The sequence below is a fragment of the Kogia breviceps genome, chromosome 20 (genome assembly GCF_026419965.1).
Source record: "Kogia breviceps isolate mKogBre1 chromosome 20, mKogBre1 haplotype 1, whole genome shotgun sequence".
NCBI classification, from domain to species: Eukaryota; Metazoa; Chordata; class Mammalia; order Artiodactyla; family Physeteridae; genus Kogia; species Kogia breviceps.
In genome coordinates, this window is record NC_081329.1 from 34,337,617 (window position 1) to 34,481,795 (window position 144,179).

Sequence of the window (144,179 nt, forward strand, 5' to 3'; positions counted from 1 at the left end):
GTTGTTTTCAGCATATATTCACACACAGAAAGATGGGACCTAAGGGAGGACAATCGTGGGTCTGAGTGTCTTCGTGAGCATGAGTCAGCAAATGCAGCCCTTGTAGAATAACACTGCCTTGCCCTGATTCCATTGACCCGAAATCTCCAAATGTAGACGACCCTTCTACAGCAAACACATGCATGGGTCAGCCACAGGATGCTACCCCATTGGAACGGGAAAAAACATGAAAAGGCACCTCATCTTCTCATATCCTGGTGCTCGGGTTCAAGCTTCCAGCCACTTTCCTGAAAATATCCCCACTTGGGTAAGTCAGCACTTTCAAAACCTTCTTTCTTATAGCTTGGAATTGGTTCCATGGATGAACTACAATGGGGAAGAATAAGACACGATGCCTATATATTTGGAGAGGCATATGGTGCTCTAATTTCAACTGCTGAACAAGAATTGACCCAAGTCTAAGCTTTCTCTCAGAAGGAGAATAGGGCTTGAAAATTTCCCGCTGATTTGTGACCAGTTCCAAAAGTGGGAAGTTGAGCAGGGGATCTCAGCGTGGCTATAATTCATGGGCCTGCAGGATGGTCAAAGACACCTAATGTGGACAAATGACTTGGGTTGAGCCAGAGAAAAGAACTTGAGAGCAAGGCAGAATTGCAAAAATGGGATTTCAAGAGGGAGAGGCGTCTCGCCTGGTAGGAACCTAGGATGTGGCAGTACTTCTTCAAACATGCCTTTGTCGAAAAAGGGTGTATGCCTTTATCCTGAATATCTTTAGGATAAAGGCATACACCGATTTTGGGGAACCAGGCAGGGGCTCGGTGCAAATCAACACTGCATAATGCTATCACTTCCCATCAAAACAAAGGGTCATGTACGAAAAGTGTAAAGAGCAGAAATGCAGGGTAACGTGGAGGTAAATCGTACCCACATTTTGTGGATTGTGGGATGACCAATTGCAATCGGCACCCTGGCCAATTCTATGGTGTATTCGAAGATAAAGTAAGAAACAATGCTACAGCACATAGGACACTTCCACTCAAGGACGTATATTTTCAAGGAAACCAAAGAACCTTAGGTCACAGGCAACCCAACGTTTACTGCTGCTCTCTTTACAAAAGCCTCGACTAGGATACAATCTAAACTTCCTTGGACGGAATACATGGATGAAGAATATGTGATTCTTATCTACAATGATATATTACAGAGCCAGGAAATCAATGAAATAACGTCACTTGGCGCCACCGGAATGTTCTTAGTTACAATCATTCTCAGTGAATTTAGTCACATAGAAAAAAGTGGTTTATCAAAGATATGAGGTACAGGTGGAATATAAAATTGCGTCCCTTGAACGAAATGGCAGACGACAGAGAGAATTACACATTTAGCAAACACACTTATGCCTGTAGGAGCGCAAAGGTCACATGAGGTGAGGAAAAACCAGGTGTTTTCAATGAGCACAGATACCATTCCATATAGACCAAGGAGGGAATCAAGACAACTTACTCTAAACTTCAAAGGACTGAACTCAGCCCACTTTACACACCAGAAAAGATTATTGACAACTGGTCAGAATTTGAAAAACAATTTATCTATGTCTCTCTGGAAGAGAATCTAGTGGATGCACAGCAGCAAGCAACACAGCACGGAAAATCGGCTACACCCGGTGAGAAAAATAAACTGCAAAATAAAGGCAGTGAGTGACAGATAAATTTTTCGAGACTTCGTTCAGGGGCTGTGATTGGAGTTGCTTTCAGCATATATTCACACACAGAAAGATGGGACCTAAGGGAGGACAATCGTGGGTCTGAGTGTCTTCGTGAGCATGAGTCAGCAAATGCAGCCCTTGTAGAATAACACTGCCTTGCCCTGATTCCATTGACCCGAAATCTCCAAATGTAGACGACCCTTCTACAGCAAACACATGCATGGGTCAGCCACAGGATGCTACCCCATTGGAACGGGAAAAAACATGAAAAGGCACCTCATCTTCTCATATCCTGGTGCTCGGGTTCAAGCTTCCAGCCACTTTCCTGAAAATATCCCCACTTGGGTAAGTCAGCACTTTCAAAACCTTCTTTCTTATAGCTTGGAATTGGTTCCATGGATGAACTACAATGGGGAAGAATAAGACACGATGCCTATATATTTGGACAGGCATATGGTGCTCTAATTTCAACTGCTGAACAAGAATTGACCCAAGTCTAAGCTTGCTCTCAGAAGGAGAATAGGGCTTGAAAATTTCCCGCTGATTTGTGACCAGTTCCAAAAGTGGGAAGTTGAGCAGGGGATCTCAGCGAGGCTATAATTCATGGGCCTGCAGGATGGTCAAAGACGCCTAATGTGGACAAATGACTTGGGTTGAGCCAGAGAAAAGAACTTGAGAGCAAGGCAGAATTGCAAAAATGGGATTTCAAGAGGGAGAGGCGTCTTGCCTGGTAAGAACCTAGGATGTGGCAGTACTTCTTCAAACATGCCTTTGTCGAAAAAGGGTGTATGCCTTTATCCTGAATATCTTTAGGATAAAGGCATACACCGATTTTGGGGAACCAGGCAGGGGCTCGGTGCAAATCAACACTACATAATGCTATCACTTCCCATCAAAACAAAGGGTCATGTACGAAAAGTGTAAAGACCAGAAATGCAGGGTAACGTGGAGGTAAATCGTACCCACATTTTGTGGATTGTGGGATGACCAATTGCAATCGGCACCCTGGCGAATTCTATGGTGTATTCGAAGATAAAGTAAGAAACAATGCTACAGCACATAGGACACTTCCACTCAAGGACGTATATTTTCAAGGAAACCAAAGAACCTTAGGTCACAGGCAACCCACCGTTTACTGCTGCTCTCTTTACAAAAGCCTCGACTAGGATACAATCTAAATTTCCTTGGACGGAAACATGGATGAAGAATATGTGATTCTTATCTACAATGATATATTACAGAGCCAGGAAATCAATGAAATAACGTCACTTCCCGCCACCGGAGTGTTCTTAGTTACAATCATTCTCAGTGAATATAGTCACATAGAAAAAAGTGGTTTATCAAAGATATGAGGTACAGGTGGAATATAAAATTGCATCCCTTGAAAGAAATGGCAGACGACAGAGAGAATTACACATTTAGCAAACACACTTATGCCTGTAGGAGCGCAAAGGTCACATGAGGTGAGGAAAAACCAGGTGTTTTCAATGAGCACAGATACCATTCCGTATAGACCAAGAAGGGAATCAAGACAACTTACTCTAAACCTCAAAGGACTGAACTCAGCCCACTTTACACACCAGAAAAGATTATTGACAACTGGTCAGAATTTGAAAAACAATTTATCTATGTCTCTCTTGAAGAGAAACTTGTGGATGCACAGCAGCAAGCAACACAGCACTGAAAATCTGCTACACCACGTGAGAAAAATAAACTGCAAAATAAAGGCAGTGAGTGACAGATAAATTCATTGAGACTTCGTTCAGGGGCTGTCATTGAAGTTGTTTGAGCATATATTAACACACAGAAGGATCGGAGCTAAGGGAGGACACTCGTGGGTCTGAGTGTCTTCGTGAGCATGAGTCAGCAAATGCAGCCCTTGTCGAATAACACTGCCTTTTCCTGATTCCATGGACCCGAAATCTCCAAATGCAGACGACCCTTCCTTCAGCGAACACATGCATGGGACAGCCACAGGATGCTACCCCATTGGAACGGCAAAAAACATGAAAAGCCACCTCATCTTCTCATATCCTGGTGCTCGGGTTCAAGCTTTCAGCCGCTTTTCTGAAAATATACCCAATTGGGGAAGTCAGCACTTTCAAAACACTCTTACTTATAACTTGGAATTGGTTCCATGGATGAACTACAACGGGGAAGAATAAGAGACGATGGCTATATATTTGGACAGAAACATGGCGCTCTAATTTCCAATGCTGAACAAGAATTGACCCAAGTCTAAGCTTGCTCTCGGAAGGAGAATTGGGCTTGAAAATGTCCTGCTGCTTTGGGACCAGTTCCGAAAGTGGGAAGTTGAGCCGGGGATCTCAGGGAGCCTATAATTCATGGCCCTGCAGGATGGTAAAAGGCACGTAATGTGGAAAAATGACTTGGGTTGAACCAGAGAAAAGAACTTGAGAGCAAGGCAGAATTGCAAAACTGGGATTTCAAGAGGGAGAAGCGTCTCGCCAGGTAAGAACGTAGGATGTGGCAGTACTTCTTCAAACATGCCTTTGTCGAAAAAGGGTGTATGCCTTTATCCTGAATACCTTTAGGATAAAGGCATACACCGTTTTTGGGCAACCAGGCAGGGGCTCTGTGCAAATCAACACTACATAATGCTATCACTTCCCATCAAAACAAAGGGTCATGTACGAAAAGTGTAAAGACCAGAAATGCAGGGTAACGTGGAGGTAAATCGTACCCACATTTTGTGGATTGTGGGATGACCAATTGAAATCGGCACCCTGGCGAATTCTATGGTGTATTCGAAGATAAAGTAAGAAACAATGCTACAGCACATAGGACACTTCCATTCAAGGATGTATGTTTTCAGGAAAACCAAAGAACCTCAGGTCACAGGCAACCCAACGTTTACTGCTGCTCTCTTTACAAAACCCTCGACTAGGATACAATCTAAATTTCCTTGGACGGAATACATGGATGGAGAATATGTGCTTCTTATCTACAATGATATATTACAGAGCCAGGAAATCAATGTAATAACGTCACTTGGCGCCACCGGAGTGTTCTTAGTTACAATCATTCTCAGTGAATTTAGTCACATAGAAAAAAGTGGTTTATCAAAGATATGAGGTACAGGTGGAATATAAAATTGCGTCCCTTGAACGAAATGGCAGATGACAGAGAGAATTACCCATTTAGCAAACACACTTATGCCTGTGGGAGCGCAAAGGTCACATGAGGTGAGGAAAAACCAGGTGTTTTCAATGAGCACAAATACCATTCCATATAGACCAAGGAGGGAATCAAGACAACTTACTCTAAACCTCAAAGGACTGAACTCAGCCCACTTTACACACCAGAAAAGATTATTGACAACTGGTCAGAATTTGAAAAACAATTTATCTATGTCTCTCTGGAAGAGAATCTAGTGGATGCAGAGCAGCAAGCAACACAGCACGGAAAATCGGCTACACCCGGTGAGAAAAATAAACTGCAAAATAAAGGCAGTGAGTGACAGATAAATTTTTCGAGACTTCGTTCAGGTGCTGTGATTGGAGTTGTTTTCAGCATATCTTCACACACAGAAAGATGGGACCTAAGGGAGGACAATCGTGGGTCTGAGTGTCTTCGTGAGCATGAGTCAGCAAATGCAGCCCTTGTAGAATAACACTGCCTTGCCCAGATTCCATGGACCCGAAATCTCCAAATGTAGACGACCCTTCTACAGCAAACACATGCATGGGTCAGCCACAGGATGCTACCCCATTGGAACGGGAAAAAACATGAAAAGGCACCTCATCGTCTCATATCCTGGTGCTCGGGTTCAAGCTTCCAGCCACTTTCCTGAAAATATCCCCACTTGCGGAAGTCAGCACTTTCAAAACCTTCTTTCTTAGAGCTTGGAATTGGTTCCATGGATGAACTACAAGGGGGAAGAATAAGACACGATGCCTATATATTTGGACAGGCATATGGTGCTCTAATTTCAACTGCTGAGCAAGAATTGACCCAAGTCTAAGCTTGCTCTCAGAAGGAGAATAGGGCTTGAAAATTTCCCGCTGATTTGTGACCAGTTCCAAAAGTGGGAAGTTGAGCAGGGGATCTCAGCGAGCCTATAATTCATGGGCCTGCAGGATGGTCAAAGACACCTAATGTGGACAAATGACTTGGGTTGAGCCAGAGAAAAGAACTTGAGAGCAAGGCAGAATTGCAAAAATGGGATTTCAAGAGGGAGACGCGTCTCGCCTGGTAAGAACATAGCATGTGGCAGTACTTCTTCAACCATGCCTTTGTCGAAAAACGGTCTATGCCTTTATACTGAATATATTCCGAATAAAGGCATACACCGTTTTGGGGCAACCAGGCAGGGGCTCGGTGCAAATCAACACTACATAGTGCTATCACTTCCCATCTAAACAAAGGGTCATCTACGAAAAGTGTAAAGACTAGAAATTCAGGGTAGCATGGAGGTAAATCGTACCCACATTTTGTGGATTCCAGGATGAACAATGGCAATCGGCACCCTGGCGAAGTCTATGGTGTATTCAAAAATAATGTAAGAAACAAAGCTACAGCACATAGGACACTTCCACTCAAGGACGTATATTTTCAAGAAAACCAAAGAACCTCAGGTCACAGGCAACCCAACGTTTACTGCTGCTCTCTTTACAAAAGCCTCGACTAGGATACAATCTAAACTTCCTTGGACGGAATAGATGGATGAAGAATATGTGATTCTTATCTACAATGATATATTACAGAGCCAGGAAATCAATGAAATAACGTCACTTGGCGCCACCGGAATGTTCTTAGTTACAATCATTCTCAGTGAATTTAGTCACATAGAAAAAAGTGGTTTATCAAAGATATGAGGTACAGGTGGAATATAAAATTGCGTCCCTTGAACGAAATGGCAGACGACAGAGAGAATTACACATTTAGCAAACACACTTATGCCTGTAGGAGCGCAAAGGTCACATGAGGTGAGGAAAAACCAGGTGTTTTCAATGAGCACAGATACCATTCCATATAGACCAAGGAGGGAATCAAGACAACTTACTCTAAACTTCAAAGGACTGAACTCAGCCCACTTTACACACCAGAAAAGATTATTGACAACTGGTCAGAATTTGAAAAACAATTTATCTATGTCTCTCTGGAAGAGAATCTAGTGGATGCACAGCAGCAAGCAACACAGCACGGAAAATCGGCTACACCCGGTGAGAAAAATAAACTGCAAAATAAAGGCAGTGAGTGACAGATAAATTTTTCAAGACTTCGTTCAGGGGCTGTGATTGGAGTTGTTTTCAGCATATATTCACACACAGAAAGATGGGACCTAAGGGAGGACAATCGTGGGTCTGAGTGTCTTCGTGAGCATGAGTCAGCAAATGCAGCCCTTGTAGAATAACACTGCCTTGCCCTGATTCCATTGACCCGAAATCTCCAAATGTAGACGACCCTTCTACAGCAAACACATGCATGGGTCAGCCACAGGATGCTACCCCATTGGAACGGGAAAAAACATGAAAAGGCACCTCATCTTCTCATATCCTGGTGCTCGGGTTCAAGCTTCCAGCCACTTTCCTGAAAATATCCCCACTTGGGTAAGTCAGCACTTTCAAATCCTTCTTTCTTATAGCTTGGAATTGGTTCCATGGATGAACTACAATGGGGAAGAATAAGACACGATGCCTATATATTTGGACAGGCATATGGTGCTCTAATTTCAACTGCTGAACAAGAATTGACCCAAGTCTAAGCTTGCTCTCAGAAGGAGAATAGGGCTTGAAAATTTCCCGCTGATTTGTGACCAGTTCCAAAAGTGGGAAGTTGAGCAGGGGATCTCAGCGAGGCTATAATTCATGGGCCTGCAGGATGGTCAAAGACACCTAATGTGGACAAATGACTTGGGTTGAGCCAGAGAAAAGAACTTGAGAGCAAGGCAGAATTGCAAAAATGGGATTTCAAGAGGGAGAGGCGTCTCGCCTGGTAGGAACCTAGGATGTGGCAGTACTTCTTCAAACATGCCTTTGTCGAAAAAGGGTGTATGCCTTTATCCTGAATATCTTTAGGATAAAGGCATACACCGATTTTGGGGAACCAGGCAGGGGCTCGGTGCAAATCAACACTACATAATGCTATCACTTCCCATCAAAACAAAGGGTCATGTACGAAAAGTGTAAAGAGCAGAAATGCAGGGTAACGTGGAGGTAAATCGTACCCACATTTTGTGGATTGTGGGATGACCAATTGCAATCGGCACCCTGGCGAATTCTATGGTGTATTCGAAGATAAAGTAAGAAACAATGCTACAGCACATAGGACACTTCCACTCAAGGACGTATATTTTCAAGGAAACCAAAGAACCTTAGGTCACAGGCAACCCAACGTTTACTGCTGCTCTCTTTACAAAAGCCTCGACTAGGATACAATCTAAATTTCCTTGGACGGAAACATGGATGAAGAATATGTGATTCATATCTACAATGATATATTACAGAGCCAGGAAATCAATGAATTAACGTCACTTCCCGCCACCGGAGAGTTCTTAGTTACAATCATTCTCAGTGAATATAGTCACATAGAAAAAAGTGGTTTATCAAAGATATGAGGTACAGGTGGAATATAAAATTGCATCCCTTGAAAGAAATGGCAGACGACAGAGAGAATTACACATTTAGCAAACACACTTATGCCTGTAGGAGCGCAAAGGTCACATGAGGTGAGGAAAAACCAGGTGTTTTCAATGAGCACAGATACCATTCCGTATAGACCAAGAAGGGAATCAAGACAACTTACTCTAAACCTCAAAGGACTGAACTCAGCCCACTTTACACACCAGAAAAGATTATTGACAACTGGTCAGAATTTGAAAAACAATTTATCTATGTCTCTCTTGAAGAGAAACTTGTGGATGCACAGCAGCAAGCAACACAGCACTGAAAATCGGCTACACCCCGTGAGAAAAATAAACTGCAAAATGAAGGCTGTGAGTGAGAGATAAATTCTTAGAGACTTCGTTCAGGGGCTGTCATTGAAGTTGTTTTGAGCATATATTAACACACAGAAGGATCGGACCTAAGGGAGGACACTCGTGGGTCTGAGTGTCTTCGTGAGCATGAGTCAGCAAACGCAGCCCTTGTCGAATAACACTGCCTTTTCCTGATTCCATGGACCGGAAATTTCGAAATGCAGACGACCCTTCCTACAGCGAACACATGCATGGGACAGCCACAGGATGCTACCCCATTGGAACGGCAAAAAACATGAAAAGCCACCTCATCGTCTCATATCCTGGTGCTCGGGTTCAAGCTTTCAGCCGCTTTTCTGAAAATATACCCAATTGGGGAAGTCAGCACTTTCAAAACACTCTTACTTATAACTTGGAATTGGTTCCATGGATGAACTACAATGGGGAAGAATAAGAGACGATGGCTATATATTTTGACAGGAACATGGCGCTCTAATTTCCAATGCTGAACAAGAATTGACCCAAGTCTAAGCTTGCTCTCAGAAGGAGAATTGGGCTTGAAAATTCCTTGCTGCTTTGGGACCAGTTCCGAAAGTGGGAAGTTGAGCCGGGGATCTCAGGGATCCTATAATTCATGGCCCTGCAGGATGGTAAAAGGCACGGAATGTGGAAAAATGACTTGGGTTGAACCAGAGAAAAGAACTTGAGAGCAAGGCAGAATTGCAAAACTGGGATTTCAAGAGGGAGAAGCGTCTCGCCTGGTAAGAACCTAGGATGTGGCAGTACTTCTTCAAACATGCCTTTGTCGAAAAAGGGTGTATGCCTTTATCCTGAATATCTTTAGGATAAAGGCATACACCGTTTTTGGGGAACCAGGCAGGGGCTCGGTGCAAATCAACACTACATAATGCTATCACTTCCCATCAAAACAAAGGGTCATGTACGAAAAGTGTAAAGACCAGAAATGCAGGGTAACGTGGAGGTAAATCGTACCCACATTTTGTGGATTGTGGGATGACCAATTGCAATCGGCACCCTGGCGAATTCTATGGTGTATTCGAAGATAAAGTAAGACACAATGCTTCAGCACATAGGACACTTCCACTCAAGGACGTATATTTTCAAGGAAACCAAAGAACCTTAGGTCACAGCAACCCAACGTTTACTGCTGCTCTCTTTACAAAAGCCTCGACTAGGATACAATCTAAATTTCCTTGGACGGAAACGTGGATGAAGAATATGTGATTCTTATCTACAATGATATATTACAGAGCCAGGAAATCAATGAAATAACGTCACTTGGCGCCACCGGAGTGTTCTTAGTTACAATCATTCTCAGTAAATTTAGTCACATAGAAAAAAGTGGTTTATCAAAGATATGAGGTACAGGTGGAATACAAAATTGCGTCCCATGAATGAAATGGCAGACGAGAGAAAAGCATCACACATTTAGCAAACACACTTATGCCTGTAGGAGCGCGAAGGTCACTTGAGGTGAGGAAAAACCAGGTGTTTTCAATGAGCACAGATACCATTCCATATAGACCAAAGAGGGAATCAAGACAACTTACTCTAAACCTCAAAGGACTGAACTCAGCCCACTTTACACACCAGAAAAGATTATTTACAACTGGTTAGAATTTGAAAAACAATTTATCGATGTCTCTCTGGAAGAGAATCAAGTGGATGCACAGCAGCAAGCAACACAGCACTCAAAATCGGCTACACCCCGTGAGAAAAATAAACTGCAAAATAAAGGCAGTGAGTGAGAGATAAATTCTTTGAGACTTCGTTCAGGGGCTGTCATTGAAGTTGTTTTGAGCATATATTAACACACAGAAGGATCGGACCTAAGGGAGGACACTCGTGGGTCTGAGTGTCTTCGTGAGCATGAGTCAGCAAATGCAGCCCTTGTCGAATAACACTGCCTTTTCCTGTTTCCATGGACCCGAAATCTCCAAATGCAGACGACCCTTCCTACAGCGAACACATGCATGGGACAGCCACAGGATGCTACCCCATTGGAACGGCAAAAAAACATGAAAAGCCACCTCATCTTCTCATATCCTGGTGCTCGGGTTCAAGCTTTCAGCCGCTTTTCTGAAAATATACCCAATTGGGGAAGTCAGCACTTTCAAAACACTCTTACTTATAACTTGGAATTGGTTCCATGGATGAACTACAACGGGGAAGAATAAGAGACGATGGCTATATATTTGGACAGGCACATGGCGCTCTAATTTCCAATGCTGAACAAGAATTGACCCAAGTCTAAGCTTGCTCTCGGAAGGAGAATTGGGCTTGAAAATTTCCCGCTGCTTTGGGACCAGTTCCGAAAGTGGGAAGTTGAGCCGGGGATCTCAGGGAGCCTATAATTCATGGCCCTGCAGGATGGTAAAAGGCACCTAATGTGGACAAATGACTTGGGTTGAGCCAGAGAAAAGAACTTGAGAGCAAGGCAGAATTGCAAAAATGGGATTTCAAGAGGGAGACGCGTCTCGCCTGGTAAGAACCTAGAATGTGGCAGTACTTCTTCAACCATGCCTTTGTCGAAAAATGGTGTATGCCTTTATCCTGAATATATTCCGAATAAAGGCATACACCGTTTTTGGGCAACCAGGCAGGGGCTCGGTGCAAATCAACACTACATAGTGCTATCACTTCCCATCTAAACAAAGGGTCATCTACAAAAAGTGTAAAGACTAGAAATTCAGGGTAGCATGGAGGTAAATCGTACCCACATTTTGTGGATTCCAGGATGAACAATGGCAATCGGCACCCTGGCGAAGTCTATGGTGTATTCAAAAATAATGTAAGAAACAAAGCTACAGCACATAGGACACTTCCACTCAAGGACGTATATTTTCAAGAAAACCAAAGAACCTCAGGTCACAGGCAACCCAACGTTTACTGCTGCTCTCTTTACAAAAGCCTCGACTAGGATACAATCTAAATTTCCTTGGACGGAAAACATGGATGGAGAATATGTGATTCTTATCTACAATGATATATTACTGAGCCAGGAAATCAATGAAGTAACGTCACTTGCCGCCAAAGGGGTGTTCGTAGTTACAATCATTCTCAGTAAATTTAGTCACATAGAAAAAAGTGGTTTATCAAAGATATGAGGTACAGGTGGAATACAAAATTGCGTCCCATGAATGAAATGGCAGACGACAGAAAGCATCACACATTTAGCAAACACACTTATGCCTCTGGGAGCGCGAAGGTCACTTGAGGTGAAGAAAAACCAGGTGTTTTCAATGAGCACAGATACCATTCCATATAGACCAAGGAGGGAATCAAGACAACTTACTCTAAACCTCAAAGGACTGAACTCAGCCCACTTTACACACCAGAAAAGATTATTTACAACTGGTTAGAATTTGAAAAACAATTTATCGATGTCTCTCTGGAAGAGAAGCAAGTGGATGCACAGCCGCAAGCAACACAGCACTGAAAATCGGCTACACCCCGTGAGAAAAATAAACTGCAAAATAAAGGCAGTGAGTGAGAGATAAATTCTTCGAGACTTCGTTCAGGGGCTGTCATTGACGTTGTTTTGAGCATATATTTACACACAGAATGATCGGATCTAAGGAAGGACACTCGTGGGTCTGAGTGTCTTCGTGAGCATGAGTCAGCAAATGCAGCCCTTGTCGAATAACACTGCCTTTTCCTGATTCCATGGACCCGAAATTTCCAAATGCAGACGACCCTTCCTACAGCGAACACATGCATGGGACAGCCACAGGATGCTACCCCATTGGAACGGCAAAAAAACATGAAAAGCCACCTCATCTTCTCATATCCTGGTGCTCGGCTTCAAGCTTTCAGCCGCTTTTCTGAAAATATACCCAATTGGGGAAGTCAGCACTTTCAAAACACTCTTATTTATAACTTGGAATTGGTTCCATGGATGAACTACAATGGGGAAGAATAAGAGACGATGGCTATATATTTGGACAGGCACATGGCGCTCTAATTTCCAATGCTGAACAAGAATTGACCCAAGTCTAAGCTTGCTCTCGGAAGGAGAATTGGGCTTGAAAATTTCCTGCTGCTTTGGGACCAGTTCCGAAAGTGGGAAGTTGAGCCGGGGATCTCAGGGAGCCTATAATTCATGGCCCTGCAGGATGGTAAAAGGCACGTAATGTGGAAAAATGACTTGGGTTGAGCCAGAGAAAAGAACTTGAGAGCAAGGCAGAATTGCAAAACTGGGATTTCAAGAGGGAGACGCGTCTCGCCTGGTAAGAACCTAGGATGTGGCAGTACTTCTTCAAACATGCCTTTGTCGAAAAAGGGTGTATGCCTTTATCCTGAATATCTTTAGGATAAAGGCATACACCGTTTTTGGGCAACCAGGCAGGGGCTCTGTGCAAATCAACACTACATAATGCTATCACTTCCCATCAAAACAAAGGGTCATGTACGAAAAGTGTAAAGACCAGAAATGCAGGGTAACGTGGAGGTAAATCGTACCCACATTTTGTGGATTGTGGGATGACCAATTGCAATCGGCACCCTGGCGAATTCTATGGTGTATTCGAAGATAAAGTAAGAAACAATGCTACAGCACATAGGACACTTCCATTCAAGGACGTATATTTTCAGGAAAACCAAAGAACCTCAGGTCACAGGCAACCCAACGTTTACTGCTGCTCTCTTTACAAAAGCCTCGACGAGGATACAATCTAAATTTCCTTGGACGGAATACATGGATGGAGAATATGTGATTCTTATCTACAATGATATATTACAGAGCCAGGAAATCAATGAAATAACGTCACTTGCCGCCACCGGAGTGTTCTTAGTTACAATCATTCTCAGTGAATTTAGTCACATAGAAAAAAGTGGTTTATCAAAGATATGAGGTACAGGTGGAATATAAAATTGCATCCCTTGAACGAAATGGCAGATGACAGAGAGAATTACACATTTAGCAAACACACTTATGCCTGTAGGAGCGCAAAGGTCACATGAGGTGAGGAAAAACCAGGTGTTTTCAATGAGCACAGATACCATTCCATATAGACCAAGGAGGGAATCAAGACAACTTACTCTAAACCTCAAAGGACTGAACTCAGCCCACTTTACACACCAGAAAAGATTATTGACAACTGGTCAGAATTTGAAAAACAATTTATCTATGTCTCTCTGGAAGAGAATCTAGTGGATGCACAGCAGCAAGCAACACAGCACGGAAAATCGGCTTCAGCCGGTGAGAAAAATAAACTGCAAAATAAAGGCAGTGAGTGACAGATAAATTTTTCAAGACTTCGTTCAGGGGCTGTGATTGGAGTTGTTTTCAGCATATATTCACACACAGAAAGATGGGACCTAAGGGAGGACAATCGTGGGTCTGAGTGTCTTCGTGAGCATGAGTCAGCAAATGCAGCCCTTGTAGAATAACACTGCCTTGCCCTGATTCCATTGACCCGAAATCTCCAAATGTAGACGACCCTTCTACAGCAAACACATGCATGGGTCAGCCACAGGATGCTACCCCATTGGAACGGCAAAAAAACATGAAAAGGCACCTCATCTTCTCATATCCTGGTACTCGGGTTCAAGCTTCCAGCCACTTACCTGAAAATATCCCCACTTGGGGAAGTCAGCACTTTCAAAACCTTCTTTCTTATAGCTTGGAATTGGTTCCATGGATGAACTACAACGGGGAAGAATAAGACACGATGCCTATATATTTGGACAGGCATATGGTGCTCTAATTTCAACTGCTGAACAAGAATTGACCCAAGTCTAAGCTTGCTCTCAGAAGGAGAATAGGGCTTGAAAATTTCCCGCTGATTTGTGACCAGTTCCAAAAGTGGGAAGTTGAGCAGGGGATCTCAGGGAGCCTATAATTCATGGCCCTGCAGGATGGTCAAAGGCACCTAATGTGGACAAATGACTTGGGTTGAGCCAGAGAAAAGAACTTGAGAGCAAGGCAGAATTGCAAAAATGGGATTTCAAGAGGGAGACGCGTCTCGCCTGGTAAGAACCTAGAATGTGGCAGTACTTCTTCAACCATGCCTTTGTCGAAAAACGGTGTATGCCTTTATCCTGAATATATTCCGAATAAAGGCATACACCGTTTTTGGGCAACCAGGCAGGGGCTCGGTGCAAATGAACACTACATAGTGCTATCACTTCCCATCTAAACAAAGGGTCATGTACGAAAAGTGTAAAGACTAGAAATTCAGGGTAGCATGGAGGTAAATCGTACCCACATTTGTGGATTGTGGGATGACCAATTGCAATCGGAACCCTGGCGAATTCTATTGTGTATTCAAAAATAATGTAAGAAACAAAGCTACAGCACATAGGACACTTCCACTCAAGGACGTATATTTTCAAGAAAACCAAAGAACCTCAGGTCACAGGCAACCCAACGTTTACTGCTTCTCTCTTTACAAAAGCCTCGACTAGGATACAATCTAAATTTCCTTGGACGGAAAACATGGATGGAGAATATGTGATTCTTATCTACAATGATATATTACTGAGCCAGGAAATCAATGAAGTAACGTCACTTGCCGCCAAAGGAGTGTTCGTAGTTACAATCATTCTCAGTAAATTTAGTCACATAGAAAAAAGTGGTTTATCAAAGATATGAGGTACAGGTGGAATACAAAATTGCGTCCCATGAATGAAATGGCAGACGAGAGAAAGCATCACACATTTAGAAAACACACTTATGCCTCTGGGAGCGCGAAGGTCACTTGAGGTGAAGAAAAACCAGGTGTTTTCAATGAGCACAGATACCATTCCATATAGACCAAGGAGGGAATCAAGACAACTTACTCTAAACCTCAAAGGACTGAACTCAGCCCACTTTACACACCAGAAAAGATTATTTACAACTGGTTAGAATTTGAAAAACAATTTATCGATGTCTCTCTGGAAGAGAATCAAGTGGATGCACAGCAGCAAGCAACACAGCACTCAAAATCGGCTACACCCCGTGAGAAAAATAAACTGCAAAATAAAGGCAGTGAGTGAGAGATAAATTCTTCGAGACTTCGTTCAGGGGCTGTCATTGAAGTTGTTTTGAGCATATATTAACACACAGAATGATCGGACCTAAGGAAGGACACTCGTGGGTCTGAGTGTCTTCGTGAGCATGAGTCAGCAAATGCAGCCCTTGTCGAATAACACTGCCTTTTCCTGATTCCATGGACCCGAAATTTCCAAATGCAGACGACCCTTCCTACAGCGAACACATGCATGGGACAGCCACAGGATGCTACCCCATTGGAACGGCAAAAAAACATGAAAAGCCACCTCATCTTCTCATATCCTGGTGCTCGGGTTCAAGCTTTCAGCCGCTTTTCTGAAAATATACCCAATTGGGGAAGTCAGCACTTTCAAAACACTCTTACTTATAACTTGGAATTGGTTCCATGGATGAACTACAATGGGGAAGAATAAGAGACGATGGCTATATATTTGGACAGGCACATGGCGCTCTAATTTCCAATGCTGAACAAGAATTGACCCAAGTCTAAGCTTGCTCTCGGAAGGAGAATTGGGCTTGAAAATGTCCTGCTGCTTTGGGACCAGTTCCGAAAGTGGGAAGTTGAGCAGGGGATCTCAGGGAGCCTATAATTCATGGCCCTGCAGGATGGTAAAAGACACCTAATGTGGACAAATGACTTGGGTTGAGCCAGAGAAAAGAACTTGAGAGCAAGGCAGAATTGCAAAAATGGGATTTCAAGAGGGAGACGCGTCTCGCCTGGTAAGAACCTAGGATGTGGCAGTACTTCTTCAAACATGCCTTTGTCGAAAAAGGGTGTATGCCTTTATCCTGAATATCTTTAGGATAAAGGCATACACCGTTTTTGGGCAACCAGGCAGGGGCTCTATGCAAATCAACACTACATAATGCTATCACTTCCCATCAAAACAAAGGGTCATGTACGAAAAGTGTAAAGACCAGAAATGCAGGGTAACGTGGAGGTAAATCGTACCCACATTTTGTGGATTGTGGGATGACCAATTGCAATCGGCACCCTGGCGAATTCTATGGTGTATTCGAAGATAAAGTAAGAAACAATGCTACAGCACATAGGACACTTCCATTCAAGGACGTATATTTTCAGGAAAACCAAAGAACCTCAGGTCACAGGCAACCCAACGTTTACTGCTGCTCTCTTTACAAAAGCCTCGACTAGGATACAATCGAAATTTCCTTGGACGGAATACATGGATGGAGAATATGTGATTCTTATCTACAATGATATATTACAGAGCCAGGAAATCAATGAAATAACGTCACTTGCCGCCACCGGAGTGTTCTTAGTTACAATCATTCTCAGTGAATTTAGTCACATAGAAAAAAGTGGTTTATCAAAGATATGAGGTACAGGTGGAATATAAAATTGCATCCCTTGAACGAAATGGCAGATGACAGAGAGGATTACACATTTAGCAAACACACTTATGCCTGTAGGAGCGCAAAGGTCACATGAGGTGAGGAAAAACCAGGTGTTTTCAATGAGCACAGATACCATTCCATATAGACCAAGGAGGGAATCAAGACAACTTACTCTAAACCTCAAAGGACTGAACTCAGCCCACTTTACACACCAGAAAAGATTATTGACAACTGGTCAGAATTTGAAAAACAATTTATCTATGTCTCTCTGGAAGAGAATCTAGTGGATGCACAGCAGCAAGCAACACAGCACGGAAAATCGGCTACACCCGGTGAGAAAAATAAACTGCAAAATAAAGGCAGTGAGTGACAGATAAATTTTTCAAGACTTCGTTCAGGGGCTGTGATTGGAGTTGTTTTCAGCATATATTCACACACAGAAAGATGGGACCTAAGGGAGGACAATCGTGGGTCTGAGTGTCTTTGTGAGCATGAGTCAGCAAATGCAGCCCTTGTAGAATAACACTGCCTTGCCCTGATTCCATTGACCCGAAATCTCCAAATGTAGACGACCCTTCTACAGCAAACACATGCATGGGTCAGCCACAGGATGCTACCCCATTGGAACGGCAAAAAAACATGAAAAGGCACCTCATCTTCTCATATCCTGGTACTCGGGTTCAAGCTTCCAGCCACTTACCTGAAAATATCCCCACTTGGGGAAGTCAGCACTTTCAAAACCTTCTTTCTTATAGCTTGGAATTGGTTCCATGGATGAACTACAACGGGGAAGAATAAGACACGATGCCTATATATTTGGACAGGCATATGGTGCTCTAATTTCAACTGCTGAACAAGAATTGACCCAAGTCTAAGCTTGCTCTCAGAAGGAGAATAGGGCTTGAAAATTTCCCGCTGATTTGTGACCAGTTCCAAAAGTGGGAAGTTGAGCAGGGGATCTCAGGGAGCCTATAATTCATGGCCCTGCAGGATGGTCAAAGGCACCTAATGTGGACAAATGACTTGGGTTGAGCCAGAGAAAAGAACTTGAGAGCAAGGCAGAATTGCAAAAATGGGATTTCAAGAGGGAGACGCGTCTCGCCTGGTAAGAACCTAGAATGTGGCAGTACTTCTTCAACCATGCCTTTGTCGAAAAACGGTGTATGCCTTTATCCTGAATATATTCCGAATAAAGGCATACACCGTTTTTGGGCAACCAGGCAGAGGCTCGGTGCAAATGAACACTACATAGTGCTATCACTTCCCATCTAAACAAAGGGTCATCTACGAAAAGTGTAAAGACTAGAAATTCAGGGTAGCATGGAGGTAAATCGTACCCACATTTGTGGATTGTGGGATGACCAATTGCAATCGGAACCCTGGCGAATTCTATTGTGTATTCAAAAATAATGTAAGAAACAAAGCTACAGCACATAGGACACTTCCACTCAAGGACGTATATTTTCAAGAAAACCAAAGAACCTCAGGTCACAGGCAACCCAACGTTTACTGCTTCTCTCTTTACAAAAGCCTCGACTAGGATACAATCTAAATTTCCTTGGACGGAAAACATGGATGGAGAATATGTGATTCTTATCTACAATGATATATTACTGAGCCAGGAAATCAATGAAGTAACGTCACTTGCCGCCAAAGGAGTGTTCGTAGTTACAATCATTCTCAGTAAATTTGGTCACATAGAAAAAAGTGGTTTATCAAAGATATGAGGTACAGGTGGAATACAAAATTGCGTCCCATGAATGAAATGGCAGACGAGAGAAAGCATCACACATTTAGCAAACACACTTATGCCTCTGGGAGCGCGAAGGTCACTTGAGGTGAAGAAAAACCAGGTGTTTTCAATGAGCACAGATACCATTCCATATTGACCAAGGAGGGAATCAAGACAACTTACTCTAAACCTCAAAGGACTGAACTCAGCCCACTTTACACACCAGAAAAGATTATTTACAACTGGTTAGAATTTGAAAAACAATTTATCGATGTCTCTCTGGAAGAGAATCAAGTGGATGCACAGCAGCAAGCAACACAGCACTCAAAATCGGCTACACCCCGTGAGAAAAATAAACTGCAAAATAAAGGCAGTGAGTGAGAGATAAATTCTTCGAGACTTCGTTCAGGGGCTGTCATTGAAGTTGTTTTGAGCATATATTAACACACAGAATGATCGGACCTAAGGAAGGACACTCGTGGGTCTGAGTGTCTTCGTGAGCATGAGTCAGAAAATGCAGCCCTTGTCGAATAACACTGCCTTTTCCTGATTCCATGGACCCAAAATTTCCAAAGGCAGACGACCCTTCCTACAGCGAACACATGCATGGGACAGCCACAGGATGCTACCCCATTGGAACGGCAAAAAAACATGAAAAGCCACCTCATCTTCTCATATCCTGGTGCTCGGGTTCAAGCTTTCAGCCGCTTTTCTGAAAATATACCCAATTGGGGAAGTCAGCACTTTCAAAACACTCTTACTTATAACTTCGAATTGGTTCCATGGATGAACTACAATGGGGAAGAATAAGAGACGATGGCTATATATTTGGACAGGCACATGGCGCTCTAATTTCCAATGCTGAACAAGAATTGACCCAAGTCTAAGCTTGCTCTCGGAAGGAGAATTGGGCTTGAAAATTTCCTGCTGCTTTGGGACCAGTTCCGAAAGTGGGAAGTTGAGCCGGGGATCTCAGGGAGCCTATAATTCATGTCCCTGCAGGATGGTAAAAGGCACGTAATGTGGAAAAATGACTTGGGTTGAACCAGAGAAAAGAACTTGAGAGCAAGGCAGAATTGCAAAACTGGGATTTCAAGAGGGAGACGCGTCTCGCCTGGTAAGAACCTAGGATGTGGCAGTACTTCTTCAAACATGCCTTTGTCGAAAAAGGGTGTATGCCTTTATCCTGAATATCTTTAGGATAAAGGCATACACCGTTTTTGGGCAACCAGGCAGGGGCTCTGTGCAAATCAACACTACATAATGCTATCACTTCCCATCAAAACAAAGGGTCATGTACGAAAAGTGTAAAGACCAGAAATGCAGGGTAATGTTTAGGTAAATCGTACCCACATTTTGTGGATTGTGGGATGACCAATTGCAATCGGCACCCTGGCGAATTCTATGGTGTATTCGAAGATAAAGTAAGAAACAATGCTACAGCACATAGGACACTTCCATTCAAGGACGTATATTTTCAGGAAAACCAAAGAACCTCAGGTCACAGGCAACCCAACGTTTACTGCTGCTCTCTTTACAAAAGCCTCGACTAGGATACAATCTAAATTTCCTTGGACGGAAAACATGGATGGAGAATATGTGATTCTTATCTACAATGATATATTACTGAGCCAGGAAATCAATGAAGTAACGTCACTTGCCGCCACCGGAGTGTTCTTAGTTACAATCATTCTCAGTGAATTTAGTCACATAGAAAAAAGTGGTTTATCAAAGATATGAGGTACAGGTGGAATATAAAATTGCATCCCTTGAACGAAATGGCAGATGACAGAGAGAATTACACATTTAGCAAACACACTTATGCCTGTAGGAGCGCAAAGGTCACATGAGGTGAGGAAAAACCAGGTGTTTTCAATGAGCACAGATACCATTCCATATAGACCAAGGAGGGAATCAAGACAACTTACTCTAAACCTCAAAGGACTGAACTCAGCCCACTTTACACACCAGAAAAGATTATTGACAACTGGTCAGAATTTGAAAAACAATTTATCTATGTCTCTCTGGAAGAGAATCTAGTGGATGCACAGCAGCAAGCAACACAGCACGGAAAATCGGCTACACCCGGTGAGAAAAATAAACTGCAAAATAAAGGCAGTGAGTGACAGATAAATTTTTCAAGACTTCGTTCAGGGGCTGTGATTGGAGTTGTTTTCAGCATATATTCACACACAGAAAGATGGGACCTAAGGGAGGACAATCGTGGGTCTGAGTGTCTTCGTGAGCATGAGTCAGCAAATGCAGCCCTTGTAGAATAACACTGCCTTGCCCTGATTCCATTGACCCGAAATCTCCAAATGTAGACGACCCTTCTACAGCAAACACATGCATGGGTCAACCACAGGATGCTACCCCATTGGAACGGCAAAAAAACATGAAAAGGCACCTCATCTTCTCATATCCTGGTACTCGGGTTCAAGCTTCCAGCCACTTACCTGAAAATATCCCCACTTGGGGAAGTCAGCACTTTCAAAACCTTCTTTCTTATAGCTTGGAATTGGTTCCATGGATGAACTACAACGGGGAAGAATAAGACACGATGCCTATATATTTGGACAGGCATATGGTGCTCTAATTTCAACTGCTGAACAAGAATTGACCCAAGTCTAAGCTTGCTCTCAGAAGGAGAATAGGGCTTGAAAATTTCCCGCTGATTTGTGACCAGTTCCAAAAGTGGGAAGTTGAGCAGGGGATCTCAGGGAGCCTATAATTCATGGCCCTGCAGGATGGTCAAAGGCACCTAATGTGGACAAATGACTTGGGTTGAGCCAGAGAAAAGAACTTGAGAGCAAGGCAGAATTGCAAAAATGGGATTTCAAGAGGGAGACGCGTCTCGCCTGGTAAGAACCTAGAATGTGGCAGTACTTCTTCAACCATGCCTTTGTCGAAAAACGGTGTATGCCTTTATCCTGAATATATTCCGAATAAAGGCATACACCGTTTTTGGGCAACCAGGCAGGGGCTCGGTGCAAATCAACACTACATAGTGCTATCACTTCCCATCTAAACAAAGGGTCATCTACGAAAAGTGTAAAGACTAGAAATTCAGGGTAGCATGGAGGTAAATCGTACCCACATTTGTGGATTGTGGGATGACCAATTGCAATCGGAACCCTGGCGAATTCTATTGTGTATTCAAAAATAATGTAAGAAACAAAGCTACAGCACATAGGACACTTCCACTCAAGGACGTATATTTTCAAGAAAACCAAAGAACCTCAGGTCACAGGCAACCCAACGTTTACTGCTTCTCTCTTTACAAAAGCCTCGACTAGGATACAATCTAAATTTCCTTGGACGGAAAACATGGATGGAGAATATGTGATTCTTATCTACAATGATATATTACTGAGCCAGGAAATCAATGAAGTAACGTCACTTGCCGCCAAAGGAGTGTTCGTAGTTACAATCATTCTCAGTAAATTTAGTCACATAGAAAAAAGTGGTTTATCAAAGATATGAGGTACAGGTGGAATACAAAATTGCGTCCCATGAATGAAATGGCAGACGAGAGAAAGCATCACACATTTAGCAAACACACTTATGCCTCTGGGAGCGCGAAGGTCACTTGAGGTGAAGAAAAACCAGGTGTTTTCAATGAGCACAGATATCATTCCATATAGACCAAGGAGGGAATCAAGACAACTTACTCTAAACCTCAAAGGACTGAACTCAGCCCACTTTACACACCAGAAAAGATTATTTACAACTGGTTAGAATTTGAAAAACAATTTATCGATGTCTCTCTGGAAGAGAATCAAGTGGATGCACAGCAGCAAGCAACACAGCACTCAAAATCGGCTACACCCCGTGAGAAAAATAAACTGCAAAATAAAGGCAGTGAGTGAGAGATAAATTCTTCGAGACTTCGTTCAGGGGCTGTCATTGAAGTTGTTTTGAGCATATATTAACACACAGAATGATCGGACCTAAGGGAGGACACTCGTGGGTCTGAGTGTCTTCGTGAGCATGAGTCAGCAAATGCAGCCCTTGTCGAATAACACTGCCTTTTCCTGATTCCATGGACCCAAAATTTACAAATGCAGACGACCCTTCCTACAGCGAACACATGCATGGGACAGCCACAGGATGCTACCCCATTGGAACGGCAAAAAAACATGAAAAGCCACCTCATCTTCTCATATCCTGGTGCTCGGGTTCAAGCTTTCAGCCGCTTTTCTGAAAATATACCCAATTGGGGAAGTCAGCACTTTCAAAACACTCTTACTTATAACTTGGAATTGGTTCCATGGATGAACTACAATGGGGAAGAATAAGAGACGATGGCTATATATTTGGACAGGCACATGGCGCTCTAATTTCCAATGCTGAACAAGAATTGACCCAAGTCTAAGCTTGCTCTCGGAAGGAGAATTGGGCTTGAAAATTTCCTGCTGCTTTGGGACCAGTTCCGAAAGTGGGAAGTTGAGCCGGGGATCTCAGGGAGCCTATAATTCATGGCCCTGCAGGATGGTAAAAGACACCTAATGTGGACAAATGACTTGGGTTGAGCCAGAGAAAAGAACTTGAGAGCAAGGCAGAATTGCAAAAATGGGATTTCAAGAGGGAGACGCGTCTCGCCTGGTAAGAACCTAGGATGTGGCAGTACTTCTTCAAACATGCCTTTGTCGAAAAAGGGTGTATGCCTTTATCCTGAATATCTTTAGGATAAAGGCATACACCGTTTTTGGGCAACCAGGCAGGGGCTCTGTGCAAATCAACACTACATAATGCTATCACTTCCCATCAAAACAAAGGGTCATGTACGAAAAGTGTAAAGACCAGAAATGCAGGGTAACGTGGAGGTAAATCGTACCCACATTTTGTGGATTGTGGGATGACCAATTGCAATCGGCACCCTGGCGAATTCTATGGTGTATTCGAAGATAAAGTAAGAAACAATGCTACAGCACATAGGACACTTCCATTCAAGGACGTATATTTTCAGGAAAACCAAAGAACCTCAGGTCACAGGCAACCCAACGTTTACTGCTGCTCTCTTTACAAAAGCCTCGACTAGGATACAATCTAAATTTCCTTGGACGGAATACATGGATGGAGAATATGTGATTCTTATCTACAATGATATATTACAGAGCCTTGAAATCAATGAAATAACGTCACTTGCCGCCACCGGAGTGTTCTTAGTTACAATCATTCTCAGTGAATTTAGTCACATAGAAAAAAGTGGTTTATCAAAGATATGAGGTACAGGTGGAATATAAAATTGCATCCCTTGAACGAAATGGCAGATGACAGAGAGAATTACACATTTAGCAAACACACTTATGCCTGTAGGAGCGCAAAGGTCACATGAGGTGAGGGAAAACCAGGTGTTTTCAATGAGCACAGATACCATTCCATATAGACCAAGGAGGGAATCAAGACAACTTACTCTAAACCTCAAAGGACTGAACTCAGCCCACTTTACACACCAGAAAAGATTATTGACAACTGGTCAGAATTTGAAAAACAATTTATCTATGTCTCTCTGGAAGAGAATCTAGTGGATGCACAGCAGCAAGCAACACAGCACGGAAAATCGGCTACACCCGGTGAGAAAAATAAACTGCAAAATAAAGGCAGTGAGTGACAGATAAATTTTTCAAGACTTCGTTCAGGGGCTGTGATTGGAGTTGTTTTCAGCATATATTCACACACAGAAAGATGGGACCTAAGGGAGGACAATCGTGGGTCTGAGTGTCTTCGTGAGCATGAGTCAGCAAATGCAGCCCTTGTAGAATAACACTGCCTTGCCCTGATTCCATTGACCCGAAATCTCCAAATGTAGACGACCCTTCTACAGCAAACACATGCATGGGTCAGCCACAGGATGCTACCCCATTGGAACGGCAAAAAAACATGAAAAGGCACCTCATCTTCTCATGTCCTGGTACTCGGGTTCAAGCTTCCAGCCACTTACCTGAAAATATCCCCACTTGGGGAAGTCAGCACTTTCAAATCCTTCTTTCTTATAGCTTGGAATTGGTTCCATGGATGAACTACAACGGGGAAGAATAAGACACGATGCCTATATATTTGGACAGGCATATGGTGCTCTAATTTCAACTGCTGAACAAGAATTGACCCAAGTCTAAGCTTGCTCTCAGAAGGAGAATAGGGCTTGAAAATTTCCCGCTGATTTGTGACCAGTTCCAAAAGTGGGAAGTTGAGCAGGGGATCTCAGGGAGCCTATAATTCATGGCCCTGCAGGATGGTCAAAGGCACCTAATGTGGACAAATGACTTGGGTTGAGCCAGAGAAAAGAACTTGAGAGCAAGGCAGAATTGCAAAAATGGGATTTCAAGAGGGAGACGCGTCTCGCCTGGTAAGAACCTAGAATGTGGCAGTACTTCTTCAACCATGCCTTTGTCGAAAAACGGTGTATGCCTTTATCCTGAATATATTCCGAATAAAGGCATACACCGTTTCTGGGCAACCAGGCAGGGGCTCGGTGCAAATCAACACTACATAGTGCTATCACTTCCCATCTAAACAAAGGGTCATCTACGAAAATTGTAAAGACTAGAAATTCAGGGTAGCATGGAGGTAAATCGTACCCACATTTTGTGGATTCCAGGATGAAAAATGGCAATCGGCACCCTGGCGAAGTCTATGGTATATTCAAAAATAATGTAAGAAACAAAGCTACAGCACATAGGACACTTCCACTCAAGGATGTATATTTTCAAGAAAACCAAAGAACCTCAGGTCACAGGCAACCCAACGTTTACTGCTTCTCTCTTTACAAAAGCCTCGACTAGGATACAATCTAAATTTCCTTGGATGGAAAACATGGATGGAGAATATGTGATTCTTATCTACAATGATATATTACTGAGCCAGGAAATCAATGAAATAACGCCACTTGCCGCCAAAGGAGTGTTCGTAGTTACAATCATTCTCAGTAAATTTAGTCACATAGAAAAAAGTGGTTTATCAAAGATATGAGGTACAGGTGGAATACAAAATTGCGTCCCATGAATGAAATGGCAGACGAGAGAAAGCATCACACATTTAGCAAACACACTTATGCCTGTAGGAGCGCGAAGGTCACTTGAGGTGAGGAAAAACCAGGTGTTTTCAATGAGCACAGATACCATTCCATATAGACCAAAGAGGGCATCAAGACAACTTACTCTAAACCTCAAAGGACTGAACTCAGCCCACTTTACACACCAGAAAAGATTATTTACAACTGGTTAGAATTTGAAAAACAATTTATCGATGTCTCTCTGGAAGAGAATCAAGTGGATGCACAGCAGCAAGCAACACAGCACTCAAAATCGGCTACACCCCGTGAGAAAAATAAACTGCAAATTAAAGGCAGTGAGTGAGAGATAAATTCTTCGAGACTTCGTTCAGGGGCTGTCATTGAAGTTGTTTTGAGCATATATTAACACACAGAATGATCGGACCTAAGGGAGGACACTCGTGGGTCTGAGTGTCTTCGTGAGCATGAGTCAGCAAATGCAGCCCTTGTCGAATAACACTGCCTTTTCCTGATTCCATGGACCCGAAATCTCCAAATGCAGACGACCCTTCCTACAGCGAACACATGCATGGGACAGCCACAGGATGCTACCCCATTGGAACGGCAAAAAAACATGAAAAGCCACCTCATCTTCTCATATCCTGGTGCTCGGGTTCAAGCTTTCAGCCGCTTTTCTGAAAATTTACCCAATTGGGGAAGTCAGCACTTTCAAAACACTCTTACTTATAACTTGGAAATGGTTCCATGGATGAACTACAATGGGGAGGAATAAGAGACGATGGCTATATATTTGGACAGGCACATGGCGCTCTAATTTCCAATGCTGAACAAGAATTGACCCAAGTCTAAGCTTGCTCTCGGAAGGAGAATTGGGCTTGAAAATTTCCTGCTGCTTTGGGACCAGTTCCGAAAGTGGGAAGTTGAGCCGGGGATCTCAGGGAGCCTATAATTCATGGCCCTGCAGGATGGTAAAAGACACCTAATGTGGACAAATGACTTGGGTTGAACCAGAGAAAAGAACTTGAGAGCAAGGCAGAATTGCAAAAATGGGATTTCAAGAGGGAGACGCGTCTCGCCTGGTAAGAACCTAGGATGTGGCAGTACTTCTTCAAACATGCCTTTGTCGAAAAAGGGTGTATGCCTTTATCCTGAATATCTTTAGGATAAAGGCATACACCGTTTTGCGGCAACCAGGCAGGGGCTCTGTGCAAATCAACACTACATAATGCTATCACTTCCCATCAAAACAAAGGGTCATGTACGAAAAGTTTAAAGACCAGAAATGCAGGGTAACGTGGAGGTAAATCGTACCCACATTTTGTGGATTGTGGGATGAACAATTGCAATCGGCACCCTGGCGAATTCTATGGTGTATTCGAAGATAAAGTAAGAAACAATGCTACAGCACATAGGACACTTCCATTCAAGGACGTATATTTTCAGGAAAACCAAAGAACCTCAGGTCACAGGCAACCCAACGTTTACTGCTGCTCTCTTTACAAAAGCCTCGACTAGGATACAATCTAAATTTCCTTGGACGGAATACATGAATGGAGAATATGTGATTCTTATCTACAATGATATATTACAGAGCCAGTAAATCAATGAAATAACGTCACTTGGCGCCACCGGAGTGTTCTTAGTTACAATCATTCTCAGTGAATTTAGTCACATAGAAAAAAGTGGTTTATCAAAGATATGAGGTACAGGTGGAATATAAAATTGCATCCCTTGAACGAAATGGCAGATGACAGAGAGAATTACACATTTAGCAAACACACTTATGCCTGTAGGAGCGCAAAGGTCACATGAGGTGAGGAAAAACCAGGTGTTTTCAATGAGCACAGATACCATTCCATATAGACCAAGGAGGGAATCAAGACAACTTACTCTAAACTTAAAGGACTGAACTCAGCCCACTTTACACACCAGAAAAGATTATTGACAACTGGTCAGAATTTGAAAAACAATTTATCTATGTCTCTCTGGAAGAGAATCTAGTGGATGCACAGCAGCAAGCAACACAGCACGGAAAGTCGGCTACACCCGGTGAGAAAAATAAACTGCAAAATAAAGGCAGTGAGTGACAGATAAATTTTTCAAGACTTCGTTCATGGGCTGTGATTGGAGTTGTTTTCAGCATATATTCACACACAGAAAGATGGGACCTAAGGGAGGACAATCGTGGGTCTGAGTGTCTTCGTGAGCATGAGTCAGCAAATGCAGCCCTTGTAGAATAACACTGCCTTGCCCTGATTCCATTGACCCGAAATCTCCAAATGTAGACGACCCTTCTACAGCAAACACATGCATGGGTCAGCCACAGGATGCTACGCCATTGGAACGGCAAAAGAACATGAAAAGGCACCTCATCTTCTCATATCCTGGTACTCGGGTTCAAGCTTCCAGCCACTTACCTGAAAATATCCCCACTTGGGGAAGTCAGCACTTTCAAAACCTTCTTTCTTATAGCTTGGAATTGGTTCCATGGATGAACTACAACGGGGAAGAATAAGACACGATGCCTATATATTTGGACAGGCATATGGTGCTCTAATTTCAACTGCTGAACAAGAATTGACCCAAGTCTAAGCTTGCTCTCAGAAGGAGAATAGGGCTTGAAAATTTCCCGCTGATTTGTGACCAGTTCCAAAAGTGTGAAGTTGAGCAGGGGATCTCAGGGAGCCTATAATTCATGGCCCTGCAGGATGGTCAAAGGCACCTAATGTGGACAAATGACTTGGGTTGAGCCAGAGAAAAGAACTTGAGAGCAAGGCAGAATTGCAAAAATGGGATTTCAAGAGGGAGACGCGTCTCGCCTGGTAAGAACCTAGAATGTGGCAGTACTTCTTCAACCATGCCTTTGTCGAAAAACGGTGTATGCCTTTATCCTGAATATATTCCGAATAAAGGCATACACCGTTTTTGGGCAACCAGGCAGGGGCTCGGTGCAAATCAACACTACATAGTGCTATCACTTCCCATCTAAACAAAGGGTCATCTACGAAAAGTGTAAAGACTAGAAATTCAGGGTAGCATGGAGGTAAATCGTACCCACATTTGTGGATTGTGGGATGACCAATTGCAATCGGAACCCTGGCGAATTCTATTGTGTATTCAAAAATAATGTAAGAAACAAAGCTACAGCACATAGGACACTTCCACTCAAGGACGTATATTTTCAAGAAAACCAAAGAACCTCAGGTCACAGGCAACCCAACGTTTACTGCTTCTCTCTTTACAAAAGCCTCGACTAGGATACAATCTAAATTTCCTTGGACGGAAAACATGGATGGAGAATATGTGATTCTTATCTACAATGATATATTACTGAGCCAGGAAATCAATGAAGTAACGTCACTTGCCGCCAAAGGAGTGTTCGTAGTTACAATCATTCTCAGTAAATTTAGTCACATAGAAAAAAGTGGTTTATCAAAGATATGAGGTACAGGTGGAATACAAAATTGCGTCCCATGAATGAAATGGCAGACGAGAGAAAGCATCACACATTTAGCAAACACACTTATGCCTCTGGGAGCGCGAAGGTCACTTGAGGTGAAGAAAAACCAGGTGTTTTCAATGAGCACAGATATCATTCCATATAGACCAAGGAGGGAATCAAGACAACTTACTCTAAACCTCAAAGGACTGAACTCAGCCCACTTTACACACCAGAAAAGATTATTTACAACTGGTTAGAATTTGAAAAACAATTTATCGATGTCTCTCTGGAAGAGAATCAAGTGGATGCACAGCAGCAAGCAACACAGCACTCAAAATCGGCTACACCCCGTGAGAAAAATAAACTGCAAAATAAAGGCAGTGAGTGAGAGATAAATTCTTCGAGACTTCGTTCAGGGGCTGTCATTGAAGTTGTTTTGAGCATATATTAACACACAGAATGATCGGACCTAAGGGAGGACACTCGTGGGTCTGAGTGTCTTCGTGAGCATGAGTCAGCAAATGCAGCCCTTGTCGAATAACACTGCCTTTTCCTGATTCCATGGACCCAAAATTTACAAATGCAGACGACCCTTCCTACAGCGAACACATGCATGGGACAGCCACAGGATGCTACCCCATTGGAACGGCAAAAAAACATGAAAAGCCACCTCATCTTCTCATATCCTGGTGCTCGGGTTCAAGCTTTCAGCCGCTTTTCTGAAAATATACCCAATTGGGGAAGTCAGCACTTTCAAAACACTCTTACTTATAACTTGGAATTGGTTCCATGGATGAACTACAATGGGGAAGAATAAGAGACGATGGCTATATATTTGGACAGGCACATGGCGCTCTAATTTCCAATGCTGAACAAGAATTGACCCAAGTCTAAGCTTGCTCTCGGAAGGAGAATTGGGCTTGAAAATTTCCTGCTGCTTTGGGACCAGTTCCGAAAGTGGGAAGTTGAGCCGGGGATCTCAGGGAGCCTATAATTCATGGCCCTGCAGGATGGTAAAAGACACCTAATGTGGACAAATGACTTGGGTTGAGCCAGAGAAAAGAACTTGAGAGCAAGGCAGAATTGCAAAAATGGGATTTCAAGAGGGAGACGCGTCTCGCCTGGTAAGAACCTAGGATGTGGCAGTACTTCTTCAAACATGCCTTTGTCGAAAAAGGGTGTATGCCTTTATCCTGAATATCTTTAGGATAAAGGCATACACCGTTTTTGGGCAACCAGGCAGGGGCTCTGTGCAAATCAACACTACATAATGCTATCACTTCCCATCAAAACAAAGGGTCATGTACGAAAAGTGTAAAGACCAGAAATGCAGGGTAACGTGGAGGTAAATCGTACCCACATTTTGTGGATTGTGGGATGACCAATTGCAATCGGCACCCTGGCGAATTCTATGGTGTATTCGAAGATAAAGTAAGAAACAATGCTACAGCACATAGGACACTTCCATTCAAGGACGTATATTTTCAGGAAAACCAAAGAACCTCAGGTCACAGGCAACCCAACGTTTACTGCTGCTCTCTTTACAAAAGCCTCGACTAGGATACAATCTAAATTTCCTTGGACGGAATACATGGATGGAGAATATGTGATTCTTATCTACAATGATATATTACAGAGCCTTGAAATCAATGAAATAACGTCACTTGCCGCCACCGGAGTGTTCTTAGTTACAATCATTCTCAGTGAATTTAGTCACATAGAAAAAAGTGGTTTATCAAAGATATGAGGTACAGGTGGAATATAAAATTGCATCCCTTGAACGAAATGGCAGATGACAGAGAGAATTACACATTTAGCAAACACACTTATGCCTGTAGGAGCGCAAAGGTCACATGAGGTGAGGGAAAACCAGGTGTTTTCAATGAGCACAGATACCATTCCATATAGACCAAGGAGGGAATCAAGACAACTTACTCTAAACCTCAAAGGACTGAACTCAGCCCACTTTACACACCAGAAAAGATTATTGACAACTGGTCAGAATTTGAAAAACAATTTATCTATGTCTCTCTGGAAGAGAATCTAGTGGATGCACAGCAGCAAGCAACACAGCACGGAAAATCGGCTACACCCGGTGAGAAAAATAAACTGCAAAATAAAGGCAGTGAGTGACAGATAAATTTTTCAAGACTTCGTTCAGGGGCTGTGATTGGAGTTGTTTTCAGCATATATTCACACACAGAAAGATGGGACCTAAGGGAGGACAATCGTGGGTCTGAGTGTCTTCGTGAGCATGAGTCAGCAAATGCAGCCCTTGTAGAATAACACTGCCTTGCCCTGATTCCATTGACCCGAAATCTCCAAATGTAGACGACCCTTCTACAGCAAACACATGCATGGGTCAGCCACAGGATGCTACCCCATTGGAACGGCAAAAAAACATGAAAAGGCACCTCATCTTCTCATGTCCTGGTACTCGGGTTCAAGCTTCCAGCCACTTACCTGAAAATATCCCCACTTGGGGAAGTCAGCACTTTCAAATCCTTCTTTCTTATAGCTTGGAATTGGTTCCATGGATGAACTACAACGGGGAAGAATAAGACACGATGCCTATATATTTGGACAGGCATATGGTGCTCTAATTTCAACTGCTGAACAAGAATTGACCCAAGTCTAAGCTTGCTCTCAGAAGGAGAATAGGGCTTGAAAATTTCCCGCTGATTTGTGACCAGTTCCAAAAGTGGGAAGTTGAGCAGGGGATCTCAGGGAGCCTATAATTCATGGCCCTGCAGGATGGTCAAAGGCACCTAATGTGGACAAATGACTTGGGTTGAGCCAGAGAAAAGAACTTGAGAGCAAGGCAGAATTGCAAAAATGGGATTTCAAGAGGGAGACGCGTCTCGCCTGGTAAGAACCTAGAATGTGGCAGTACTTCTTCAACCATGCCTTTGTCGAAAAACGGTGTATGCCTTTATCCTGAATATATTCCGAATAAAGGCATACACCGTTTCTGGGCAACCAGGCAGGGGCTCGGTGCAAATCAACACTACATAGTGCTATCACTTCCCATCTAAACAAAGGGTCATCTACGAAAATTGTAAACACTAGAAATTCAGGGTAGCATGGAGGTAAATCGTACCCACATTTTGTGGATTCCAGGATGAAAAATGGCAATCGGCACCCTGGCGAAGTCTATGGTATATTCAAAAATAATGTAAGAAACAAAGCTACAGCACATAGGACACTTCCACTCAAGGATGTATATTTTCAAGAAAACCAAAGAACCTCAGGTCACAGGCAACCCAACGTTTACTGCTTCTCTCTTTACAAAAGCCTCGACTAGGATACAATCTAAATTTCCTTGGATGGAAAACATGGATGGAGAATATGTGATTCTTATCTACAATGATATATTACTGAGCCAGGAAATCAATGAAATAACGCCACTTGCCGCCAAAGGAGTGTTCGTAGTTACAATCATTCTCAGTAAATTTAGTCACATAGAAAAAAGTGGTTTATCAAAGATATGAGGTACAGGTGGAATACAAAATTGCGTCCCATGAATGAAATGGCAGACGAGAGAAAGCATCACACATTTAGCAAACACACTTATGCCTGTAGGAGCGCGAAGGTCACTTGAGGTGAGGAAAAACCAGGTGTTTTCAATGAGCACAGATACCATTCCATATAGACCAAAGAGGGCATCAAGACAACTTACTCTAAACCTCAAAGGACTGAACTCAGCCCACTTTACACACCAGAAAAGATTATTTACAACTGGTTAGAATTTGAAAAACAATTTATCGATGTCTCTCTGGAAGAGAATCAAGTGGATGCACAGCAGCAAGCAACACAGCACTCAAAATCGGCTACACCCCGTGAGAAAAATAAACTGCAAATTAAAGGCAGTGAGTGAGAGATAAATTCTTCGAGACTTCGTTCAGGGGCTGTCATTGAAGTTGTTTTGAGCATATATTAACACACAGAATGATCGGACCTAAGGGAGGACACTCGTGGGTCTGAGTGTCTTCGTGAGCATGAGTCAGCAAATGCAGCCCTTGTCGAATAACACTGCCTTTCCCTGATTCCATGGACCCGAAATCTCCAAATGCAGACGACCCTTCCTACAGCGAACACATGCATGGGACAGCCACAGGATGCTACCCCATTGGAACGGCAAAAAAACATGAAAAGCCACCTCATCTTCTCATATCCTGGTGCTCGGGTTCAAGCTTTCAGCCGCTTTTCTGAAAATTTACCCAATTGGGGAAGTCAGCACTTTCAAAACACTCTTACTTATAACTTGGAAATGGTTCCATGGATGAACTACAATGGGGAGGAATAAGAGACGATGGCTATATATTTGGACAGGCACATGGCGCTCTAATTTCCAATGCTGAACAAGAATTGACCCAAGTCTAAGCTTGCTCTCGGAAGGAGAATTGGGCTTGAAAATTTCCTGCTGCTTTGGGACCAGTTCCGAAAGTGGGAAGTTGAGCCGGGGATCTCAGGGAGCCTATAATTCATGGCCCTGCAGGATGGTAAAAGACACCTAATGTGGACAAATGACTTGGGTTGAACCAGAGAAAAGAACTTGAGAGCAAGGCAGAATTGCAAAAATGGGATTTCAAGAGGGAGACGCGTCTCGCCTGGTAAGAACCTAGGATGTGGCAGTACTTCTTCAAACATGCCTTTGTCGAAAAAGGGTGTATGCCTTTATCCTGAATATCTTTAGGATAAAGGCATACACCGTTTTGCGGCAACCAGGCAGGGGCTCTGTGCAAATCAACACTACATAATGCTATCACTTCCCATCAAAACAAAGGGTCATGTACGAAAAGTTTAAAGACCAGAAATGCAGGGTAACGTGGAGGTAAATCGTACCCACATTTTGTGGATTGTGGGATGAACAATTGCAATCGGCACCCTGGCGAATTCTATGGTGTATTCGAAGATAAAGTAAGAAACAATGCTACAGCACATAGGACACTTCCATTCAAGGACGTATATTTTCAGGAAAACCAAAGAACCTCAGGTCACAGGCAACCCAACGTTTACTGCTGCTCTCTTTACAAAAGCCTCGACTAGGATACAATCTAAATTTCCTTGGACGGAATACATGAATGGAGAATATGTGATTCTTATCTACAATGATATATTACAGAGCCAGTAAATCAATGAAATAACGTCACTTGGCGCCACCGGAGTGTTCTTAGTTACAATCATTCTCAGTGAATTTAGTCACATAGAAAAAAGTGGTTTATCAAAGATATGAGGTACAGGTGGAATATAAAATTGCATCCCTTGAACGAAATGGCAGATGACAGAGAGAATTACACATTTAGCAAACACACTTATGCCTGTAGGAGCGCAAAGGTCACATGAGGTGAGGAAAAACCAGGTGTTTTCAATGAGCACAGATACCATTCCATATAGACCAAGGAGGGAATCAAGACAACTTACTCTAAACTTAAAGGACTGAACTCAGCCCACTTTACACACCAGAAAAGATTATTGACAACTGGTCAGAATTTGAAAAACAATTTATCTATGTCTCTCTGGAAGAGAATCTAGTGGATGCACAGCAGCAAGCAACACAGCACGGAAAGTCGGCTACACCCGGTGAGAAAAATAAACTGCAAAATAAAGGCAGTGAGTGACAGATAAATTTTTCAAGACTTCGTTCATGGGCTGTGATTGGAGTTGTTTTCAGCATATATTCACACACAGAAAGATGGGACCTAAGGGAGGACAATCGTGGGTCTGAGTGTCTTCGTGAGCATGAGTCAGCAAATGCAGCCCTTGTAGAATAACACTGCCTTGCCCTGATTCCATTGACCCGAAATCTCCAAATGTAGACGACCCTTCTACAGCAAACACATGCATGGGTCAGCCACAGGATGCTACGCCATTGGAACGGCAAAAGAACATGAAAAGGCACCTCATCTTCTCATATCCTGGTACTCGGGTTCAAGCTTCCAGCCACTTACCTGAAAATATCCCCACTTGGGGAAGTCAGCACTTTCAAAACCTTCTTTCTTATAGCTTGGAATTGGTTCCATGGATGAACTACAACGGGGAAGAATAAGACACGATGCCTATATATTTGGACAGGCATATGGTGCTCTAATTTCAACTGCTGAACAAGAATTGACCCAAGTCTAAGCTTGCTCTCAGAAGGAGAATAGGGCTTGAAAATTTCCCGCTGATTTGTGACCAGTTCCAAAAGTGGGAAGTTGAGCAGGGGATCTCAGGGAGCCTATAATTCATGGCCCTGCAGGATGGTCAAAGGCACCTAATGTGGACAAATGACTTGGGTTGAGCCAGAGAAAAGAACTTGAGAGCAAGGCAGAATTGCAAAAATGGGATTTCAAGAGGGAGACGCGTCTCGCCTGGTAAGAACCTAGAATGTGGCAGTACTTCTTCAACCATGCCTTTGTCGAAAAACGGTGTATGCCTTTATCCTGAATATATTCCGAATAAAGGCATACACCGTTTTTGGGCAACCAGGCAGGGGCTCGGTGCAAATCAACACTACATAGTGCTATCACTTCCCATCTAAACAAAGGGTCATCTACGAAAAGTGTAAAGGCTAGAAATTCAGGGTAGCATGGAGGTAAATCGTACCCACATTTTGTGCATTCCAGGATGAACAATGGCAATCGGCACCCTGGCGAAGTCTATGGTGTATTCAAAAATAATGTAAGAAACAAAGCTACAGCACATAGGAAATTTCCACTCAAGGACGTATATTTTCAAGAAAACCAAAGAACCTCAGGTCACAGGCAACCCAACGTTTACTGCTTCTCTCTTTACAAAAGCCTCGACTAGGATACAATCTAAATTTCCTTGGACGGAAAACATGGATGGAGAATATGTGATTCTTATCTACAATGATATATTACTGAGCCAGGAAATCAATGAAATAACGTCACTTGCCACCAAAGGAGTGTTCGTAGTTACAATCATTCTCAGTAAATTTAGTCACATAGAAGAAAGTGGTTTATCAAAGATATGAGGTACAGGTGGAATACAAAATTGCGTCCCATGAATGAAATGGCAGACGAGAGAAAGCATCACACATTTAGCAAACACACTTATGCCTGTAGGAGCGCGAAGGTCACTTGAGGTGAGGAAAAACCAGGTGTTTTCAATGAGCACAGATACCATTCCATATAGACCAAAGAGGGCATCAAGACAACTTACTCTAAACCTCAAAGGACTGAACTCAGCCCACTTTACACACCAGAAAAGATTATTTACAACTGGTTAGAATTTGAAAAACAATTTATCGATGTCTCTCTGGAAGAGAATCAAGTGGATGCACAGCAGCAAGCAACACAGCACTCAAAATGGGCTACACCCCGTGAGAAAAATGAACTGCAAATTAAAGGCAGTGAGTGAGAGATAAATTCTTCGAGACTTCGTTCAGGGGCTGTCATTGAAGTTGTTTTGAGCATATATTAACACACAGAAGGATCGGACCTAAGGGAGGACACTCGTGGGTCTGAGTGTCTTCGTGAGCATGAGTCAGCAAATGCAGCCCTTGTTGAATAACACTGCCTTTTCCTGATTCCATGGACCCGAAATCTCCAAATGTAGACGACCCTTCCTACAGCGAACACATGCATGGGACAGCCACAGGATGCTACCCCATTGGAACGGCAAAAAAACATGAAAAGCCACCTCATCTTCTCATATCCTGGTGCTCGGGTTCAAGCTTTCAGCCGCTTTTCTGAAAATTTACCCAATTGGGGAAGTCAGCACTTTCAAAACACTCTTACTTATAACTTGGAATTGGTTCCATGGATGAACTACAATGGGGAGGAATAAGAGACGATGGCTATATATTTGGACAGGCACATGGCGCTCTAATTTCCAATGCTGAACAAGAATTGACCCAAGTCTAAGCTTGCTCTCGGAAGGAGAATTGGGCATAAAAATTTCTTGCTGCTTTGGGACCAGTTCCGAAAGTGGGAAGTTGAGCAGGGGATCTCAGGGAGCCTATAATTCATGGCCCTGCAGGATGGTAAAAGGCACGTAATGTGGATAAATGACTTGGGTTGAACCAGAGAAAAGAACTTGAGAGCAAGGCAGAATTGCAAAACTGGGATTCCAAGAGGGAGAAGCGTCTCGCCTGGTAAGAACCTAGGATGTGGCAGTACTTCTTCAAACATGCCTTTGTCGAAAAAGGGTGTATGCCTTTATCCTGAATATCTTTAGGATAAAGGCATACACCGTTTTTGGGCAACCAGGCAGGGGCTCGGTGCAAATCAACACTACATAATGCTATCACTTCCCATCAAAACAAAGGGTCATGTACGAAAAGTGTAAAGACCAGAAATGCAGGGTAACGTGGAGGTAAATCGTACCCACATTTTGTGGATTGTGGGATGACCAATTGCAATCGGCACCCTGGCGAATTCTATGGTGTATTCGAAGATAAAGTAAGAAACAATGCTACAGCACATAGGACACTTCCATTCAAGGACGTATATTTTCAGGAAAACCAAAGAACCTCAGGTCACAGGCAACCCAACGTTTACTGCTGCTCTCTTTACAAAAGCCTCGACTAGGATACAATCTAAATTTCCTTGGACGGAAAACATGGATGGAGAATATGTGATTCTTATCTACAATGATATATTACGGAGCCAGGAAATCAATGAAATAACGTCACTTGCCGCCAAAGGAGTGTTCGTAGTTACAATCATTCTCAGTAAATTAATCAGATAGAAAAAAGTGGTTTATCAAAGATATGAGGTACAGGTGGAATACAAAATTGCGTCCCATGAATGAAATGGCAGACGAGAGAAAAGCATCACACATTTAGCAAACACACTTATGCCTGTAGGAGCGCGAAGGTCACTTGAGGTGAGGAAAAAACAGGTGTTTTCAATGAGCACAGATACCATTCCATATAGACCAAAGAGGGAATCAAGACAACTTACTCTAAACCTCAAAGGACTGAACTCAGCCCACTTTACACACCAGAAAAGATTATTTACAACTGGTTAGAATTTGAAAAACAATTTATCGATGTCTCTCTGGAAGAGAATCAAGTGGATGCACAGCAGCAAGCAACACAGCACTCAAAATCGGCTACACCCCGTGAGAAAAATAAACTGCAAAATAAAGGCAGTGAGTGAGAGATAAATTCTTCGAGACTTCGTTCAGGGGCTGTCATTGAAGTTGTTTTGAGCATATATTATCACACAGAAGGATCGGACCTAAGGAAGGACACTCGTGGGTCTGAGTGTCTTCGTGAGCATGAGTCAGCAAATGCAGCCCTTGTCGAATAACACTGCCTTTTCCTGTTTCCATGGACCCGAAATCTCCAAATGCAGACGACCCTTCCTACAGCGAACACATGCATGGGACAGCCACAGGATGCTACCCCATTGGAACGGCAAAAAAACATGAAAATCCACCTCATCTTCTCATATCCTGGTGCTCGGGTTCAAGCTTTCAGCCGCTTTTCTGAAAATATACCCAATTGGGGAAGTCAGCACTTTCAAAACACTCTTACTTATAACTTGGAATTGGTTCCATGGATGAACTACAATGGGGAAGAATAAGAGACGATGGCTATATATTTGGACAGGCACATGGCGCTCTAATTTCCAATGCTGAACAAGAATTGACCCCAGTCTAAGCTTGCTCTCGGAAGGAGAATTGGGCTTGAAAATGTCCTGCTGCTTTGGGACCAGTTCCGAAAGTGGGAAGTTGAGCCGGGGATCTCAGGGAGCCTATAATTCATGGCCCTGCAGGATGGTAAAAGGCACGTAATGTGGAAAAATGACTTGGGTTGAACCAGAGAAAAGAACTTGAGAGCAAGGCAGAATTGCAAAACTGGGATTTCAAGAGGGAGAAGCGTCTCGCCTGGTAAGAACCTAGGATGTGGCAGTACTTCTTCAAACATGCCTTTGTCGAAAAACGGTGTATGCCTTTATCCTGAATATATTCCGAATAAAGGCATACACCGTTTTTGGGCAACCAGGCAGGGGCTCGGTGCAAATCAACACTACATAGTGCTATCACTTCCCATCTACACAAAGGGTCATCTACGAAAAGTGTAAAGACTAGAAATTCAGGGTAGCATGGAGGTAAATCGTACCCACATTTTGTGGATTCCAGGATGAACAATGGCAATCGGCACCCTGGCGAAGTCTATGGTGTATTCAAAAATAATGTAAGAAACAAAGCTACAGCACATAGGACACTTCCACTCAAGGACGTATATTTTCAAGAAAACCAAGGAACCTCAGGTCACAGGCAACCCAACGTTTACTGCTGCTCTCTTTACAAAAGCCTCGACTAGGATACAATCTAAATTTCCTTGGACGGAAAACATGGATGGAGAATATGTGATTCTTATCTACAATGATATATTACTGAGCCAGGAAATCAATGAAGTAACGTCACTTGCCGCCAAAGGAGTGTTTGTAGTTACAATCATTCTCAGTAAATTTAGTCACATAGAAAAAAGTGGTTTATCAAAGATTTGAGGTTCAGTTGGAATACAAAATTGCGTCCCATGAATGAAATGGCAGACGAGAGAAAGCATCACACATTTAGCAAACACACTTATGCCTGTAGGAGCGCGAAGGTCACTTGAGGTGAGGAAAAACCAGGTGTTTTCAATGAGCACAGATACCATTCCATATAGACCAAGGAGGGAATCAAGACAACTTACTCTAAACCTCAAAGGACTGAACTCAGCCCACTTTACACACCAGAAAAGATTATTTACAACTGGTTAGAATTTGAAAAACAATTTATCGATGTCTCTCTGGAAGAGAATCAAGTGGATGCACAGCAGCAAGCAACACAGCACTCAAAATCGGCTACACCCCGTGAGAAAAATAAACTGCAAAATAAAGGCTGTGAGTGAGAGATAAATTCTTCGAGACTTCGTTCAGGGGCTGTCATTGAAGTTGTTTTGAGCATATATTAACACACAGAATGATCGGACCTAAGGGAGGACACTCGTGGGTCTGAGTGTCTTCGTGAGCATGAGTCAGCAAATGCAGCCCTTGTCGAATAACACTGCCTTTTCCGGATTCCATGGACCCAAAATTTCCAAATGCAGACGACCCTTCCTACTGCGAACACATGCATGGGACAGCCACAGGATGCTACCCCATTGGAACGGCAAAAAAACATGAAAAGCCACCTCATCTTCTCATATCCTGGTGCTCGGGTTCAAGCTTTCAGCCGCTTTTCTGAAAATATACCCAATTGGGGAAGTCAGCACTTTCAAAACACTCTTACTTATAACTTGGAATTGGTTCCATGGATGTACTACAATGGGAAAGAATAAGAGACGATGGCTATATATTTGGACAGGCACATGGCGCTCTAATTTCCAATGCTGAACAAGAATTGACCCAAGTCTAAGCTTGCTCCCGGAAGGAGAATTGGGCTTGAAAATGTCCTGCTGCTTTGGGACCAGTTCCGAAAGTGGGAAGTTGAGCCGGGGATCTCAGGGAGCCTATAATTCATGACCCTGCAGGATGGTCAAAGACACCTAATGTAGACAAATGACTTGGGTTGAGCCAGAGAAAAGAACTTGAGAGCAAGGCAGAATTGCAAAAATGGGATTTCAAGAGGGAGACGCGTCTCGCCTGGTAAGAACCTAGAATGTGGCAGTACTTCCTCAACCATGCCTTTGTCGAAAAACGGTGTATGCCTTTATCCTGAATATATTCCGAATAAAGGCATACACCGTTTTTGGGCAACCAGGCAGGGGCTCGGTGCAAATCAACACTACATAGTGCTATCACTTCCCATCTAAACAAAGGGTCATCTACGAAAAGTGTAAAGACTAGAAATTCAGGGTAGCATGGAGGTAAATCGTACCCACATTTTGTGGATTCCAGGATGAACAATGGCAATCGGCACCCTGGCGAAGTCTATGGTGTATTCAAAAATAATGTAAGAAACAAAGCTACAGCACATAGGACACTTCCACTCAAGGACGTATATTTTCAAGAAAACCAAGGAACCTCAGGTCACAGGCAACCCAACGTTTACTGCTGCTCTCTTTACAAAAGCCTCGACTAGGATACAATCTAAATTTCCTTGGACGGAAAACATGGATGGAGAATATGTGATTCTTATCTACAATGATATATTACTGAGCCAGGAAATCAATGAAGTAACGTCACTTGCCGCCAAAGGAGTGTTTGTAGTTACAATCATTCTCAGTAAATTTAGTCACATAGAAAAAAGTGGTTTATCAAAGATTTGAGGTTCAGGTGGAATACAAAATTGCGTCCCATGAATGAAATGGCAGACGAGAGAAAGCATCACACATTTAGCAAACACACTTATGCCTGTAGGAGCGCGAAGGTCACTTGAGGTGAGGAAAAACCAGGTGTTTTCAATGAGCACAGATACCATTCCATATAGACCAAGGAGGGAATCAAGACAACTTACTCTAAACCTCAAAGGACTGAACTCAGCCCACTTTACACACCAGAAAAGATTATTTACAACTGGTTAGAATTTGAAAAACAATTTATCGATGTCTCTCTGGAAGAGAATCAAGTGGATGCACAGCAGCAAGCAGCACAGCACTCAAAATCGGCTACACCCCGTGAGAAAAATAAACTGCAAAATAAAGGCTGTGAGTGAGAGATAAATTCTTCGAGACTTCGTTCAGGGGCTGTCATTGAAGTTGTTTTGAGCATATATTAACACACAGAATGATCGGACCTAAGGGAGGACACTCGTGGGTCTGAGTGTCTTCGTGAGCATGAGTCAGCAAATGCAGCCCTTGTCGAATAACACTGCCTTTTCCGGATTCCATGGACCCAAAATTTCCAAATGCAGACGACCCTTCCTACAGCGAACACATGCATGGGACAGCCACAGGATGCTACCCCATTGGAACGGCAAAAAAACATGAAAAGCCACCTCATCTTCTCATATCCTGGTGCTCGGGTTCAAGCTTTCAGCCGCTTTTCTGAAAATATACCCAATTGGGGAAGTCAGCACTTTCAAAACACTCTTACTTATAACTTGGAATTGGTTCCATGGATGAACTACAATGGGAAAGAATAAGAGACGATGGCTATATATTTGGACAGGCACATGGCGCTCTAATTTCCAATGCTGAACAAGAATTGACCCAAGTCTAAGCTTGCTCCCGGAAGGAGAATTGGGCTTGAAAATGTCCTGCTGCTTTGGGAGCAGTTCCGAAAGTGGGAAGTTGAGCCGGGGATCTCAGGGAGCCTATAATTCATGACCCTGCAGGATGGTCAAAGACACCTAATGTAGACAAATGACTTGGGTTGAGCCAGAGAAAAGAACTTGAGAGCAAGGCAGAATTGCAAAAATGGGATTTCAAGAGGGAGACGCGTCTCGCCTGGTAAGAACCTAGAATGTGGCAGTACTTCTTCAACCATGCCTTTGTCGAAAAACGGTGTATGCCTTTATCCTGAATATATTCCGAATAAAGGCATACACCGTTTTTGGGCAACCAGGCAGGGGCTCGGTGCAAATCAACACTACATAGTGCTATCACTTCCCATCTAAACAAAGGGTCATCTACGAAAAGTGTAAAGACTAGAAATTCAGGGTAGCATGGAGGTAAATCGTACCCACATTTTGTGGATTCCAGGATGAACAATGGCAATCGGCACCCTGGCGAAGTCTATGGTGTATTCAAAAATAATGTAAGAAACAATGCTACAGCACATAGGACACTTCCACTCAAGGACGTATATTTTCAAGAAAACCAAGGAACCTCAGGTCACAGGCAACACAACGTTTACTGCTGCTCTCTTTACAAAAGCCTCGACTAGGATACAATCTAAATTTCCTTGGACGGAAAACATGGATGGAGAATATGTGATTCTTATCTACAATGATATATTACTGAGCCAGGAAATCAATGAAGTAACGTCACTTGCCGCCAAAGGAGTGTTTGTAGTTACAATCATTCTCAGTAAATTTAGTCACATAGAAAAAAGTGGTTTATCAAAGATTTGAGGTTCAGGTGGAATACAAAATTGCGTCCCATGAATGAAATGGCAGACGAGAGAAAGCATCACACATTTAGCAAACACACTTATGCCTGTAGGAGCGCGAAGGTCACTTGAGGTGAGGAAAAACCAGGTGTTTTCAATGAGCACAGATACCATTCCATATAGACCAAGGAGGGAATCAAGACAACTTACTCTAAACCTCAAAGGACTGAACTCAGCCCACTTTACACACCAGAAAAGATTATTGACAACTGGTCAGAATTTGAAAAACAATTTATCTATGTCTCTCTGGAAGAGAATCTAGTGGATGAACAGCAGCAAGCAACACAGCACGGAAAATCGGCTACACCCGGTGAGAAAAATAAACTGCAAAATAAAGGCAGTGAGTGACAGATACATTCTTCGAGACTTCGTTCAGGGGCTGTGATTGGAATTGTTTTCAGCATATATTCACACACAGAAAGATGGGACCTAAGGGAGGACAATCGTGGGTCTGAGTGTCTTCGTGAGCATGAGTCAGCAAATGCAGCCCTTGTAGAATAACACTGCCTTGCCCAGATTCCATTGACCCGAAATCTCCAAATGTAGACGACCCTTCTACAGCGAACACATGCATGGGTCAGCCACAGGATGCTACCCCATTGGAACGGGAAAAAACATGAAAAGGCACCTGATCTTCTCATATCCTGGTGCTCGGGTTCAAGCTTCCAGCCACTTTCCTGAAAATATCCCCACTTGGGGAAGTCAGCACTTTCAAAACCTTCTTTCTTATAGCTTGGAATTGGTTCCATGGATGAACTACAACGGGGAAGAATAAGACACGATGCCTATATATTTGGACAGGCATATGGTGCTCTAATTTCAACTGCTGAACAAGAATTGACCCAAGTCTAAGCTTACTCTCAGAAGGAGAATAGGGCTTGAAAATTTCCCGCTGCTTTGTGACCAGTTCCAAAAGTGGGAAGTTGAGCAGGGGATCTCAGGGAGCCTATAATTCATAGGCCTGCAGGATGGTCAAAGACACCTAATGTGGACAAATGACTTGGGTTGAGCCAGAGAAAAGAACTTGAGAGCAAGGCAGAATTGCAAAAATGGGATTTCAAGAGGGAGACGAGTCTCGCCTGATAAGAACCTAGAATGTGGCAGTACTTCTTCAACCATGCCTTTGTCGAAAAACGGTGTATGCCTTTATCCTGAATATATTCCGAATAAAGGCATACACCGTTTTTGGGCAACCAGGCAGGGGCTCAGTGCAAATCAACACTACATAGTGCTATCACTTCCCATCAAAACAAAGGGTCATCTACGAAAAGTGTAAAGACTAGAAATTCAGGGTAGCATGGAGGTAAATCGTACCCACATTTTGTGGATTCCGGGATGAACAATGGCAATCGGCACCCTGGCGAAGTCTATGGTGTATTCAAAAATAATGTAAGAAACAAAGCTACAGCAAATAGGACACTTCCACTCAAGGACGTATATTTTCAAGAAAACCAAAGAACCTCAGTTCACAGGCAACCCAACGTTTACTGCTGCTCTCTTTACAAAAGCCTCGACGAGGATACAATCTAAATTTCCTTGGACAGAAACATGGATGAAGAATATGTGATTCTTATCTACAATGATATATTACAGAGCCAGGAAATCAATGAAATAATGTCACTTGCGCCACCGGAGTGTTCTAAGTTACAATCATTCTCAGTGAATTTAGTCACATAGAAAAAAGTGGTTTATCAAAGATATGAGGTACAGGTGGAATATAAAATTGCGTCCCTTGAACGAAATGGCAGACGACAGAGAGAATTACACATTTAGCAAACACACTTATGCCTGTAGGAGCGCAAAGGTCACATGAGGTGAGGAAAAACCAGGTGTTTTCAATGAGCACAGATACCATTCCATATAGACCAAGGAGGGAATCAAGACAACTTACTCTAAACCTCAAAGGACTGAACTCATCCCACTTTACACACCAGAAAAGATTATTGACAACTGGTCAGAATTTGAAAAACTATTTATCTATGTCTCTCTGGAAGAGAATCTAGTGGATGCACAGCAGCAAGCAACACAGCACGGAAAATCGGCTACACCCGGTGAGAAAAATAAACTGCAAAATAAAGGCAGTGAGTGACAGATAAATTCTTCGAGACTTCGTTCAGGGGCTGTGATTGGAGTTGTTTTCAGCATATATTCACACACAGAAAGATGGGACCTAAGGGAGGACAATCGTGGGTCTGAGTGTCTTCGTGAGCATGAGTCAGCAAATGCAGCCCTTGTAGAATAACACTGCCTTGCCCTGATTCCATTGACCTGAAATCTCCAAATGTAGACGACCCTTCTACAGCGAACACATGCATGTGTCAGCCACAGGATGCTACCCCATTGGAATGGGAAAAAAAATGAAAAGGCACCTCATCTTCTCATATCCTGGTGCTCGGATTCAAGCTTCCAGCCACTTTCCTGAAAATATCCCCACTTGGGGAAGTCAGCACTTTCAAAACCTTCTTTCTTATAGCTTGGAATTGGTTCCATGGATGAACTACAACGGGGAAGAATAAGAATCGATGCCTATATATTTGGACAGGCATATGGTGCTCTAATTTCAACTGCTGAACAAGAATTGACCCAAGTCTAAGCTTGCTCTCAGAAGGAGAATAGGGCTTGAAAATTTCCCGCTGCTTTGTGACCAGTTCCAAAAGTGGGAAGTTGAGCAGGGGATCTCAGGGAGCCTATAATTCATGGGCCTGCAGGATGGTCAAAGACACCTAATGTGGACAAATGACTTGGGTTGAGCCAGAGAAAAGAACTTGAGAGCAAGGCAGAATTGCAAAACTGGGATATCAAGAGGGAGACGCGTCTCGCCTGGTAAGAACCTAGAATGTGGCAGTACTTCTTCAACCATGCCTTTGTCGAAAAACGGTGTATGCCTTTATCCTGAATATATTCCGAATAAAGGCATACACCGTTTTTGGGCAACCAGGCAGGGGCTCGGTGCAAAACAACACTACATAGTGCTATCACTTCCCATCTAAACAAAGGGTCATCTACGAAAAGTGTAAAGACTAGAAATTCAGGGTAGCATGGAGGTAAATCGTACCCACATTTTGTGGATTCCAGGATGAACAATGGCAATCGGCACCCTGGTGAAGTCTATGGTGTATTCAAAAATAATGTAAGAAACAAAGCTACAGCACATAGGACACTTCCACTCAAGGACGTATATTTTGAAGAAAACCAAAGAACCTCAGGTCACAGGCAACCCAACGTTTTCTGCTGCTCTCTTTACAAAAGCCTCGACTAGGATACAATCTAAATTTCCTTGGACGGAAAACATGGATGGAGAATATGTGATTCTTATCTACAATGATATATTACTGAGCCAGGAAATCAATGAAATAACGTCACTTGCCGCCAAAGGGGTGTTCGTAGTTACAATCATTCTCAGTAAATTTAGTCACATAGAAAAAAGTGGTTTATCAAAGATATGAGGTACAGGTGGAATACAAAATTGCGTCCCATGAATGAAATGGCAGACGAGAGAAAGCATCACACATTTAGCAAACACACTTATGCCTGTAGGAGCGCGAAGGTCACTTGAGGTGAGGAAAAAACAGGTGTTTTGAATGACCACAGATACCATTCCATATAGACCAAGGAGGGAATCAAGACAACTTACTCTAAACCTCAAAGGACTGAACTCAGCCCACTTTACACACCAGAAAAGATTATTTACAACTGGTTAGAATTTGAAAAACAATTTATCGATGTCTCTCTGGAAGAGAATCAAGTGGATGCACAGCAGCAAGCAACACAGCACGGAAAATCGGCTACACCCGGTGAGAAAAATAAACTGCAAAATAAAGGCAGTGAGTGACAGATAAATTCTTCGAGACTTCGTTCAGCGGCTGTGATTGGAGTTGTTTTCAGCATATATTCACACACAGAAAGATGGGACCTAAGGGAGGACAATCGTGGGTCTGAGTGTCTTCGTGAGCATGAGTCAGCAAATGCAGCCCTTGTAGAATAACACTGCCTTGCCCTGATTCCATTGACCTGAAATCTCCAAATGTAGACGACCCTTCTACAGCGAACACATGCATGTGTCAGCCACAGGATGCTACCCCATTGGAATGGGAAAAAACATGAAAAGGCACCTCATCTTCTCATATCCTGGTGCTCGGGTTCAAGCTTCCATCCACTTTCCTGAAAATATCCCCACTTGGGGAAGTCAGCACTTTCAATACCTTCTTTCTTAGAGCTTGGAATTGCTTCCATGGATAAACTACAACGGGGAAGAATAAGAATCGATGCCTATATATTTGGACAGGCACATGGTGCTCTAATTTCAACTGCTGAACAAGAATTGACCCAAGTCTAAGCTTGCTCTCAGAAGGAGAATAGGGCTTGAAAATTTCCCGCTGCTTTGTGACCAGTTCCAAAAGTGGGAAGTTGAGCAGGGTATCTCAGGGAGCCTATAATTCATGGGCCTGCAGGATGGTCAAAGACACCTAATGTGGACAAATGACTTGGGTTGAGCCAGAGAAAAGAACTTGAGAGCAAGGCAGAATTGCAAAAATGGGATTTCAAGAGGGAGACGCGTCTCGCCTGGTAAGAACCTAGGATGTGGCAGTACTTCTTCAAACATGCCTTTGTCGAAAAAGGGTGTATGTCTTTATCCTGAATATCTTTAGGATAAAGGCATACACCGTTTTTGGGGAACCAGGCAGGGGCTCGGTGCAAATCAACACTACATAATGCTATCACTTCCCATCAAAACAAAGGGTCATGTACGAAAAGTGTAAAGACCAGAAATGCAGGGTAACGTGGAGATAAATCGTACCCACATTTTGTGGATTGTGGGATGAACAATGGCAATCGGCACCCTGGCGAATTCTATGGTGTATTCGAAGATAAAGTAAGAAACAATGCTACAGCACATAGGACACTTCCACTCAAGGACGTATATTTTCAAGGAAACCAAAGAACCTCAGGTCACAGGCAACCCAACGTTTACTGCTGCTCTCTTTACAAAAGCCTCGACGAGGATACAATCTAAATTTCCTTGGACAGAAACATGGATGAAGAATATGTGATTCTTATCTACAATGATATATTACAGAGCCAGGAAATCAATGAAATAACGTCACTTGCGCCACCGGAGTGTTCTTAGTTACAATCATTCTCAGTGAATTTAGTCACATAGAAAAAAGTGGTTTATCAAAGATATGAGGTACAGGTGGAATATAAAATTGCGTCCCTTGAACGAAATGGCAGACGACAGAGAGAATTACACATTTAGCAAACACACTTATGCCTGTAGGAGCGCAAAGGTCACATGAGGTGAGGAAAAACCAGGTGTTTTCAATGAGCACAGATACCATTCCATATAGACCAAGGAGGGAATCAAGACAACTTACTCTAAACCTCAAAGGACTGAACTCAGCCCACTTTACACACCAGAAAAGATTATTGACAACTGGTCAGAATTTGAAAAACTATTTATCTATGTCTCTCTGGAAGAGAATCTAGTGGATGCAGAGCAGCAAGCAACACAGCACGGAAAATCGGCTACACCCGGTGAGAAAAATAAACTGCAAAATAAAGGCAGTGAGTGACAGATAAATTCTTCGAGACTTCGTTCAGGGGCTGTGATTGGAGTTGTTTTCAGCATATATTCACACACAGAAAGATGGGACCTAAGGGAGGACAATCGTGGGTCTGAGTGTCTTCGTGAGCATGAGTCAGCAAATGCAGCCCTTGTAGAATAACACTGCCTTGCCCTGATTCCATTGACCTGAAATCTCCAAATGTAGACGACCCTTCTACAGCGAACACATGCATGTGTCAGCCACAGGAGGCTACCCCATTGGAATGGGAAAAAACATGAAAAGGCACCTCATCTTCTCATATCCTGGTGCTCGGGTTCAAGCTTCCATCCACTTTCCTGAAAATATCCCCACTTGGGGAAGTCAGCACTTTCAAAACCTTCTTTCTTAGAGCTTGGAATTGCTTCCATGGATAAACTACAACGGGGAAGAATAAGAATCGATGCCTATATATTTGGACAGGCATATGGTGCTCTAATTTCAACTGCTGAACAAGAATTGACCCAAGTCTAAGCTTGCTCTCAGAAGGAGAATAGGGCTTGAAAATTTCCCGCTGCTTTGTGACCAGTTCCAAAAGTGGGAAGTTGAGCAGGGGATCTCAGGGAGCCTATAATTCATGGGCCTGCAGGATGGTCAAAGATACCTAATGTGGACAAATGACTTGGGTTGAGCCAGAGAAAAGAACTTGAGAGCAAGGCAGAATTGCAAAAATGGGATTTCAAGAGGGAGACGCGTATCGCCTGGTAAGAACCTAGAATGTGGCAGTACTTCTTCAACCATGCCTTTGTCGAAAAACGGTGTATGCCTTTATCCTGAATATATTCCGAATAAAGGCATACACCGTTTTTAGGCAACCAGGCCGGGGCTCGGTCCAAATCAACACTACATAGTGCTATCACTTCCCATCTAAACAAAGGGTCATCTACGAAAAGTGTAAAGACTAGAAATTCAGGGTAGCATGGAGGTAAATCGTACCCACATTTTGTGGATTGTGGGATGGCCAATTGCAATCGGCACCCTGGCGAATTCTATGGTGTATTCGAAGATAAAGTAAGAAACAATGCTACAGCACATAGGACACTTCCACTCAAGGACGTACATTTTCAAGAAAACCAAAGAACCTCAGGTCACAGGCAAACCAACATTTACTGCTGCTCTCTTTACAAAAGCCTCGACTAGGATACAATCTAAATTTCCTTGGACGGAAAACATGGATGGAGAATATGTGATTCTTATCTACAGTGATATATTACGGAGCCAGGAAATCAATGAAATAACGTCACTTGCCGCCAAAGGAGTGTTCGTAGTTACAATCATTCTCAGTAAATTTAGTCACATAGAAAAAAGTGGTTTATCAAAGATATGAGGTACATGTGGAATACAAAATTGCGTCCCATGAATGAAATGGCAGACGAGAGAAAAGCATCACACATTTAGCAAACACACTTATGCCTGTAGGAGCGCGAAGGTCACTTGAGGTGAGGAAAAACCAGGTGTTTTCAATGAGCACAGATACCATTCCATATAGACCAAAGAGGGAATCAAGACAACTTACTCTAAACCTCAAAGGACTGAACTCAGCCCACTTTACACACCAGAAAAGATTATTTACAACTGGTTAGAATTTGAAAAACAATTTATCGATGTCTCTCTGGAAGAGAATCAAGTGGATGCACAGCAGCAAGCAACACAGCACTCAAAATCGGCTACACCCCGTGAGAAAAATAAACTGCAAAATAAAGGCAGTGAGTGAGAGATAAATTCTTCGAGACTTCGTTCAGGGGCTGTCATTGAAGTTGTTTTGAGCATATATTAACACACAGAAGGATCGGAACTAAGGGAGGACACTCGTGGGTCTGAGTGTCTTCGTGAGCATGAGTCAGCAAATGCAGCCCTTGTCGAATAACACTGCCTTTTCCTGTTTCCATGGACCCGATATCTCCAAATGCAGACGACCCTTCCTACAGCGAACACATGCATGGGACAGCCACAGGATGCTACCCCATTGGAACGGCAAAAAAACATGAAAAGCCACCTCATCTTCTCATATCCTGGTGCTCGGGTTCAAGCTTTCAGCCGCTTTTCTGAAAATATACCCAATTGGGGAAGTCAGCACTTTCAAAACACTCTTACTTATAACTTGGAATTGGTTCCATGGATGAACTACAATGGGGAAGAATACAAGACGATGGCTATATATTTGGACAGGCACATGGCGCTCTAATTTCCAATGCTGAACAATAATTGACCCAAGTCTAAGCTTGCTCTCGGAAGTGGAATTGGGCTTGAAAATGTCCTGCTGCTTTGGGACCAGTTCCGAAAGTGGGAAGTTGAGCCGGGGATCTCAGGGAGCCTATAATTCATGGCCCTGCAGGATGGTAAAAGGCACGTAATGTGGAAAAATGACTTGGGTTGAACCAGAGAAAAGAACTTGAGAGCAAGGCAGAATTGCAAAATTTGGATTTCAAGAGGGAGAAGCGTCTCGCCTGGTAAGAACCTAGGATGTGGCAGTACTTCTTCAAACATGCCTTTGTCGAAAAAGGGTGTATGCCTTTATCCTGAATATATTCCGAATAAAGGCATACACCGTTTTTGGGCAACCAGGCAGAGGCTCGGTACAAATCAACACTACATAGTGCTATCACTTCCCATCTAAAGAAAGGGTCATCTACGAAAAGTGTAAAGACTAGAAATTCAGGGTAGCATGAAGGTAAATCGTACCCACATTTTGTGGATTCCAGGATGAACAATGGCAATCGGCACCCTGGCGAAGTCTATGGTGTATTCAAAAATAATGTAAGAAACAAAGCTACAGCACATAGGACACTTCCACTCAAGGACGTATATTTTCAAGAAAACCAAAGAACCTCAGGTCACAGGCAACCCAACGTTTTCTGCTGCTCTCTTTACAAAAGCCTCGACTAGGATACAATCTAAATTTCCTTGGACGGAAAACATGGATGGAGAATATGTGATTCTTATCTACAATGATATATTACTGAGCCAGGAAATCAATGAAATAACGTCGCTTGCCGCCAAAGGGGTGTTCGTAGTTACAATCATTCTCAGTAAATTTAGTCACATAGAAAAAAGTGGTTTATCAAAGATATGAGGTACAGGTGGAATACAAAATTGCGTCCCATGAATGAAATGGCAGACGAGAGAAAGCATCACACATTTAGCAAACACACTTATGCCTGTAGGAGCGCGAAGGTCACTTGAGGTGAGGAAAAAACAGGTGTTTTGAATGAGCACAGATACCATTCCATATAGACCAAGGAGGGAATCAAGACAACTTACTCTAAACCTCAAAGGACTGAACTCAGCCCACTTTACACACCAGAAAAGATTATTTACAACTGGTTAGAATTTGAAAAACAATTTATCGATGTCTCTCTGGAAGAGAATCAAGTGGATGCACAGCAGCAAGCAACACAGCAGTGAAAATTGGCTACACCCTGTGAGAAAAATAAACTGCAAAATAAAGGCAGTGAGTGAGAGATAAATTCTTCGAGACTTCGTTCAGGGGCTGTGATTGAAGTTGTTTTGAGCATATATTAACACACAGAAGGATCGGACCTAAGGGAGGACACTCGTGGGTCTGAGTGTCTTCGTGAGCATGAGTCAGCAAATGCAGCCCTTGTCGAATAACACTGCCTTTTCCTGATTCCATGGACCCGAAATCTCCAAATGCAGACGACCCTTCCTACAGCGAACACATGCATGGGACAGCCACAGGATGCTACCCCATTGGAATGGGAAAAAACATGAAAAGGCACCTCATCTTCTCATATCCTGGTGCTCGGGTTCAAGCTTCCAGCCACTTTCCTGAAAATATCCCCACTTGGGGAAGTCAGCACTTTCAAAACCTTCTTTCTTATAGCTTGGAATTGGTTCCATGGATGAACTACAACGGGGAAGAATAAGAATCGATGCCTATATATTTGGACAGGCATATGGTGCTCTAATTTCAACTGCTGAACAAGAATTGACCCAAGTCTAAGCTTGCTCTCAGAAGGAGAATAGGGCTTGAAAATTTCCCGCTGCTTTGTGACCAGTTCCAAAAGTGGGAAGTTGAGCAGGGGATCTCAGGGAGCCTATAATTCATGGGCCTGCAGGATGGTCAAAGACACCTAATGTGGACAAATGACTTGGGTTGAGCCAGAGAAAAGAACTTGAGAGCAAGGCAGAATTGCAAAACTGGGATATCAAGAGGGAGACGCGTCTCGCCTGGTAAGAACCTAGAATGTGGCAGTACTTCTTCAACCATGCCTTTGTCGAAAAACGGTGTATGCCTTTATCCTGAATATATTCGGAATAAAGGCATACACCGTTTTTGGGCAACCAGGCCGGGGCTCGGTCCAAATCAACACTACATAGTGCTATCACTTCCCATCTAAACAAAGGGTCATCTACGAAAAGTGTAAAGACTAGAAATTCAGGGTAGCATGGAGGTAAATCGTACCCACATTTTGTGGATTGTGGGATGACCAATTGCAATCGGCACCCTGGCGAATTCTATGGTGTATTCGAAGATAAAGTAAGAAACAATGCTACAGCACATAGGACACTTCCATTCAAGGACGTATATTTTCAGGAAAACCAAAGAACCTCAGATCACAGGCAACCCAACGTTTACTGCTGCTCTCTTTACAAAAGCCTCGACTAGGATACAATCTAAATTTCCTTGGACGGAAAACATGGATGGAGAATATGTGATTCTTATCTACAGTGATATATTACGGAGCCAGGAAATCAATGAAATAACGTCACTTGCCGCCAAAGGAGTGTCCGTAGTTACAATCATTCTCAGTAAATTTAGTCACATAGAAAAAAGTGGTTTATCAAAGATATGAGGTACAGGTGGAATACAAAATTGCGTCCCATGAATGAAATGGCAGACGAGAGAAAAGCATCACACATTTAGCAAACACACTTATGCCTGTAGGAGCGCGAAGGTCACTTGAGGTGAGGAAAAACCACGTGTTTTCAATGAGCACAGATACCATTCCATATAGACCAAAGAGGGAATCAAGACAACTTACTCTAAACCTCAAAGGACTGAACTCAGCCCACTTTACACACCAGAAAAGATTATTTACAACTGGTTAGAATTTGAAAAACAATTTATCGATGTCTCTCTGGAAGAGAATCAAGTGGATGCACAGCAGCAAGCAACACAGCACTCAAAATCGGCTACACCCCTTGAGAAAAATAAACTGCAAAATAAAGGCAGTGAGTGAGAGATAAATTCTTCGAGACTTCGTTCAGGGGCTGTCATTGAAGTTGTTTTGAGCATATATTAACACACAGAAGGATCGGAACTAAGGGAGGACACTCGTGGGTCTGAGTGTCTTCGTGAGCATGAGTCAGCAAATGCAGCCCTTGTCGAATAACACTGCCTTTTCCTGTTTCCATGGACCCGAAATCTCCAAATGCAGACGACCCTTCCTACAGCGAACACATGCATGGGACAGCCACAGGATGCTACCCCATTGGAACGGCAAAAAAACATGAAAAGCCACCTCATCTTCTCATATCCTGGTGCTCGGGTTCAAGCTTTCAGCCGCTTTTCTGAAAATATACCCAATTGGGGAAGTCAGCACTTTCAAAACACTCTTACTTATAACTTGGAATTGGTTCCATGGATGAACTACAATGGGGAAGAATAAGAGACGATGGCTATATATTTGGACAGGCACATGGCGCTCTAATTTCCAATGCTGAACAAGAATTGACCCAAGTCTAAGCTTGCTCTCGGAAGGAGAATTGGGCTTGAAAATGTCCTGCTGCTTTGGGACCAGTTCCGAAAGTGGGAAGTTGAGCCGGGGATCTCAGGGAGCCTATAATTCATGGCCCTGCAGGATGGTAAAAGGCACGTAATGTGGAAAAATGACTTGGGTTGAACCAGAGAAAAGAACTTGAGAGCAAGGCAGAATTGCAAAACTTGGATTTCAAGAGGGAGAAGCGTCTCGCCTGGTAAGAACCTAGGATGTGGCAGTACTTCTTCAAACATGCCTTTGTCGAAAAAGAGTGTATGCCTTTATCCTGAATATATTCCGAATAAAGGCATACACCGTTTTTGGGCAACCAGGCAGAGGCTCGGTGCAAATCAACACTACATAGTGCTATCACTTCCCATCTAAACAAAGGGTCATCTACGAAAAGTGTAAAGACTAGAAATTCAGGGTAGCATGGAGGTAAATCGTACCCACATTTTGTGGATTCCAGGATGAACAATGGCAATCGGCACCCTTGCGAAGTCTATGGTGTATTCAAAAATAATGTAAGAAACAAAGCTACAGCACATAGGACACTTCCACTCAAGGACGAATATTTTCAAGAAAACCAAAGAACCTCAGGTCACAGGCAACCCAACGTTTTCTGCTGCTCTCTTTACAAAAGCCTCGACTAGGATACAATCTAAATTTCCTTGGACGGAAAACATGGATGGAGAATATGTGATTCTTATGTACAATGATATATTACTGAGCCAGGAAATCAATGAAATAACGTCACTTGCCGCCAAAGGGGTGTTCGTAGTTACAATCATTCTCAGTAAATTTAGTCACATAGAAAAAAGTGGTTTATCAAAGATATGAGGTACAGGTGGAATACAAAATTGCGTCCCATGAATGAAATGGCAGACGAGAGAAAGCATCACACATTTAGCAAACACACTTATGCCTGTAGGAGCGCGAAGGTCACTTGAGGTGAGGAAAAAACAGGTGTTTTGAATGAGCACAGATACCATTCCATATAGACCAAGGAGGGAATCAAGACAACTTACTCTAAACCTCAAAGGACTGAACTCAGCCCACTTTACACACCAGAAAAGATTATTTACAACTGGTTAGAATTTGAAAAACAATTTATCGATGTCTCTCTGGAAGAGAATCAAGTGGATGCACAGCAGCAATCAACACAGCACTCAAAATCGGCTACACCCCGTGAGAAAAATAAACTGCAAAATAAAGGCAGTGAGTGAGAGATAAATTCTTCGAGACTTCGTTCAGGGGCTGTGATTGAAGTTGTTTTGAGCATATATTAACACACAGAAGGATCAGAGCTATGGGAGGACACTCGTGGGTCTGAGTGTCTTTGTGAGCATGAGTCAGCAAATGCAGCCCTTGTCGAATAACACTGCCTTTTCCTGATTCCATGGACCCCAAATCTCCAAATGCAGACGACCCTTCCTACAGCGAACACATGCATGGGACAGCCACAGGATGCTACCCCATTGGAACGGCAAAAAACATGAAAAGCCACCTCATCTTCTCATATCCTGGTGCTCGGGTTCAAGCTTTCAGCCGCTTTTCTGAAAATATACCCAATTGGGGAAGTCAGCACTTTCAAAACACTCTTACTTATAACTTGGAATTGGTGCCATGGATGAACTACAATGGGGAAGAATAAGAGACGATGGCTATATATTTGGACAGGAACATGGCGCTCTAATTTCCAATGCTGAACAAGAATTGACCCAAGTCTAAGCTTGCTCTCGGAAGGAGAATTGGGCTTGAAAATGTCCCGCTGCTTTGGGACCAGTTCCGAAAGTGGGAAGTTGAGCCGGGGATCTCAGGGAGCCTATAATTCATGGCCCTGCAGGATGGTAAAAGGCACGTAATGTGGAAAAATGACTTGGGTTGAACCAGAGAAAAGAACTTGAGAGCAAGGCAGAATTGCAAAACTAGGATTTCAAGAGGGAGAAGCGTCTCGCCTGGTAAGAACCTAGGATGTGGCAGTACTTCTTCAAACATGCCTTTGTCGAAAAAGGGTGTATGTCTTTATCCTGAATATCTTTAGGATAAAGGCATACACCGTTTTTGGGGAACCAGGCAGGGGCTCGGTGCAAATCAACACTACATAATGCTATCACTTCCCATCAAAACAAAGGGTCATGTACGAAAAGTGTAAAGACCAGAAATGCATGGTAACGTGGAGGTAAATTGTACCCACATTTTGTGGATTGTGGGATGAACAATGGCAATCGGCACCCTGGCGAATTCTATGGTGTATTCGAAGATAAAGTAAGAAACAATGCTACAGCACATAGGACACTTCCACTCAAGGATGTATATTTTCACGGAAACCAAAGAACCTCAGGTCACAGGCAACCCAACGTTTACTGCTGCTCTCTTTACAAAAGCCTCGACGAGGATACAATCTAAATTTCCTTGTACAGAAACATGGATGAAGAATATGTGATTCTTATCTACAATGATATATTACAGAGCCAGGAAATCAATGAAATAACGTCACTTGCGCCACCGGAGTGTTCTTAGTTACAATCATTCTCAGTGAATTTAGTCACATAGAAAAAAGTGGTTTATCAAAGATATGAGGTACAGGTGGAATATAAAATTGCGTCCCTTGAACGAAATGGCAGACGACAGAGAGAATTACACATTTAGCAAACACACTTATGCCTGTAGGAGCGCAAAGGTCACATGAGGTGAGGAAAAACCAGGTGTTTTCAATGAGCACAGATACCATTCCATATAGACCAAGGAGGGAATCAAGACAACTTACTCTAAACCTCAAAGGACTGAACTCAGCCCACTTTACACACCAGAAAAGATTATTGACAACTGGTCAGAATTTGAAAAACTATTTATCTATGTCTCTCTGGAAGAGAATCTAGTGGATGCACAGCAGCAAGCAACACAGCACGGAAAATCGGCTACACCCGGTGAGAAAAATAAACTGCAAAATAAAGGCAGTGAGTGACAGATAAATTCTTCGAGACTTCGTTCAGGGGCTGTGATTGGAGTTGTTTTCAGCATATATTCACACACAGAAAGATGGGACCTAAGGGAGGACAATCGTGGGTCTGAGTGTCTTCGTGAGCATGAGTCAGCAAATGCAGCCCTTGTAGAATAACACTGCCTTGCCCTGATTCCATTGACCTGAAATCTCCAAATGTAGACGACCCTTCTACAGCGAACACATGCATGTGTCAGCCACAGGATGCTACCCCATTGGAATGGGAAAAAACATGAAAAGGCACCTCATCTTCTCATATCCTGGTGCTCGGGTTCAAGCTTCCAGCCACTTTCCTGAAAATATCCCCACTTGGGGAAGTCAGCACTTTCAAAACCTTCTTTCTTATAGCTTGGAATTGGTTCCATGGATGAACTACAACGGGGAAGAATAAGAATCGATGCCTATATATTTGGACAGGCATATGGTGCTCTAATTTCAACTGCTGAACAAGAATTGACCCAAGTCTAAGCTTGCTCTCAGAAGGAGAATAGGGCTTGAAAATTTCCCGCTGCTTTGTGACCAGTTCCAAAAGTGGGAAGTTGAGCAGGGGATCTCAGGGAGCCTATAATTCATGGGCCTGCAGGATGGTCAAAGACACCTAATGTGGACAAATGACTTGGGTTGAGCCAGAGAAAAGAACTTGAGAGCAAGGCAGAATTGCAAAACTGGGATATCAAGAGGGAGAAGGGTCTCGCCTGGTAAGAACCTAGGATGTGGCAGTACTTCTTCAAACATGCCTTTGTCGAAAAAGGGTGTATGCCTTTATCCTGAATATATTCCGAATAAAGGCATACACCGTTTTTGGGCAACCAGGCAGGGGCTCGGTGCAAATCAACACTACATAGTGCTATCACTTCCCATCTAAACAAAGGGTCATCTACGAAAAGTGTAAAGACTAGAAATTCAGGGTAGCATGGAGGTAAATCGTACCCACATTTTGTGGATTCCAGGATGAACAATGGCAATCGGCACCCTGGCGAAGTCTATGGTGTATTCAAAAATAATGTAAGAAACAAAGCTACAGCACATAGGACACTTCCAGTCAAGGACGTATATTTTCAAGAAAACCAAAGAACCTCAGGTCACAGGCAACCCAACGTTTTCTGCTGCTCTCTTTACAAAAGCCTCGACTAGGATACAATCTAAATTTCCTTGGACGGAAAACATGGATGGAGAATATGTGATTCTTATCTACAATGATATATTACTGAGCCAGGAAATCAATGAAATAACGTCACTTGCCGCCAAAGGGGTGTTTGTAGTTACAATCATTCTCAGTAAATTTAGTCACATAGAAAAAAGTGGTTTATCAAAGATATGAGGTACAGGTGGAATACAAAATTGCGTCCCATGAATGAAATGGCAGACGAGAGAAAGCATCACACATTTAGCAAACACACTTATGCCTGTAGGAGCGCGAAGGTCACTTGAGGTGAGGAAAAACCAGGTGTTTTCAATGAGCACAGATACCATTCCATATAGACCAAGGAGGGAATCAAGACAACTTACTCTAAACCTCAAAGGACTGAACTCAGCCCACTTTACACACCAGAAAAGATTATTTACAACTGGTTAGAATTTGAAAAACAATCTATCGATGTCTCTCTGGAAGAGAATCAAGTGGATGCACATCAGCAAGCAACACAGCACTGAAAATCGGCTACACCCCGTGAGAAAAATAAACTGCAAAATAAAGGCAGTGAGTGACAGATAAATTGTTCGAGACATCGTTCAGGGGCTGTCATTGAAGTTGTTTTGAGCATATATTAACACACAGAAGGATCGGACCTAAGGGAGGACACTCGTGGGTCTGAGTGTCTTCGTGAGCATGAGTCAGCAAATGCAGCCCTTGTCGAATAACACTGCCTTTTCCTGATTCCATGGACCCGAAATCTCCAAATGCAGACGACCCTTCCTACAGCGAACACATGCATGGGACAGCCACAGGATGCTACCCCATTGGAACGGCAAAAAACATGAAAAGCCACCTCATCTTCTCATATCCTGGTGCTTGGGTTCAAGCTTTCAGCCGCTTTTCTGAAAATATACCCAATTGGGGAAGTCAGCACTTTCAAAACACTCTTACTTATAACTTGGAATTGGTTCCATGGATGAACTACAATGGGAAAAATAAGAGACGATGGCTATATATTTGGACAGGCACATGGCGCTCTAATTTCCAATGCTGAACAAGAATTGACCCAAGTCTAAGCTTGCTCTCGGAAGGAGAATTGGGCTTGAAAATTTCCTGCTGCTTTGGGACCAGTTCCGAAAGTGGGAAGTTGAGCCGGGGATCTCAGGGAGCCTATAATTCATGGCCCTGCAGGATGGTAAAAGACACCTAATGTGGACAAATGACTTGGGTTGAGCCAGAGAAAAGAACTTGAGAGCAAGGCAGAATTGCAAAAATGGGATTTCAAGAGGGAGACGCGTCTCGCCTGGTAAGAACCTAGGATGTGGCAGTACTTCTTCAAACATGCCTTTGTCGAAAAAGGGTGTATGCCTTTATCCTGAATATCTTTAGGATAAAGGCATACACCGTTTTTGGGCAACCAGGCAGGGGCTCTGTGCAAATCAACACTACATAATGCTATCACTTCCCATCAAAACAAAGGGTCATGTACGAAAAGTGTAAAGACCAGAAATGCAGGGTAACGTGGAGGTAAATCGTACCCACATTTTGTGGATTGTGGGATGACCAATTGCAATCGGCACCCTGGCGAATTCTATGGTGTATTCGAAGATAAAGTAAGAAACAATGCTACAGCACATAGGACACTTCCATTCAAGGACGTATATTTTCAGGAAAACCAAAGAACCTCAGGTCACAGGCAACCCAACGTTTACTGCTGCTCTCTTTACAAAAGCCTCGACGAGGATACAATCTAAATTTCCTTGGACAGAAACATGAATGAAGAATATGTGATTCTTATCTACAATGATATATTACAGAGCCAGGAAATCAATGAAATAACGTCACTTGCGCCACCGGAGTGTTCTTAGTTACAATCATTCTCAGTGAATTTAGTCACATAGAAAAAAGTGGTTTATCAAAGATATGAGGTACAGGTGGAATATAAAATTGCGTCCCTTGAACGAAATGGCAGACGACAGAGAGAATTACACATTTAGCAAACACACTTATGCCTGTAGGAGCGCAAAGGTCACATGAGGTGAGGAAAAACCAGGTGTTTTCAATGAGCACAGATACCATTCCATATAGACCAAGGAGGGAATCAAGACAACTTACTCTAAACCTCAAAGGACTGAACTCAGCCCACTTTACACACCAGAAAAGATTATTGACAACTGGTCAGAATTTGAAAAACTATTTATCTATGTCTCTCTGGAAGAGAATCTAGTGGATGCACAGCAGCAAGCAACACAGCACGGAAAATCGGCTACACCCGGTGAGAAAAATAAACTGCAAAATAAAGGCAGTGAGTGACAGATAAATTCTTCGAGACTTCATTCAGGGGCTGTGATTGGAGTTGTTTTCAGCATATATTCACACACAGAAAGATGGGACCTAAGGGAGGACAATCGTGGGTCTGAGTGTCTTCGTGAGCATGAGTCAGCAAATGCAGCCCTTGTAGAATAACACTGCCTTGCCCTGATTCCATTGACCTGAAATCTCCAAATGTAGACGACCCTTCTACAGCGAACACATGCATGTGTCAGCCACAGGATGCTACCCCATTGGAATGGGAAAAAACATGAAAAGGCACCTCATCTTCTCATATCCTGGTGCTCGGGTTCAAGCTTCCAGCCACTTTCCTGAAAATATCCCCACTTGGGGAAGTCAGCACTTTCAAAACCTTCTTTCTTATAGCTTGGAATTGGTTCCATGGATGAACTACAACGGGGAAGAATAAGAATCGATGCCTATATATTTGGACAGGCATATGGTGCTCTAATTTCAACTGCTGAACAAGAATTGACCCAAGTCTAAGCTTGCTCTCAGAAGGAGAATAGGGCTTGAAAATTTCCCGCTGCTTTGTGACCAGTTCCAAAAGTGGGAAGTTGAGCAGGGGATCTCAGGGAGCCTATAATTCATGGGCCTGCAGGATGGTCAAAGACACCTAATGTGGACAAATGACTTGGGTTGAGCCAGAGAAAAGAACTTGAGAGCAAGGCAGAATTGCAAAAATGGGATTTCAAGAGGGAGACGCGTCTCGCCTGGTAAGAACCTAGAATGTGGCAGTACTTCTTCAACCATGCCTTTGTCGAAAAACGGTGTATGCCTTTATCCTGAATATATTCCGAATAAAGGCATACACCGATTATGGGCAACCAGGCAGGGGCTCGGTCCAAATCAACACTACATAGTGCTATCACTTCCCATCTAAACAAAGGGTCATCTACGAAAAGTGTAAAGACTAGAAATTCAGGGTAGCATGGAGGTAAATCGTACCCACATTTTGTGGATTGTGGGATGACCAATTGCAATCGGCACCCTGGCGAATTCTATGGTGTATTCGAAGATAAAGTAAGAAACAATGCTACAGCACATAGGACACTTCCATTCAAGGACGTATATTTTCAGGAAAAACAAAGAACCTCAGGTCACAGGCAACCCAACGTTTACTGCTGCTCTCTTTACAAAAGCCTCGACTAGGATACAATCTAAATTTCCTTGGACGGAAAACATGGATGGAGAATATGTGATTCTTATCTACAATGATATATTACGGAGCCAGGAAATCAATGAAATAACGTCACTTGCCGCCAAAGGAGTGTTCGTAGTTACAATCATTCTCAGTAAATTTAGTCACATAGAAAAAAGTGGTTTATCAAAGATATGAGGTACAGGTGGAATACAAAATTGCGTCCCATGAATGAAATGGCAGACGAGAGAAAAGCATCACACATTTAGCAAACACACTTATGCCTGTAGGAGCGCGAATGTCACTTGAGGTGAGGAACAACCAGGTGTTTTCAATGAGCACAGATACCATTCCATATAGACCAAAGAGGGAATCAAGACAACTTACTCTAAACCTCAAAGGACTGAACTCAGCCCACTTTACACACCAGAAAAGATTATTTACAACTGGTTAGAATTTGAAAAACAATTTATCGATGTCTCTCTGGAAGAGAATCAAGTGGATGCACAGCAGCAAGCAACACAGCACTCAAAATCGGCTACACCCCGTGAGAAAAATAAACTGCAAAATAAAGGCAGTGAGTGAGAGATAAATTCTTCGAGACTTCGTTCAGGGGCTGTCATTGAAGTTGTTTTGAGCATATATTAACACACAGAAGGATCGGGCCTAAGGGAGGACACTCGTGGGTCTGAGTGTCTTCGTGAGCATGAGTCAGCAAATGCAGCCCTTGTCGAATAACACTGCCTTTTCCTGTTTCCATGGACCCGAAATCTCCAAATGCAGACGACCCTTCCTACAGCGAACACATGCATGGGACAGCCACAGGATGCTACCCCATTGGAACGGCAAAATAACATGAAAAGCCACCTCATCTTCTCATATCCTGGTGCTCGGGTTCAAGCTTTCAGCTGCTTTTCTGAAAATATACCCAACTGGGGAAGTCAGCACTTTCAAAACACTCTTACTTATAACTTGGAATTGGTTCCATGGATGAACTACAATGGGGAAGAATAAGAGACGATGGCTATATATTTGGACAGGCACATGGCGCTCTAATTTCCAATGCTGAACAAGAATTGACCCAAGTCTAAGCTTGCTCTCGGAAGGAGAATTGGGCTTGAAAATGTCCTGCTGCTTTGGGACCAGTTCCGAAAGTGGGAAGTTGAGCCGGGGATCTCAGGGAGCCTATAATTCATGGCCCTGCAGGATGGTAAAAGGCACGTAATGTGGAAAAATGACTTGGGTTGAACCAGACAAAAGAACTTGAGAGCAAGGCAGAATTGCAAAACTGGGATATCAAGAGGGAGAAGCGTCTCGCCTGATAAGAACCTAGGATGTGGCAGTACTTCTTCAAACATGCCTTTGTCGAAAAAGCGTGTATGCCTTTATCCTGAATATATTCCGAATAAAGGCATACACCGTTTTTGGGCAACCAGGCAGAGGCTCGGTGCAAATCAACACTACATAGTGCTATCACTTCCCATCTAAACAAAGGGTCATCTACGAAAAGTGTAAAGACTAGAAATTCAGGGTAGCATGGAGGTAAATCGTACCCACATTTTGTGGATTCCAGGATGAACAATGGCAATCGGCACCCTGGCGAAGTCTATGGTGTATTCAAAAATAATGTAAGAAACAAAGCTACAGCACATAGGACACTTCCACTCAAGGACATATATTTTCAAGAAAACCAAAGAACCTCAGGTCACAGGCAACCCAACGTTTTCTGCTGCTCTCTTTACAAAAGCCTCGACTAGGATACAATCTAAATTTCCTTGGACGGAAAACATGGATGGAGAATATGTGATTCTTATGTACAATGATATATTACTGAGCCAGGAAATCAATGAAATAACGTCACTTGCCGCCAAAGGGGTGTTCGTAGTTACAATCATTCTCAGTAAATTTAGTCACATAGAAAAAAGTGGTTTATCAAAGATATGAGGTACAGGTGGAATACAAAATTGCGTCCCATGAATGAAATGGCAGACGAGAGAAAGCATCACACATTTAGCAAACACACTTATGCCTGTAGGAGCGCGAAGGTCACTTGAGGTGAGGAAAAACCAGGTGTTTTCAATGAGCACAGATACCATTCCATATAGACCAAGGAGGGAATCAAGACAACTTACTCTAAACCTCAAAGGACTGAACTCAGCCCACTTTACACACCAGAAAAGATTATTTACAACTGGTTAGAATTTGAAAAACAATCTATCGATGTCTCTCTGGAAGAGAATCAAGTGGATGCACATCAGCAAGCAACACAGCACTGAAAATCGGCTACACCCCGTGAGAAAAATAAACTGCAAAATAAAGGCAGTGAGTGAGAGATAAATTGTTCGAGACATCGTTCAGGGGCTGTCATTGAAGTTGTTTTGAGCATATATTAACACACAGAAGGATCGGACCTAAGGGAGGACACTCGTGGGTCTGAGTGTCTTCGTGAGCATGAGTCAGCAAATGCAGCCCTTGTCGAATAACACTGCCTTTTCCTGATTCCATGGACCCGAAATCTCCAAATGCAGACGACCCTTCCTACAGCGAACACATGCATGGGACAGCCACAGGATGCTATCCCATTGGAACGGCAAAAAACATGAAAAGCCACCTCATCTTCTCATATCCTGGTGCTTGGGTTCAAGCTTTCAGCCGCTTTTCTGAAAATATACCCAATTGGGGAAGTCAGCACTTTCAAAACACTCTTACTTATAACTTGGAATTGGTTCCATGGATGAACTACAATGGGAAAAATAAGAGACGATGGCTATATATTTGGACAGGCACATGGCGCTCTAATTTCCAATGCTGAACAAGAATTGACCCAAGTCTAAGCTTGCTCTCGGAAGGAGAATTGGGCTTGAAAATTTCCTGCTGCTTTGGGACCAGTTCCGAAAGTGGGAAGTTGAGCCGGGGATCTCAGGGAGCCTATAATTCATGGCCCTGCAGGATGGTAAAAGACACCTAATGTGGACAAATGACTTGGGTTGAGCCAGAGAAAAGAACTTGAGAGCAAGGCAGAATTGCAAAAATGGGATTTCAAGAGGGAGACGCGTCTCGCCTGGTAAGAACCTAGGATGTGGCAGTACTTCTTCAAACATGCCTTTGTCGAAAAAGGGTGTATGCCTTTATCCTGAATATCTTTAGGATAAAGGCATACACCGTTTTTGGGCAACCAGGCAGGGGCTCTGTGCAAATCAACACTACATAATGCTATCACTTCCCATCAAAACAAAGGGTCATGTACGAAAAGTGTAAAGACCAGAAATGCAGGGTAACGTGGAGGTAAATCGTACCCACATTTTGTGGATTGTGGGATGACCAATTGCAATCGGCACCCTGGCGAATTCTATGGTGTATTCGAAGATAAAGTAAGAAACAATGCTACAGCACATAGGACACTTCCATTCAAGGACGTATATTTTCAGGAAAACCAAAGAACCTCAGGTCACAGGCAACCCAACGTTTACTGCTGCTCTCTTTACAAAAGCCTCGACGAGGATACAATCTAAATTTCCTTGGACAGAAACATGAATGAAGAATATGTGATTCTTATCTACAATGATATATTACAGAGCCAGGAAATCAATGAAATAACGTCACTTGCGCCACCGGAGTGTTCTTAGTTACAATCATTCTCAGTGAATTTAGTCACATAGAAAAAAGTGGTTTATCAAAGATATGAGGTACAGGTGGAATATAAAATTGCGTCCCTTGAACGAAATGGCAGACGACAGAGAGAATTACACATTTAGCAAACACACTTATGCCTGTAGGAGCGCAAAGGTCACATGAGGTGAGGAAAAACCAGGTGTTTTCAATGAGCACAGATACCATTCCATATAGACCAAGGAGGGAATCAAGACAACTTACTCTAAACCTCAAAGGACTGAACTCAGCCCACTTTACACACCAGAAAAGATTATTGACAACTGGTCAGAATTTGAAAAACTATTTATCTATGTCTCTCTGGAAGAGAATCTAGTGGATGCACAGCAGCAAGCAACACAGCACGGAAAATCGGCTACACCCGGTGAGAAAAATAAACTGCAAAATAAAGGCAGTGAGTGACAGATAAATTCTTCGAGACTTCATTCAGGGGCTGTGATTGGAGTTGTTTTCAGCATATATTCACACACAGAAAGATGGGACCTAAGGGAGGACAATCGTGGGTCTGAGTGTCTTCGTGAGCATGAGTCAGCAAATGCAGCCCTTGTAGAATAACACTGCCTTGCCCTGATTCCATTGACCTGAAATCTCCAAATGTAGACGACCCTTCTACAGCGAACACATGCATGTGTCAGCCACAGGATGCTACCCCATTGGAATGGGAAAAAACATGAAAAGGCACCTCATCTTCTCATATCCTGGTGCTCGGGTTCAAGCTTCCAGCCACTTTCCTGAAAATATCCCCACTTGGGGAAGTCAGCACTTTCAAAACCTTCTTTCTTATAGCTTGGAATTGGTTCCATGGATGAACTACAACGGGGAAGAATAAGAATCGATGCCTATATATTTGGACAGGCATATGGTGCTCTAATTTCAACTGCTGAACAAGAATTGACCCAAGTCTAAGCTTGCTCTCAGAAGGAGAATAGGGCTTGAAAATTTCCCGCTGCTTTGTGACCAGTTCCAAAAGTGGGAAGTTGAGCAGGGGATCTCAGGGAGCCTATAATTCATGGGCCTGCAGGATGGTCAAAGACACCTAATGTGGACAAATGACTTGGGTTGAGCCAGAGAAAAGAACTTGAGAGCAAGGCAGAATTGCAAAAATGGGATTTCAAGAGGGAGACGCGTCTCGCCTGGTAAGAACCTAGAATGTGGCAGTACTTCTTCAACCATGCCTTTGTCGAAAAACGGTGTATGCCTTTATCCTGAATATATTCCGAATAAAGGCATACACCGATTATGGGCAACCAGGCAGGGGCTCGGTCCAAATCAACACTACATAGTGCTATCACTTCCCATCTAAACAAAGGGTCATCTACGAAAAGTGTAAAGACTAGAAATTCAGGGTAGCATGGAGGTAAATCGTACCCACATTTTGTGGATTGTGGGATGACCAATTGCAATCGGCACCCTGGCGAATTCTATGGTGTATTCGAAGATAAAGTAAGAAACAATGCTACAGCACATAGGACACTTCCATTCAAGGACGTATATTTTCAGGAAAAACAAAGAACCTCAGGTCACAGGCAACCCAACGTTTACTGCTGCTCTCTTTACAAAAGCCTCGACTAGGATACAATCTAAATTTCCTTGGACGGAAAACATGGATGGAGAATATGTGATTCTTATCTACAATGATATATTACGGAGCCAGGAAATCAATGAAATAACGTCACTTGCCGCCAAAGGAGTGTTCGTAGTTACAATCATTCTCAGTAAATTTAGTCACATAGAAAAAAGTGGTTTATCAAAGATATGAGGTACAGGTGGAATACAAAATTGCGTCCCATGAATGAAATGGCAGACGAGAGAAAAGCATCACACATTTAGCAAACACACTTATGCCTGTAGGAGCGCGAATGTCACTTGAGGTGAGGAACAACCAGGTGTTTTCAATGAGCACAGATACCATTCCATATAGACCAAAGAGGGAATCAAGACAACTTACTCTAAACCTCAAAGGACTGAACTCAGCCCACTTTACACACCAGAAAAGATTATTTACAACTGGTTAGAATTTGAAAAACAATTTATCGATGTCTCTCTGGAAGAGAATCAAGTGGATGCACAGCAGCAAGCAACACAGCACTCAAAATCGGCTACACCCCGTGAGAAAAATAAACTGCAAAATAAAGGCAGTGAGTGAGAGATAAATTCTTCGAGACTTCGTTCAGGGGCTGTCATTGAAGTTGTTTTGAGCATATATTAACACACAGAAGGATCGGGCCTAAGGGAGGACACTCGTGGGTCTGAGTGTCTTCGTGAGCATGAGTCAGCAAATGCAGCCCTTGTCGAATAACACTGCCTTTTCCTGTTTCCATGGACCCGAAATCTCCAAATGCAGACGACCCTTCCTACAGCGAACACATGCATGGGACAGCCACAGGATGCTACCCCATTGGAACGGCAAAATAACATGAAAAGCCACCTCATCTTCTCATATCCTGGTGCTCGGGTTCAAGCTTTCAGCTGCTTTTCTGAAAATATACCCAACTGGGGAAGTCAGCACTTTCAAAACACTCTTACTTATAACTTGGAATTGGTTCCATGGATGAACTACAATGGGGAAGAATAAGAGACGATGGCTATATATTTGGACAGGCACATGGCGCTCTAATTTCCAATGCTGAACAAGAATTGACCCAAGTCTAAGCTTGCTCTCGGAAGGAGAATTGGGCTTGAAAATGTCCTGCTGCTTTGGGACCAGTTCCGAAAGTGGGAAGTTGAGCCGGGGATCTCAGGGAGCCTATAATTCATGGCCCTGCAGGATGGTAAAAGGCACGTAATGTGGAAAAATGACTTGGGTTGAACCAGACAAAAGAACTTGAGAGCAAGGCAGAATTGCAAAACTGGGATATCAAGAGGGAGAAGCGTCTCGCCTGATAAGAACCTAGGATGTGGCAGTACTTCTTCAAACATGCCTTTGTCGAAAAAGCGTGTATGCCTTTATCCTGAATATATTCCGAATAAAGGCATACACCGTTTTTGGGCAACCAGGCAGAGGCTCGGTGCAAATCAACACTACATAGTGCTATCACTTCCCATCTAAACAAAGGGTCATATACGAAAAGTGTAAAGACTAGAAATTCAGGGTAGCATGGAGGTAAATCGTACCCACATTTTGTGGATTCCAGGATGAACAATGGCAATCGGCACCCTGGCGAAGTCTATGGTGTATTCAAAAATAATGTAAGAAACAAAGCTACAGCACATAGGACACTTCCACTCAAGGACATATATTTTCAAGAAAACCAAAGAACCTCAGGTCACAGGCAACCCAACGTTTTCTGCTGCTCTCTTTACAAAAGCCTCGACTAGGATACAATCTAAATTTCCTTGGACGGAAAACATGGATGGAGAATATGTGATTCTTATGTACAATGATATATTACTGAGCCAGGAAATCAATGAAATAACGTCACTTGCCGCCAAAGGGGTGTTCGTAGTTACAATCATTCTCAGTAAATTTAGTCACATAGAAAAAAGTGGTTTATCAAAGATATGAGGTACAGGTGGAATACAAAATTGCGTCCCATAAATGAAATGGCAGACGAGAGAAAGGATCACACATTTAGCAAACACACTTATGCCTGTAGAAGCGCGAAGGTCACTTGAGGTGAGGAAAAAACAGGTGTTTTGAATGAGCTCAGATACCATTCCATATAGACCAAGGAGGGAATCAAGACAACTTACTCTAAACCTCAAAGGAATGAACTCAGCCCACTTTACACACCAGAAAAGATTATTTACAACTGGTTAGAATTTGAAAAACAATTTATCGATGTCTCTCTGGAAGAGACTCAAGTGGATGCACAGCAGCAAGCAACACAGCACTGAAAATCGGCTACACCCCATGAGAAAAATAAACTGCAAAATAAAGGCAGTGAGTGAGAGATAAATTCTTCGAGACTTCGTTCAGGGGCTGTCATTGAAGTTGTTTTGAGCATATATTAACACACAGAAGGATCAGACCTAAGGGAGGACACTCGTGGGTCTGAGTGTCTTCGTGAGCATGAGTCAGCAAATGCAGCCCTTGTCGAATAACACTGCCTTTTCCTGATTCCATGGACCCGAAATCTCCAAATGCAGACGACCCTTCCTACAGCGAACACATGCATGGGACAGCCACAGGATGCTACCCCATTGCAACGGCAAAAAAACATGAAAAGCCACCTCATCTTCTCATATCCTGGTGCTCGGGTTCAAGCTTTCAGCCGCTTTTCTGAAAATATACCCAATTGGGGAAGTCAGCACTTTCAAAACACTCTTACTTAGAACTTGGAATTGGTTCCATGGATGAACTACAACGGGGAAGAATAAGAGACGATGGCTATATATTTGGACAGGCACATGGCGCTCTAATTTCCAATGCTGAACAAGAATTGACCCAAGTCTAAGCTTGCTCTCAGAAGGAGAATTGGGCTTGAAAATTTCCTGCTGCTTTGGGACCTGTTCCGAAAGTGGGAAGTTGAGCCGGGGATCTCAGGGAGCCTATAATTCATGGCCCTACAGGATGGTAAAAGGCACGTAATGTGGAAAAATGACTTGGGTTGAACCAGAGAAAAGAACTTGAGAGCAAGGCAGAATTGCAAAACTAGGATTTCAAGAGGGAGAAGCGTCTCGCCTGGTAAGAACCTAGGATGTGGCAGTACTTCTTCAAACATGCCTTTGTCGAAAAAGGGTGTATGTCTTTATCCTGAATATCTTTAGGATAAAGGCATACACCGTTTTGGGGGAACCAGGCAGGGGCTCGGTGCAAATCAACACTACATAATGCTATCACTTCCCATCAAAACAAAGGGTCATGTACTAAAAGTGTAAAGACCAGAAATGCAGGGTAACGTGGAGGTAAATCGTACCCACATTTTGTGGATTGTGGGATGAACAATGGCAATCGGCACCCTGGCGAATTCTATGGTGTATTCGAAGATAAAGTAAGAAACAATGCTACAGCACATAGGACACTTCCACTCAAGGACGTATATTTTCAAGGAAACCAAAGAACCTCAGGTCACAGGCAACCCAACGTTTACTGCTGCTCTCTTTACAAAAGCCTCGACGAGGATACAATCTAAATTTCCTTGGACAGAAACATGGATGAAGAATATGTGATTCTTATCTACAATGATATATTACAGAGCCAGGAAATCAATGAAATAACGTCACTTGCGCCACCGGAGTGTTCTTAGTTACAATCATTCTCAGTGAATTTAGTCACATAGAAAAAAGTGGTTTATCAAAGATATGAGGTACAGGTGGAATATAAAATTGCGTCCCTTGAACGAAATGGCAGACGACAGAGAGAATTACACATTTAGCAAACACACTTATGCCTGTAGGAGCGCAAAGGTCACATGAGGTGAGGAAAAACCAGGTGTTTTCAATGAGCACAGATACCATTCCATATAGACCAAGGAGGGAATCAAGACAACTTACTCTAAACCTCAAAGGACTGAACTCAGCCCACTTTACACACCAGAAAAGATTATTGACAACTGGTCAGAATTTGAAAAACTATTTATCTATGTCTCTCTGGAAGAGAATCTAGTGGATGCACAGCAGCAAGCAACACAGCACGGAAAATCGGCTACACCCGGTGAGAAAAATAAACTGCAAAATAAAGGCAGTGAGTGACAGATAAATTCTTCGAGACTTCGTTCAGGGGCTGTGATTGGAGTTGTTTTCAGCATATATTCACACACAGAAAGATGGGACCTAAGGGAGGACAATCGTGGGTCTGAGTGTCTTCGTGAGCATGAGTCAGCAAATGCAGCCCTTGTAGAATAACACTGCCTTGCCCTGATTCCATTGACCTGAAATCTCCAAATGTAGACGACCCTTCTACAGCGAACACATGCATGTGTCAGCCACAGGATGCTACCCCATTGGAATGGGAAAAAACATGAAAAGGAACCTCATGTTCTCATATCCTGGTGCTCGGGTTCAAGCTTCCAGCCACTTTCCTGAAAATATCCCCCCTTGGGGAAGTCAGCACTTTCAAAACCTTCTTTCTTAGAGCTTGGAATTGCTTCCCTGGATGAACTACAACGGGGAAGAATAAGACACGATGCCTTTATATTTGGACAGGCATATGGTGCTCTAATTACAACTGCTGAACAAGAATTGACCCAAGTCTAAGCTTGCTCTCAGAAGGAGAATAGGGCTTGAAAATTTCCCGCTGCTTTGTGACCAGTTCCAAAAGTGGGAAGTTGAGCCGGGGATCTCAGGGAGCCTATAATTCATGGCCCTACAGGATGGTAAAAGGCACGTAATGTGGAAAAATGACTTGGGTTGAACCAGAGAAAAGAACTTGAGAGCAAGGCAGAATTGCAAAACTAGGATTTCAAGAGGGAGAAGCGTCTCGCCTGGTAAGAACCTAGGATGTGGCAGTACTTCTTCAAACATGCCTTTGTCGAAAAAGGGTGTATGTCTTTATCCTGAATATCTTTAGGATAAAGGCATACACCGTTTTTGGGGAACCAGGCAGGGGCTCGGTGCAAATCAACACTACATAATGCTATCACTTCCCATCAAAACAAAGGGTCATGTACTAAAAGTGTAAAGACCAGAAATGCAGGGTAACGTGGAGGTAAATCGTACCCACATTTTGTGGATTGTGGGATGAACAATGGCAATCGGCACCCTGGCGAATTCTATGGTGTATTCGAAGATAAAGTAAGAAACAATGCTACAGCACATAGGACACTTCCACTCAAGGACGTATATTTTCAAGGAAACCAAAGAACCTCAGGTCACAGGCAACCCAACGTTTACTGCTGCTCTCTTTACAAAAGCCTCGACGAGGATACAATCTAAATTTCCTTGGACAGAAACATGGATGAAGAATATGTGATTCTTATCTACAATGATATATTACAGAGCCAGGAAATCAATGAAATAACGTCACTTGCGCCACCGGAGTGTTCTTAGTTACAATCATTCTCAGTGAATTTAGTCACATAGAAAAAAGTGGTTTATCAAAGATATGAGGTACAGGTGGAATATAAAATTGCGTCCCTTGAACGAAATGGCAGACGACAGAGAGAATTACACATTTAGCAAACACACTTATGCCTGTAGGGGTGCAAAGGTCACATGAGGTGAGGAAAAACCAGGTGTTTTCAATGAGCACAGATACCATTCCATATAGACCAAGGAGGGAATCAAGACAACTTACTCTAAACCTCAAAGGACTGAACTCAGCCCACTTTACACACCAGAAAAGATTATTGACAACTGGTCAGAATTTGAAAAACTATTTATCTATGTCTCTCTGGAAGAGAATCTAGTGGATGCACAGCAGCAAGCAACACAGCACGGAAAATCGGCTACACCCGGTGAGAAAAATAAACTGCAAAATAAAGGCAGTGAGTGACAGATAAATTCTTCGAGACTTCGTTCAGGGGCTGTGATTGGAGTTGTTTTCAGCATATATTCACACACAGAAAGATGGGACCTAAGGGAGGACAATCGTGGGTCTGAGTGTCTTCGTGAGCATGAGTCAGCAAATGCAGCCCTTGTAGAATAACACTGCCTTGCCCTGATTCCATTGACCTGAAATCTCCAAATGTAGACGACCCTTCTACAGCGAACACATGCATGTGTCAGCCACAGGATGCTACCCCATTGGAATGGGAAAAAACATGAAAAGGCACCTCATGTTCTCATATCCTGGTGCTCGGGTTCAAGCTTCCAGCCACTTTCCTGAAAATATCCCCCTTGGGGAAGTCAGCACTTTCAAAACCTTCTTTCTTAGAGCTTGGAATTGCTTCCCTGGATGAACTACAACGGGGAAGAATAAGACACGATGCCTTTATATTTGGACAGGCATATGGTGCTCTAATTACAACTGCTGAACAAGAATTGACCCAAGTCTAAGCTTGCTCTCAGAAGGAGAATAGGGCTTGAAAATTTCCCGCTGCTTTGTGACCAGTTCCAAAAGTGGGAAGTTGAGCAGGGGATCTCAGGGAGCCTATAATTCATGGGCCTGCAGGATGGTCAAAGACACCTAATGTGGACAAATGACTTGGGTTGAGCCAGAGAAAAGAACTTGAGAGCAAGGCAGAATTGCAAAAATGGGATTTCAAGAGGGAGACGCGTCTCGCCTGGTAAGAACATAGAATGTGGCAGTACTTCTTCAACCATGCCTTTGTCGAAAAACGGTGTATGCCTTTATCCTGAATATATTCCGAATAAAGGCATACACCGTTTTTGGGCAACCAGGCAGGGGCTCGGTCCAAATCAACACTACATAGTGCTATCACTTCCCATCTAAACAAAGGGTCATCTACGAAAAGTGTAAAGACTAGAAATTCAGGGTAGCATGGAGGTAAATCATACCCACATTTTGTGGATTGTGGGATGACCAATTGCAATCGGCACCCTGGCGAATTCTATGGTGTATTCGAAGATAAAGTAAGAAACAATGCTACAGCACATAGGACACTTCCATTCAAGGACATATATTTTCAGGAAAACCAAAGAACCTCAGGTCACAGGCAACCCAACGTTTACTGCTGCTCTCTTTACAAAAGCCTCGACGAGGATACAATCTAAATTTCCTTGGATGGAAAACATGGATGGAGAATATGTGATTCTTATGTACAATGATATATTACGGAGCCAGGAAATCAATGAAATAACGTCACTTGCCACCAAAGGAGTGTTCGTAGTTACAATCATTCTCAGTAAATTTAGTCACATAGAAAAAAGTGGTTTATCAAAGATATGAGGTACAGGTGGATTACAAAATTGTGTCCCATGAATGAAATGGCAGACGAGAGAAAAGCATCACACATTTAGCAAACACACTTATGCCTGTAGGAGCGCGAAGGTCACTTGAGGTGAGGAAAAACCAGGTGTTTTCAATGAGCACAGATACCATTCCATATAGACCAAAGAGGGAATCAAGACAACTTACTCTAAACCTCAAAGGACTGAACTCAGCCCACTTTACACACCAGAAAAGATTATTTACAACTGGTTAGAATTTGAAAAACAATTTATCGATGTCTCTCTGGAAGAGAATCAAGTGGATGCACAGCAGCAAGCAACACAGCACTGAAAATCGGCTACACCCCGTGAGAAAAATAAACTGCAAAATAAAGGCAGTGAGTGAGAGATAAATTCTTCGAGACTTCGTTCAGGGGCTGTCATTGAAGTTGTTTTGAGCATATATTAACACACAGAAGGATCGGGCCTAAGGGAGGACACTCGTGGGTCTGAGTGTCTTCGTGAGCATGAGTCAGCAAATGCAGCCCTTGTCGAATAACACTGCCTTTTCCTGTTTCCATGGACCCGAAATCTCCAAATGCAGACGACCCTTCCTACAGCGAACACATGCATGGGACAGCCACAGGATGCTACCCCATTGGAACGGCAAAAAAACATGAAAAGCCACCTCATCTTCTCATATCCTGGTGCTCGGGTTCAAGCTTTCAGCCGCTTTTCTGAAAATATACCCAATTGGGGAAGTCAGCACTTTCAAAACACTCTTATTTATAACTTGGAATTGGTTCCATGGATGAACTACAATGGGGAAGAATAAGAGACGATGGCTATATATTTGGACAGGCACATGGCGCTCTAATTTCCAATGCTGAACAAGAATTGACCCAAGTCTAAGCTTGCTCTCGGAAGGAGAATTGGGCTTGAAAATGTCCTGCTGCTTTGGGACCAGTTCCGAAAGTGGGAAGTTGAGCCGGGGATCTCAGGGAGCCTATAATTCATGGCCCTGCAGGATGGTAAAAGGCACGTAATGTGGAAAAATGACTTGGGTTGAACCAGAGAAAAGAACTTGAGAGCAAGGCAGAATTGCAAAACTGGGATATCAAGAGGGAGAAGCGTCTCGCCTGGTAAGAACCTAGGATGTGGCAGTACTTCTTCAAACATGCCTTTGTCGAAAAAGGGTGTATGCCTTTATCCTGAATATATTCCGAATAAAGGCATACACCGTTTTTGGGCAACCAGGCAGGGGCTCGGTGCAAATCAACACTACATAGTGCTATCACTTCCCATCTAAACAAAGGGTCATCTACGAAAAGTGTAAAGACTAGAAATTCAGGGTAGCATGGAGGTAAATCGTACCCACATTTTGTGGATTCCAGGATGAACAATGGCAATCGGCACCCTGGCGAAGTCTATGGTGTATTCAAAAATAATGTAAGAAACAAAGCTACAGCACATAGGACACTTCCACTCAAGGACGTATATTTTCAAGAAAACCAAAGAACCTCAGGTCACAGGCAACCCAACGTTTTCTGCTGCTCTCTTTACAAAAGCCTCGACTAGGATACAATCTAAATTTCCTTGGACGGAAAACATGGATGGAGAATATGTGATTCTTATCTACAATGATATATTACTGAGCCAGGAAATCAATGAAATAACGTCACTTGCCGCCAAAGGGGTGTTCGTAGTTACAATCATTCTCAGTAAATTTAGTCACATAGAAAAAAGTGGTTTATCAAAGATATGAGGTACAGGTGGAATACAAAATTGCGTCCCATGAATGAAATGGCAGACGAGAGAAAGCATCACACATTTAGCAAACACACTTATGCCTGTAGGAGCGCGAAGGTCACTTGAGGTGAGGAAAAAACAGGTGTTTTGAATGAGCACAGATACCATTCCATATAGACCAAGGAGGGAATCAAGACAACTTACTCTAAACCTCAAAGGACTGAACTCAGCCCACTTTACACACCAGAAAAGATTATTTACAACTGGTTAGAATTTGAAAAACAATTTATCGATGTCTCTCTGGAAGAGAATCAAGTGGATGCACAGCAGCAAGCAACACAGCACTCAAAATCGGCTACACCCCGTGAGAAAAATAAACTGCAAATTAAAGGCAGTGAGTGAGAGATAAATTCTTCGAGACTTCGTTCAGGGGCTGTCATTGAAGTTGTTTTGAGCATATATTAACACACAGAAGGATCGGACCTAAGGGAGGACACTCGTGGGTCTGAGTGTCTTCGTGAGCATGAGTCAGCAAATGCAGCCCTTGTCGAATAACACTGCCTTTTCCTGATTCCATGGACCCGAAATCTCCAAATGCAGACGACCCTTCCTACAGCGAACACATGCATGGGACAGCCACAGGATGCTACCCCATTGGAACGGCAAAAAACATGAAAAGCCACCTCATCTTCTCATATCCTGGTGCTCGGGTTCAAGCTTTCAGCCGCTTTTCTGAAAATATACCCAATTGGGGAAGTCAGCACTTTCGAAACACTCTTACTTATAACTTGGAATTGGTTCCATGGATGAACTACAACGGGGAAGAATAAGAGACGATGGCTATATATTTGGACAGGCACATGGCGCTCTAATTTCCAATGCTGAACAAGAATTGACCCAAGTCTAAGCTTGCTCTCAGAAGGAGAATTGGGCTTGAAAATTTCCTGCTGCTTTGGGACCAGTTCCGAAAGTGGGAAGTTGAGCCGGGGATCTCAGGGAGCCTATAATTCATGGCCCTACAGGATGGTAAAAGGCACGTAATGTGGAAAAATGACTTGGGTTGAACCAGAGAAAAGAACTTGAGAGCAAGGCAGAATTGCAAAACTAGGATTTCAAGAGGGAGAAGCGTCTCGCCTGGAAAGAACCTAGGATGTGGCAGTACTTCTTCAAACATGCCTTTGTCGAAAAAGGGTGTATGTCTTTATCCTGAATATCTTTAGGATAAAGGCATACACCGTTTTTGGGGAACCAGGCAGGGGCTCGGTGCAAATCAACACTACATAATGCTATCACTTCCCATCAAAACAAAGGGTCATGTACGAAAATTGTAAAGACCAGAAATGCAGGGTAACGTGGAGGTAAATCGTACCCACATTTTGTGGATTGTGGGATGAACAATGGCAATCGGCACCCTGGCGAATTCTATGGTGTATTCGAAGATAAAGTAAGAAACAATGCTACAGCACATAGGACACTTCCACTCAAGGACGTATATTTTCAAGGAAACCAAAGAACCTCAGGTCACAGGCAACCCAACGTTTACTGCTGCTCTCTTTACAAAAGCCTCGACGAGGATACAATCTAAATTTCCTTGGACAGAAACATGGATGAAGAATATGTGATTCTTATCTACAATGATATATTACGGAGCCAGGAAATCAATGAAATAACGTCACTTGCCGCCAAAGGAGTGTTCGTAGTTACAATCATTCTCAGTAAATTTAGTCACATAGAAAAAAGTGGTTTATCAAAGATATGAGGTACAGGTGGAATACAAAATTGCGTCCCATGAATGAAATGGCAGACGAGAGAAAAGCATCACACATTTAGCAAACACACTTATGCCTGTAGGAGCGCGAAGGTCACTTGAGGTGAGGAACAACCAGGTGTTTTCAGTGAGCACAGATACCATTCCATATAGACCAAAGAGGGAATCAAGACAACTTACTCTAAACCTCAAAGGACTGAACTCAGCCCACTTTACACACCAGAAAAGATTATTTACAACTGGTTAGAATTTGAAAAACAATTTATCGATGTCTCTCTGGAAGAGAATCAAGTGGATGCACAGCAGCAAGCAACACAGCACTGAAAATCGGCTACACCCCGTGAGAAAAATAAACTGCAAAATAAAGGCAGTGAGTGAGAGATAAATTCTTCGAGACTTCGTTCAGGGGCTGTCATTGAAGTTGTTTTGAGCATATATTAACACACAGAAGGATCGGGCCTAAGGGAGGACACTCGTGGGTCTGAGTGTCTTCGTGAGCATGAGTCAGCAAATGCAGCCCTTGTCGAATAACACTGCCTTTTCCTGTTTCCATGGACCCGAAATCTCCAAATGCAGACGACCCTTCCTACAGCGAACACATGCATGGGACAGCCACAGGATGCTACCCCATTGGAACGGCAAAAAAACATGAAAAGCCACCTCATCTTCTCATATCCTGGTGCTCGGGTTCAAGCTTTCAGCCGCTTTTCTGAAAATATACCCAATTGGGGAAGTCAGCACTTTCAAAACACTCTTACTTATAACTTGGAATTGGTTCCATGGATGAACTACAATGGGGAAGAATAAGAGACGATGGCTATATATTTGGACAGGCACATGGCGCTCTAATTTCCAATGCTGAACAAGAATTGACCCAAGTCTAAGCTTGCTCTCGGAAGGAGAATTGGGCTTGAAAATCTCCTGCTGCTTTGGGACCAGTTCCGAAAGTGGGAAGTTGAGCCGGGGATCTCAGGGAGCCTATAATTCATGGCCCTGCAGGATGGTAAAAGGCACGTAATGTGGAAAAATGACTTGGGTTGAACCAGAGAAAAGAACTTGAGAGCAAGGCAGAATTGCAAAACTGGGATATCAAGAGGGAGAAGCGTCTCGCCTGGTAAGAACCTAGGATGTGGCAGTACTTCTTCAAACATGCCTTTGTCGAAAAAGGGTGTATGCCTTTATCCTGAATATATTCCGAATAAAGGCATACACCGTTTTTGGGCAACCAGGCAGGGGCTCGGTGCAAATCAACACTACATAGTGCTATCACTTCCCATCTAAACAAAGGGTCATCTACGAAAAGTGTAAAGACTAGAAATTCAGGGTAGCATGGAGGTAAATCGTACCCACATTTTGTGGATTCCAGGATGAACAATGGCAATCGGCACCCTGGCGAAGTCTATGGTGTATTCAAAAATAATGTAAGAAACAAAGCTACAGCACATAGGACACTTCCACTCAAGGACGTATATTTTCAAGAAAACCAAAGAACCTCAGGTCACAGGCAACCCAACGTTTTCTGCTGCTCTCTTTACAAAAGCCTCGACTAGGATACAATCTAAATTTCCTTGGACGGAAAACATGGATGGAGAATATGTGATTCTTATCTACAATGATATATTACTGAGCCAGGAAATCAATGAAATAACGTCACTTGCCGCCAAAGGGGTGTTCGTAGTTACAATCATTCTCAGTAAATTTAGTCACATAGAAAAAAGTGGTTTATCAAAGATATGAGGTACAGGTGGAATACAAAATTGCGTCCCATGAATGAAATGGCAGACGAGAGAAAGCATCACACATTTAGCAAACACACTTATGCCTGTAGGAGCGCGAAGGTCACTTGAGGTGAGGAAAAAACAGGTGTTTTGAATGAGCACAGATACCATTCCATATAGACCAAGGAGGGAATCAAGACAACTTACTCTAAACCTCAAAGGACTGAACTCAGCCCACTTTACACACCAGAAAAGATTATTTACAACTGGTTAGAATTTGAAAAACAATTTATCGATGTCTCTCTGGAAGAGAATCAAGTGGATGCACAGCAGCAAGCAACACAGCACTGAAAATCGGCTACACCCCGTGAGAAAAATAAACTGCAAATTAAAGGCAGTGAGTGAGAGATAAATTCTTCGAGACTTCGTTCAGGGGCTGTCATTGAAGTTGTTTTGAGCATATATTAACACACAGAAGGATCGGACCTAAGGGAGGACACTCGTGGGTCTGAGTGTCTTCGTGAGCATGAGTCAGCAAATGCAGCCCTTGTCGAATAACACTGCCTTTTCCTGATTCCATGGACCCGAAATCTCCAAATGCAGACGACCCTTCCTACAGCGAACACATGCATGGGACAGCCACAGGATGCTACCCCATTGGAACGGCAAAAAACATGAAAAGCCACCTCATCTTCTCATATCCTGGTGCTCGGGTTCAAGCTTTCAGCCGCTTTTCTGAAAATATACCCAATTGGGGAAGTCAGCACTTTCAAAACACTCTTACTTATAACTTGGAATTGGTTCCATGGATGAACTACAACGGGGAAGAATAAGAGACGATGGCTATATATTTGGACAGGCACATGGCGCTCTAATTTCCAATGCTGAACAAGAATTGACCCAAGTCTAAGCTTGCTCTCAGAAGGAGAATTGGGCTTGAAAATTTCCTGCTGCTTTGGGACCAGTTCCGAAAGTGGGAAGTTGAGCCGGGGATCTCAGGGAGCCTATAATTCATGGCCCTACAGGATGGTAAAAGGCACGTAATGTGGAAAAATGACTTGGGTTGAACCAGAGAAAAGAACTTGAGAGCAAGGCAGAATTGCAAAACTAGGATTTCAAGTGGGAGAAGCGTCTCGCCTGGAAAGAACCTAGGATGTGGCAGTACTTCTTCAAACATGCCTTTGTCGAAAAAGGGTGTATGTCTTTATCCTGAATATCTTTAGGATAAAGGCATACACCGTTTTTGGGGAACCAGGCAGGGGCTCGGTGCAAATCAACACTACATAATGCTATCACTTCCCATCAAAACAAAGGGTCATGTACGAAAATTGTAAAGACCAGAAATGCAGGGTAACGTGGAGGTAAATCGTACCCACATTTTGTGGATTGTGGGATGAACAATGGCAATCGGCACCCTGGCGAATTCTATGGTGTATTCGAAGATAAAGTAAGAAACAATGCTACAGCACATAGGACACTTCCACTCAAGGACGTATATTTTCAAGGAAACCAAAGAACCTCAGGTCACAGGCAACCCAACGTTTACTGCTGCTCTCTTTACAAAAGCCTCGACGAGGATACAATCTAAATTTCCTTGGACAGAAACATGGATGAAGAATATGTGATTCTTATCTACAATGATATATTACGGAGCCAGGAAATCAATGAAATAACGTCACTTGCCGCCAAAGGAGTGTTCGTAGTTACAATCATTCTCAGTAAATTTAGTCACATAGAAAAAAGTGGTTTATCAAAGATATGAGGTACAGGTGGAATACAAAATTGCGTCCCATGAATGAAATGGCAGACGAGAGAAAAGCATCACACATTTAGCAAACACACTTATGCCTGTAGGAGCGCGAAGGTCACTTGAGGTGAGGAACAACCAGGTGTTTTCAATGAGCACAGATACCATTCCATATAGACCAAAGAGGGAATCAAGACAACTTACTCTAAACCTCAAAGGACTGAACTCAGCCCACTTTACACACCAGAAAAGATTATTTACAACTGGTTAGAATTTGAAAAACAATTTATCGATGTCTCTCTGGAAGAGAATCAAGTGGATGCACAGCAGCAAGCAACACAGCACTGAAAATCGGCTACACCCCGTGAGAAAAATAAACTGCAAAATAAAGGCAGTGAGTGAGAGATAAATTCTTCGAGACTTCGTTCAGGGGCTGTCATTGAAGTTGTTTTGAGCATATATTAACACACAGAAGGATCGGGCCTAAGGGAGGACACTCGTGGGTCTGAGTGTCTTCGTGAGCATGAGTCAGCAAATGCAGCCCTTGTCGAATAACACTGCCTTTTCCTGTTTCCATGGACCCGAAATCTCCAAATGCAGACGACCCTTCCTACAGCGAACACATGCATGGGACAGCCACAGGATGCTACCCCATTGGAACGGCAAAAAAACATGAAAAGCCACCTCATCTTCTCATATCCTGGTGCTCGGGTTCAAGCTTTCAGCCGCTTTTCTGAAAATATACCCAATTGGGGAAGTCAGCACTTTCAAAACACTCTTACTTATAACTTGGAATTGGTTCCATGGATGAACTACAATGGGGAAGAATAAGAGACGATGGCTATATATTTGGACAGGCACATGGCGCTCTAATTTCCAATGCTGAACAAGAATTGACCCAAGTCTAAGCTTGCTCTCGGAAGGAGAATTGGGCTTGAAAATCTCCTGCTGCTTTGGGACCAGTTCCGAAAGTGGGAAGTTGAGCCGGGGATCTCAGGGAGCCTATAATTCATGGCCCTGCAGGATGGTAAAAGGCACGTAATGTGGAAAAATGACTTGGGTTGAACCAGAGAAAAGAACTTGAGAGCAAGGCAGAATTGCAAAACTGGGATATCAAGAGGGAGAAGCGTCTCGCCTGGTAAGAACCTAGGATGTGGCAGTACTTCTTCAAACATGCCTTTGTCGAAAAAGGGTGTATGCCTTTATCCTGAATATATTCCGAATAAAGGCATACACCGTTTTTGGGCAACCAGGCAGGGGCTCGGTGCAAATCAACACTACATAGTGCTATCACTTCCCATCTAAACAAAGGGTCATCTACGAAAAGTGTAAAGACTAGAAATTCAGGGTAGCATGGAGGTAAATCGTACCCACATTTTGTGGATTCCAGGATGAACAATGGCAATCGGCACCCTGGCGAAGTCTATGGTGTATTCAAAAATAATGTAAGAAACAAAGCTACAGCACATAGGACACTTCCACTCAAGGACGTATATTTTCAAGAAAACCAAAGAACCTCAGGTCACAGGCAACCCAACGTTTTCTGCTGCTCTCTTTACAAAAGCCTCGACTAGGATACAATCTAAATTTCCTTGGACGGAAAACATGGATGGAGAATATGTGATTCTTATCTACAATGATATATTACTGAGCCAGGAAATCAATGAAATAACGTCACTTGCCGCCAAAGGGGTGTTCGTAGTTACAATCATTCTCAGTAAATTTAGTCACATAGAAAAAAGTGGTTTATCAAAGATATGAGGTACAGGTGGAATACAAAATTGCGTCCCATGAATGAAATGGCAGACGAGAGAAAGCATCACACATTTAGCAAACACACTTATGCCTGTAGGAGCGCGAAGGTCACTTGAGGTGAGGAAAAAACAGGTGTTTTGAATGAGCACAGATACCATTCCATATAGACCAAGGAGGGAATCAAGACAACTTACTCTAAACCTCAAAGGACTGAACTCAGCCCACTTTACACAGCAGAAAAGATTATTTACAACTGGTTAGAATTTGAAAAACAATTTATCGATGTCTCTCTGGAAGAGAATCAAGTGGATGCACAGCAGCAAGCAACACAGCACTGAAAATCGGCTACACCCCGTGAGAAAAATAAACTGCAAATTAAAGGCAGTGAGTGAGAGATAAATTCTTCGAGACTTCGTTCAGGGGCTGTCATTGAAGTTGTTTTGAGCATATATTAACACACAGAAGGATCGGACCTAAGGGAGGACACTCGTGGGTCTGAGTGTCTTCGTGAGCATGAGTCAGCAAATGCAGCCCTTGTCGAATAACACTGCCTTTTCCTGATTCCATGGACCCGAAATCTCCAAATGCAGACGACCCTTCCTACAGCGAACACATGCATGGGACAGCCACAGGATGCTACCCCATTGGAACGGCAAAAAACATGAAAAGCCACCTCATCTTCTCATATCCTGGTGCTCGGGTTCAAGCTTTCAGCCGCTTTTCTGAAAATATACCCAATTGGGGAAGTCAGCACTTTCAAAACACTCTTACTTATAACTTGGAATTGGTTCCATGGATGAACTACAACGGGGAAGAATAAGAGACGATGGCTATATATTTGGACAGGCACATGGCGCTCTAATTTCCAATGCTGAACAAGAATTGACCCAAGTCTAAGCTTGCTCTCAGAAGGAGAATTGGGCTTGAAAATTTCCTGCTGCTTTGGGACCAGTTCCGAAAGTGGGAAGTTGAGCCGGGGATCTCAGGGAGCCTATAATTCATGGCCCTACAGGATGGTAAAAGGCACGTAATGTGGAAAAATGACTTGGGTTGAACCAGAGAAAAGAACTTGAGAGCAAGGCAGAATTGCAAAACTAGGATTTCAAGAGGGAGAAGCGTCTCGCCTGGAAAGAACCTAGGATGTGGCAGTACTTCTTCAAACATGCCTTTGTCGAAAAAGGGTGTATGTCTTTATCCTGAATATCTTTAGGATAAAGGCATACACCGTTTTTGGGGAACCAGGCAGGGGCTCGGTGCAAATCAACACTACATAATGCTATCACTTCCCATCAAAACAAAGGGTCATGTACGAAAATTGTAAAGACCAGAAATGCAGGGTAACGTGGAGGTAAATCGTACCCACATTTTGTGGATTGTGGGATGAACAATGGCAATCGGCACCCTGGCGAATTCTATGGTGTATTCGAAGATAAAGTAAGAAACAATGCTACAGCACATAGGACACTTCCACTCAAGGACGTATATTTTCAAGGAAACCAAAGAACCTCAGGTCACAGGCAACCCAACGTTTACTGCTGCTCTCTTTACAAAAGCCTCGACTAGGATACAATCTAAATTTCCTTGGACGGAAAACATGGATGGAGAATATGTGATTCTTATCTACAATGATATATTACGGAGCCAGGAAATCAATGAAATAACGTCACTTGCCGCCAAAGGAGTGTTCGTAGTTACAATCATTCTCAGTAAATTTAGTCACATAGAAAAAAGTGGTTTATCAAAGATATGAGGTACAGGTGGAATACAAAATTGCGTCCCATGAATGAAGTGGCAGACGAGAGAAAAGCATCACACATTTAGCAAACACACTTATGCCTGTAGGAGCGCGAAGGTCACTTGAGGTGAGGAAAAACCAGGTGTTTTCAATGAGCACAGATACCATTCCATATAGACCAAAGAGAGAATCAAGACAACTTACTCTAAACCTCAAAGGACTGAACTCAGCCCACTTTACACACCAGAAAATATTATTTACAACTGGTTAGAATTTGAAAAACAATTTATCGGTGTCTCTCTGGAAGAGAATCAAGTGGATGCACAGCAGCAAGCAACACAGCACTGAAAATCGGCTACATCCCGTGAGAAAAATAAACTGCAAAATAAAGGCAGTGAGTGAGAGATAAATTCCTCGAGACTTCCTTCAGGGGCTGTCATTGAAGTTGTTTTGAGCATATATTAACACACAGAAGGATCGGACCTAAGGGAGGACACTCGTGGGTCTGAGTGTCTTCGTGAGCATGAGCCAGCAAATGCAGCCCTTGTCGAATAACACTGCCTTTTCCTGTTTCCATGGACCCGAAATCTCCAAATGCAGACGACCCTTCCTACAGCGAACACATGCATGGGACAGCCACAGGATGCTACCCCATTGGAACGGCAAAAAAACATGAAAAGCCACCTCATCTTCTCATATCCTGGTGCTCGGGTTCAAGCTTTCAGCCGCTTTTCTGAAAATATACCCAATTGGGGAAGTCAGCACTTTCAAAACACTCTTACTTATAACTTGGAATTGGTTCCATGGATGAACTACAATGGGGAAGAATAAGAGACGATGGCTATATATTTGGACAGGCACATGGCGCTCTAATTTCCAATGCTGAACAAGAATTGACCCAAGTCTAAGCTTGCTCTCGGAAGGAGAATTGGGCTTGAAAATTTCCTGCTGCTTTGGGACCAGTTCTGAAAGTGGGAAGTTGAGCCGGGGATCTCAGGGAGCCTATAATTCATGGCCCTGCAGGGTGGTAAAAGGCACGTAATGTGGAAAAATGACTTGGGTTGAACCAGAGAAAAGAACTTGAGAGCAAGGCAGAATTGCAAAACTGGGATATCAAGAGGGAGAAGCGTCTTGCCTGGTAAGAACCTAGGATGTGGCAGTACTTCTTCAAACATGCCTTTGTCGAAAAAGGGTGTATGCCTTTATCCTGAATATATTCCGAATAAAGGCATACACCGTTTTTGGGCAACCAGGCAGGGGCTCGGTGCAAATCAACACTACATAGTGCTATCACTTCCCATCTAAACAAAGGGTCATCTACGAAAAGTGTAAAGACTAGAAATTCAGGGTAGCATGGAGGTAAATCGTACCCACATTTTGTGGATTCCAGGATGAACAATGGCAATCGGCACCCTGGCGAAGTCTATGGTGTATTCAAAAATAATGTAAGAAACAAAGCTACAGCACATAGGACACTTCCAGTCAAGGACGTATATTTTCAAGAAAACCAAAGAACCTCAGGTCACAGGCAACCCAACGTTTTCTGCTGCTCTCTTTACAAAAGCCTCGACTAGGATACAATCTAAATTTCCTTGGACGGAAAACATGGATGGAGAATATGTGATTCTTATCTACAATGATATATTACTGAGCCAGGAAATCAATGAAATAACGTCACTTGCCGCCAAAGGGGTGTTCGTAGTTACAATCATTCTCAGTAAATTTAGTCACATAGAAAAAAGTGGTTTATCAAAGATATGAGGTACAGGTGGAATACAAAATTGCGTCCCATGAATGAAATGGCAGACGAGAGAAATCATCACACATTTAGCAAACACACTTATGCCTGTAGGAGCGCGAAGGTCACTTGAGGTGAGGAAAAAACAGGTGTTTTGAATGAGCACAGATACCATTCCATATAGACCAAGGAGGGAATCAAGACAACTTACTCTAAACCTCAAAGGACTGAACTCAGCCCACTTTACACAGCAGAAAAGATTATTTACAACTGGTTAGAATTTGAAAAACAATTTATCGATGTCTCTCTGGAAGAGAATCAAGTGGATGCACGGCAGCAAGCAACACAGCACTCAAAATCGGCTACACCCCGTGAGAAAAATAAACTGCAAAATAAAGGCAGTGAGTGAGAGATAAATTCTTCGAGACATCATTCAGGGGCTGTCATTGAAGTTGTTTTGAGCATATATTAACACACAGAAGGATCGGACCTAAGGGAGGACACTCGTGGGTCTGAGTGTCTTCGTGAGCATGAGTCAGCAAATGCAGCCCTTGTAGAATAACACTGCCTTTTCCTGATTCCATGGACCCGAAATCTCCAAATGCAGACGACACTTCCTACAGCGAACACATGCATGGGATAGCCACAGGATGCTACCCCATTGGAACGGCAAAAAACATGAAAAGCCACCTCATCTTCTCATATCCTGGTGCTCGGGTTCAAGCTTTCAGCCGCTTTTCTGAAAATATACCCAATTGGGGAAGTCAGCACTTTCAAAACACTCTTACTTATAACTTGGAATTGGTTCCATGGATGAACTACAACGGGGAAGAATAAGAGACGATAGCTATATATTTGGACACGAACATGGCGCTCTAATTTCCCATGCTGAACAAGAATTGACCCAAGTCTAAGCTTGCTCTCAGAAGGAGAATTGGGATTGAAAATTCCTTGCTGCTTTGGGACCAGTTCCGAAAGTGGGAAGTTGAGCCGGGGATCTCAGGGAGCCTATAATTCATGGCCCTGCAGGATGGTAAAAGGCACGTAATGTGGAAAAATGACTTGGGTTGAACCAGAGAAAAGAACTTGAGAGCAAGGCAGAATTGCAAAACTAGGATTTCAAGAGGGAGAAGCGTCTCGCCTGGAAAGAACCTAGGATGTGGCAGTACTTCTTCAAACATGCCTTTGTCGAAAAAGGGTGTATGCCTTTATCCTGAATATCTTTAGGATAAAGGCATACACCGTTTTGGGGGAACCAGGCAGGGGCTCGGTGCAAATCAACACTACATAATGCTATCACTTCCCATCAAAACAAAGGGTCATGTACGAAAAGTGTAAAGACAAGAAATGCAGGGTAACGTGGAGGTAAATCGTACCCACATTTTGTGGATTGTGGGATGACCAATTGCAATCGGCACCCTGGCGAATTCTATGGTGTATTCGAAGATAAAGTAAGAAACAATGCTACAGCACATAGGACACTTCCACTCAAGGACGTATATTTTCAAGGAAACCAAAGAACCTCAGGTCACAGGCAACCCAACGTTTACTGCTGCTCTCTTTACAAAAGCCTCGACGAGGATACAATCTAAATTTCCTTGGACGGAAACATGGATGAAGAATATGTGATTCTTATCTACAATGATATATTACAGAGCCAGGAAATCAATGAAATAACGTCACTTGGCGCCACCAGAGTGTTCTTAGTTACAATCATTCTCAGTGAATTTAGTCACATAGAAAAAAGTGGTTTATCAAAGATATGAGGTACAGGTGGAATATAAAATTGCGTCCCTTCAACGAAATGGCAGACGACAGAGAGAATTACACATTTAGCAAACACACTTATGCCTGTAGGAGCGCAAAGGTCACATGAGGTGAGGAAAAACCAGGTGTTTTCAAAGAGCACAGATACCATTCGATATAGACCAAGGAGGGAATCAAGACAACTTACTCTAAACCTCAAAGGACTGAACTCAGCCCACTTTACACACCAGAAAAGATTATTTACAAATGGTCAGAATTTGAAAAACAATTTATCTATGTCTCTCTGGAAGAGAATCTAGTGGATGCACAGCAGCAAGCAACACAGCACGGAAAGTCGGCTACACCCGGTGAGAAAAATAAACTGCAAAATAAAGGCAGTGAGTGACAGATAAATTTTTCGAAACTTCGTTCAGGGGCTGTGATTGGAGTTGTTTTCAGCATATATTCACACACAGAAAGATGGGACCTAAGGGAGGACAATCGTGGGTGTGAGTGTCTTCGTGAGCATGAGTCAGCAAATGCAGCCCTTGTAGAATAACACTGCCTTGCCCAGATTCCATTGACCCGATATCTCCAAATGTAGACGACCCTTCTACAGCGAACACATGCATGGGTCAGCCACAGGATGCTACCCCATTGGAACGGCAAAAAAGATGAAAAGCCACCTCATCTTCTCATATCCTGGTGCTCGGGTTCAAGCTTTCAGGCGCTTTTCTGAAAATATACCCAATTGGGGAATTCAGCACTTTCAAAACACTCTTACTTATAACTTCGAATTGGTTCCATGGATGAACTACAATGGGGAAGAATAAGAGACGATGGCTATATATTTGGACAGGCACATGGCGCTCTAATTTCCAATGCTGAACAAGAATTGACCCAAGTCTAAGCTTGCTCTCAGAAGGAGAATTGGGCTTGAAAATTTCCTGCTGCTTTGGGACCTGTTCCGAAAGTGGGAAGTTGAGCCGGGGATCTCAGGGAGCCTATAATTCATGGCCCTACAGGATGGTAAAAGGCACGTAATGTGGAAAAATGACTTGGGTTGAACCAGAGAAAAGAACTTGAGAGCAAGGCAGAATTGCAAAACTAGGATTTCAAGAGGGAGAAGCGTCTCGCCTGGTAAGAACCTAGGATGTGGCAGTACTTCTTCAAACATGCCTTTGTCGAAAAAGGGTGTATGTCTTTATCCTGAATATCTTTAGGAGAAAGGCATACACCGTTTTGGGGGAACCAGGCAGGGGCTCTGTGCAAATCAACACTACATAATGCTATCACTTCCCTTCAAAACAAAGGGTCATGTACGAAAAGTGTAAAGACCAGAAATGCAGGGTAACGTGGAGGTAAATCGTACCCACATTTTGTGGATTGTGGGATGAACAATGGCAATCGGCACCCTGGCGAATTCTATGGTGTATTCGAAGATAAAGTAAGAAACAATGCTACAGCACAGAGGACACTTCCACTCAAGGACGTATATTTTCAAGGAAACCAAAGAACCTCAGGTCACAGGCAACCCAACGTTTACTGCTGCTCTCTTTACAAAAGCCTCGACGAGGATACAATCTAAATTTCCTTGGACAGAAACATGGATGAAGAATATGTGATTCTTATCTACAATGATATATTACAGAGCCAGGAAATCAATGAAATAACGTCACTTGCGCCACCGGAGTGTTCTTAGTTACAATCATTCTCAGTGAATTTAGTCACATAGAAAAAAGTGGTGTATCAAAGATATGAGGTACAGGTGGAATATAAAATTGCGTCCCTTGAACGAAATGGCAGACGACAGAGAGAATTACACATTTAGCAAACACACTTATGCCTGTAGGAGCGCAAAGGTCACATGAGGTGAGGACAAACCAGGTGTTTTCAATGAGCACAGATACCATTCCATATAGACCAAGGAGGGAATCAAGACAAATTACTCTAAACCTCAAAGGACTGAACTTAGCCCACTTTACACACCAGAAAAGATTATTGACAACTGGTCAGAATTTGAAAAACTATTTATCTATGTCTCTCTGGAAGAGAATCTAGTGGATGCACAGCAGCAAGCAACACAGCACGGAAAATCGGCTACACCCGGTGAGAAAAATAAACTGCAAAATAAAGGCAGTGAGTGACAGATAAATTCTTCGAGACTTCGTTCAGGGGCTGTGATTGGAGTTGTTTTCAGCATATATTCACACACAGAAAGATGGGACCTAAGGGAGGACACTCGTGGGTCTGAGTGTCTTCGTGAGCATGAGTCAGCAAATGCAGCCCTTGTAGAATAACACTGCCTTGCCCTGATTCCATTGACCTGAAATCTCCAAATGTAGACGACCCTTCTACAGCGAACACATGCATGTGTCAGCCACAGGATGCTACCCCATTGGAATGGGAAAAAACATGAAAAGGCACCTCATCTTCTCATATCCTGGTGCTCGGGTTCAAGCTTCCAGCCACTTTCCTGAAAATATCCCCACTTGGGGAAGTCAGCACTTTCAAAACCTTCTTTCTTAGAGCTTGGAATTGGTTCCATGGATGAACTACAACGGGGAAGAATAAGAAACGATGCCTTTATATTTGGACAGGCATATGGTGCTCTAATTTCAACTGCTGAACAAGAATTGACCCAAGTCTAAGCTTGCTCTCAGAAGGAGAATAGGGCTTGAAAATTTCCCGCTGCTTTGTGACCAGTTCCAAAAGTGGGAAGTTGAGCAGGGGATCTCAGGGAGCCTATAATTCATGGGCCTGCAGGATGGTCAAAGACACCTAATGTGGACAAATGACTTGGGTTGAGCCAGAGAAAAGAACTTGAGAGCAAGGCAGAATTGCAAAAATGGGATTTCAAGAGGGAGACGCGTCTCGCATGGTAAGAACCTAGAATGTGGCAGTACTTCTTCAACCATGCCTTTGTCGAAAAACGGTGTATGCCTTTATCCTGAATATATTCCGAATAAAGGCATACACCGTTTTTGGGCAACCAGGCAGGGGCTCGGTCCAAATCAACACTACATAGTGCTATCACTTCCCATCTAAACAAAGGGTCAGGTAAATCGTACCCACATTTTGTGGATTGTGGGATGACCAATTGCAATCGGCACCCTGGCGAATTCTATGGTGTATTCGAAGATAAAGTAAGAAACAATGCTACAGCACATAGGACACTTCCATTCAAGGACGTATATTTTCAGGAAAACCAAAGAACCTCAGGTCACAGGCAACCCAACGTTTACTGCTGCTCTCTTTACAAAAGCCTCGACTAGGATACAATCTAAATTTCCTTGGACGGAAAACATGGATGGAGAATATGTGATTCTTATCTACAATGATATATTACGGAGCCAGGTTATCAATGAAATAACGTCACTTGCCGCCAAAGGAGTGTTCGTAGTTACAATCATTCTCAGTAAATTTAGTCACATAGAAAAAAGTGGTTTATCAAAGATATGAGGTACAGGTGGAATACAAAATTGCGTCCCATGAATGAAATGGCAGACGAGAGAAAAGCATCACACATTTAGCAAACACACTTATGCCTGTAGGAGCGCGAAGGTCACTTGAGGTGAGGAAAAACCAGGTGTTTTCAATGAGCACAGATACCATTCCATATAGACCAAAGAGAGAATCAAGACAACTTACTCTAAACCTCAAAGGACTGAACTCAGCCCACTTTACACACCAGAAAATATTATTTACAACTGGTTAGAATTTGAAAAACAATTTATCGATGTCTCTCTGGAAGAGAATCAAGTGGATGCACAGCAACAAGCAACACAGCACTGAAAATCGGCTACATCCCGTGAGAAAAATAAACTGCAAAATAAAGGCAGTGAGTGAGAGATAAATTCCTCGAGACTTCCTTCAGGGGCTGTCATTGAAGTTGTTTTGAGCATATATTAACACACAGAATGATCGGACCTAAGGGAGGACACTCGTGGGTCTGAGTGTCTTCGTGAGCATGAGTCAGCAAATGCAGCCCTTGTCGAATAACACTGCCTTTTCCTGTTTCCATGGACCCGAAATCTCCAAATGCAGACGACCCTTCCTACAGCGAACACATGCATGGGACAGCCACAGGATGCTACCCCATTGGAACGGCAAAAAAACATGAAAAGCCACCTCATCTTCTCATATCCTGGTGCTCGGGTTCAAGCTTTCAGCCGCTTTTCTGAAAATATACCCAATTGGGGAAGTCAGCACTTTCAAAACACTCTTACTTATAACTTGGAATTGGTTCCATGGATGAACTACAATGGGGAAGAATAAGAGACGATGGCTATATATTTGGACAGGCACATGGCGCTCTAATTTCCAATGCTGAACAAGAATTGACCCAAGTCTAAGCTTGCTCTCGGAAGGAGAATTGGGCTTGAAAATTTCCTGCTGCTTTGGGACCAGTTCTGAAAGTGGGAAGTTGAGCCGGGGATCTCAGGGAGCCTATAATTCATGGCCCTGCAGGGTGGTAAAAGGCACGTAATGTGGAAAAATGACTTGGGTTGAACCAGAGAAAAGAACTTGAGAGCAAGGCAGAATTGCAAAACTGGGATATCAAGAGGGAGAAGCGTCTCGCCTGGTAAGAACCTAGGATGTGGCAGTACTTCTTCAAACATGCCTTTGTCGAAAAAGGGTGTATGCCTTTATCCTGAATATATTTAGGATAAAGGCATACACCGTTTTTGGGCAACCAGGCAGGGGCTCGGTGCAAATCAACACTACATAGTGCTATCACTTCCCATCTAAACAAAGGGTCATCTACGAAAAGTGTAAAGACTAGAAATTCAGGGTAGCATGGAGGTAAATCGTACCCACATTTTGTGGATTCCAGGATGAACAATGGCAATCGGCACCCTGGCGAAGTCTATGGTGTATTCAAAAATAATGTAAGAAACAAAGCTACAGCACATAGGACACTTCCACTCAAGGACGTATATTTTCAAGAAAACCAAAGAACCTCAGGTCACAGGCAACCCAACGTTTTCTGCTGCTCTCTTTACAAAAGCCTCGACTAGGATACAATCTAAATTTCCTTGGACGGAAAACATGGATGGAGAATATGTGATTCTTATCTACAATGATATATTACTGAGCCAGGAAATCAATGAAATAACGTCACTTGCCGCCAAAGGGGTGTTCGTAGTTACAATCATTCTCAGTAAATTTAGTCACATAGAAAAAAGTGGTTTATCAAAGATATGAGGTACAGGTGGAATACAAAATTGCGTCCCATGAATGAAATGGCAGACGAGAGAAAGCATCACACATTTAGCAAACACACTTATGCCTGTAGGAGCGCGAAGGTCACTTGAGGTGAGGAAAAAACAGGTGTTTTGAATGAGCACAGATACCATTCCATATAGACCAAGGAGGGAATCAAGACAACTTACTCTAAACCTCAAAGGACTGAACTCAGCCCACTTTACACAGCAGAAAAGATTATTTACAACTGGTTAGAATTTGAAAAACAATTTATCGATGTCTCTCTGGAAGAGAATCAAGTGGATGCACAGCAGCAAGCAACACAGCACTCAAAATCGGCTACACCCCGTGAGAAAAATAAACTGCAAAATAAAGGCAGTGAGTGAGAGATAAATTCTTCGAGACATCATTCAGGGGCTGTCATTGAAGTTGTTTTGAGCATATATTAACACACAGAAGGATCGGACCTAAGGGAGGACACTCGTGGGTCTGAGTGTCTTCGTGAGCATGAGTCAGCAAATGCAGCCCTTGTAGAATAACACTGCCTTTTCCTGATTCCATGGACCCGAAATCTCCAAATGCAGACGACACTTCCTACAGCGAACACATGCATGGGATAGCCACAGGATGCTACCCCATTGGAACGGCAAAAAACATGAAAAGCCACCTCATCTTCTCATATCCTGGTGCTCGGGTTCAAGCTTTCAGCCGCTTTTCTGAAAATATACCCAATTGGGGAAGTCAGCACTTTCAAAACACTCTTACTTATAACTTGGAATTGGTTCCATGGATGAACTACAACGGGGAAGAATAAGAGACGATAGCTATATATTTGGACACGAACATGGCGCTCTAATTTCCCATGCTGAACAAGAATTGACCCAAGTCTAAGCTTGCTCTCAGAAGGAGAATTGGGATTGAAAATTCCTTGCTGCTTTGGGACCAGTTCCGAAAGTGGGAAGTTGAGCCGGGGATCTCAGGGAGCCTATAATTCATGGCCCTGCAGGATGGTAAAAGGCACGTAATGTGGAAAAATGACTTGGGTTGAACCAGAGAAAAGAACTTGAGAGCAAGGCAGAATTGCAAAACTAGGATTTCAAGAGGGAGAAGCGTCTCGCCTGGAAAGAACCTAGGATGTGGCAGTACTTCTTCAAACATGCCTTTGTCGAAAAAGGGTGTATGCCTTTATCCTGAATATCTTTAGGATAAAGGCATACACCGTTTTGGGGGAACCAGGCAGGGGCTCGGTGCAAATCAACACTACATAATGCTATCACTTCCCATCAAAACAAAGGGTCATGTACGAAAAGTGTAAAGACAAGAAATGCAGGGTAACGTGGAGGTAAATCGTACCCACATTTTGTGGATTGTGGGATGACCAATTGCAATCGGCACCCTGGAGAATTCTATGGTGTATTCGAAGATAAAGCAAGAAACAATGCTACAGCACATAGGACACTTCCACTCAAGGACGTATATTTTCAAGGAAACCAAAGAACCTCAGGTCACAGGCAACCCAACGTTTACTGCTGCTCTCTTTACAAAAGCCTCGACGAGGATACAATCTAAATTTCCTTGGACGGAAACATGGATGAAGAATATGTGATTCTTATCTACAATGATATATTACAGAGCCAGGAAATCAATGAAATAACGTCACTTGGCGCCACCGGAGTGTTCTTAGTTACAATCATTCTCAGTGAATTTAGTCACATAGAAAAAAGTGGTTTATCAAAGATATGAGGTACAGGTGGAATATAAAATTGCGTCCCTTCAACGAAATGGCAGACGACAGAGAGAATTACACATTTAGCAAACACACTTATGCCTGTAGGAGCGCAAAGGTCACATGAGGTGAGGAAAAACCAGGTGTTTTCAAAGAGCACAGATACCATTCGATATAGACCAAGGAGGGAATCAAGACAACTTACTCTAAACCTCAAAGGACTGAACTCAGCCCACTTTACACACCAGAAAAGATTATTTACAAATGGTCAGAATTTGAAAAACAATTTATCTATGTCTCTCTGGAAGAGAATCTAGTGGATGCACAGCAGCAAGCAACACAGCACGGAAAGTCGGCTACACCCGGTGAGAAAAATAAACTGCGAAATAAAGGCAGTGAGTGACAGATAAATTTTTCGAAACTTCGTTCAGGGGCTGTGATTGGAGTTGTTTTCAGCATATATTCACACACAGAAGGATCGGACCTAAGGGAGGACAATCGTGGGTGTGAGTGTCTTCGTGAGCATGAGTCAGCAAATGCAGCCCTTGTAGAATAACACTGCCTTGCCCAGATTCCATTGACCCGATATCTCCAAATGTAGACGACCCTTCTACAGCGAACACATGCATGGGTCAGCCACAGGATGCTACCCCATTGGAACGGGAAAAAACATGAAAAGGCACCTCATCTTCTCATATCCTGGTGCTCGGGTTCAAGCTTCCAGCCACTTTCCTGAAAATATCCCCACTTGGGGAAGTCAGCAATTTCAAAACCTTCTTTCTTATAGCTTGGAATTGGTTCCATGGATGAACTACAACGGTGAAGAATAAGACACGATGCCTATATATTTGGACAGGCATATGGTGCTCTAATTTCAACTGCTGAACAAGAATTGACCCAAGTCTAAGCTTGCTCTCAGAAGGAGAATAGGGCTTGAAAATTTCCCGCTGCTTTGTGACCAGTTCCAAAAGTGGGAAGTTGAGCAGGGGATCTCAGGGAGCCTATAATTCATGGGCCTGCAGGATGGTCAAAGACACCTAATGTGGAAAAATGACTTGGGTTGAGCCAGAGAAAAGAACTTGAGAGCAAGGCAGAATTGCAAAAATGGGATTTCAAGAGGGAGACGCGTCTCGCCTGGTAAGAACCTAGAATGTGGCAGTACTTCTTCAACCATGCCTTTGTCGAAAAAGGATGTATGCCTTTATCCTGAATATATTCCGAATGAAGGCATACACCGTTTTTGGGCAACCAGGCAGGGGTTCGGTGCAAATCAACACTACATAGTGCTATCACTTCCCATCTAAACAAAGGGTCATCTACGAAAAGTGTAAAGACGAGAAATTCAGGGTAGCATGGAGGTAAATCGTACCCACATTTTGTGGATTCCAGGATGAACAATGGCAATCGGCACCCTGGCGAAGTCTATGGGGTATTCAAAAATAATGTAAGAAACAAAGCTACAGCACATAGGACACTTCCACTCAAGGACGTATATTTTCAAGAAAACCAAAGAACCTCAGTTCACAGGCAACCCAACGTTTACTGCTGCTCTCTTTACAAAAGCCTCGACTAGGATACAATCTAAATTTCCTTGGACGGAAAACATGGATGGAGAATATGTGATTCTTATCTACAATGATATATTACTGAGCCAGGAAATCAATGAAATAAGGTCACTTGCCGCCAAAGGAGTGTTCGTAGTTACAATCATTCTCAGTAAATATAGTCACATAGAAAAAAGTGGTTTATCAAAGATATGAGGTACAGGTGGAATACAAAATTGCGTCCCATGAATGAAATGGCAGACGAGAGAAAGCATCACACATTTAGCAAACACACTTATGCCTGTAGGAGCGCGAAGGTCACTTGAGGTGAGGAAAAACCAGGTGTTTTCAATGAGCACAGATACCATTCCATATAGACCAAAGAGGGCATCAAGACAACTTACTCTAAACCTCAAAGGACTGAACTCAGCCCACTTTACACACCAGAGAAGATTATTTACAACTGGTTAGAATTTGAAAAACAATTTATCGATGTCTCTCTGGAAGAGAATCAAGTGGATGCACAGCCGCAAGCAACACAGCACTCAAAATCGGCTACACCCCGTGAGAAAAATAAACTGCAAAATAAAGGCAGTGAGTGAGAGATAAATTCTTCGAGACTTCGTTCAGGGGCTGTCATTGAAGTTGTTTTGAGCATATATTAACACACAGAAGGATCAGACCTAAGGGAGGACACCAGTGGGTCTGAGTGTCTTCGTGAGCATGAGTCAGCAAATGCAGCCCTTGTCGAATAACACTGCCTTTTCCTGATTCCATGGACCCGAAATCTCCAAATGCAGACGACCCTTCCTACAGCGAACACATGCATGGGACAGCCACAGGATGCTACCCCATTGGAACGGCAAAAAAACATGAAAAGCCACCTCATCTTCTCATATCCTGGTGCTCGGGTTCAAGCTTTCAGCCGCTTTTCTTAAAATATACCCAATTGGTGAAGTCAGGACCTTCAAATACTCTTACTTATAACTTAGAATTGGTTCCATGGATGAACTACAATGGGGAAGAATAAGAGACGATGGCTATATATTTGGACAGGCACATGGTGCTCTAATTTCCAATGCTGAACAAGAATTGACCCAAGTCTAAGCTTGCTCTCGGAAGGAGATTTGGGCATGAAAATTTCCTGCTGCTTTGGGACCAGTTCCGAAAGTGGGAAGTTGAGCTGGGGATCTCAGGGAGCCTATAATTCATGGGCCTGCAGGATGGTCAAAGACACCTAATGTGGACAAATGACTTGGTTTGAACCAGAGAAAAGAACTTGAGAGCAAGGCAGAATTGCAAAACTGGGATTTCAAGCGGGAGAAGCGTCTCGCCTGGTAAGAACCTAGGATGTGGCAGTACTTCTTTAAACATGCCTTTGTCAAAAAAGGATGTATGCCTTTATCCTGAATATATTCCTAATAAAGGCATACACCGTTTTTGGGGAACCAGGCAGGGGCTCGGTGCAAATCAACACTACATAATGCTATCACTTCCCATCAAAACAAAGGGTCATGTACGAAAAGTGTAAAGACCAGAAATGCAGGGTAACGTGGAGGTAAATCGTACCCACATTTTGTGGATTGTGGGATGACCAATTGCAATCGGCACCCTGGCGAATTCTATGGTGTATTCGAAGATAAAGTAAGAAACAATGCTACAGCACTTAGGACACTTCCACTAAAGGACGTATATTTTCAAGGAAACCAAATAACGTTAGGTCACAGGCAACCGAACGTTTACTGCTGCTCTCTTTACAAAAGCCTCGACTAGGATACAATCTAAATTTCCTTGGACGGAAACATGGATGAAGAATATGTGATTCTTATCTACAATGATATATTACTGAGCCAGGAAATCAATGAAATAACGTCACTTGCCGCCAAACGAGTGTTCGTAGTTACAATCATTCTCAGTGAATTTAGTCACATTGAAAAAAGTGGTTTATCAAAGATATGAGGTACAGGTGGAATACAAAATTGCGTCCCATGAATGAAATGGCAGACGAGAGAAAAGCATCACACATTTAGCAAACACACTTATGCCTGTAGGAGCGCGAAGGTCACTTGAGGTGAGGAAAAACCAGGTGTTTTCAATGAGCACAGATACCATTCCATATAGACCAAAGAGAGAATCAAGACAACTTACTCTAAACCTCAAAGGACTGAACTCAGCCCACTTTACACACCAGAAAATATTATTTACAACTGGTTAGAATTTGAAAAACAATTTATCGATGTCTCTCTGGAAGAGAATCAAGTGGATGCACAGCAGCAAGCAACACAGCACTCAAAATCGGCTACATCCCGTGAGAAAAATAAACTGCAAAATAAAGGCAGTGAGTGAGAGATAAATTCCTCGAGACTTCCTTCAGGGGCTGTCATTGAAGTTGTTTTGAGCATATATTAACACACAGAAGGATCGGACCTAAGGGAGGACACTCGTGGGTCTGAGTGTCTTCGTGAGCATGAGTCAGCAAATGCAGCCCTTGTCGAATAACACTGCCTTTTCCTGTTTCCATGGACCCGAAATCTCCAAATGCAGACGACCCTTCCTACAGCGAACACATGCATGGGACAGCCACAGGATGCTACCCCATTGGAACGGCAAAAAAACATGAAAAGCCACCTCATCTTCTCATATCCTGGTGCTCGGGTTCAAGCTTTCAGCCGCTTTTCTGAAAATATACCCAATTGGGGAAGTCAGCACTTTCAAAACACTCTTACTTATAACTTGGAATTGGTTCCATGGATGAACTACAATGGGGAAGAATAAGAGACGATGGCTATATATTTGGACAGGCACATGGCGCTCTAATTTCCAATGCTGAACAAGAATTGACCCAAGTCTAAGCTTGCTCTCGGAAGGAGAATTGGGCTTGAAAATTTCCTGCTGCTTTGGGACCAGTTCTGAAAGTGGGAAGTTGAGCCGGGGATCTCAGGGAGCCTATAATTCATGGCCCTGCAGGATGGTAAAAGGCACGTAATGTGGAAAAATGACTTGGGTTGAACCAGAGAAAAGAACTTGAGAGCAAGGCAGAATTGCAAAACTGGGATATCAAGAGGGAGAAGCGTCTCGCCTGGTAAGAACCTATGATGTGGCAGTACTTCTTCAAACATGCCTTTGTCGAAAAAGGGTGTATGCCTTTATCCTGAATATATTCCGAATAAAGGCATACACCGTTTTTGGGCAACCAGGCAGGGGCTCGGTGCAAATCAACACTACATAGTGCTATCACTTCCCATCTAAACAAAGGGTCATCTACGAAAAGTGTAAAGACTAGAAATTCAGGGTAGCATGGAGGTAAATCGTACCCACATTTTGTGGATTCCAGGATGAACAATGGCAATCGGCACCCTGGCGAAGTCTATGGTGTATTCAAAAATAATGTAAGAAACAAAGCTACAGCACATAGGACACTTCCAGTCAAGGACGTATATTTTCAAGAAAACCAAAGAACCTCAGGTCACAGGCAACCCAACGTTTTCTGCTGCTCTCTTTACAAAAGCCTCGACTAGGATACAATCTAAATTTCCTTGGACGGAAAACATGGATGGAGAATATGTGATTCTTATCTACAATGATATATTACTGAGCCAGGAAATCAATGAAATAACGTCACTTGCCGCCAAAGGGGTGTTCGTAGTTACAATCATTCTCAGTAAATTTAGTCACATAGAAAAAAGTGGTTTATCAAAGATATGAGGTACAGGTGGAATACAAAATTGCGTCCCATGAATGAAATGGCAGACGAGAGAAAGCATCACACATTTAGCAAACACACTTATGCCTGTAGGAGCGCGAAGGTCACTTGAGGTGAGGAAAAAACAGGTGTTTTGAATGAGCACAGATACCATTCCATATAGACCAAGGAGGGAATCAAGACAACTTACTCTAAACCTTAAAGGACTGAACTCAGCCCACTTTACACAGCAGAAAAGATTATTTACAACTGGTTAGAATTTGAAAAACAATTTATCGATGTCTCTCTGGAAGAGAATCAAGTGGATGCACAGCAGCAAGCAACACAGCACTCAAAATCGGCTACACCCCGTGAGAAAAATAAACTGCAAAATAAAGGCAGTGAGTGAGAGATAAATTCTTCGAGACATCATTCAGGGGCTGTCATTGAAGTTGTTTTGAGCATATATTAACACACAGAAGGATCGGACCTAAGGGAGGACACTCGTGGGTCTGAGTGTCTTCGTGAGCATGAGTCAGCAAATGCAGCCCTTGTAGAATAACACTGCCTTTTCCTGATTCCATGGACCCGAAATCTCCAAATGCAGACGACCCTTCCTACAGCGAACACATGCATCGGACAGCCACAGGATGCTACCCCATTGGAACGGGAAAAAACATGAAAAGGCACCTCATCTTCTCATATCCTGGTGCTCGAGTTCAAGCTTCCAGCCGCTTTTCTGAAAGTATCCCCACTTGGGGAAGTCAGCACTTTCAAAACCTTCTTTCTTATAGCTTGGAATTGGTTCCATGGATGAACTACAACGGGGAAGAATAAGAGACGATGGCTATATATTTGGACAGGCACATGGCGCTCTAATTTCAACTGCTGAACAAGAATTGACCCAAGTCTAAGCTTGCTCTCAGAAGGAGAATAGGGCTTGAAAATTTCCCGCTGATTTGTGACCAGTTCCAAAATTGGGAAGTTGAGCAGGGGATCTCAGCGAGCCTATAATTCATGGGCCTGCAGGATGGTCAAAGACACCTAATGTGGACAAATGACTTGGGTTGAGCCAGAGAAAAGAACTTGAGAGCAAGGCAGAATTGCAAAAATGGGATTTCAAGAGGGAGACGCGTCTCGCCTGGTAAGAACCTAGAATGTGGCAGTACTTCTTCAACCATGCCTTTGTCGAAAAACGGTGTATGCCTTTATCCTGAATATATTCCGAATAAAGGCATACACCATTTTTGGGCAACCAGGCAGGGGCTCGGTGCAAATCAACACTACATAGTGCTATCACTTCCCATCTAAACAAAGGGTCATCTACGAAAAGTGTAAAAACTAGAAATTCAGGGTAGCATGGAGGTAAATTGTACCCACATTTTGTGGATTCCGGGATGAACAATGGCAATCGGCACCCTGGCGAAGTCTATGGTGTATTCAAAAATAATGTAAGAAACAAAGCTACAGCACATTCTGCACTTCCACTCAAGGATGTATCCTTTCAAGAAAACCAAAAAACCTCAGGTCACAGGCAACCCAACGTTTACTGCTGCTCTCTTTACAAATGCCTCGACAAGGATACAATCTAAATTTCTTTGGACGGAAAACATGGATGGAGAATATGTGATTCTTATCTACAATGATATATTACTGAGCCAGGAAATCAATGAAATAACGTCACTTGCCGCCAAACGAGTGTTCGTAGTTACAATTATTCTCAGTAAATTTAGTCACATAGAAAGAAGTGGTTTATCAAAGATATGAGGTACAGGTGGAATACAAAATTGCGTCCCATGAATGAAATGGCAGACGAGAGAAAGCATCACACATTTAGCAAACACACTTATGCCTGTAGGAGCGCGAAGGTCACTTGAGGTGAGGAGAAACCAGGTGTTTTCAATGAGCACAGATACCATTCCATATAGACCAAAGAGGGCATCAAGACAACTTACTCTAAACCTCAAAGGATTGAACTCAGCCCACTTTACACTCCAAAAAAGTTTATTGACAACTGGTCAGAATTTGAAAAACAATTTATCGATGTCTCTCTGGAAGAGAATCAAGTGGATGCACAGCAGCAAGCAACACAGGACTCAAAATCGGCTACACCCCGTGAGAAAAATAAACTGCAAAATAAAGGCAGTGAGTGACAGATAAATACTTCGAGACTTCGTTCAGGGGCTGTCATTGAAGTTGTTTTGAGCATATATTAACACACAGAAAGATGGGACCTAAGGGAGGACAATCGTCGGTCTGAGTGTCTTCGTGAGCATGAGTCAGCAAATGCAGACCTTGTAGAATAAGACTGCCTTGCCCTGATTCCATTGACCCGAAATCTCCAAATGTAGACGACCCTTCTACAGCGAATCCATGCATTGGTCAGCCACAGGATGCTACCCCATTGGAACTGGAAAAAACATGAAAAGCCACCTCATCTTCTCATATCCTGGTGCTCGGGTTCAAGCTTCCAGCCACTTTCCTGAAAACATCCCCACTTGGGGAAGTCAGCACTTTCAAAACACTCTTTCTTATAGCTTGGATTTGGTTCCATGGATGAAGTACAACGGGGAAGAGTAAGACACGATGCCTATATATTTGGACAGGCACATGGTGCTCTAATTTGAACTGCTGAACAAGAATTGACCAAAGTCTAAGCTTGCTCTCAGAAGGAGAATAGGGCTTGAAAATTTCCTGCTGCTTTGAGACCAGTTCCAAAAGTGGAAAGTTGAGCAGGGTATCTCAGCGAGCCTATAATTCATGGGCCTGCAGGATGGTCAAAGACACCTAATGTGGACAAATGACTTGAGTTGAGCCAGAGAAAAGAATTTCAGAGCAAGGCAGAATTGCAAAACTGGGATTTCAATAGGGAGAAGCGTCTCGCCTGGTAAGAACCTAGGATGTGGCAATACTTCTTCAAACATGCCTTTGTCGAAAAAGGGTGTATGCCTTTATCTAAATATGTTTAGGATAAAGGCATACACCATTTTTGGGCCACCAGGCAGGGGCTCGGTGCAAAACAACACTACATAGTGCTATCACTTCCCATCTAAACAAAGGGTCATCTACGAAAAGTGTAAACACTAGAAATTCAGGGTAGCATGGAGGTAAATCGTACCCACATTTTGTGGAATCCGGGATGAACAATTGGAATCGGCACCGTGGCGAAGTCTATGGTGTATTCAAAAATAATGTAAGAAACAAAGCTACAGCACATAGGACACTTCCACTCAAGGACGTATACTTTCAAGAAAAACAAAGAATCTCAGGTCACAGGCAACCCAACGTTTACTGCTGCTCTCTTTCCAAAAGCCTAGACTAGGATACAATCTAAATTTCCTTGGACAGAAAACATGGATGGAGAATATGTGATTCTTATCTGCAATGATATATTACAGAGCCAGGAAATCAATGAAATAACGTCACTTGCCACCACCGGAGTGTTCTTAGTTACAATCATTCTCAGTGAATTTAGTCCATTAGAAAAAAGTGGTTTATCAAAGATATGAGGTACAGGTGGAATATAAAATTGCATCCCTTGAACGAAATGGCAGACGACAGAAATAATTACACATTTAGCAAACCCACTTATGCTTGTAGGAGCGCAAAGGTCACTTGAGGTGAGGAAAAACCAGGTGTTTTAAATGAGCACAGATACCATTCCATATAGAACAAAGAGGGAATCAGGACAACTAACTCTAAACCTCAAAGGACTGAACTCAGCCCACTTTACACACCAGACAAGATTATTTACAACTGGTCAGAATTTGAAAAACAATTTATCGATGTCTCTCTGGAAGAGAATCAAGTGGATGCACTGCAGCAAGCAACACAGCAATGAAAATCGGCTACACCCCGTGAGAAAAATAAACTGCAAAATAAAGGCAGTGAGTGACAGATAAATTCTTCGAGACTTCGGTCAGGGGCGGTCATTGAAGTTGTTTTGAGCATATATTAACACACAGAAGGATCGGACCTAAGGGAGGACACTCGTGGGTCTGAGTGTCTTCGTGAGCATGAGTCAGCAAATGCAGCCCTTGTAGAATAACACTGCCTTTTCCTGATTCCATGGACCCGAAATCTCCAAATGCAGACGACCCTTCCTACAGCGAACACATGCATGGGACAGCCACAGGATGCTACACCATTGGAATGGCAAAAAACAAGAAAAGCCAACTCATCTTCTCATATCGTGGGCGACGGGTTCAAGCTTCCATCCACTTTTCTGAAAATATCCCCAATTGGGGAAGTCAGCACTTTCAAAACACTCTTACTTATAGCTTGGAATTGGTTCCATGGATGAACTACAACGGGGAAGAGTAAGACACGATGCCTATATATTTGGAAAGGCACATGGCGCTCTAATTTCCAATGCTGAACAAGAATTGACCCAAGTCTAAGCTTGCTCTCAGAAGGAGAATTGGGCTTGAAAATTTCCTGCTGCTTTGGGTCCAGTTCCGAAAGTGGGAAGTTGAGCCGGGGATCTCAGGGAGCCTATAATTCATGGCCCTGCAGGATGGTAAAAGGCACGTAATGTGGAAAAATGACTTGGGTTGAACCAGAGAAAAGAACTTGAGAGCAAGGCAGAATTGCAAAACTGGGATTTCAACAGGGAGAAGCGTCTCGCCTGGTAAGAACCTAGGATGTGGCAGTACTTCTTCAAACATGCCTTTGTCGAAAAAGAGTGTATGCCTTTATCCTAAATATATTTAGGATAAAGGCATACACCGTTTTTGGGCAACCAGGCAGGGGCTCGGTGCAAATCAACACTACATAATGCTATCACTTCCCATCAAAACAAAGGGTCATGTACGAAAAGTGTAAAGACCAGAAATGCAGGGTAACGTGGAGGTAAAACGTACCCACATTTTGTGGATTGTGGGATGACCAATTGCAATCGGCACCCTGGCAAATTCTATGGTGTATTCGAAGATAAAGTAAGAAACAATGCTACAGCACATAGGACACTTCCATTCAAGGACGTATATTTTCAGGAAAACCAAAGAACCTCAGGTCACAGGCAACCCAACGTTTACTGCTGCTCTCTTTACAAAAGCCTCGACTAGGATACCATCTAAATTTCCTTGGATGGAAAACATGGATGAAGAATATGTGATTCTTATCTACAATGATATATTACAGAGCCAGGAAATGAATGAAATAACGTCATTTGGCGCCACCGGAGTGTTCTAAGTTACAATCATTCTCAGTGAATTTAGCCACATAGAAAAAAGGGGTTTATCAAAGATATGAGGTACAGGTGGAATATAAAATTGCGTCCCTTGAACGAAATGGCAGACGACAGAGAGAATTACACATTTATCGAACACACTTATGCCTGTAGGAACGCAAAGGTCACATGAGGTGAGGAAAAACCAGGTGTTTTAAATGAGCACAGATACCATTCCATATAGACCAAAGAGGGCATCAAGACAACTTACTCTAAACCTCAAAGGACTGAACTCAGCCCACTTTACACACCAGAAAAGATTATTTACAACTGGTTAGAATTTGAAAAACAATTTATTGATGTCTCTCTGGAAGATTATCAAGTGGATGCACAGCAGCAAGCAACACAGCACTCAAAATCGGCTACACCCCGTGAGAAAAATAAACTGCAAAATAAAGGCAGTGAGTGAGAGATAAATTCTTCGAGACTTCGTTCAGGGGCTGTCATTGAAGTTGTTTTGAGCATATATTAACACACAGAATGATCGGACCTAAGGGAGAACACTCGTGGGTCTGAGTCTCTTCGTGAGCATGAGTCAGCAAATGCAGCCCTTGTCGAATAACACTGCCTTTTCCTGATTCCATGGACCCGAAATTTCCAAATGCAGACGACCCTTCCTACAGCGAACACATGCCTGGGACAGCCACAGGATGCTACCCCATTGGAAGGGCAAAAAAACATGAAAAGCCACCTCATCTTCTCATATCCTGGTGTTCGGGTTCAAGCTTTCAGCCGCTTTTCTGAAAATATACCCAATTGGGGAAGTCAGCACTTTCAAAACACTCTTACTTATAACTTGGAATTGGTTCCATGGATGAACTACAATGGGGAAGAATAAGAGACGATGGCTATATATTTGGACAGGCACATGGCGCTCTAATTTCCAATGCTGAACAAGAATTGACCCAAGTCTAAGCTTGCTCTCGGAAGGAGAATTGGGCTTGAAAATTTCCTGCTGCTTTGGGACCAGTTCCGAAAGTGGGAAGTTGAGCCGGGGATCTCAGGAAGCCTATAATTCATGGCCCTGCAGGATGGTAAAAGACACCTAATGTGGACAAATGACTTGGGTTGAGCCAGAGAAAAGAACTTGAGAGCAAGGCAGAATTGCAAAAATGGGATTTCAAGAGGGAGACGCGTCTCGCCTGGTAAGAACCTAGGATGTGGCAGTACTTCTTCAAACATGCCTTTGTCGAAAAAGGGTGTATGCCTTTATCCTGAATATCTTTAGGATAAAGGCATACACCGTTTTTGGGCAACCAGGCAGGGGCTCTGTGCAAATCAACACTACATAATGCTATCACTTCCCATCAAAACAAAGGGTCATGTACGAAAAGTGTAAAGACCAGAAATGCAGGGTAACGTGGAGGTAAATCGTACCCACATTTTGTGGATTCTGGGATGACCAATTGCAAACGGCACCCTGGCGAATTCTATGGTGTATTCGAAGATAAAGTAAGAAACAATGCTACAGCACATAGGACACTTCCATTCAAGGACGTATATTTTCAGGAAAACCAAAGAACCTCAGGTCACAGGCAACCCAACGTTTACTGCTGCTCTCTTTACAAAAGCCTCGACTAGGATACAATCTAAATTTCCTTGGACGGAATACATGGATGGAGAATATGTGATTCTTATCTACAATGATATATTACAGAGCCAGGAAATCAATGAAATAACGTCACTTGGCGCCACCGGAGTGTTCTTAGTTACAATCATTCTCAGTAAATTTAGTCACATAGAAAAAAGTGGTTTATCAAAGATATGAGGTACAGGTGGAATATAAAATTGCGTCCCTTGAACGAAATGGCAGATGACAGAGAGAATTACACATTTAGCAAACACACTTATGCCTGTAGGAGCGCAAAGGTCACATGAGGTGAGGAAAAACCAGGTGTTTTCAATGAGCACAGATACCATTCCATATAGACCAAGGAGGGAATCAAGACAACTTACTCTAAACCTCAAAGGACTGAACTCAGCCCACTTTACACACCAGAAAAGATTATTGACAACTGGTCAGAATTTGAAAAACAATTTATCTATGTCTCTCTGGAAGAGAATCTAGTGGATGCACAGCAGCAAGCAACACAGCACGGAAAATCGGCTACACCCGGTGAGAAAAATAAACGGCAAAATAAAGGCAGTGAGTGACAGATAAATTCTTCGAAACTTCGTTCAGGGGCTGTGATTGGAGTTGTTTTCAGCATATAATCACACACAGAAAGATGGGACCTAAGGGAGGACAATCGTGGGTCTGAGTGTCTTCGTGAGCATGAGTCAGCAAATGCAGCCCTTGTAGAATAACACTGCCTTGCCCTGATTCCATTGACCCGAAATCTCCAAATGTAGACGACCCTTCTACAGCAAACACATGCATGGGTCAGCCACAGGATGCTACCCCATTGGAACGGGAAAAAACATGAAAAGGCACCTCATCTTCTCATATCCTGGTGCTCGGGTTCAAGCTTCCAGCCACTTTCCTGAAAATATCCCCACTTGGGGAAGTCAGCACTTTCAAAACCTTCTTTCTTATAGCTTGGAATTGGTTCCATGGATGAACTACAACGGGGAAGAATAAGACACGATGCCTATATATTTGGACAGGCATATGGTGCTCTAATTTCAACTGCTGAACAAGAATTGACCCACGTCTAAGCTTGCTCTCAGAAGGAGAATAGGGCTTGAAAATTTCCCGCTGATTTGTGACCAGTTCCAAAAGTGGGAAGTTGAGGAGGGGATCTTAGCGAGCATATAATTCATGGGCCTGCAGGATGGGCCAAGACACTTAATGTGGACAAATGACTTGGGTTGAGCCAGAGAAAAGAACTTGAGAGCAAGGCAGAATTGCAAAAATGGGATTTCAAGAGGGAGACGCGTCTCGCCTGGTAAGAAAGTAGAATGTGGCAATACTTCTTCAACCATGCCTTTGTCAAAAAATGGTGTATGCCTTTATCCTGAATATATTCCGAATAAAGGCATACACCGTTTTTGGGCAACCAGGTAGGGGCTCGGTGCAAATCAACACTACATAGTGCTATCACTTCCCATCTAAACAAAGGGTCATCTACGAAAATTGTAAAGACTAGAAATTCAGGGTAGCATGGAGGTAAATCGTACCCACATTTTGTGGATTCCAGGATGAAAAATGGCAATCGGCACCCTGGCGAAGTCTATGGTGTATTCAAAAATAATGTAAGAAACAAAGCTACAGCACATAGGACACTTCCACTCAAGGACGTATATTTTCAAGAAAACCAAAGAACCTCAGGACACAGGCAACCCAACGTTTACTGCTGCTCTCTTTACAAAAGCCTCGACTAGGATACAATCTAAATTCCCTTGGACGGAAAACATGGATGGAGAATATGTGATTCTTATCTACAATGATATATTACTGAGCCAGGAAATCAATGAAATAACGTCACTTGCCGCCAAAGGAGTGTTCGTAGTTACAATCATTCTCAGTAAATTTAGTCACATAGAAAAAAGTGGTTTATCAAAGATATGAGGTACAGGTGGAATACAAAATTGCGTCCCATGAATGAAATGGCAGACGACAGAGAGAATTACACATTTAGCAAACACGCTTATGCCTGTAGGAGCGCAAAGGTCACATGAGGTGAGGAAAAACCAGGTGTTTTCAATGAGCACAGATACCATTCCATATAGACCAAGGAGGGAATCAAGACAACTTACTCTAAACCTCAAAGGACTGAACTCAGCCCACTTTACACACCAGAAAAGATTATTGACAACTGGTCAGAATTTGAAAAACAATTTATCTATGTCTCTCTGGAAGAGAATCTAGTGGATGCACAGCAGCAAGCAACACAGCACGGAAAATCGGCTACACCCGGTGAGAAAAATAAACGGCAAAATAAAGGCAGTGAGTGACAGATAAATTCTTCGAGACTTCGTTCAGGGGCTGTGATTGGAGTTGTTTTCAGCATATATTCACACACAGAAAGATGGGACCTAAGGGAGGACAATCGTGGGTCTGAGTGTCTTCGTGAGCATGAGTCAGCAAATGCAGCCCTTGTAGAATAACACTGCCTTGCCCAGATTCCATTGACCCGAAATCTCCAAATGTAGACGACCCTTCTACAGCGAACACATGCATGGGTCAGCCACAGGATGCTACACCATTGGAACGGGAAAAAACATGAAAAGGCACCTCATCTTCTCATATCCTGGTGCTCGGGTTCAAGCTTCCAGCGACTTTCCTGAAAATATCCCAACTTGCGGAAGTCAGCACTTTCAAAACCTTCTTTCTTAGAGCTTGGAATTGCTCCCATGGATGAACTACAATGGGGAAGAATAAGACACGATGCCTTTATATTTGGACAGGCATATGGTGCTCTAATTTCAACTGCTGAACAAGAATTGACCCAAGTCTAAGCTTGCTCTCAGAAGGAGAATAGGGCTTGAATATTTCCCGCTGATTTGTGACCAGTTCCAAAAGTGGGAAGTTGAGCAGGGGATCTCAGCGAGCCTATAATTCATGGGCCTGCAGGATGGTCAAAGACACCTAATGTGGACAAATGACTTGGGTTGAGCCAGAGAAAAGAACTTGAGAGCAAGGCAGAATTGCAAAAATGGGATTTCAAGAGGGAGACGCGTCTCGCCTGGTAAGAACCTAGAATGTGGCAGTACTTCTTCAACCATGCCTTTGTCGAAAAACGGTGAATGCCTTTATCCTGAATATATTCCGAATAAAGGCATACACCGTTTTTGGGCAACCAGGCAGGGGCTCGGTGCAAATCAACACTACATAGTGCTATCACTTCCCATCTAAACAAAGGGTCATCTACGAAAAGTGTAAAGACTAGAAATTCAGGGTAGCATGGAGGTAAATCGTACCCACATTTTGTGGATTGTGGGATGACCAATGGCAATCGGCACCCTGGCGAATTCTATTGTGTATTCAAAAATAATGTAAGAATCAAAGCTACAGCACATAGGACACTTCCACTCAAGGACGTACATTTTCAAGAAAACCAAAGAACCTCAGGTCACAGGCAACCCTACGTTTACTGCTGCTCTCTTTACAAAAGCCTCGAGTAGGATACAATCTAAATTTCCTTGGACGGAAAACATGGATGGAGAATATGTGATTCTTATCTACAATGATATATTACTGAGCCAGGAAATCAATGAAATAACGTCACTTGCCGCCAAAGGAGTGTTCGTAGTTACAATCATTCTCAGTAAATTTAGTCACATAGAAAAAAGTGGTTTATCAAAGATATGAGGTACAGGTGGAATACAAAATTGCATCCCATGAATGAAATGGCAGACGAGAGAAAGCATCACACATTTAGCAAACACACTTATGCCTGTAGGAGCGCGAAGGTCACTTGAGGTGAGGAAAAACCAGGTGTTTTCAATGAGCACAGATACCATTCCATATAGACCAAAGAGGGCAACAAGACAACTTACTCTAAACCTCAAAGGACTGAACTCAGCCCACTTTCAACACCAGAAAAGATTATTTACAACTGGTTAGAATTTGAAAAACAATTTATCGATGTCTCTCTGGAAGAGAATCAAGTGGATGCACAGCAGCAAGCAACACAGCACTCAAAATCGGCTACACCCCGTGAGAAAAATAAACTGCAAAATAAAGGCAGTGAGTGAGAGATAAATTCTTCGAGACTTCGTTCAGGGGCTGTCATTGAAGTTGTTTTGAGCATATATTAACACACAGAATGATCGGACCTAAGGAAGGACACTCGTGGGTCTGAGTGTCTTCGTGAGCATGAGTCAGCAAATGCAGCCCTTGTCGAATAACACTGCCTTGCCCTGATTCCATTGACCCGAAATCTCCAAATGTAGACGACCCTTCTACAGCAAACACATGCATTTGTCAGCAACAGGATGCTACCCCATTGGAACGGCAAAAAACATGAAAAGGCACCTCATCTTCTCATATCCTGGTACTCGGGTTCAAGCTTCCAGCCACGTTCCTGAAAATATCCCCACTTGGGGAAGTCAGCACTTTCAAAACCTTCTTTCTTATAGCTTGGAATTGGTTCCATGGATGAACTACAACGGGGAAGAATAAGACACGATGCCTATATATTTGGACAGGCATATGGTGCTCTAATTTCAACTGCTGAACAAGAATTGACCCAAGTCTAAGCTTGCTCTCAGAAGGAGAATAGGGCTTGAAAATTTCCCGCTGATTTGTGACCAGTTCCAAAAGTGGGAAGTTGAGCAGGGGATCTCAGGGAGCCTATAATTCATGGCCCTGCAGGATGGTCAAAGGCACCTAATGTGGACAAATGACTTGGGTTGAGCCAGAGAAAAGAACTTGAGAGCAAGGCAGAATTGCAAAAATGGGATTTCAAGAGGGAGACGCGTCTCGCCTGGTAAGAACCTAGAATGTGGCAGTACTTCTTCAACCATGCCTTTGTCGAAAAACGGTGAATGCCTTTATCCTGAATATATTCCGAATAAAGGCATACACCGTTTTTGGGCAACCAGGCAGGGGCTCGGTGCAAATCAACACTACATAGTGCTATCACTTCCCATCTAAACAAAGGGTCATCTACGAAAAGTGTAAAGACTAGAAATTCAGGGTAGCATGGAGGTAAATCGTACCCACATTTTGTGGATTTTGGGATGACCAATTGCAATCGGAACCCTGGCGAATTCTATTGTGTATTCAAAAATAATGTAAGAAACAAAGCTACAGCACATAAGACACTTCCACTCAAGGACGTATATTTTCAAGAAAACCAAAGAACCTCAGGTCACAGGCAACCCAACGTTTACTGCTGCTCTCTTTACAAAAGCCTCGATTAGGATACAATCTAAATTTCCTTGGACGGAAAACATGGATGGAGAATATGTGATTCTTATCTACAATGATATATTACTGTGCCAGGAAATCAATGAAATAACGTCACTTGCCGCCAAAGGAGTGTTCGTAGTTACAATCATTCTCAGTAAATTTAGTCACATAGAAAAAAGTGGTTTATCAAAGATATGAGATACAGGTGGAATACAAAATTTCGTCCCATGAAAGAAATGGCAGACGAGAGAAAGCATCACACATTTAGCAAACACACTTATGCCTGTAGGAGCGCAAAGGTCACTTGAGGTGAGGAAAAACCAGGTGTTTTCAATGAGCACAGATACCATTCCATATAGACCAAAGAGGGCAACAAGACAACTTACTCTAAACCTCAAAGGACTGAACTCAGCCCACTTTACACACCAGAAAAGATTATTTACAACTGGTTAGAATTTGAAAAACAATTTATCGATGTCTCTCTGGAAGAGAATCAAGTGGATGCACAGCAGCAAGCAACACAGCACTCAAAATCGGCTACACCCCGTGAGAAAAATAAACTGCAAATTAAAGGCAGTGAGTGAGAGATAAATTCTTCGAGACTTCGTTCAGGGGCTGTCATTGAAGTTGTTTTGAGCATATATTAACACACAGAAGGATCGGACCTAAGGGAGGACACTCGTGGGTCTGAGTGTCTTCGTGAGCATGAGTCAGCAAATGCAGCCCTTGTCGAATAACACTGCCTTTTCCTGATTCCATGGACCCGAAATCTCCAAATGCAGACGACCCTTCCTACAGCGAACACATGCATGGGACAGCCACAGGATGCTACCCCATTGGAACGGCAAATAAACATAAAAAGCCACCTCATCTTCTCATATCCTGGTGCTCGGGTTCAAGCTTTCAGCCGCTTTTCTGAAAATATACCCAATTGGGGAAGTCAGCACTTTCAAAACACTCTTACTTATAACTTGGAATTGGTTCCATGGATGAACTACAATGGGGAGGAATAAGAGACGATGGCTATATATTTGGACAGGCACATGGCGCTCTAATTTCCAATGCTGAACAAGAATTGACCCAAGTCTAAGCTTGCTCTCGGAAGGAGAATTGGGCTTGAAAATTTCCTGCTGCTTTGGGACCAGTTCCGAAAGTGGGAAGTTGAGCAGGGGATCTCAGGGAGCCTATAATTCATGGCCCTGCAGGATGGTAAAAGGCACGTAATGTGGAAAAATGACTTGGATTGAACCAGAGAAAAGAACTTGAGAGCAAGGCAGAATTGCAAAACTGGGATTCCAAGAGGGAGAAGCGTCTCGCCTGGTAAGAACCTAGGATGTGGCAGTACTTCTTCAAACATGCCTTTGTCGAAAAAGGGTGTATGCCTTTATCCTGAATATATTTAGGATAAAGGCATACACCGTTTTTGGGCAACCAGGCAGGGGCTCTGTGCAAATCAACACTACATAATGCTATCACTTCCCATCAAAACGAAGGGTCATGTACGAAAAGTGTAAAGACCAGAAATGCAGGGTAACGTGGAGATAAATCGTACCCACATTTTGTGGATTGTGGGATGACCAATTGCAATCGGCACCCTGGCGAATTCTATGGTGTATTCGAAGATAAAGTAAGAAACAATGCTACAGCACATAGGACACTTCCATTCAAGGACGTATATTTTCAGGAAAACCAAAGAACCTCAGGTCACAGGCAACCCATCATTTACTGCTGCTCTCTTTACAAAAGCCTCGACTAGGATACAATCTAAATTTCCTTGGACAGAAAACATGGATGGAGAATATGTGATTCTTATCTACAATGATATATTACTGAGCCAGGAAATCAATGAAGTAACGTCACTTGCCGCCAAAGGAGTGTTCGTAGTTAAAATCATTCTCAGTAAATTTAGTCACATAGAAAAAAGTGGTTTTTCAAAGATATGAGGTACAGGTGGAATATAAAATTGCATCCCTTGAACGAAATGGCAGATGACAGAGAGAATTACACATTTAGCAAACACACTTATGCCTGTAGGAGCGCAAAGGTCACATGAGGTGAGGAAAAACCAGGTGTTTTCAATGAGCACAGATACCATTCCATATAGACCAAGGAGGGAATCAAGACAACTTACTCTAAACCTCAAAGGACTGAACTCAGCCCACTTTACACACCAGAAAAGATTATTGACAACTGGTCAGAATTTGAAAAACAATTTATCTATGTCTCTCTGGAAGAGAATCTAGTGGATGCACAGCAGCAAGCAACACAGCACGGAAAATCGGCTACACCCGGTGAGAAAAATAAACTGCAAAATAAAGGCAGTGAGTGACAGATAAATTTTTCGAGACTTCGTTCAGGGGCTGTGATTGGAGTTGTTTTCAGCATATATTCAAACACAGAAAGATGGGACCTAAGGGAGGACAATAGTGGGTCTGAGTGTCTTCGTGAGCATGAGTCAGCAAATGCAGCCCTTGTAGAATAACACTGCCTTGCCCTGATTCCATTGACCCGAAATCTCCAAATGTAGACGACCTTTCTACAGCAAACACATGCATGGGTCAGCCAAAGGATGCTACCCCATTGGAACGGGAAAAAACATGAAAAGGCACCTCATCTTCTCATATCCTGGTACTCGGGTTCAAGCTTCCAGCCACTTTCCTGAAAATATCCCCACTTGGGGAAGTCAGCACTTTCAAAACCTTCTTTCTTATAGCTTGGAATTGGTTCCATGGATGAACTACAACGGGGAAGAATAAGAATCGATGCCTATATATTTGGACAGGCATATGGTGCTCTAATTTCAGCTGCTGAACAAGAATTGACCCAAGTCTAAGCTTGCTCTCAGAAGGAGAATAGGGCTTGAAAATTTCCCGCTGATTTGTGACCAGTTCCAAAAGTGGGAAGTTGAGCAGGGGATCTCAGGGAGCCTATAATTCATGGCCCTGCAGGATGGTCAAAGGCACCTAATGTGGACAAATGACTTGGGTTGAGCCAGAGAAAAGAACTTGAGAGCAAGGCAGAATTGCAAAAATGGGATTTCAAGAGGGAGACGCGTCTCGCCTGGTAAGAACCTAGAATGTGGCAGTACTTCTTCAACCATGCCTTTGTCGAAAAACGTTGTATGCCTTTATCCTGAATATATTCCGAATAAAGGCATACACCATTTTTGGGCAACCAGGCAGGGGCTCGGTGCAAATCAACACTACATAGTGCTATCACTTCCCATCTAAACAAAGGGTCATCTACGAAAAGTGTAAAGACTAGAAATTCAGGGTAGCATGGAGGTAAATCGTACCCACATTTTGTGGATTCCAGGATGAACAATGGCAATCGGTACCCTGGCGAAGTCTATGATGTATTCAAAAATAATGTAAGAAAAAAAGCTACAGCACATAGGACACTTCCACTCAAGGACGTATATTTTCAAGAAAACCAAAGAACCTCAGGTCACAGGCAACCCAACGTTTACTGCTGCTCTCTTTACAAAAGCCTCGACTAGGATACAATCTAAATTTCCTTGGACGGAAAACATGGATGGAGAATATGTGATTCTTATCTACAATGATATATTACTGAGCCAGGAAATCAATGAAATAACGTCACTTGCCGCCAAAGGAGTGTTCGTAGTTACAATCATTCTCAGTAAATTTAGTCACATAGAAAAAAGTGGTTTATCAAAGATATGAGGTACAGGTGGAATACAAAATTGCGTCCCATGAATGAAATGGCAGACGAGAGAAAGCATCACACATTTAGCAAACACACTTATGCCTGTAGGAGCGCGAAGGTCACTTGAGGTGAGGAAATACCAGGTGTTTTCAATGAGCACAGATACCATTCCATATAGACCAAAGAGGGCATCAAGACAACTTACTCTAAACCTCAAAGGACTGAACTCAGCCCACTTTACACACCAGAAAAGATTATTTACAACTGGTTAGAATTTGAAAAACAATTTATCGATGTCTCTCTGGAAGAGAATCAAGTGGATGCACAGCAGCAAGCAACACAGCACACAAAATCGGCTACACCCCGTGAGAAAAATAAACTGCAAAATAAAGGCAGTGAGTGAGAGATAAATTCTTCAAGACTTCGTTCAGGGGCTGTCATTGAAGTTGTTTTGAGCATATATTAACACACAGAAGGATCGGACCTAAGGGAGGACACCCGTGGGTCTGAGTGTCTTCGTGAGCATGAGTCAGCAAATGCAGCCCTTGTCGAATAACACTGCCTTTTCCTGATTCCATGGACCCGAAATCTCCAAATGCAGACGACCCTTCCTACAGCGAACACATGCATGGGACAGCCACATGATGCTACCCCATTGGAACGGCAAAAAAACATGAAAAGCCACCTCATCTTCTCATATCCTGGTGCTCGGGTTCAAGCTTTCAGCCGCTTTTCTGAAAATATACCCAATTGGGGAAGTCAGCACTTTCAAAACACTCTTACTTATAAATTGGACTTGGTTCCATGGATGAACTACAACGGGGAAGAATAAGAGACGATGGCTAAATATTTGGACAGGCACATGGCGCTCTAATTTCCAATGCTGAACAAGAATTGACCCAAGTCTAAGCTTGCTCTCGGAAGGAGAATTGGGCTTGAAAATTTCCTGCTGCTTTGGGACCAGTTCCGAAAGTGGGAAGTTGAGCTGGGGATCTAAGGGTGCCTATAATTCATGGCCCTGCAGGATGGTAAAAGGCACGTAATGTGGAAAAATGACTTGGGTTGAACCAGAGAAAAGAACTTGAGAGCAAGGCAGAATTGCAAAACTGGGATTTCAAGAGGGAGAAGCGTCTCACATGGTAAGAACCTAGGATGTGGCAGTACTTCTTCAAACATGCCTTTGTCGAAAAAGGGTGTATGCCTTTATCCTGAATATCTTTAGGATAAAGGCATACACCGTTTTTGGGCAACCAGGCAGGGGCTCTGTGAAAATCAACACTACATAATGCTATCACTTCCCATCTAAACAAAGGGTCATCTACGAAAAGTGTAAAGGCTAGAAATTCAGGGTAGCATGGAGGTAAATCGTACCCACATTTTGTGGATTGTGGGATGTCCAATTGCAATCGGAACCCTGGCGAATTCTATGGTGTATTCAAAAATAATGTAAGAAACAAAGCTACAGCACATAGGACACTTCCACTCAAGGACGTATATTTTCAAGAAAACCAAAGAACCTCAGGTCACAGGCAACCCAACGTTTACTGCTGCTCTCTTTACAAAAGCCTCGACTAGGATACAATCTAAATTTCCTTGGACGGAAAACATGGATGGAGAATATGTGATTCTTATCTACAATGATATATTACTGAGCCAGGAAATCAATGAAATAACGTCACTTGCCGCCAAAGGAGTGTTCGTAGTTACAATCATTCTCAGTAAATTTAGTCACATAGAAAAAAGTGGTTTATCAAAGATATGAGGTACAGGTGGAATACAAAATTTTGTCCCATGAATGAAATGGCAGACGAGAGAAAGCATCACGCATTTAGCAAACACACTTTTGCCTGTAGGAGCGTGAACGTCACTTGAGGTGAGGAAAAACCAGGTGTTTTCAATGAGCACAGATACCATTCCATATAGACCAAAGAGGGCATCAAGACCACTTACTCTAAACCTCAAAGGACTGAACTCAGCCCACTTTACACACCAGAAAAGATTATTTACAACTGGTTAGAATTTGAAAAACAATTTATCGATGTATCTCTGGAAGAGAATCAAGTGGATGCACAGCAGCAAGCAACACAGCACTCAAAATCGGCTACACCCCGTGAGAAAAATAAACTGCAAATTAAAGGCAGTGAGTGAGAGATAAATTCTTCGAGACTTCGTTCAGGGTCTGTCATTGAAGTTGTTTTGAGCATATATTAACACACAGAAGGATCGGACCTAAGGGAGGACACTCGTGGGTCTGAGTGTCTTCGTGAGCATGAGTCAGCAAATGGAGCCCTTGTCGAATAACACTGCCTTTTCCTGATTCCATGGACCCGAAATCTCCAAATGCAGATGACCCTTCCTACAGCGAACACATGCATGGGACAGCCACAGGATGCTACCCCATTGGAACGGCAAAAAAACATGAAAAGCAACCTCATCTTCTCATATCCTGGTGCTCGGTTTCAAGCTTTCAGCCGCTTTTCTGAAAATATACCCAATTGGGGAAGTCAGCACTTTCAAAACACTCTTACTTATAACTTGGAATTGGTTCCATGGATGAACTACAACGGGGAAGAATAAGAGACGATGGCTATATATTTGGACAGAAACATGGCGCTCTAATTTCCAATGCTGAACAAGAATTGACCGCAGTCTAAGCTTGCTCTCGGAAGGAGAATTGGGCTTGAAAATTTCCTGCTGCTTTGGGACCAGTTCCGAAAGTGGGAAGTTGAGCAGGGGATCTCAGGGAGCCTTTAATTCATGGCCCTGCAGGATGGTAAAAGGCACGTAATGTGGATAAATGACTTGGGTTGAACCAGAAAAAAGAACTTGAGAGCAAGGCAGAATTGCAAAACTGGGATTTCAAGAGGGAGAAGCGTCTCGCCTGGTAAGAACCTAGAATGTGGCAGTACTTCTTCAAACATGCCTTTGTCGAAAAAGGGTGTATGCCTTTATCCTGAATATCTTTAGGATAAAGGCATACACCGTTTTTGGGCAACCAGGCAGGGGCTCTGTGCAAATCAACACTACATAATGCTATCACTTCCCATCAAAACAAAGGGTCATGTACGAAAAGTGTAAAGACCAGAAATGCAGGGTAACGTGGAGGTAAATCGTACCCACATTTTGTGGATTGTGGGATGACCAATTGCAATCGGAACCCTGGCGAATTCTATGGTGTATTCAAAAATAATGTAAGAAACAAAGCTACAGCACATAGGACACTTCCACTCAAGGACGTATATTTTCAAGAGAACCAAAGAACCTCAGGTCACAGGCAACCCAACGTTTACTGCTGCTCTCTTTACAAAAGCCTCGACTAGGATACAATCTAAATTTCCTTGGACGGAAAACATGGATGAAGAATATGTGTTTCTTATCTACAATGATATATTACAGAGCCAGGAAATCAATGAAATAACGTCACTTGGCCTCACCGGAGTGCTCTTAGTTACAATCATTCTCAGTGAATTTAGTCACATAGAAAAAAGTGGTTTATCAAAGATATGAGGTACAGGTGGAATATAAAATTGCCTCCCTTGAACGAAATGGCAGACGACAGAGAGAATTACACATTTAGCAAACACATTTATGCCTGTAGGAGCGCAAAGGTCACATGAGGTGAGGAAAAACCAGGTGTTTTCAATGAGCACAGATACCATTCCATATAGACCAAGGAGGGAATCAAGACAACTTACTCTAAACCTCAAAGGACTGAACTCAGCCCACTTTACACACCAGAAAAGATTATTGACAACTGGTCAGAATTTGAAAAACAATTTATCTATGTCTCTCTGGAAGAGAATCTAGTGGATGCACAGCAGCAAGCAACACTGCACGGAAAATCAGCTACACCCCGTGAGAAAAATAAACTGCAAAATAAAGGCAGTGAGTGACAGATAAATTCTTTGAGACTTCGTTCAGGGGCTGTGATTGGAGTTGTTTTCAGCATATATTCACACACAGAAAGATGGGACCTAAGGGAGGACAATCGTGGGTCTGAGTGTCTTCGTGAGCATGAGTCAGCAAATGCAGCCCTTGTAGAATAACACTGCCTTGCCCTGATTCCATTGACCTGAAATCTCCAAATGTAGACGACCCTTCTACAGCGAACACATGCATGTGTCATCCACAGGATGCTACCCCATTGGAATGGGAAAAAACATGAAAAGGCACCTCATCTTCTCATATCCTGGTGCTCGGGTTCAAGCTTCCAGCCACTTTCCTGAAAATATCCCCACTTGGGGAAGTCAGCACTTTCAAAACCTTCTTTCTTATAGCTTGGAATTGGTTCCATGGATGAACTACAACGGGGAAGAATAAGAATCGATGCCTATATATTTGGACAGGCATATGGTGCTCTAATTTCAACTGCTGAACAAGAATTGACCCAAGTCTAAGCTTGCTCTCAGAAGGAGAATAGGGCTTGAAAATTTCCCGCTGCTTTGTGACCAGTTCCAAAAGTGGGAAGTTGAGCAGGGGATCTCAGGGAGCCTATAATTCATGGGCCTGCAGGATGGTCAAAGACACCTAATGTGGACAAATGACTTGGGTTGAGCCAGAGAAAAGAACTTGAGAGCAAGGCAGAATTGCAAAAATGGGATTTCAAGAGGGAGACGCGTCTCGCCTGGTAAGAACCTAGAATGTGGCAGTACTTCTTCAACCATGCCTTTGTCGAAAAACGGTGTATGCCTTTATCCTGAATATATTCCGAATAAAGGCATACACCGTTTTTGGGCAACCAGGCAGGGGCTCGGTGCAAATCAACACTACATAGTGCTATCACTTCCCATCTAAACAAAGGGTCATCTACGAAAAGTATAAAGACTAGAAATTCAGGGTAGCATGGAGGTAAATCGTACCCACATTTTGTGGATTGTGGGAAGACCAATTGCAATCGGCACCCTGGCGAATTCTATGGTGTATTCGAAGATAAAGTAAGAAACAATGCTACAGCACATAGGACACTTCCATTCAAGGACGTATATTTTCAGGAAAACCAAAGAACCTCAGGTCACAGGCAACCCAACGTTTACTGCTGCTCTCTTTACAAAAGCCTCGACTAGGATACAATCTAAATTTCCTTGGACGGAAAACATGGATGGAGAATATGTGATTCCTATCTACAATGATATATTACTGAGCCAGGAAATCAATGAAATAACGTCACTTGCCGCCAAAGGAGTGTTCGTAGTTACAATCATTCTCAGTAAATTTAGTCACATAGAAAAAAGTGGTTTATCAAAGATATGAGGTACAGGTGGAATACAAAATTGCGTCCCATGAATGAAATGGCAGACGAGAGAAAGCATCACACATTTAGCAAACACACTTATGCCTGTAGGAGCGCGAAGGTCACTTGAGGTGAGGAAAAACCAGGTGTTTTCAATGAGCACATATACCATTCCATATAGACCAAAGAGGGCATCAAGACAACTTACTCTAAACCTCAAAGGACTGAACTCAGCCCACTTTACACACCAGAAAAGATTATTTACAACTGGTTAGAATTTGAAAAACAATTTATCGATGTCTCTCTGGAAGAGAATCAAGTGGATGCACAGCAGCAAGCAACACAGCACTCAAAATCGGCTACACCCCGTGAGAAAAATAAACTGCAAAATAAAGGCAGTGAGTGAGAGATAAATTCTTCGAGACTTCGTTCAGGGGCTGTCATTGAAGTTGTTTTGAGCATATATTAACACACAGAAAGATCGGACCTAAGGGAGGACACTCGTGGGTCTGAGTGTCTTCGTGAGCATGAGTCAGCAAATGCAGGCCTTGTGAAATAACACTGCCTTTTCCTGTTTCCATGGACCCGAAATCTCCAAATGCAGACGACCCTTCCTACAGCGAACACATGCATGGGACAGCCACAGGATGCTACCCCATTGGAACGGCAAAAAAACATGAAAAGCCACCTCATCTTCTCATATCTTGGTGCTCGGGTTCAAGCTTTCAGCCGCTTTTCTGAAAATATACCCAATTGGGGAAGTCAGCACTTTCAAAACACTCTTACTTATAACTTGGAATTGGTTCCATGGATGAACTACAATGGGGAAGAATAAGAGACGATGGCTATATATTTGGACAGAAACATGGCGCTCTAATTTCCAATGCTGAACAAGAATTGACCAAGTCTAAGCTTGCTCTCGGAAGGAGAATTGGGCTTGAAAATGTCCTGCTGCTTTGGGACCAGTTCCGAAAGTGGGAAGTTGAGCCGGGGATCTCAGGGAGCCTATAATTCATGGCCCTGCAGGATGGTAAAAGGCACGTAATGTGGAAAAATGACTTGGGTTGAACCAGAGAAAAGAACTTGAGAGCAAGGCAGAATTGCAAAACTGGGATTTCAAGAGGGAGAAGCGTCTCGCCTGGTAAGAACCTAGGATGTGGCAGTACTTCTTCAAACATGCCTTTGTCGAAAAAGGGTGTATGCCTTTATCCTGAATATATTCCGAATAAAGGCATACACCGTTTTTGGGCAACCAGGCAGGGGCTCGGTGCAAATCAACACTACATAGTGCTATCACTTCCCATCTAAACAAAGGGTCATCTGCGAAAAGTGTAAAGACTAGAAATTCAGGGTAGCATGGAGGTAAATCGTACCCACATTTTGTGGATTCCAGGATGAACAATGGCAATCGGCACCCTGGCGAAGTCTACGGTGTATTCAAAAATAATATAAGAAACAAAGCTACAGCACATAGGACACTTCCACTCAAGGACGTATATTTTCAAGAAAACCAAAGAACCTCAGGTCACAGGCAACCCAACGTTTTCTGCTGCTCTCTTTACAAAAGCCTCGACTAGGATACAATGTAAATTTCCTTGGACGGAAAACATGGATGGAGAATATGTGATTCTTATCTACAATGATATATTACTGAGCCAGGAAATCAATGAAATAACGTCACTTGCCGCCAAAGGAGTGTTCGTAGTTACAATCATTCTCAGTAAATTTAGTCACATAGAAAAAAGTGGTTTATCAAAGATATGAGGTACAGGTGGAATACAAAATTGCGTCCCATGAATGAAATGGCAGACGAGAGAAAGCATCACACATTTAGCAAACACACTTATGCCTGTAGGAGCGCGAAGGTCACTTGAGGTGAGGAAAAAAAGGTGTTTTGAATGAGCACAGATACCATTCCATATAGACCAAGGAGGGAATCAAGACAACTTACTCTAAACCTCAAAGGACTGAACTCAGCCCACTTTACACACCAGAAAAGATTATTTACAACTGGTTAGAATTTGAAAAACAATTTATCGATGTCTCTCTGGAAGAGAATCAAGTGGATGCACAGCAGCAAGCAACACAGCACTCAAAATCGGCTACACCCCGTGAGAAAAATAAACTGCAAAATAAAGGCAGTGAGTGAGAGATAAATTCTTCGAGACTTCGTTCAGGGGCTGTCATTGAAGTTGTTTTGAGCATATATTAACACACAGAAGGATCGGACCTAAGGGAGGACACTCGTGAGTCTGAGTGTCTTCGTGAGCATGAGTCAGCAAATGCAGCCCTTGTAGAATAACACTGCCTTTTCCTGATTCCATGGACCCGAAATCTCCAAATGCAGACGACCCTTCCTACAGCGAACACATGCATGGGACAGCCACAGGATGCTACCCCATTGGAACGGCAAAAAACATGAAAAGCCACCTCATCTTCTCATATCCTGGTGCTCGGGTTCAAGCTTTCAGCCGCTTTTCTGAAAATATACCCAATTGGGGAAGTCAGCACTTTCAAAACACTCTTACTTAGAACTTGGAATTGGTTCCATGGATGAACTACAACGGGGAAGAATAAGAGACGATGGCTATATATTTGGACAGGCACATGGCGCTCTAATTTCCAATGCTGAACAAGATTTGACCCAAGTCTAAGCTTGCTCTCAGAAGGAGAATTGGCTTGAAAATTTCCTGTTGCTTTGGGACCTGTTCCGAAAGTGGGAAGTTGAGCCGGGGATCTCAGGGAGCCTATAATTCATGGCCCTACAGGATGGTAAAAGTCACGTAATGTGGAAAAATGACTTGGGTTGAACCAGAGAAAAGAACTTGAGAGCAAGGCAGAATTGCAAAACTAGGATTACAAGAGGGAGAAGCGTCTCGCCTGGTAAGAACCTAGGATGTGGCAGTACTTCTTCAAACATGCCTTTGTCGAAAAAGGGTGTATGTCTTTATCCTGAATATCTTTAGGATAAAGGCATACACCGTTTTTGGGGAACCAGGCAGGGGCTCGGTGCAAATCAACACTACATAATGCTATCACTTCCCATCAAAACAAAGGGTCATGTAGGAAAAGTGTAAAGACCAGAAATGCAGGGTAACGTGGAGGTAAATCGTACCCACATTTTGTGGATTGTGGGATGAACAATGGCAATCGGCACCCTGGCGAATTCTATGGTGTATTCGAAGATAAAGTAAGAAACAATGCTACAGCACATAGGACACTTCCGCTCAAGGACGTATATTTTCAAGGAAACCAAAGAACCTCAGGTCACAGGCAACCCAACGTTTACTGCTGCTCTCTTTACAAAAGCCTCGACGAGGATACAATCTAAATTTCCTTGGACAGAAACATGGATGAAGAATATGTGATTCTTATCTACAATGATATATTACAGAGCCAGGAAATCAATGAAATAACGTCACTTGCCCCACCGGAGTGTTCTTAGTTACAATCATTCTCAGTGAATTTAGTCACATAGAAAAAAGTGGTTTATCAAAGATATGAGGTACAGGTGGAATATAAAATTGCGTCCCTTGAACGAAATGGCAGACGACAGAGAGAATTACACATTTAGCAAACACACTTATGCCTGTAGGAGCGCAAAGGTCACATGAGGTGAGGAAAAACCAGGTGTTTTCAATGAGCACAGATACCATTCCATATAGACCAAGGAGGGAATCAAGACAACTTACTCTAAACCTCAAAGGACTGAACTCAGCCCACTTTACACACCAGAAAAGATTATTGACAACTGGTCAGAATTTGAAAAACTATTGATCTATGTCTCTTGGAAGAGAATCTAGTGGATGCACAGCAGCAAGCAACACAGCACGGAAAATCGGCTACACCCGGTGAGAAAAATAAACTGCAAAATAAAGGCAGTGTGTGACACATAAATTCTTCGAGACTTCGTTCAGGGGCTGTGATTGGAGTTGTTTTCAGCATATATTCACACACAGAAAGATGGGACCTAAGGGAGGACAATCGTGGGTGTGAGTGTCTTCGTGAGCATGAGTCAGCAAATGCAGCCCTTGTAGAATAAGACTGCCTTGCCGTGATTCCATTGACCTGAAATCTCCAAATGTAGACGACCCTTCTACAGCGAACACATGCATGTGTCAGCCACAGGATGCTACCCCATTGGAACGGGAAAAAACATGAAAAGGCACCTCATCTTCTCATATCCTGGTGCTCGGGTTCAAGCTTCCAGCCACTTTCCTGAAAATATCCCCACTTGGGGAAGTCAGCACTTTCAAAACCTTCTTTCTTATAGCTTGGAATTGGTTCCATGGATGAACTACAACGGGGAAGAATAAGAAACGATGCCTATATATTTGGACAGGCATATGGGGCTCTAATTTCAACTGCTGAACAAGAATTGACCCAAGTCTAAGCTTGCTCTCAGAAGGAGAATAGGGCTTGAAAATTTCCCGCTGCTTTGTGACCAGTTCCAAAAGTGGGAAGTTGAGCAGGGGATCTCAGGGAGCCTATAATTCATGGGCCTGCAGGATGGTCAAAGACACCTAATGTGGACAAATGACTTGGGTTGAGCCAGAGAAAAGAACTTGAGAGCAAGGCAGAATTGCAAAAATGGGATTTCAAGAGGGAGACGCGTCTCGCCTGGTAAGAACCTAGGATGTGGCAGTACTTCTTCAAACATGCCTTTGTCGAAAAAGGGTGTATGTCTTTATCCTGAATATCTTTAGGATAAAGGCATACACCGTTTTTGGGCAACCAGGCAGGGGCTCTGTGCAAATCAACACTACATAATGCTATCACTTCCCATCAAAACAAAGGGTCATGTACGAAAAGTGTAAAGACCAGAAATGCAGGGTAACGTGGAGGTAAATTGTACCAACATTTTGTGGATTGTGGGATGACCAATTGCAATCGGCACCCTGGCGAATTCTATGGTGTATTCGAAGATAAAGTAAGAAACAATGCTACAGCACATAGGACACTTCCATTCAAGGACGTATATTTTCAGGGAAACCAAAGAACCTCAGGTCACAGGCAACCCAACGTTTTCTGCTGCTCTCTTTACAAAAGCCTCGACTAGGATACAATCTAAATTTCCTTGCACGGAAAACATGGATGGAGAATATGTGATTCTTATCTACAATGATATATTACTGAGCCAGGAAATCAATGAAATAACGTCACTTGCCGCCAAAGGAGTGTTCGTAGTTACAATCATTCTCATTAAATTTAGTCACATAGAAAAAAGTGGTTTATCAAAGATATGAGGTACAGGTGGAATACAAAATTGCGTCCCATGAATGAAATGGCAGACGAGAGAAAGCATCACACATTTAGCAAACACACTTATGCCTGTAGGAGCGCGAAGGTCACTTGAGGTGAGGAAAAAACAGGTGTTTTGAATGAGCACAGATACCATTCCATATAGACCAAGGAGGGAATCAAGACAACTTACTCTAAACCTCAAAGGACTGAACTCAGCCCACTTTACACACCAGAAAAGATTATTGACAACTGGTCAGAATTTGAAAAACAATTTATCGATGTCTCTCTGGAAGAGAATCTAGTGGATGCACAGCAGCAAGCAACACAGCACGGAAAATCGGCTACACCCGGTGAGAAAAATAAACTGCAAAATAAAGGCAGTGAGTGAGAGATAAATTCTTCGAGACTTCGTTCAGGGGCTGTCATTGAAGTTGTTTTGAGCATATATTAACACACAGAAGGATCGGACCTTAGGGAGGACACGCGTGGGTCTGAATGTCTTCGTGAGCATGAGTCAGCAAATTCAGCCCTTGTCGAATAACACTGCCTTTTCCTGATTCTATGGACCCGAAATCTCCAAATGCAGACGACCCTTCCTACAGTGAACACATGCATGGGACAGCCACAGGATGCTACCCCATTGGAACGGCAAAAAAACATGAAAAGCCACCTCATCTTCTCATATCCTGGTTCTCGGGTTCAAGCTTTCAGCCGCTTTTCTGAAAATATACACAATTGGGGAAGTCAGCACTTTCAAAACACTCTTACTTATAAATAGGAATTGGTTCCATGGATGAACTACAATGGGGAAGAATAAGAGACGATGGCTATATATTTGGACAGGCACATGGCGCTCTAATTTCCAATGCTGAACAAGAATTGACCCAAGTCTAAGCTTGCTCTCAGAAGGAGAATAGGGCTTGAAAATTTCCCGCTGATTTGTGACCAGTTCCAAAAGTGGGAAGTTGAGCAGGGGATCTCAGCGAGCCTATAATTCATGGGCCTGCAGGATGGTCAAAGACACCTAATGTGGACAAATGACTTGGGTTGAGCCAGAGAAAAGAACTTGAGAGCAAGGCAGAATTGCAAAAATGGGATTTCAAGAGGGAGACGCGTCTCGCCTGGTAAGAACCTAGGATGTGGCAGTACTTCTTCAACCATGCCTTTGTCGAAAAACGGTGTATGCCTTTATCCTGAATATATTCCGAATAAAGGCATACACCGTTTTTGGGCAACCAGGCAGGGGCTCGGTCCAAATCAACACTACATAGTGCTATCACTTCCCATCTAAACAAAGGGTCATCTACGAAAAGTGTAAAGACTAGAAATTCAGGGTAGCATGGAGGTAAATCGTACCCACATTTTGTGGATTGTGGGAGGACCAATTGCAATCGGCACCCTGGCGAATTCTATGGTGTATTCGAAGATAAAGTAAGAAACAATGCTACAGCACATAGGACACTTCCATTCAAGGACATATATTTTCAGGAAAACCAAAGAACCTCAGGTCACAGGCAACCCAACGTTTACTGCTTCTCTCTTTACAAAAGCCTCGACTAGGATACAATCTAAATTTCCTTGGACGGAAAACATGGATGGAGAATATGTGATTCTTATCTACAATGATATATTACTGAGCCAGGAAATCAATGAAAAAACGTCACTTGCCGCAAAAGGAGTGTTCGTAGTTACAATCATTCTCAGTAAATTTAGTCACATAGAAAAAAGTGGTTTATCAAAGATATGAGGTACAGGTGGAATACAAAATTGCGTCCCATGAATGAAATGGCAGACGAGAGAAAAGCATCACACATTTAGCAAACACACTTATGCCTGTAGGAGCGCGAAGGTCTCTTGAGGTGAGGAAAAACCAGGTGTTTTCAATGAGCACAGATACCATTCGATATAGACCGAAGAGGGAATCAAGACAACTTACTCTAAACCTCAAAGGACTGAACTCAGCCCACTTTACACACCAGAAAAGATTATTTACAACTGGTTAGAATTTGAAAAACAATTTATCGATGTCTCTCTGGAAGAGAATCAAGTGGATGCACAGCAGCAAGCAACACAGCACTCAAAATCGGCTACACCCCGTGAGAAAAATAAACTGCAAAATAAAGGCAGTGAGTGAGAGATAAATTCTTCGAGACTTCGTTCAGGGGCTGTCATTGAAGTTGTTTTGAGCATATATTAACACACAGAAGGATCGGACCTAAGGGAGGACACTCGTGGGTCTGAATGTCTTCGTGAGCATGAGTCAGCAAATGCAGCCCTTGTCGAATAACACTGCCTTTTCCTGTTTCCATGGACCCGAAATCTCCAAATGCAGACGACCCTTCCTACAGCGAACACATGCATGGGACAGCCACAGGATGCTACCCCATTGGAACGGCAAAAAAACATGAAAAGCCACCTCATCTTCTCATATCCTGGTGCTCGGGTTCAAGCTTTCAGCCGCTTTTCTGAAAATATACCCAATTGGGGAAGTCAGCACTTTCAAAACACTCTTACTTATAACTTGGAATTGGTTCCATGGATGAACTACAATGGGGAAGAATAAGAGACGATGGCTATATATTTGGACAGGCACATGGCGCTCTAATTTCCAATGCTGAACAAGAATTGACCCAAGTCTAAGCTTGCTCTCGGAAGGAGAATTGGGCTTGAAAATGTCCTGCTGCTTTGGGACCAGTTCCGAAAGTGGGAAGTTGAGCCGGGGACCTCAGGGAGCCTATAATTCATGGCCCTGCAGGATGGTAAAAGGCACGTAATGTGGAAAAATGACTTGGGTTGAACCAGAGAAAAGAACTTGAGAGCAAGGCAGAATTGCAAAACTGGGATATCAAGAGGGAAAAGCGTCTCGCCTGGTAAGAAACTAGGATGTGGCAGTACTTCTTCAAACATGCCTTTGTCGAAAAAGGGTGTATGCCTTTATCCTGAATATATTCCGAATAAAGGCATACACCGTTTTTGGGCAACCAGGCAGGGGCTCGGTGCAAATCAACACTACATAGTGCTATCACTTCCCATCTAAACAAAGGGTCATCTACGAAAAGTGTAAAGACTAGAAATTCAGGGTATCATGGAGGTAAATCGTACCCACATTTTGTGGATTCCAGGATGAACAATGGCAATCGGCACCCTTGCGAAGTCTATCTTGTATTCAAAAATAATGTAAGAAACAAAGCTACAGCACATAGGACACTTCCAGTCAAGGACGTATATTTTCAAGAAAAACAAAGAACCTCAGGTCACAGGCAACCCAACGTTTTCTGCTGCTCTCTTTACAAAAGCCTCGACTAGGATACAATCTAAATTTTCTTGGACGGAAAACATGGATGGAGAATATGTGATTCTTATCTACAATGATATATTACTGAGCCAGGAAATCAATGAAATAACGTCACTTGCCGCCAAAGGGGTGTTCGTAGTTACAATCATTCTCAGTAAATTTAGTCACATAGAAAAAAGTGGTTTATCAAAGATATGAGGTACAGGTGGAATACAAAATTGCGTCCCATGAATGAAATGGCAGACGAGAGAAAGCATCACACATTTAGCAAACACACTTATGCCTGTAGGAGCGCGAAGGTCACTTGAGGTGAGGAAAAAACAGGTGTTTTGAATGAGCACAGATACCATTCCATATAGACCAAGGAGGGAATCAAGACAACTTACTCTAAACCTCAAAGGACTGAACTCAGCCCACTTTACACACCAGAAAAGATTATTTACAACTGGTTAGAATTTGAAAAACAATTTATCGATGTCTCTCTGGAAGAGAATCAAGTGGATGCACAGCAGCAAGCAACACAGCACTGAAAATCGGCTACACCCCGTGAGAAAAATAAACTGCAAAATAAAGGCAGTGCGTGAGAGATAAATTCTTCGAGACTTCGTTCAGGGGCTGTCATTGAAGTTGTTTTGAGCATATATTAACACACAGAAGGATCGGACCTAAGGGAGGACACTCGTGGGTCTGAGTGTCTTCGTGAGCATGAGTCAGCAAATGCAGCCCTTGTCGAATAACACTGCGTTTTCCTGAATCCATGGACCCGAAATCTCCAAATGCAGACGACCTTTCCTACAGCGAACACATGCATGGGACAGCCACAGGATGCTACCCCATTGGAACGGCAAAAAACATGAAAAGCCACCTCATCTTCTCATATCCTGGTGCTCGGGTTCAAGCTTTCAGCCGCTTTTCTGAAAATATACCCAATTGGGGAAGTCAGCACTTTCAAAACATTCTTACTTATAACTTGGAATTGGTTCCATGGATGAACTACAACGGGGAAGAATAAGAGACGATGGCTATATATTTGGACAGGCACATGGCGCTCTAATTTCCACTGCTGAACAAGAATTGACCCAAGTCTAAGCTTGCTCTCGGAAGGAGAATTGGGCTTGAAAATTTCCTGCTGCTTTGGGACCAGTTCCGAAAGTGGGAAGTTGAGCCGGGGATCTCAGGGAGCCTATAATTCATGGCCCTGCAGGATGGTAAAAGGCACGTAATGTGGAAAAATGACTTGGGTTGAACCAGAGAAAAGAACTTGAGAGCAAGGCAGAATTGCAAAACTGGGATTTCAAGAGGGAGAAGCGTCTCGCCTGGAAAGAACCTAGGATGTGGCAGTACTTCTTCAAATATGCCTTTGTCGAAAAAGTGTGTATGCCTTTATCCTGAATATCTTTAGGATAAAGGCATACACCGTTTTTGGGGAACCAGGCAGGGGCTCGGTGCAAATCAACACTACATAATGCTATCACTTCCCATCAAAACAAAGGGTCATGTACGAAAAGTGTAAAGACCAGAAATGCAGGGTAACGTGGAGGTAAATCGTACCCACATTTTGTGGATTGTGGGATGACCAATTGCAATCGGCACCCTGGCGAATTCTATGGTGTATTCGAAGATAAAGTAAGAAACAATGCTACAGCACATAGGACACTTCCACTCAAGGACGTATATTTTCAAGGAAACCAAAGAACCTCAGGTCACAGGCAACCCAACGTTTACTGCTGCTCTCTTTACAAAAGCCTCGACGAGGATACAATCTAAATTTCCTTGGACGGAAACATGGATGAAGAATATGTGATTCTTATCTACAATGATATATTACAGAGCCAGGAAATCAATGAAATAACGTCACTTGGCGCCACCGGAGTGTTCTTAGTTACAATCATTCTCAGTGAATTTAGTCACATAGAAAAATTGGTTTATCAAAGATATGAGGTACAGGTGGAATATAAAATTGCGTCCCTTGAATGAAATGGCAGACGACAGAGAGAATTACACATTTAGCAAACACACTTATGCCTGTAGGAGCGCAAAGGTCACATGAGGTGAGGAAAAACCAGGTGTTTTCAATGAGCACAGATACCATTCCATATAGACGAAGGAGGGAATCAAGACAACTTACTCTAAACCTCAAAGGACTGAACTCAGCCCACTTTACACACCAGAAAAGATTATTGACAACTGGTCAGAATTTGAAAAACAATTTATCTATGTCTCTCTGGAAGAGAATCTAGTGGATGCACAGCAGCAAGCAACACAGCACGGAAAGTCGGCTACACCCGGTGAGAAAAATAAACTGCAAAATAAAGGCAGTGAGTGACAGATAAATTTTTCGAGACTTCGTTCAGGGGCTGTGATTGGAGTTGTTTTCAGCATATATCAACACACAGAAAGATGGGACCTAAGGGAGGACAATCGTGGGTCTGAGTGTCTTCGTCAGCATGAGTCAGCAAATGCAGCCCTTGTAGAATAACACGGCCTTGCCCAGATTCCATTGACCCGATATCTCCAAATGTAGATGACCCTTCTACAGCGAACACATGCATGGGTCAGCCACAGAATGCTACCCCATTGGAACGGGAAAAAACATGAAAAGGCACCCCATCTTCTCATATCCTGGTGCTCGGGTTCAAGCTTCCAGCCACTTTCCTGAAAATATCCCCACTTGGGGAAGTCAGCACTTTCAAAACCTTCTTTCTTATAGGTTGGAATTGGTTCCATGGATGAACTACAACGGGGAAGAATAAGACACGATGCCTATATATTTGGACAGGCATATGGTGCTCTAATTTCAACTGCTGAACAAGAATTGACCCAAGTCTAAGCTTGCTCTCAGAAGGAGAATAGGGCTTGAAAATTTCCCGCTGATTTGTGACCAGTTCCAAAAGTGGGAAGTTGAGCAGGGGATCTCAGCGAGCCTATTATTCATGGGCCTGCAGGATGGTCAAAGACACCTAATGTGGACAAATGACTTGGGTTGAGCCAGAGAAAAGAACTTGAGAGCAAGGCAGAATTGCAAAAATGGGATTTCAAGAAGGAGACACGTCTCGCCTGGTAAGAACCTAGGATGTGGCAGTACTTCTTCAACCATGCCTTTGTCGAAAAACGGTGTATGCCTTTATCCTGAGTATATTCCGAATAAAGGCATACACCGTTTTTGGGCAACCAGGCAGGGGCTCGGTGCAAATCAACACTACATAGTGCTATCACTTCCCATCTAAACAAAGGGTCATCTAAGAAAAGTGTAAAGACGAGAAATTCAGGGTAGCATGGAGGTAAATCGTACCCACATTTTGTGGATTCCAGGATGAACAATGGCAATCAGCACCCTGGCGTAGTGTATGGTGTATTCAAAAATAATGTAAGAAACAAAGCTACAGCACATAGGACACTTCCACTCAAGGACGTATATTTTCAAGAAAACCAAAGAACCTCAGGTCACAGGCAACCCAACGTTTACTGCTGCTCTCTTTACAAAAGCCTCGACTAGGATACAATCTAAATTTCCTTGGACGGAAAACATGGATGGAGAATATGTGATTCTTATCTACAATGATATATTACTGAGCCAGGAAATCAATGAAATAACGTCACTTGCCTCCAAAGGAGTGTTCGTAGTTACAATCATTCTCAGTAAATTTAGTCACATAGAAAAAAGTGGTTTATCAAAGATATGAGGTACAGGTGGAATACAAAATTGCGTCCCATGAATGAAATGGCAGACGAGAGAAAGCATCACACATTTAGCAAACACACTTATGCCTGTAGGAGCGCGAAGGTCACTTGAGGTGAGGAACAACCAGGTGTTTCCAATGAGCACAGATACCATTCCATATAGACCAAAGAGGGAATCAAGACAACTTACTCTAAACCTCAAAGGACTGAACTCAGCCCACTTTACACACCAGAGAAGATTATTTACAAATGGTTAGAATTTGAAAAACAATTTATCGATGTCTCTCTGGAAGAGAATCAAGTGGATGCACAGCCGCAAGCAACACAGCACTGAAATTCGGCTACACCCCGTGAGAAAAATAAACTGCAAAATAAAGGCAGTGAATGAGAGATAAATTCTTCGAGACTTCGTTCAGGGGCTGTCATTGAAGTTGTTTTGAGCATATATTAACACACAGAAGGATCGGACCTAAGGGAGGACACTCGTGGGTCTGAGTGTCTTCGTGAGCATGAGTCAGCAAATGCAGCCCTTGTCGAATAACACTGCCTTTTCCTGATTCCATGGACCCGAAATCTCCAAATGCAGACGACCCTTCCTACAGCGAACACATGCATGGGACAGCCACAGTATGCTACCCCATTCGAACGGCAAAAAAACATGAAAATCCACCTCATCTTCTCATATCCTGGTGCTCGGGTTCAAGCTTTCAGCCGCTTTTCTGAAAATATACCCAATTGGGGAAGTCAGCACTTTCAAAACACTCTTACTTATAACTTGGAATTGGTTCCATGGATGAACTACAATGGGGAAGAATAAGAGACGATGGCTATATATTTGGACAGGCACATGGCGCTCTAATTTCCAATGCTGAACAAGAATTGACCCAAGTCTAAGCTTGCTCTCGGAAGGAGAATTGGGCTTGAAAATGTCCTGCTGCTTTGGGACCAGTTCCGAAAGTGGGAAGTTGAGCCGGGGATCTCAGGGAGCCTATAATTCATGGCCCTGCAGGATGGTAAAAGGAACGTAATGTGGAAAAATGACTTGGGTTGAACCAGAGAAAAGAACTTGAGAGCAAGGCAGAATTGCAAAACTGGGATTTCAAGACGGAGAAGCGTCTCGCCTGGTAAGAACGTAGGATGTGGCAGTATTTCTTCAAACATGCCTTTGTCAAAAAAGGGTGTATGCCTTTATCCTGAATATATTCCGAATAAAGGCATACACCGTTTTTGGGGAACCAGGCAGGGGCTCGGTGCAAATCAAAACTACATAATGCTATCACTTCCCATCAAAACAAAGGGTCATGTACGAAAAGTGTAAAGACAAGAAATGCAGGGTAACGTGGAGGTAAATCGTACCCACATTTTGTGGATTGTGAGATGACCAATTGCAATAGGCACCCTGGCGAATTCTATGGTGTATTCGAAGATAAAGTAAGAAACAATGCTACAGCACTTAGGACACTTCCACTCAAGGACGTATATTTTCAAGGAAACCAAAGAACGTTAGGTCACAGGCAACCGAACGTTTACTGCTGCTCTCTTTACAAAAGCCTCGAATAGGATACAATCTAAATTTCCTTGGACGGAAACATGGATGAAGAATATGTGATTCTTATCTACAATGATATATAACAGAGCCAGGAAATCAATGAAATAACGTCACTTGGCGCCACCGGAGTGTTCTTAGTTACAATCATTCTCAGTGAATATAGTCACATAGAAAAAAGTGGTTTATCAAAGATATGAGGTACATGTGGAATATAAAATTGCATCCCTTGAAAGAAATGGCAGACGACAGAGAGAATTACACATTTAGCAAACACACTTATGCCTGTAGGAGCGCAAAGGTCACATGAGGTGAGGAAAAACCAGGTGTTTTCAATGAGCACAGATACCATTCCGTATAGACCAAGGAGGGAATCAAGACAACTTACTCTAAACCTCAAAGGACTGAACTCAGCCCACTTTACACACCAGAAAAGATTATTGACAACTGGTCAGAATTTGAAAAACAATTTATCTATGTCTCTCTGGAAGAGAATCTAGTGGATGCACAGCAGCAAGCAACACAGCACTGAAAATCGGCTACACCCCGTGAGAAAAATAAACTGCAAAATAAAGGCAGTGAGTGACAGATAAATTCTTCGAGACTTCGTTCAGGGTCTGTGATTGGAGTTGTTTTCAGCATATATTAACACACAGAATGATGGGACCTAAGGGAGGACAATCGTGGGTCTGAGCGTCTTCGTGAGCATGAGTCAGCAAATGCAGCCCTTGTAGAATAACACTGCCTTGCCCTGATTCCATGGACCCGAAATCTCCAAATGTAGACGACCCTTCTACAGCGAACACATGCATGGGTCAGCCAAAGGATGCTACCCCATTGGAACGGGACAAAACATGAAAAGGCACCTCATCTTCTCATATCCTGGTGCTCGGGTTCAAGCTTCCAGCCACTTTCCTGAAAATATCCCCACTTGGGGAAGTCAGCACTTTCAAAACCTTCTTTCTTATAGCTTGGAATTGGTTCCATGGATGAACTACAATGGGGAAGATTAAGACACGATGCCTATATATTTAGACAGGCATATGGTGCTCTAATTTCAACTGCTGAACAAGAATTGACCCAAGTCTAAGCTTGCTCTCAGAAGGAGAATTGGGCTTGAAAATTTCCCGCTGCTTTGTGACCAGTTCCAAAAGTGGGAAGTTGAGCAGGGGATCTCAGCGAGCCTATAATTCATGGGCCTGCAGGATGGTCAAAGACACCTAATGTGGACAAATGACTTGGGTTGAGCCAGAGAAAAGAACTTGAGAGCAAGGCAGAATTGCACAAATGGGATTTCAAGAGGGAGACGCGTCTCGCCTGGTAAGAACCTAGAATGTGGCAGTACTTCTTCAACCATGCCTTTGTCGAAAAACGGTGTATGCCTTTATCCTGAATATATTCCGAATAAAGGCATACACCGTTTTTGGGCAACCAGGCAGGGGCTCGGTGCAAATCAACACTACATAGTGCTATCACTTCCAATCTAAACAAAGGGTCATCTACGAAAAGTGTAAAGAGTAGAAATTCAGGGTAGCATGGAGGTAAATCGTACCCACATTTTGTGGATTGTGGGATGACCAATGGCAATCGGCACCCTGCCAAATTCTATGGTGTATTCGAAGATAAAGTAAGAAACAATGCTACAGCACATAGGACACTTCCATTCAAGGACGTATATTTTCAAGAAAACCAAAGAACCTCAGGTCACAGGCAACCCAACGTTTACTGCTGCTCTCTTTACAAAAGCCTCGACTAGGATACAATCTAAATTTCCTTGGACGGAAAACATGGATGGAGAATATGTGATTCTTATCTACAGTGATATATTACTGAGACAGGAAATCAATGAAATAACGTCACTTGCCGCCAAACGAGTGTTCGTAGTTACAATCATTCTCAGTAAATTTAGTCACATAGAAAAAAGTGGTTTATCAAAGATATGAGGTACAGGTGGAATACAAAATTGCGTCCCATGAATGAAATGGCAGACGAGAGAAAGCATCACACATTTAGCAAACACACTTATGCCTGTAGGAGCGCGAAGGTCAGTTGAGGTGAGGAAAAAACAGGTGTTTTCAATGAGCACAGATACCATTCCTTATAGACCAAAGAGGGCATCAAGAAAACTTACTCTAAACCTCAAAGGACTGAACTCAGCCCACTTTACACACCAGAAAAGATTATTTAAAACTGGTTAGAATTTGAAAAACAATTTATCGATGTCTCTCTGGAAGAGAATCAAGTGGATGCACAGCAGCAAGCAACACAGCACTCAAAATCGACTACACCCCGTGAGAAAAATAAACTGCAAAATAAAGGCAGTGAGTGAGAGATAAATTCTTCGAGACTTCGTTCAGGGGCTGTCATTGAAGTTGTTTTGAGCATATATTAACACACAGAAAGATGGGACCTAAGGGAGGACAATCGTGGGTCTGAGTGTCTTCATGAGCATGAGTCAGCAAATGCAGCCCTTGTAGAATAACACTGCCTTGCCCTGATTCCATTGACCCGAAATCTCCAAATGTAGACGACCCTTCTACAGCGAACACATGCATGGGTAAGCCACAGGACGCTACCCCATTGGAACGGGAAAAAACATGAAAAGGCACCTCATCTTCTCATATCCTGGTGCTCGGGTTCAAGCTTCCAGCCGCTTTTCTGAAAGTATCCCCACTTGGGGAAGTCAGCACTTTCAAAACCTTCTTTCTTATAGCTTGGAATTGGTTCCATGGATGAACTACAACGGGGAAGAATAAGAGACGATGGCTATATATTTGGACAGGCACATGGCGCTCTAATTTCAACTGCTGAACAAGAATTGACCCAAGTCTAAGCTTCCTCTCAGAAGGAGAATAGGGATTGAAAATGTCCTGCTGCTTTGTGACCAGTTCCAAACGTAGGAAGTTGACAGGGGATCTCAGGGAGCCTATAATTCATGGGCCTGCAGGATGGTCAAAGACACCTAATGTGGACAAATGACTTGGGTTATACCAGAGAAAAGAAAGTGAGAGCAAGGCAGAATTGCAAAAATGGGATTTCAAGAGGGAGAAGTGTCTCGCCTGGTAAGAACCTAGGATGTGGCAGTACTTCTTCAACCATGCCTTTATCAAAAAAGGGTGTATGCCTTTATCCTGAATATATTCCGGATAAAGGCATACACCGTTTTGGGGCAACCAGGCAGGGACTCGGTGCAAATCAAAACTACATAATGCTGTCACTTCCCATCAAAACAAAGAGTCATGTAGGAAAAGTGTAAAGACAAGAAATGCAGGGTAACGTGGAGGTAAATCGTACACACATTTTGTGGATTGTGGGATGACCAATTGCAATTGGCACCCTGGCGAAGTCTATGGTGTATTCGAAGAGAAAGTAAGAAACAAAGATACAGCACATAGGACAATTCCACTCAAGGAAGTATATTTTCAGGAAAACCAAAGAACCTCAGGTCACAGGCAACCGAACGTTTACTGCTGCTCTCTTTACAAAAGCCTCGACTAGGATACAATCTAAATTTCCTTGGACGGAAAACATGGATGGAGAATATGAGATTCTTATCTACAATGATATATTACAGAGCCAGGAAATCAATGAAATAACGTCACTTGGCGCCACCGGAGTGTTCTGACTTACAATCATTCTCAGTGAATTTAGTCACATAGAAAAAAAGTGGTTTATCAAAGATATGAGGTACAGGTGGAATATAAAATTGCGTCCCTTGAACGAAATGGCAGACGACAGAGAGAATTACACATTTAGCAAACACCCTTATGCCTGTAGCAGCGAAGAGGTCACTTGAGGTGAGGAAAAACCAGGTGTTTTCAAGGAGCACAGATACCATTCCATATAGACCAAAGAGGGAATCAAGACAACTTACTCTAAACCTCAAAGGACTGAACTCAGCCCACTTTACACACCAGAAAAGATTATTGACAATGGTCAGAATTTGAAAAACAATTTATCGATGTCTCTCTGGAAGAGAATCTAGTGGATGTACAGCAGCAAGCAACACAGCATGGAAAATCCGCTAAACCCCGTGAGAAAAATAAACTGCAAAATAAAGGCAGTGAGTGACAGATAAATTCTTCGAGACTTCATTCAGTGGCTGTGATTGAAGTTGTTTTGAGTATATATTAACACACAGAAAGATGAGACCTAAGGGAGGACAATCGTTGGTCTGAGTGTCTTCATGAGCATGAGTCAGCAAATGCAGCCCTTGTAGATTAACACTGCCTTGCCCTGATTCCATTGACTAGAAATCTCCAAATGTAGACGACCATTCTACAGCGAACACATGCATGGGTCAGCCACAGGATGCTACCCCATTGGAACGGGAAAAATCATGAAAAGTCACCTTATTTTCTCATATCCTGGTGCTCGGGTTCAAGCTTCCAGCCGCTTTTCTGAAAGTATTCCCACTTGGGGAAGTCAGCACTTTCAAAACACTCTTTCTTATAGCTTGGAATTGGTTCCATGGGTGAACTACAACGGGGAAGAATAAGACACGATGCCTATATATTTGGACAGGCACGTGGTGCTCTAATTTCAACTGCTGAACAAGAATTGACCCAAGTCTAAGCTTGCTCTCAGAAAGAGAATAGGACTTGAAAATTTCCTGCTGCTTTGTGACAAGTTCCAAAAGTGGGAAGTTGAGCAGGGGATCTCAGGGAGCCTATAATTCATGGCCCTGCAGGATGGTCAAAGACACCTAATGTGGAAAAATGACTTGGGTTGAGCCAGAGAAAAGAACTTGAGAGCAAGGCAGAATTGCAAAACTGGGATTTCAAGAGGGAGAAGCGTCTCGCCTGGTAAGAACCTAGGATGTGGCAGTACTTCTTCAAACATGCCTTTGTCAAAAAAGGGTGTATGCCTTTATCCTGAATATCTTTAGGATAAAGGCATACACCGTTTTTGGGCAACCAGGCAGGGGCTCGGTGCAAATCAACACTACATAATGCTATCACTTCCCATCAAAACAAAGGGTCATGTACGAAAAGTGTAAAGACCAGAAATGCAGGGTAACTTGGAGGTAAATCGTACCCACATTTTGTGGATTTTGGGATGAACAATGGCAATCGGCACCCTGGCGAATTCTATGGTGTATTCGAAGATAAAGTAAGAAACAATGCTACAGCACATAGGACACTTCCACTCAAGGACGTATATTTTCAAGGAAACCAAAGAACCTCAGGTCACAGGCAACCCAACGTTTACTGCTGCTCTCTTTACAAAAGCCTCGACGAGGATACAATCTAAATTTCCTTGGACAGAAACATGGATGAAGAATATGTGATTCTTATCTACAATGATATATTACAGAGCCAGGAAATCAATGAAATAACGTCAGTTGCGCCACCGGAGTGTTCTTAGTTACAATCATTCACAGTGAATTTAGTCACATAGAAAAAAGTGGTTTATCAAAGATATGAGGTACAGGTGGAATATAAAATTGCGTCCCTTGAACGAAATGGCAGACGACAGAGAGAATTACACATTTAGCAAACACACTTATGCCTGTAGGAGCGCAAAGGTCACATGAGGTGAGGAAAAACCAGGTGTTTTCAATGAGCACAGATACCATTCCATATAGACCAAGGAGGGAATCAAGACAACTTACTCTAAACCTCAAAGGACTGAACTCAGCCCACTTTACACACCAGAAAAGATTATTGACAACTGGTCAGAATTTGAAAAACTATTTATCTATGTCTCCCTGGAAGAGAATCTAGTGGATGCACAGCAGCAAGCAACACAGCACGGAAAATCGGCTACACCCGGTGAGAAAAATAAACTGCAAAATAAAGGCAGTGAGTGACAGATAAATTCTTCGAGACTTCGTTCAGGGGCTGTGATTGGAGTTGTTTTCAGCATATATTCACACACAGAAAGATGGGACCTAAGGGAGGACAATCGTGGGTATGAGTGTCTTCATGAGCATGAGTCAGCAAATGCAGCCCTTGTAGAATAACACTGCCTTGCCCTGATTCCATTGACCCGAAATCTCCAAATGTAGATGACCCTTCTACAGCGAACACATGCATGTGTCAGCCACAGGATGCTACCCCATTGGAATGGGAAAAAACATGAAAAGGCACCTCATCTTCTCATATCCTGGTGCTCGGGTTCAAGCTTCCAGCCACTTTCCTGAAAATATCCCCACTTGGGGAAGTCAGCACTTTCAAAACCTTCTTTCTTATAGCTTGGAATTGGTTCCATGGATGAACTACAACGGGGAAGAATAAGAAACGATGCCTATATATTTGGACAGGCATATGGTGCTCTAATTTCAACTGCTGAACAAGAATTGACCCAAGTCTAAGCTTGCTCTCAGAAGGAGAATAGGGCTTGAAAATTTCCCGCTGCTTTGTGACCAGTTCCAAAAGTGGGAAGTTGAGCAGGGGATCTGAGGGAGCCTATAATTCATGGGCCTGCAGGATGGTCAAAGACACCTAATGTGGACAAATGACTTGGGTTGAGCCAGAGAAAAGAACTTGAGAGCAAGGCAGAATTGCAAAAATGGGATTTCAAGAGGGAGACGCGTCTCGCCTGGTAAGAACCTAGAATGTGGCAGTACTTCTTCAACCATGCCTTTGTCGAAAAACGGTGTATGCCTTTATCCTGAATATATTCCGAATAAAGGCATACACCGTTTTTGGGCAACCAGGCAGGGGCTCTGTCCAAATCAACACTACATAGTGCTATCACTTCCCATCTAAACAAAGGGTCATCTACGAAAAGTGTAAAGACTAGAAATTCAGGGTAGCATGGAGGTAAATCGTACCCACATTTTGTGGATTGTGGGATGACCAATTGCAATCGGCACCCTGGCGAATTCTATGGTGTATTCGAAGATAAAGTAAGAAACAATGCTACAGCACATAGGACACTTCCACTCAAGGACGTATATTTTCAGGAAAACCAAAGAACCTCAGGTCACAGGCAACCCAACGTTTACTGCTGCTCTCTTTACAAAAGCCTCGACTAGGATACAATCTAAATTTCCTTGGACGGAAAACATGGATGGAGAATATGTGATTCTTATCTACAATGATATATTACTGAGCAAGGAAATCAATGAAATAATGTCACTTGCCGCCAAAGGAGTGTTCGTAGTTACAATCATTCTCAGTAAATTTAGTCACATAGAAAAAAGTGGTTTATCAAAGATATGAGGTACAGGTGGAATACAAAATTGCGTCCCATGAATGAAATGGCAGACGAGAGAAAGCATCACACATTTAGCAAACACACTTATGCCTGTAGGAGCGCGAAGGTCACTTGAGGTGAGGAAAAAACAGGTGTTTTCAATGAGCACAGATACCATTCCATATAGACCAAAAAAGGGCATCAAGACAACTTACTCTAAACCTCAAAGGACTGAACTCAGCCCACTTTACACACCAGAAAAGATTATTTACAACTGGTTAGAATTTGAAAAACAATTAATCGATGTCTCTCTGGAAGAGAATCAAGTGGATGCACAGCCGCAAGCAACACAGCACTCAAAATCGGCTACACCCCGTGAGAAAAATAAACTGCAAAATAAAGGCAGTGAGTGAGAGATAAATTCTTCGAGACTTCGTTCAGGGGCTGTCATTGAAGTTGTTTTGAGCATATATTAACACACAGAAGGATCGGACCTAAGGGAGGACACTCGTGGGTCTGAATGTCTTCGTGGGCATGAGTCAGCAAATTCAGCCCTTGTCGAATAACACTGCCTTTTCCTGATTCCATGGACCCGAAATCTCCAAATGCAGACGACCCTTCCTACAGCGAACACATGCATGGGACAGCCACAGGATGCTACCCCATTGGAACGGCAAAAAAACATGAAAAGCCACCTCATCTTCTCATATCCTGGTGCTCGGGTTCAAGCTTTCAGCCGCTTTTCTGAAAATATACCCAATTGGGGAAGTCAGCACTTTCAAAACACTCTTACTTATAACTTGGAATTGGTTCCATGGATGAACTACAATGGGGAAGAATTAGAGACGATGGCTATATATTTGGACAGGCACATGGCGCTCTAATTTCCAATGCTGAACAAGAATTGACCCAAGTCTAAGCTTGCTCTCGGAAGGAGAATTGGGCTTGAAAATGTCCTGCTGCTTTGGGACCAGTTCCGAAAGTGGGAAGTTGAGCCGGGGATCTCAGCGAGCCTATAATTCATGGGCCTGCAGGATGGTCAAAGACACCTAATGTGGACAAATGACTTGGGTTGAGCCAGAGAAAAGAACTTGAGAGCAAGGCAGAATTGCAAAAATGGGATTTCAAGAGGGAGAAGCGTCTCGCCTGGTAAGAACCTAGGATGTGGCAGTACTTCTTCAAACATGCCTTTGTCGAAAAAGGGTGTATGCCTTTATCCTGAATATATTCCGAATAAAGGCATACACCGTTTTTGGGCAACCAGGCAGGGGCTCGGTGCAAATCAACACTACATAGTGCTATCACTTCCCATCTAAACAAAGGGTCATCTGCGAAAAGTGTAAAGACTAGAAATTCAGGGTAGCATGGAGGTAAATCGTACCCACATTGTGTGGATTCCAGGATGAACAATGGCAATCGGCACCCTGGCGAAGTCTATGGTGTATTCAAAAATAATGTAAGAAAAAAAGCTACAGCACATAGGACACTTCCATTCAAGGACGTATATATTCAAGAAAACCAAAGAACCTCAGGTCACAGGCAACCCAACGTTTTCTGCTGCTCTCTTTACAAAAGCCTCGACTAGGATACAATCTAAATTTCCTTGGACGGAAAACATGGATGGAGAATATGTGATTCTTATCTACAATGATATATTACTGAGCCAGGAAATCAATGAAATAACGTCACTTGCCGCCAAA